At 37.2% G+C, this 121,896-nt stretch overlaps 5 protein-coding genes and 1 long non-coding RNA gene across 10 annotated transcripts; 4 read left to right on the plus strand and 2 right to left on the minus strand.

The window, feature by feature from the left end:
- The first annotated feature begins 2,567 nt into the window (after window positions 1–2,567).
- rrs1 (ribosome biogenesis regulator 1 homolog) lies at window positions 2,568–11,274 on the plus strand. Of its 2 annotated transcripts, XR_005949983.1 has the most exons (4): window positions 2,568–3,730; window positions 9,007–9,064; window positions 10,407–10,564; window positions 10,977–11,274. XR_005949983.1 is itself a non-coding variant. In XM_041245870.1 (1 exon), the coding sequence occupies exon 1, from the start codon at window positions 2,574–2,576 to the stop codon at window positions 3,615–3,617; it is 1,044 nt and encodes a 347-aa protein (XP_041101804.1). In that variant the 5' UTR covers window positions 2,568–2,573; the 3' UTR covers window positions 3,618–4,126. The 2 variants fall into 2 exon arrangements, 1 of the variants encoding a protein (XP_041101804.1); XM_041245870.1 differs by lacking the exons at window positions 9,007–9,064; window positions 10,407–10,564; window positions 10,977–11,274 and having other exon boundaries at window positions 2,568–4,126.
- Window positions 11,275–19,711: 8,437 nt separating this feature from the next.
- Window positions 19,712–23,407, plus strand: LOC121308615. 2 transcript variants are annotated; one of them, XR_005948533.1, is made up of 3 exons: window positions 19,712–19,779; window positions 20,773–20,861; window positions 22,073–23,407. It is a non-coding gene; the product is annotated as an uncharacterized LOC121308615 (long non-coding RNA). The 2 variants fall into 2 exon arrangements; XR_005948532.1 differs by having other exon boundaries at window positions 19,718–19,775.
- An 8,494-nt stretch (window positions 23,408–31,901) lies between these two features.
- On the minus strand, window positions 31,902–57,818 carry LOC121313391 (myb-related protein A-like). Its single transcript, XM_041245872.1, has 15 exons — window positions 57,369–57,818; window positions 50,182–50,287; window positions 49,915–49,986; window positions 48,864–48,956; window positions 46,056–46,276; window positions 45,582–45,774; window positions 43,995–44,069; window positions 39,221–39,448; window positions 38,385–38,750; window positions 37,380–37,519; window positions 36,985–37,099; window positions 36,172–36,288; window positions 35,985–36,092; window positions 35,301–35,483; window positions 31,902–34,999 (listed from the first exon to the last, which is right to left on the minus strand). The coding sequence occupies exons 1-15, from the start codon at window positions 57,389–57,391 to the stop codon at window positions 34,874–34,876; spliced, it is 2,166 nt and encodes a 721-aa protein (XP_041101806.1). The 5' UTR covers window positions 57,392–57,818; the 3' UTR covers window positions 31,902–34,873.
- An 8,554-nt stretch (window positions 57,819–66,372) lies between these two features.
- On the minus strand, window positions 66,373–74,595 carry LOC121313392 (deubiquitinating protein VCPIP1-like). The gene is made up of 3 exons (XM_041245873.1): window positions 71,791–74,595; window positions 68,007–68,093; window positions 66,373–67,641 (listed from the first exon to the last, which is right to left on the minus strand). The coding sequence occupies exons 1-3, from the start codon at window positions 74,453–74,455 to the stop codon at window positions 66,758–66,760; spliced, it is 3,636 nt and encodes a 1,211-aa protein (XP_041101807.1). The 5' UTR covers window positions 74,456–74,595; the 3' UTR covers window positions 66,373–66,757.
- A 369-nt stretch (window positions 74,596–74,964) lies between these two features.
- Window positions 74,965–106,489, plus strand: sgk3 (serum/glucocorticoid regulated kinase family member 3). Of its 3 annotated transcripts, none has more exons than XM_041245875.1 (18): window positions 74,965–75,736; window positions 76,562–76,727; window positions 88,741–88,936; window positions 90,237–90,320; window positions 91,605–91,677; window positions 92,939–93,014; window positions 93,604–93,679; window positions 94,496–94,545; window positions 94,704–94,761; window positions 95,209–95,292; window positions 95,394–95,525; window positions 97,311–97,423; window positions 98,097–98,133; window positions 100,596–100,682; window positions 103,803–103,898; window positions 104,890–105,045; window positions 105,370–105,459; window positions 105,663–106,489. In XM_041245875.1, exons 3-18 carry the CDS (start codon window positions 88,859–88,861, stop codon window positions 105,828–105,830), a joined length of 1,458 nt encoding a protein of 485 aa, XP_041101809.1. In that variant the 5' UTR covers window positions 74,965–75,736; window positions 76,562–76,727; window positions 88,741–88,858; the 3' UTR covers window positions 105,831–106,489. The 3 variants fall into 3 exon arrangements, with proteins under 3 accessions (XP_041101809.1, XP_041101810.1, XP_041101808.1); XM_041245876.1 differs by lacking the exon at window positions 74,965–75,736 and adding an exon at window positions 75,744–75,819; XM_041245874.1 differs by lacking the exon at window positions 74,965–75,736 and having other exon boundaries at window positions 75,975–76,727.
- A 1,231-nt stretch (window positions 106,490–107,720) lies between these two features.
- Window positions 107,721–117,541, plus strand: mcmdc2 (minichromosome maintenance domain containing 2). Its single transcript, XM_041241113.1, has 14 exons — window positions 107,721–107,860; window positions 108,339–108,450; window positions 108,543–108,602; window positions 110,320–110,515; window positions 111,510–111,632; window positions 112,040–112,141; window positions 112,488–112,616; window positions 112,724–112,961; window positions 113,366–113,571; window positions 114,541–114,707; window positions 115,545–115,724; window positions 116,030–116,172; window positions 117,083–117,192; window positions 117,375–117,541. Exons 1-14 carry the CDS (start codon window positions 107,757–107,759, stop codon window positions 117,539–117,541), a joined length of 2,037 nt encoding a protein of 678 aa, XP_041097047.1. The 5' UTR covers window positions 107,721–107,756.
- Window positions 117,542–121,896: the final 4,355 nt, after the last annotated feature.

The following is a 121,896-nucleotide window of genomic DNA, read 5'->3' on the forward strand; positions in this document are numbered from 1 at the left end:
CGTGGATTTCCATCCACGCTGCTAAAACAAAATATACACAAAAACAATAAAGAAAACACGGTGGTTCGCCATCATATATACAAATACAGTAAATCGTAATAAACAAACCACGCGGTCTATGCTGACTTAAAATGAGTTTCACATAATTACAGTCGCAGGCAAAAGTACTGCCATTGACGAATATTATACCATAATTCGTGGAAATAGATTTAGTAATTTAACAAATAATCTTTATTAAAAAATAAACAAACTTGTTTCATGTGTTCAAGACAAAAGAACTGGCACCCCTGCTTTAGTATTTCATGTGTCCTCGTTTTGCTTTTATTACAGCTTTCAGACGTGTATGATCATTCTTAACCCTTATGTTACATTTTGTTCGTGAAATCAGGGCCCATTCTGTTAAATATGTACTATAACATGCTTTCTAGAATGATCTTATAGAGTGTAAGGTGCCAATGCTTTTGTCTGTGACTGTATATGTAAAATATAAATGTTGAATCTATATACAGTACAAGTACTGCTTGATTTAGATACATTTCCAAGTATGTCAAGTCTTTTCTTTTTGCAAAGTGTAAATGTAATAATATGTTTAATAGGTAAATTGATGGTAAATCAGTGGTTTTGGGGGGAAGTTTAGGTGTCTTGTCATATAATCAGCAAGAATTGTAATGATTAATATTGGCTCAAGCACTGTGGTATCCTGGATACCTGGAAATGGGGAGTTTTTAGGTAACTTGGCTCAAGGACAGCTTCACCTTCCTTGTCAGTCTGCCGAATACCTCAACTCAACAAGCGCTGTCAGTTGCATGTGTCTTCCTCCCCATGCTCCTTGTCCCTATGGTCTGTGTCAGCTGTGACTCCAAGATCGCTGCCAGTTGTAGTGAGAGATGTTGTTATGTGCACCCCAGTTCACTAGGATTCCAGCAAAGACAGCCATAAATCACCAGCATTAGTGTCACAGTCACCTCTGTCTGTGGACTCTTCAGTCGAGACCTGAGACTGCATTCTCTATAGCGAGAATTTGGAAATAATCATATACCTCTATAGCAAAGCTTACAATACATACTGTATATATAGAACTGGACAGTATTGAAATGTTTTGTTTGTTTTTTTGTATTAATTAATTTCATTAGATTGTTTTGTAATTGTATTTTTTCATTTAAAACACTCATATAAATACATAAATACATTTGGGGAGCCTGGCTGGGATAAGTAAGCAAAGCTTCTGTTGCACAGAAAAGTCTTGTTTTGATAGAAATAAACAAACACACACACACACACACACACACACACACACACACACACACACACACACACATATATATACATATATACAGTGCCTATAGAAAGTCTACACTCCCTTGAACTTTTTTCACATTTTGTTGTGTCAGTGCCTCAGAGTTTCATGTATTTAAATGAGGGTTTTTTCCACTTATCTACACACCATACTCCACACTGTTAAGGGGAAAAAAGTTTATTGAGAAAAAAATTATACATTAAAAATACAAAACTGAAATATCATAATTGGATAAGTCTCCACCCCCCTGAGTTAATATTTGGTGGAAGCACCTTTGGCAGCAATTACAGCTGTGAGTATGTTGGGATAAGTCTCTACCAACTTTGCACACGTAGATTTGGCAATGTTTAACCATTCTTTACAAAACTGTTCAAGCTCTGCCTTGGGAGCGTTGATGGACAACAATCTTGAAGTCATGCCACAAATTTTTGATTGGATTTAGGTCGGGGCTCTGACTGGGCCACTCAAGGACATTTACCTTTTTGTTCCTTAGTCACTCCAATGTAGCTTTGGCTGTGTGTTTTTGGTCGTTGTCATGCTGAAAGGTGAACTTCCGTCCCAGTTTCAGTTTTCTTTGCAGAGGGCAGCATATTTTCTTCAAGGACTTATCTGTACTTGTGTAGACTTTCTATAGGCACTGCATAAACAACACTTCAGTCATACAAACTCTGCTATTGTAACATACATACTCTCTCAGACATCACAGGAGGTCAGATTCCACCGTTTGCACTCATGTCTACACACCACATACAATGATCCTTCCTAACTATGGGTTTGTTGTGCTTAAGAGCAGGTACTGACTGCCTTGAAGATAGGTACAATTACTTTTAATTCTCACAGAATGAAACGCTGATCCACAAATCATAAACTATTTAATCCATCAAAAAAAAGCAGTATCACCTTTTAATTTGTATAATGAGAAAACTTTATATAAGATTGGGGGGGGCATTATAAAAGTATAACCTAGTAGAGACTTGACATGGAACAATTACACCTACAGAGACCAAATAAGTTAAATCCATGAAAGCAAGCATGGCACTGCCTACTTTGTATCGTGAAATGTTTTGTTTTGTTTTGTTTTGTTTTGTTTTGTTTTGTTTGTATTGTTTTTGTTTTTGTTTTTTGTTCGTTTTTTTTATTGTTGCTGGAGAGCTTTCCAACCTTTAATTTTAAATAAATGTCACCACCTGGCGGCCACTTAAAAATGGCTTCTGGGTGCACTCCGGAAATGATTATCTTAACCTTTCAACGTGCTTCCTTTCAATGAGAATCCAAAATGGCAGCTTGCAGCATTGAAGATGTGCTCGCCAAAGCAGAGAGAGATGAGGCTGAAAAACTTAAAAGTATTTCTGTCCACAAAGAATTGGAGCTCGAATTTGATCCAGGGAACCTGATCGCTTTCGATAAAAACCCTACGGACACCCGAGCGTTTAAAAAACAGAACAAAGATGCGTTCCTGCGCTCTTTGGCCCGGGACAACACGCAGCTGCTCATCAATGAGCTCTGGAAACTGCCAACGGAGAGGGTCGAGGAGGTAATTGTGGCTAAACTACCCGAGCCCACTACCCGCCTGCCGAGAGAGAAACCTGTCCCAAAACCCAGGCCTTCTACCAAATGGGAGGAATTCGCCAAACTAAAAGGGATCCAAAAGAAAAAGAAAACTAACTTGGTGTGGGACGACGTGCACAAGGAGTGGAAAAGGCGATGGGGCTACAAGCGAGCCAATGATGATACCAAAGAGTGGCTGATCGAGGTGCCAGAGACTGCCGACCCGAATGAGGACCAGTTCAGCAAACGCATCAAAGCAAAGAAGGAAAGGGTGGCAAAAAACGAACTGAACCGACTACGAAACATCGCCAGGGGGCAAAAGATTAAAGTGCCTGGCGTGGGACTTGCACCTTCAGACCAGCAGTCAAAAACGGAGCTGGGCAAAGCTATTCATGTTGCTAAACACTCCACGGCCTCCGTGGGTAAATTTCAAGGTAACCTTCCCAAGGAAAAAGCGCCCAAGAACATTGGCAAGAAGAGACAGTTTCAGCCGCTCATAGGCGATTTCTCTGTCGAGAAACAGAAGCAGCTGGACTTGTTAAACATCATGGACAGCAAGAAGCCGAGAATTGACATCACCAAAGCGGTGAACAAACAGATGAGAGAAGAGGATCGGCAGTCCGGGTTTCAGAAGAGAAAGTCATCTGGTAAAAAGGGACGTAAGGGTAACTTCTCGGGGAAAGGGACGGCCAAGGGGAAGGGTAAAAAAGGAGGACCAGGGGGAGGCGGCGGCAAGAATAGAAAACCACGCATGAAGCAAGGAAAACGATAGAAAGAAAGAAAATATCCCGTTAACAGACGTTTACTTGTGCTATGACTTTGTCCATTCATGTGGTAATTACGGTCATTGTTTTGGGGTTTCTCCAAAAATACTGCTGCGAAACGGTAAGCTTGTCATACCTTGTAATAGCACTATGAAGTACATAGTCTTGGTCAATCCCTTGTGCCTTTCTCGGTCGTGCTGATTAATGTAACAGTACGTAATCTTACCATGTACTTTTATAAATAAGAGAAAAACGAACGGTGTATTTAGTGATAATGTAAGAATTTCTTTCATTGAGTGTGCTTCCGATTGCACTGCAAGATTTGAAGTTTTACAAAATGCTTTAAAAAAAAATTTACTATCGACATACTATTTAATTGAAATCTTTTGAACTTTGAGTCCAACCTGTACCTTATTTGTACATAGCCCTGGAAGCAATGGTACTGTTAACCATTACATTTCTTGTTGTGTTTTTGTTTATTTTTTATGTTCATAAATAAATTGTGTTGTAATTTGCATTCAAATTTCGCATTGATTCATTGGTTTCTCCCCCATTCAAATATTTCCTACGGTCGTTTATGACTTTGTCATACCAAGGTAAACTATTCCTGCTTCATTTACACTACTGAACGTAGCTTGCTAGCCGGATATATGCTGCATTTGTACATTCTTTTTTTTTTGTGCGTAAAAAGTATTTAGTTATTGTGTTGTGCCTAGTACATAACATTTAAGCTACAGGTCATGAACATATCATTTTAAATACAAAGTATTTCAAAGTTTTAATCTTAATTCCAGCAGTTTTCATTCTTAATTTTCCAACATGTGTCCAATATGTATTTATGCAATGGGTCACCATGACCTAGAGTATGATCCCTGAAGAACTCTAGGTACATTACATAGTAAAATCTAATTGACATGTGAGCCAGTTTGTGTGCTGGTATTGCTTAAAACCACAGGTTAACATGTAATGCACAATAATAAATAATGGGTAAATAGTGACCTTACAAAGGGCCAAAATGTGTTTATTTATTGATTTAAGTATTTATTTAAATACAACAATAATGTGTGCCAAGTTGTGGAGAATCAGGCAGACCACAGTGTAGTATAAAAATAATCAACAGTGCATTTTCAATACATTTAGCATGCATATAGATATTAGATTAACAAGAACATACTGATAACTTTGAAAAACATCACTTGATGTAAAACACTCGGCCTTCTCCATGTGGATCCGTCAGTGTGCTCTGTGCTGGACAGTGCCTTTCCGTTTCATAGAAAATATGAATCCATATAGAATGCCCAATGACAGGACAGAAACACTTAAATAAACTTGTATCATTCTTTGGCAAACGTTTTAACGAAAAGTCTTTTCTCTTGAGTTGAAGACATTGAGAAAGACTTCTAATTGAAACGTTTGTCAAATAGTTTTGTAAGTTTGTTTCAGCAGATATTTAAACTGCCTCATTCGCTTTTTCCGTTTTCAGTAAAGCAGGCTGTCACAAGATGTGTTAAAGATACAGGCACACATTACCTAACAAAGCATGGTGAACCCTAATGTGGAGAAACCATATTTAATGTAGGGTGGGAAAATCGATTAATAAAAATTGTTATGTCAACACCACACAGGGCACACTATTGGTAACTATAAACACTTGAATAATAAATATGAGATGGTAGCTTAGACTAAATGAAAAAAATAACACAATTTAATAATGAAAATATCGTACGTGTACCTTACCATTGGATTTTAAGCAATGTGCGCCCCAATGCCCTTATTGGAGTCACGCACAAATGTAAAAAGTTAGCGATTGTATAGTACATAGTATTTAAAATGGTAACTGGCAGGATGAGAGAGAGCAGTTCACCTACTCGGGCAACTGCAAAGAGTTTACACCTAAAATGATGCCTCCGACTCAGATATTCTAATTAGAACTTTAAGGACTTTGAAAATAAAAGGTTTTGTTATATGCAAGTAATACCATGTCTGCAGCACATATTGCAGGCATGCAAAACACGATAGCCTGGTGTTTTGCGAAGAATACAGTAGTACACATAACGTATGTCTTCCTGGGAAGGGTTTGTTTAGTGTTGCAATCACCGGTGATCCGTATTCAGAAATAAAAATACGCTTTTACCTTGCTTTGAAAGTCAAGTGTCTTTTTAGGGGCATCCAGGTAAAATAAATGAGGTGCAAGCAAAAACCAGCAGGTGTCAGCGTAGGCACTACTGGTCAAAAACATTTCAAGTTACAGCAGAGTCCTCAATAATATTAAATAGCTGACACAGTTTTAGAAACCATAAAAACGAGTTTAAGAATATCACAAGTGTGTGTGTTTTTTTTCTTACTCAAACATACTGCGTTAAATTAAATGTCGACTTTACCTTCCATTAGATGCAAGTGAGTGTTCAGGTTACTGCTTATACAATACAACTATATTGGTGAACATCATTGCAGCATTAGAGGGCAGTATCAATGTATTTGTTTTTTTATATATAGTTTATAACATTTACATAATTTTATTTAAAGAAATAAATGTGATTTTGTTGTGTCAGTGCCTCAGAGTTTCATGCATTTAAATGAGGATTTTTTTTTTCCACTTATCTACACACCATACTCCACACTGTTAAGAGGAAAACAGTTTTTATTGAGAATAATATATATATATTAAAAACACAAAACTGAAAGATCATAATTGGATAAGTCTCCACCCCCCTGAGTTAATACTTGGTGGTAGCACCTTTGGCAACAATTACAGTTGTGAGTCTGTTGTGATACGTATCTTCCAACTTTGCACACCTAGATTTGGCAATATTTCATGCCACAAATTTTTGATTGGTTTTAGGTCAGGGCTTTGACTGGGCCACTCAAGGACATTTACTTTTTTGTTCCTTATCCTACAGTGTACCTTTGGCTGTGTGCTTTGGGTCATTTGTCATGCTGAAAGGTGAACTTCCGTCCCAGTTTCAGCTTTCTTGCAGAGAGCAGCAGGTTTTCCTCGAGAACTTCTCTGTACTTTGCTCCATTCATTTTCCCTTCTATCCTGTCAAGTGCCCCCAGTCCCTTACGATGAGAAACATCCCCAAAACATGATGCTGCCACCACCATGCTTCACTGTAGGGATGGTGTTCTTTAGGTGATGCACTGTGTTGGGTTTGCGCCAAACATAACGCTTTGCATTTAGGCCAAAAAGTTCAATTTTAGTTTTGTTAGACCACAAAACTTTTTTGCCACATGGCTACAGAATCTCCTGAGTGTTTTTTTGCATACTTCAAATGGAATTCAAGGTGGACTTTCTTGAGTAATGGCTTCCTTCTTGCCACCCTACCATACAGACCAGATCTGTGAAGTGCTTGGGATATTGTTGTCACATGCACACTTTGACCAGTCTTGGTCATAAAAGCCTGTAGCTCTTGCAAAGTTCCATTTGCCCTCTTGGTAGCCTCTCTGATCAGTCTTCTTGCTCGATCATCCAGTTTGGAGGAACGGCCTGATCTAGGCAGGGTCTTGGTGGTGCCATACACCTTCCACTTCTTAATAATTATCTTGGCCGTGCACCAAGGGATATTCAAGACCTTTGATATTTTTTTATACCCATCCCTTGATTTGTGCCTTTTTTACTTGGAAGTTGTGGTGTGTGTGTGTGTGTATATATATATATATATATATATATATATATATATATATATATATATATATATATATATATATATATATATATGTATTTTAATTCCAGGCTATAAGGCAACAAAAGGTGAAAATTTTGAAAGGGGGTGTAGACTTTCTATGGGCACTGCATATATAATATATATATATATAATGTTGTGCTTGATATTTAAGGAAAAAATAAGCTCAGAACTGAATATCTTCAGCACAATGATAAGGGACACCAGTAATAACTAATACTGGAAAAGAAAAGGTCCGAAAATGGGATTCAAGTCTTCATTACAGTTAATTGTCCGTCTGAGTAAACTTCATAAAATTGTGTAGTTTACTGTGAACTGAAAATAAAACTCAACCCAGAATGGTAATTTCATAACTGAAGCAGGTGTTGCTGCTTTTTTTGCACTAAAAATGGTTCAAACTGCACTGGTGTAAATACTTAGATAAATCTGTTCTTAAATAAACTGCTATCCCTGAATAGATAACAAGCCCTTCTTCAGAAACATGAAAAACATTCGAATGAGCAATCCATCTCACAAATTTAGTAGTACCCTAAATATTATCCATTTAGTACCAATACAGAATGACTGGGGGAGCCATCTGTTCTTCATTTTACCTCAGAGAACGATTTACTGCAATGGTGACTGCCAGAATTGTTTTTGTTACTTCAACTAAGCTTTCAGTTGAAAGTTTTGTAATCTAAATTTATAAAGCCATTTCCTGGTGGTGACAGACAGGTCTTTAAGGTGTCCGAGTGAAGAGATAGTTTGTAGCCTTCCAGAATTCTCCTTGTTTTACCCCCTGTTGTGCTTTGGAAACCCTATTAGCGTTGTCTGGTCTAAGCATGTACTCAATATTGTGGCAAAATATATGAAACGGTATGTGTTCGACAAGGTCAGTCCTATATTTTACCTTTTGTGTGCCTGTCACTCACCTCTAATATTTCTGATTCAAGCCCTCTCTTGAAAGCTGCTATCCGCACTATAGCTAGGCATGCTCCTGCTAATACATTGGGTGGTTATACGTGACATACCCTTGCTCTGATGCAGCAAAGAAAGCCACATATAGTGTGTTTGTTATATTATTAATGTTAAAGACACCTTGTTGTAAAGATAGCAACTATCTTAGGTATGTAAAAGCTACCCACAATTTTAATAATGCCACTGTTCCTATCATTTCCGTTTGTTAAATTATTTGCAGAGCTGTGAGGAAGGCTGATGATCTGGAGGCCAGGTCTAGCATGCAGTTGATGAGTGTGTTTGCTGGAATTTTGTAAACGCCAGAATTCACATTTAAATAAATCATTTAAACAGTAAATCATTTTAAACTCATTTTTAACTTATATTTTTGATATACAGGGAAGGCACAAAGGCCTCCATTTACAGCATAGCATAAGTGACTGAAGTGACTGAGTCACTAGTTTAAAACACTTGACCATGTTTTAGATTTTATCCACTTGTAATACTATTCTTTCGAATAAGCGCACTCTAAATATACCACACTGATGAAGGTACTGAATGAAATGTTTTTCATTTGACTTATTTATTTTTTATAAGCGTTACCCTGTTAAGCAACTGTTTTTCTGAATAAGAGAATAGTTTCAGTTAATCTTACAGCCGGAATAACTCCCAAGGGAATTTTCTATCCAAAAATGTACCTGTTCTACTTTTTTTTTGCTGTAATAAGAAATAATTGAGAGAGAACTATGTTTTTAATTTTTTTTTTATTTATCCACAGAATGTTGTACCCTATAACTGGACTTGTTAAGGACTATAATGTGAATCATCATTTGGTGGTATGTGTGTAGTCTATTTGTTTATTTTGTATTGTTTTTATTTTGTTTTTATCAAGTATACATTTTTATGTTTCAGTCTACTATGTTATGGCCTGGTATTAAAATTAATATATAGCCGACTGTCTCATTGAACTTTATGCATTACAGTTCTTTAATTCTACTGTAAATATATCATTTGTACAGTTTGTAGTTAAAGTAATTGTAGCTAACAAAATAATTCCATAAGTCTTGGCCATTTAGCACTTCTTATAGCTACATAAAATGACATCTGGTACTGCTTTAGGTTAAAGGAAACTCTCAGTGTCTTTGCCTTTTTCTTAGGTTATCTGTTTTGCACTTGTATTCACTGGGTCATTTCACTGCAACGGTCTTCTGGGTCAAAGCATGTTACTGACTGAATGCTTGTCAGTTAGAAGCTGCTGTTTGGTTATTGACAGGAAAGAAGCCAGTGAGGGGGTGTTGAAAATGTCACTGTCCAGTTGAAATGACCCAGGAAGTACAAAGTTAAAAAGTACGGCTTTCAAACAATGTTTTCTTTAACCTAGTGTAGTACCAGATATCATGTTTTGAAATGAATGTATAACATGTTGTTTGCAAAACTGCACATTTGAGACCTATATAGTGAATAGATGTACATGGTAGAGACATTTTATGGAAATATTTTGTTCAGTACAGTATAATATTTGCAATAGCACACACAACCATTATTTTTCCCATTTTAAAAATGAATACGATAACACATATCAAAGTTGAACTCTATGAATAAATGTTTAATATAGTACTCTTCATTTAGCAAATTTTAGTACCAAATAACAAATACTGTGATAACCTTGTACAGTTATTTAATGATAACACTGCATACAATGCAAACATTCATCAGTTGTCTTTACCACATGTGGTGGTGTTTGGTACTTTTTTAAGTCACATGTAAGGAGAGCAGAGCTAAAATGTAATTGTAATTTTAGGTTAAAAGATGAATTATGTGCAATACTGGGGAAGTAAAGAAAACAAGGAAATTATTTGAAAGTAGATGGGTTATGTTTACACTGTTCAAATTAATTCAAAACAAGCCGAGACAGGGCACTTAACATACACATACTGCACTGCACACACTGGCATTCTTTGGATATCAAGCACTGCTCTGTGCTAACACTCAGGAACAACAATGACTAGTAAATTAGGAGTGTTCTTTAGTTGTAATTCTGTGCAGCTTCTGTGTGCAGTGCTGTTTGCTAAGTCTGTGTTTGAGAGCAGAGGGTTTTTTCTTTCTGCAGTGTGTGATTAAGCCAGGGCCAACTTCCTTCTTCCCATTTACACAGACAGGCCTCTGTTTCATTTGCAGGGACCGACGTCTGCAACGCAAAGCGGGAGAATGCTGAGCTTATTTTGGCAGGCACTCTCCGGAAATTGTTGTTTGATTTGAATGTTGGTGATGGCCTGAGCGCCATTGGTTATACTAAAGAAGATATTCCTGCTTTAGTCAAAGGCACCATCCATCAGGTAAACTATAGGGGTTCATTTTAAAATGTGTTTTAGCTAGGAACAATCGCTGTGCACTGTACACTGTATATACACAAAGTAAAACAAATGTTCACTAGTTTAAAACATGAATTAAATTACAGAGCTGGAAGTAAGACTCATTGCACAATAGTTTCACCATTCCAGGTTTTAAAATGTTCACAAAAATTAGCCACAGTGTTTAGGTAACAAGCTTAGGTTGGTCTTACTAAACTCCTAGTAAAACCAGGAATTATATTTTTTCTAGGCTTAGTGAGGCTAAAGCCCATTATCAACTGTAGTTTATAATCCTTTTGGAAAAATGCCACCTCGCTGATTTCAAAGGCTTATCCAGCTTTTGGATAAAGACTTCAGTATCAAAATAAACTGATATTTTATATTGCATATTTTACAGGAATCTGGCACCAAGACTTCAAACAGAAGAGGACCTGACGGGCTGGTTTGAAGCTTCGATGAAACTTTACTAACAGAGTGAAATACAAGCTGGCATCACAGCTATTCCTGTGAATCACAAAAAAGGATGCTCTGTGAATGATTATTTTAAGATCTGTTGCCCTCTAATATGTTAGATGCATTTTTTTTTTTAAAATGCAGTAGAATGTCAAAAATCTGTCAGAAATGCAGGTGTTATGCATTATACTGTAGGTGCAAAGTACTGTACATACTTAAACACATGTATTCTTTTATTTAAATGAAATGATAATGAAACATATCTAATAAATATGTATGTTATAAAAAAAAAACAGACTGTCCACAATTTTTCCATAATCTATGAGAAAATAGCTGTTAAGAAATAGAGACAAACATTAAAATGAATCTGTTTGGTGCCCCTCCACATGTAATAGGTGTAAATATTTGTATCTGCACCAATATAGCCTTTGTCTGGGTGTTGGTTTATTTTAAACATTTGTTTGTTTAGCTGTTAATAAGTGCACTTGAAACTGCAACCTCCTAAATCTGCCTCTGCTGTTTCCACCGGTGGCCAGCCTTAACTGCGAGGCTACCCTTCCACAGACATACTGCAGTAAGGTTTAATTACTGGTATAGCAGCAGCAGTGTTTCCCCCTATTTTAAATTCATTGTACAGCCCCTTTTTTACCATCAGTTAAGACTGGTATCATGATTAAACTGTATTGAATTCTATAGTACATACTGTTAAAAAACAATCTTCAACTAGATTAACTTATAAGGTTATAGCTTCTGCAAATAAACGCTTACTATCACATCCATGTAGGGTTGTCTTTTGAGTTGTTTTCATTGATTATACAAAGAATTTAATGGACTTAAATATATCTCTTAGCACCTACTCCGAAAATACTGGTGGTGTAAATGTTGCCTTTAGTGGTTAGCTGGGGATTAGTTAAGCGTGTTATGTAAGAGGGATCTTTGTTTTTTTTCTTCCAAGAACTTACTCTCCTTTAAATTGTTTTAGATTGAAGTGCATGCAACTCTTATCCGAAGACTCTAGAAAGAAAAGGCTGTAGATGCATTGTAGTGAATCCAGCAGGGGCAACAGTGTCACAGTATAGTCTGCATCATCAGGAATGCTCTGTTTCAAGGACTCTTTTGTCTGATAAGCTTTCCACTGTTTTAAGGTAACATGGTTTCAGGTTTGTTTACATTGATGTGCAAACTAATTGGCTCAAGATGGGCACTAGATGATTTATCTGCCTGCCAGCTCATGGATTAGAACCATATCAGAACTGGAAATACCAGTACAAAGGGTGTCAGTGGAGTAATTATATTGAACATTGGAGTAATGTTGCAAACACTGCTGGGGCGTTCTTTTATACATCCGCGGATAAGCTGCAATATACAGTTTCACTGTGTATGGAGAAGATGTGTTCCATCTTATTAATATAGAGATGAGGCTATTGTAAAAAGAATCTAAGGATTAGAGGCACATAATGGAGATAATCTCTGGATTCTAAGTCTAAATGCCGGCAGGTCTAAATATCTCCATCAGTACTTTTTTATTTTATTTTTTTTAAAGACAAAAGAAGCTAAGTAGATTAAATTCCATAGAGAGTTTTCATGAAGGTATTTAGAATCATTGCTGTTTAGTCAGTTTATATCAGTTCTGTAGACTCCCCTTCATAAATACGGATTTGTTATGCCTTATAGAAAGTACTCCCGCTTATCACTGATACTTTACAGTGAACTGTGACTGCTGAAGCAGCTGTAATACTTTGATCTGGAATTAGTGCTGTAACTGTGACAGATTAAGGCAGATCTAAATGCAGCGGGTGTCCTAAACCACTTGAATTTCAAATAGCAGAGCAGCAGAGGCTTATTAACGCAACATCTTTGTAAAAGTAAAATGTACACAAATTTGCATAATTAATTAAAAGTAAATGACAGTTTGTCCACTGTGCAATACTTTCATAAATGTGAAACTTCTAGCAGGAAGAAAAAAACAAATTTCCATGCAATTTATGTTCCTAAATTGGATTTCAGATGAAGAGAGATAAACTTTTTATGCAATGTCATGCACATGCAGTGCCAATAGAAAGTATTCACCCCCCTTGGACATTTTTACAGTTTGTTGTGTTACAACCTGAAATCTTGATGCATTTAAATAGGATTTTTTTTTTCTTTGATTTACACAGCTTACTCAACACTTTAAAGAGGCAGGAGAATTTTTATTGTGAAACAACAGTTAATGAAAAATAAAAAAACTGAAATTTAATGGTTAGATAAGTATTCAGCTCCCCTGAGTCAATACTTGGTAGAACCACCTTTGGCAGCAATTACAGCTGTGAGTCTTTTGGGGTAAGTCTCTACCAGGTTTGCACATCTGGATTGTGCAATATTCGTCCATTCTTCTTGGCAAAATTGTTCAAACTCTGTCAAGTTCCTTGGGGATCATTGATGGACAGCAATCTTCAAGCCTTGCCACAGATTCTCCATCTGATTCAAGTCCAGGCTTTGACTGGGCCACTCTAGGACATTCACTTTCTTGTTTTTAAGCCACTCCTTTGTCACTTTGGCTGTGTGTTTGGGGTCATTGTCCTGCTGAAAGGTGAATCTCCATCCCAGTCTTAGGTCTTTTGCAGACTGAAGCAAATTTTCCTGAAGGATTTGTTTGTATTTAGCTCCATACATTTTGCCCTCTATCCTGACAAGCTTCCCAGTCCCTGCTGATGAAAAGCATCCCCATAGCATGATGCTGCCACCACCATGCTTCACAATAGGGATGGTGTTACCTGGGTGATGTGCTGTGTTGGGTTTGCGACGGACATAATGCTTTGCATTTAGGCCTAATAATTAAAATTTTGTTTCATCGGACCACATAATCTTTTGCCACATCTTTTCAGAGTCTCCCACATGCCTTTTTGCAAATTCCAAGTGGGGTTTTACATGGGCTTTTTTTCAGAAATGGCTTCCTTCTTGCCACTTTTCCATGCAGGCCAGATTTGTGGAGTACTTCAGCTATTGTTGATACATGGACAGTTTCTCCCATCTCAGTCATGGAATGCTGTAGATCTTTCAGAGTTGTCATTGGTCTCTTGGTGGCTTCTCTGACCAATGCCCTTCTTACCCGGCTGCTCAGTTTGGGAGGACGGTCTGCTCTAAGCAGATTTTGGGTGGTGCCATATACTTTCCACTTCTTAATGATCAACTTGACTGTGCTCCAAGGGATATTCAATGCCTTTGAAATCTTTTTATACTCCTCCCCTGATCTGTGCCCCTCCACAACTTTATCCCTGAGTTGTTTTGAAAGCTCCTTAGTAGTATCTATGCTTTGAGTGCACTACCCAATTGCGGGACCTTACAGAGACAGGTGTATTTAATCTGAAATCATGTGAACCACTTTTATTGCACACAGATGGACTCCATTTATCTTATTGTGTGAATTCTGAAGGCAATTGGTTGCACCTGAGCATTTATTTAGGAGTGTCCTAGCAAAGGGGGTGAATACTTATCTGATGAAGATAATGTTTTTATTTTTAATTGACTTGTTTTTTCACCCCCCCATTTTTTTCACACATTGAAAGTGTTGAGTAGGTTGTGTAAATCAAAGGAAAATAAATCCCATTTAAAAGCGCCAAGATTTCAGGTTGTAACACAACAAACTGTGAAAACGTCCAAGGGGGATGAATACTTCCTATAGGCACTGTATCCTACGTTCTTTGTTATCAACAGTCGCCTCTTTTCAACAGCTTGTTTAAGATTCAGAGTTTTTGGTTTCAGTGTTATGGATCGCCTTATTCAAAATGTAATAAGCTTTCACTTTGACGGCTGACCTAATGTGGATGGATATTTATTTTAACATCTGGTCATATAAACAATAGTGACATATTGTTATTGTACAATAACAAATAAGGACCAATATGTGATATCAGCTTGGAGCTCAGGGTAAGTCATGCAATCTTGTGCCAATTTGACAGTATTAACTTGGTATTCTCGGGGTTAGGGAGAAAAGTTACCTAACGTGTGTTTGCCTCAACACGCTTCAGCAGCCACTCCTGATCGAAGGTTTAGTAGCATCTGTTGCTTAGTTTTTTCTTGACAAATGAGGTGAAGCTTCAGTCCTCCTGATAGGAAAGTGGGTTTCAGCTGTGAGACAGCAATCAACTGAGCATTTCAAATTGTACTGAAAAAATGGGTAAATTGATTTTATTTTAATTACAAAAAACTTTAAAATGTGCGATTTGTCACTAGAATTACATCAGAAATACATTTCATTTATATTTCCATACGTTGTTTTTAAATATATATATATATATATATATATATATATATATATATATATATATATATATATATATATATATATATATATATACTGTATTTTGTTTGCTGTTATACTTTTTTTTCAATGATTTTCCATTTCATTTAAATTCCAGCATGCAATGCAAATGGCTTTCCCTCTTCCTAGTTTTTTGACAGATGCTATTGGACCGCTTGACATGAGCAGAATAGAGTAGTGGAACCACGTCCTTTTCCACTAATGAAAATCCCCATCTGTTGTTTGTTCCAAAGGCTAGGGGAGGGTCCGGTTTACACAGATGTATTACCAACCCAAGCCTGATTTTACAGACAAAAGGCATCGGGTCGAAATGTGTGACAATATATCAGGAAACAACTTGGTCCTTTGGAAAACATTAACTCGAGGACTGGCTGGGCGGACCTTGAGTATGGTTATTTAAAACGGGGAATTAATACTGAAAATTTTGCTTTCAGTTAAAAGCAATCATTCAAACTGGGACATTGTCTTTCATAACTCTTAATGTAATATATCATTATAACTATGTGCATTATAACTGATTATATGATAGTGCAGCATTAACTAATCTGCCTAAAATGTTCTTGCATTTACAAGAAGTGTGTCATTGTAATAAATAACAAATCAGTTTGTATGATAAAGAGTCTAAATTTGATTATGCGGTTAAACAAGCAGGTGCAGTAGGTATATGCAATGGTATTGTGCTGTACATCCATTTCAGTTGGGTCTGTGCTGTAGAGTACACTATTTGTATAATGTACCAATGTTTAAATATCACTGTTGTAAATGAATCACTTAGTAGTAAATGACAAACTGTCTATTAAATTGTCACTACCAGATTGGATTGCCACCAACCAGTTGCCAAACAAAAATATAAATGAGGTGACAACATAGTGTCTGTGTGTGTGTGTGTGTCCTGAATGAACCTGGAATGAACTCAGAGCCTCAACATCAAGCTGGCAGTCCCATCAGCACAGGCAACTAGACAAGCAGCCCTGATGAGCACTTGGAGGTCTTCACCACTGTTTTCTCCTCCAAAGGTAAATGCACTATGGCTCTACACTTGGAGGAACAATTGCTTCTTACTTTCCAGTTGCAATGTCTGAGTTGAATCAATTTATACCTGTTGTTAATTCTAGAAATGCTAATGTGGTCATGCTTCTAATGTGCATTTGATTGACGATCGCTGTTTATTACAAATTGTGAACTGAATAAATTGCTAAAACAAGTCAGTGCCTTTTACAAAACCAAGTTGTAATGGTGCTCTCTTCTAGCATGCAGTCAAGCAAGAATGAAACACGACCCACAGCAAGTAAAAAACGAGAGTAAGTTGATGATTTTAATGTCATGTGTTTAGCTTTCTTATTCAAAGTTTTGTATGTATGTGTAATATGTATTGTGTATATTGTCTGTATATATAAAACTGTACAAAGTCTTATAGTTATATTATGCAAAAAAACATGTCTTCTGCATTTTTTGTTACCACATTGCCTTCTTGCTGTACTGTACTAGTTTTGTCTTGTCCTTTGCTAATACACACACCTAAAACTCTCCTTCAAATAGCTGACAGGAAATCCACAAACATAATTGGTTTAATTGGCTTATTGAGACTTTTAACACTTGTTACGAATGCCATGTAAACTGTCTGAATACTTAAAAAGAGAAGACGTACCAGGTCACAATACACAATTTTCCATTTTGTTTGAAAAATACAGTATTCCCTTTTCCCAGTCAGCATACACTGTACCTCAAAAAAACTTTTCTTATTGTTTTGAACCCAGAGTGATATGGCATTTTGCTCTCTTTCCCTTAAGGAAAAATCCACAGGCAGTTTAGCTCCTCTATAATAAATGCATTATATGGGAGATTTGCACGACCTGTGGAAAATCTGGCATATTGTGCAGTTGTCCTGTTCTGTTTGTTATACTCCCATGGGTGACATTTCCCATATTTGTCCACTAGGTGGTAGCAGTGGTTGACTACTAGCCTCACTGGTCAGACGAGTTAGTCCTGTGCCAGGGTGATGTCATCCATGTTCTCTACAAAGATGATGAAGTGTGGTGGTTTGGACGCCTGAAGAATGGGCAGCAAGGATACTTCCCGTCTGCTTATGTTGCAACGCAGAGTAAGCTCAAGCTGTTTACCTTTCACAAAACATGCTTTTTGCTCAAGTGGAGCCATTGGAACCCGCATACTGTACATTCAGGTGTATGTTTACCCAGGTGTATTTGAATCCTGGTAAATTAACTTTTGTCAATTCAAACGTTCTGTAGATGTAATAGTGTAACCGGTTTTTCTTTTTCTGGGGTGTCATTGAGATATTAAACTTTGTGGGTAAAAGAAGAACATATCAAGCCGTTCAATGACTGCTGCTCAAATGTTTTGTGGGTAAACACCACCCATCCCCTGCTGATTATTACAGGAATATTGCACGCTGAAAGTGTTCCACGGTTTTATTTTGTTAGTAAAAGCATTGTCACACATCCATGTGTTTTATATTGGAATCTAATTATGGCAAAGAAGCTACTGTAAAGCTGATTAAAATACTGTCTTGTCTGTAATGCATTAAAAAAGAAAGAAAATCTTAGGAAAGATATTCCAGGCCACAGTAGCCTTGCCCAGGGTTTTATAGCACAAGCAGAAATACATTTTATTTATTTGTGTTTACAGGCAAAACAAATGAAGGTAAATGCTCAAGGTTGCAATCCCCCAGCATGCGGCCAGAGAGACTGCCTCTGTCTGATGTAGACAGATGCAGAACAATCAAAAGAAAACCTTCTATTTTTGATGCAAGTGTCGAACAAGCCATTGTGCTGCATAAGCTGCCCATCAATGATAAACTCTGATGCTTATATGCTATTGTGGCAGGAAATGGCGTTGCGGTCACTCAGACCAGAAGAAGAAACAACAAAAACAAAAAGGTACAGTGTCAAACCTCGTCTCTGCCAGAATGTACACACAAGCACGCCGTCTTTTTAAATAACGGAACAAATATAAAACAATAAACAAAACAACACAGGGGCGAAGGGGGAGACCCCGTTCTAAAAATAAACAATATGATCAAACAGCAGGGCTTTCCAATCGCACTGCTACATATCCTCCTCCTTGTGCGAAGCACACATGGCCCCAACGGCCACCTCCCCCCTCAGTCTCAATGTCCCGGAAGAGGGGTCTGGAGTAATCCATGGGGGTGGCCATGGTGGGAGATCCTCCTCCTCCCCCCCATCAGCCACTATTCCTCCTACCGTGAAAGTGCGGCTGGGGGAGCTGGTCTCCCTCCCCCCCCCCCCCCCCCTTCTTCATGGCCAGCAACCCCAAGCAAAGAGGAGGAGACAGGCAACCCCAGGCGAAGCGGGACCCTCAGAGACCCCAGGCGAAGAGAGATGCTCTGCGACCCCAGTGGATAAAAGAGAGAGAAGCAGCCCCAGGCGATGCGGAGCGACAGGCGGCCCCCAGGCGATGCGGACATGGCATCCTTGGGCGGTGCGAGGCAGGCATCTTTGGGCGGATGGAGGCAGGGCAGCAGCAGTTCCTCGGGAGGCGACCGCGGGAGGAGAGCCACGCCTAGCTGTGGTGCGGGGTTTGGCCCTCTTCGCAGCCCCTGTGGCCGGGCGTTTTTCCCCCGTGCTCCCCTCAGCAACCTATGCAGGGGCTGCTGAGGTCCGGCAGCATCCTGCCCTGGTACCTCCAATGCTGAAGGGAGACGCAACTCCTGCTTCTCTCCCTCTAGCGGGGTTGGAGACAGAGGCAGCTCCTGCTGCTCTGCTCCTAGCGACGGCGGCCGGGGCTCCTCCCCTTCTGGCAGTGAAGGGGTAACCAGCAGGCATACTCCCTCTGCTGGTAGAGGTGGGAGCGGCGCATAGTCCTCCCACGGTGGTGGAGGAGGTGCCACCAGCAGGTACTTTCCCTCTGCTGGTGGAGGTGGGAGCGACAAGCAGTCCTCCCACAATGGTGCAGGCAGAACCAGCAGGCATTCTCCCTCTGCTGGGGCAGGATTGAGCCGTTTGGGATCCTCCCTCTTGGGCGTTGGCGGAGTCTGGTCTCTCACCCAGAACCACTCTGCCGCATCCCCAACCAGGTCCTGTTCCAGGCCTCCTCATATTGGGGGTCGCAATAGGGGCAGTCCTCCCAAACGTGCCCAAACTCACCACAGGCTCCGCACATTGGGGCCCCTTCAGCCCTCCATTCTTCCTGCTCGGCTGCCCAGTCCAGAGGTCCATCACCTCTTCCTCTGCAGCGGGTGCTGCAGCTGCTGCTGTTGCCTCTGCTGCTTTTTGCAACTCCTCCTCCCATCCAAAAAAATAATAATTATAACAATTAAAAAAAAAAAAAGAAACTGCAGTACCTTTCTGCAGTACCTCTTCTGGCCTGAGTCCAGGAGGCGCTGGTGATCCCAAGCTGGACACCACGTGTGGCAGGAAATGGCGTTCCGGTGACTCAGAGCAGAAGGAGTAACAACAACAGGTGGGTACGGTGCAGTGGCGCATGATCCGTTTTATTTAAAACAAACAAAAATAAACACTTGCTCACAGAGCAGAAAAAAACTATTAAACAAAATAAATCTCGAACACAAAAATAAACGCTAAGGTCAGACCGAGCAACTGCCTTCACTGATCCATATATATATATATATATATATATATATATATATATATATATATATATATATATATATATATATATATATATATATATATATATATATATATATATATATATATATATATATATATATATATATATATATATATATATTGATTGATTGATTGATTGATTGATTGATTGATTGATTGATTGATTAAAATGCCTCTCTTGCCTCCGAACACCCACCCAGAGTGCAGAGAGCTGCAGGTATTTATGCAGGTGACCATCTCGCGATTAGCAACAAATTAATCACTTAATTAATTTCGGAGATGACCACCTTCTGCACGAGTTTTTGAATTGCTGGCAGACGAATTTGCCAAACCTCGTCTCTGCCAGAATGTTCACACATGAACGCTGTCTTTTTAAATAACGGAACAAATATAAAACAATAAACAAATACAAAATAACACAGGGGCTGAGGGGGAGACCCCGTTCTAAAAATAAACAAACAATATGATTAAACAGCAGGGCTTTCCAACCGCACTGTTAAAGCTATGCAAAACCAATTATTTTCATTTTAAAAACTGATCATTTAAAAAAATAACTGAGGATATGTAGTGAATATTATTGACTGTTTAATCATGTAATCATTATCAAACAATGCGGTTTTTTTTTTTTCTAAAAGTACTTTTTATCAGTGTTTGTTCAAATAATAGTAACATTAGAACTAAAACTGTGAAATATTAATTGTGAGTTTTGAGAGTTTATGTATTTGATTTGTAAAGGTTCACAAATTGCCTATAGCTGGTATAGTTTGAATATGTTATAAGGTACATATGAAATGTATATTTCTTTTACAATTATATTTCCTTTACAGAAATCCGAATCTTCACCCATCATCATCAGCTCATTAAAAAAGAGTTTGATCCACGAGCCAAATGCAGATGTCAGTACTTCCACTGAAGGGTAGGTCCCTCAGCTTGTCTGCTCTGCTCTTTCTTACAAGGGCCTGTCTGTCACCCACTCCACAGGGATTACAGAACTAGCAGGTGGCCTCCTTCATACTTCATTAGTTTACTATACACTGCTGTGCCATCTGCAAATTACACACTGAGTGCAATTCATTTTTAATCCTAAACATTGAAATCACAATTCATTTCCAAAACAAATGCTGCTTTTTTTTTTTTTTTTTCCATTTTTTCTAGCAACTTTTGGAGCAACAAGCTGAGTATGACATTTGAAGTACATTTTCATCAATTTAGGACTGTTTAGACATTGCTACCTTTTACATGGGGAAAAGTCTGCTACTATTTGCTTTAAAAGTTGCCAGGAAAAAAGCTTTAAGGAACTCTTGTTGAAGTCAATTTGAAATGTAGGCTATAATTTGTAAACAGTCACTCATAAAATGTACGGTAGGTCTAAAAAGGAATTGAAACATATAAAACACATTGACAAAGACCTTGTTGAAACATTTGTATACATTTACCTTCTTTTTAAAACTACTGAAATCTGTACTGAGATTGAGAAAATTGATAATTAGAAAAAACTTTACAAAAAAATTAAATTGTATATTATAATGTATCACTGTTTAAAAAAAGAAAAAAAAAGGTTAACTGCATATTTATCAGGAAACTGACAAAAGCTATATCATAAAATGAATGAATGTATCACCCATTGATAGCAGGCCTTACTAGTCAATCTTGGTAATGGCAAATCAAGGGTTTCTGTTTTAAGGGGCCAAAGTTTCTCGCTAGTTTTTTGTACTACCATAGTTACAAAGCAGGTGCATTTTATTTGAAGTCAAGAAATATTACAATAATGTCCTGATGCCTGCCACTGTAATCCATAAAATGTGCAGGAAATGTACTCTAGGCCACCATCATCCTGCCCAGAATTTTACAGCAATCAATTTGTTTGGCTTCAGCCTTCGTCATGGATCATACATGACTCTTTTTTTCACTTTTACTTAGAATGAAGCAAAACACATTTCTGCAGTTTTACATTGTATAAATATGAAACAGTTATACAAGTTTAGTCTGGAGTCTTGACCAAGGTGTTGTTGTTGTTTTTATCAGCAGGGTTATCAAAAGCCCTTTCCAGCACCACTGTTTTTCATTCACTGAAGCTGTTCTGTTTGTGTTGCTGTGATTTTAACAGTTCCTTTGTTTGATCCACAGTAGACATGGCTTGAAGACCCAGAAGAATGTGAAGGGAGAACTTGCCCTCGCTTTGGGCCCTCTTGCCACTCTGCCCCTGACAAGCAGTGTGTCTCAGAACTCGCCAAACATTCTACGCAAGATCCTGAGGGGAGAGTATCTGGGGGCCAAAAACAGCACTCACAAACCCGACTGAGAGAAGTGTGCAAGAAGCCTGTCTGTAATTATAGGGGAACATGAAGAAGGAAGGAAGTGAAGTAATAGTTATGTTAAGCAATGACTCAAAGCAAGGCCATGCAACTACAGCTGGTATGTAGACATGCAATGGACTTTCTCTGTCTGACAGAAGCAGTGTTTTGCTCATACTTAACTATTAAGCATTCCTACTGCCCAGGACCATTTCTGAAGAGTAATCTAATGCTAAAATAAAGGGACATTTTAAAGCTCTTACTATTACTATAAGAGTTACTCATTTAAGTTGTATGACATAGATACGGTATCATGTTTCTTAAAATATACCAGAAAATATAAACTTGTGTCACTAGGGTTTCAATATAGATGCTAATGCAAAAAAAAAAAATAATGTCATAAAAAAAAACAAGAAAGGTTAACAATTGAATTGCTCCGAACAGTTGTTTTTTACCATCGAAATAATCCAAACATTAGGCCTTTCTGAATAGAACTAATGTTGTCTTAGTCATTTTTTTGTTTTGTTTTTCTTTTGAAATGTCAAACTGTTCCTAGTATTTTTATTCCTATTAGGATCGCATTGTCTGAACTGTTCTGTGTGATGTACTGTGTAACCATTCATAACATGTGAAAAATGTGAAAGCTCTTGCTTGTAATATGTTACAATAATACAAAAAGAAAATCTCATTATGAACAACTTCTCTGGCAAAATGTTCTGGTGTCCATGAACTCTAATTTAATATGTCTGGCATGTAATTTATAATTCTGTAATTCTTTGTCAAATTCAAGTATTATGGATATTGTACAATACAAATGAAAAGTTTGGTGATAGTGTTGTTAAGGTGGTTTGTCTCTCATGTTATTTGAAATAGGACTTCAAATTTGTTGTATTATAGAAACACACAAGACAAAAAAAATGGTCTGTATTCTATACACACATTGAATTGCTGTGACACCTGATTGAATCAGCGTAAAAGCTACATCTCAGAAGCACACATTTGATGAGGCTTTGTATGGACATTTGTTACAAGACATTATGGCATAAATGTTGCTTTGTAAATCAGTTTCTCAGAAAATAAAATGGAAGTTTGTACATATATAGGGTGCTATGTGGCACAGTGGGTGAATGCACCAACAAAAAGTCTATTGCATGTGTACCAGTATGTCATTTATATTTAACACATATACTGTTTGTATGAATTAAATTGTTTTTTAATAAGGCGTTGTGCAGTGTGGATTTGTAATACAGAGTTAAATGTTTTACAGCAAAACATATTGTCATTGTTATGAAAGTTGCTGTGGCAACACAAAAACAAGAGTCTGAAATACCACCCTCGAGTCCAACACTTCTGAATGTTCTTTTCATTCTCATATTGCCACTGCAGAAACACCAGGAAATGTAGAAAAGCAAAAAGGTAATAAGGCTGTTTCAGTGTTAGACTACTGTACAAGGAAAAGAAAAGAATGTATTCTGTACAGCCCTCCTTTAAATAACATATACATTATCACATTTTAAAATACAAATTGCAACAAAAATTGTGGAAACGTACCTATTTGAAATATAGTGCAAGTAATTGTACAGATATACACTTACAGAAAAGTCTGTCAAATTAGATTTTGATGTCATTTTATTAGTGATGCTTTACACTTAAAACCCCTAAATCCCACAAAATTTCAATCAATGGATTTGGAAGAAACATTGTACACTGATACTGATATAGTACGACAATAGACTACCACTAGGCTACAGTCCGACGAGTGCGTGTCGGGGTATGTGCGTCCCCTTCTGATACCAATGTAGCGATCCCGGTTCCCGCAGGCAGGCGCTTCACACAGGGCAGGGCAATCCACACACAGGTGGAGGGTGGGCGCGAACCCGGGACCTCTGGTACTGAAGCACAACGCTGATACTGCTGTATAAAAGAGCTGGCTCCTTTGCAAGGAGTGTATATCGGGCTTATGTCTGCATGTAATTACATCACCTACCCGCCCTGCTGCTGCCTTCCCCCATGCACACTACTATATATATATATATATATATATATATATATATATATATATATATATATATATATATATTATATATATCTTTGGATGGGCGGACGACCGACGGAAGGGGACGTGTGATGGATAATATAGTAATGACTAGTTATATATATATATATCTTGAAAAACAGTTTTTAGTTGTTGCTTTAGCCTCTGCTGGTGTACTGTAATGGACTCGATTAAACCAATAGTCCTCCTTGTCTCATTAGGTGAGGAAATTGTCCAAAGGTTATAAACACGCCTACCTTGCAGCTGTCACACATTGCTTTTACCTGTGGAACAGCTGCAAAGCCAGTGCAACAGAAAGCAGAGTGATTGTACACTGGCCATTGACAAGGTAATAATGACCTCCACAGAATTCAATTGTTCTGTTTTGCATGAAGACTCCTGAATTGCTGTCTTCACATTGTTGTTTTATGTGCAGTCTGAGCTATCCACATTTTTTTTTTAGACTGGCAAATGTCAATGACTTATGTCTTTCCAGATACAAAAAATAAATAAATTTAAAAGTGACCTTTACAAATATCAAAGGAGACAGTTTTTTGTTCTTTTTTAGCTAAGATTGTTTGACATTTTGGATGATATAAATGAAACTGTAAAAATTGGCCTCTGTGTGTGGCAAGCAATAGATGTAATATAGTAATCAACTTTTTTTTCTGGAGTCAGACTGCCATTCCACAGTTTTGTAAACGTTATTCACATAGCTATAAGAAATCCTTGCTGATAAAGGTCTGACCTATTGAAGCATTCATAAAAGCTCTGAGGGTTTTTCATTTTCCCGCCAGAAATTAGACAACTGGGCTTGGAGAATGTCTGCCAGATGACGCTACTGCCACAGCCATAATTGACTACCATCTGCTGTCTGGCCCATACAAAGACTAGCAGTGTGACAGGGCCAGGGGGCAGACAGGCAGGGAGGCAGGGCTGAGGTGACACCCACAGCCACATGCTGACATAGCATTGTCTTTGTCTTGCAGAGCAGCACTACATACATTTGTAAATCTTAGCCTTGTGAACCTTTAAGGCCATGGCTTGTCAGCAGCATCTTTGACACAAACAGATTAGAAAGAGCCTTCAGCAACATCGGGCCTTCTCTTTTTGAGAGGCTAAACAAGCATGGGTTCATCTGAGATGACTTTGTTCCTGGACAATGTTTTTTAAGTAATCTTGCTGGTTTGCATCAACCAGAAGCTATTTGAGCATGTCTGGGTTGTTTTCACAGACACACTGTCCTTGTGTTCAGTGGCAGAAGAAGAGAAAGATGGGCCCTGGTGCAGGACCTTATTGTGAGCACCTACCTTTATGTGATACTTTTATACACATAAAACATGCCAAGTCAAGTGTTCAATATTGAACAATATTTTATTCTCAGAATGTTACAATTTATGAAACCGTATGTGACTAAATGTAACAATAAGCTTTTCTACTTCTTGAATTACATTTTACTTCCCATGCTACACTCTCTTTAATCACAAGCTAACAGGTTTAACCAGTCCTTCCAGGATTCTGCATAAATTAACAGAAGTTAACAGCTTCCGCCTAAAATACAGGATGAGTCGTAGACACAGAATATAACTGCAAAAGACTGCTGAACAGCACCCCAAAACTAAGAAACCGCTAGGCAAAAGTACAAGTGGTCATGGATTTCCAAAAAGAGATGCCAATGAAACATAAAACACTGCCTCATACCAGCCTGTATACAAAGACAGTAATGAGGGTTAGGAAGCTAATTTTAATTCAACCATTTTTTTTTTCAATATAATTAAGAGAATAGCAGTACCTGATGAAATGAGGGAGACTAAAAACTTAATTACTGGCACTGGTAGCTAGAATTATATGAATATAAAGGTAGCATCTGCAAATATAAATGTGAAGGATATTATTAGTCTGGGCCCTCTGAGTGTGTGAGCCCCTGCACAGTGGACCCAGCTATTCCTCTGTCGCTGCTTGTGCGAACGGTGGTGCCCTATGCTATCTGAGAAGGAAATGTCTTAGGGTACAGGGATTAACATACTTTCAGAAACCAGACAGCAGCACCTTGTTTTCATAATTTACAGAGCTTTGGTACAAACACACACACTGCTCCAGGAGACGGCAAAAAGAAGCAGCCCAGGTTTGGTTTGGTTTCGTGTTGAATGTGCTCTGTACTGATCCACAAGAACTGAAAAGATTCACTAGGTTGTTTTTACTTTAGTGTAAAATATGAAATCAGCTTTATGACATCAGTGCTTTGTATTGTGAAACATCATCAGTGGTGCATAATCCAGTCATTTATCTTTCGATTTGAACTCTGGAATGTAGAGATAACCGTCTAAAATATGAGCACTAAGGGGGTTATGATTTATTTGAGTGATATATTATTTTATTATTATTACATCATACGAGTGCAAGTGAAATACAAAATACTACAGATTGGGTTAAGTGCAGGATTAAATACAGTAAAATAGGGAGCAGATAAATGCACGTTAAAGTGCATTAAAGGCAGAGTGCTATATAGTCTAGAAGGGGAGAGTTGAGTTTTACAGGTGTTGTCTGAAGAGGTGTGTCTTGAGGAGGCGCCGGAAGGTGGTCAGGGACTGGGCAGTCCTGACATCCACAGGAAGGTCGTTCCACCACTGCGGGGCGAGGGTGGAGAAGGAGCGGGCTCTGGAGGCAGGGAAGTGTATAGGAGGTACAGCCAGTCTTCTAGTGCAGGTGGAGTGGAGAAGTCAGGTGGGGGTGTAGGGAGAGATGAGGGTCTGGAGGTATCTGGGTGCAGTCTGGTCAAGGCATCAGTAGGCGAGTACAAGAGTCTTGAACTGGATGCGAGCAATCAATGCCAGTGGAGTGAGCGGAGCAGTGGAGTAACGTGGGAGGCCGGCCAGGAGGGAGTTGCAGCAGTCTAGGCGGGAGAGTACTAGAGCCTAGACAAGGAGTTGCATGGAGAGGTTGGTGAGGAAGGGTCGGATTCTTTATATGTTGCTCAGGAAGAATTGGCAGGTGCGTGTTATAGTGGAGATGTGCTGGGAGTAGAAGAGGCAGGAGTCCAGGGTTACTCCGAAGTTCGTGGCTGAGAAGGAGGGAGAAAGTTTGGTAGATTCAGAGGAATGGAGACGGAGAAATCAGAGGAGGGGGAAGATGAGTAGGGGAAGAAAAGGAGGTCAGATTTAGAGAGGCTGAGTTTGCGGTGATGCAAATGTATCCAGGAAGAGATAGCAGACAGACAGGTAGAGATACGGGAGGGGATGGTGAGTTCAGGGGGGGGGGGGGGGGGGGGGGGGGGGGGGGGGGGGGGGGGACCTTTTTAAGTGATTTTGTGATATGAGAGATTTTAGAGAAGAGGCAAAGTCGTCAGAGGAGATAGAGGGGGAAGGGGAAGGTTGAGGAGGGAGGAGAAGGTAGAGAATAGTTTCTGGGGGTTATTAGTGGAGGATTGGATAATAGATTGGAAATAGGAGCATTTAGCAGAGGAGAGAGTAGAGGAGAAGGAGGAGAGGAGGGAGTGGTAGAGGTCTAGGGCAGCAGGGAGTTTGGTTCTCTTCCATTTCTTTTCAGCAGAGCGCCATTTGGTTCTTGCTGAGCAGAGCACAAAGGAGAGCCAGGGTTGGGGAGGGGAGGAGTTGAGGGAGGAGGTGAGGGAGGAGAAGAGGGTGGAGGTAGCAGATTCTACAGAGTATTGGGAAAAGGAATCGACAGGAGGGAGGTGAGAGAGAGTGGTGGAGGCAAGGAGAGAGGGGGAGAGAGAGCAGAGGTTACCGTGGGAGGTGACAGTGGGGGTAGTTGAGTAGGGAAAGAGGGGAGAGACAGAGAAAAATAGATGAAATAGTGATCAGAGAGGTCCAGAGGGGTGACAAAGTGGGTGGAGGGGCAACAGGCCCTGGAGAAGGTGAGGTCCAGTTGACGGCCAGCTTTGTGGGTAGGAGGGGGTGGAGAGAGAGAGAAGTTGAAGGAGTGGAGGAGAGGAAGGAGTTCAGCAGAGTGGGTGGGGTTGGAGAGATGGATATTGAAATCACCTTACAGGACAGTTGGGGTAGACAGCGAGGGGAGGAAGGAGAGGAGATAGTTGAGTTCATTGAGAAAGTGAGTGAGAGGGCCAGGGGGATGGTACAATACAATTAGCAGGAGTTGACAGGGAGAGGTTAGTTGGACAGCATGAAATTCAAAGGTGTTAACAGAGAGTGAGGAGAGGTCAGAGTGGACAGAAAAACGTAAGGAGGGAGAGAGGTGAAGACCAGTCCCACCTCCCTGTCCAGTGAGACGTGGGGTATGGGACAGGACTTATAGAGAGGACAGGGCAGCAGGAGTTACAGTGTTATCAGGAGAGAGCCAGGTTTCAGTGAGAGCAAGGAAATCAACAGAGAGGTGGGAGGCAAAGGCAGAGATGAATTCAGCTTTGTTAGCAGAAAGTGACGGTTCCAGAGGGAACCAGAGAGAGTGCAAGAGGGGAGAGAGTGGGAGGGGGGAGAAGCAGAAGGATGAGATTAGAGGGGTTAGGGGAGCAGCGGCGGTGAGAGGACAGAACAGGGATGTGAGAGACAGTCATAGCAGGACAGGTGAGACAGATAGGTACAGTAGTATTGAGTGTAGGAGCAGTGGGGGGAGGGTACAGACCTGTATAGTAGTTAACGCCTTCCAGAGCGCTGCTAGTTTCAGATTCTCTCCAACAGCCTCTCGTAGGTCTCTCCTCGCAGGACTCCCACAGCTAGACTCCCGGCTTTTTGGTAGCGAGGGTGTTCGGTTGACTGCCGCTTCGTGCTGGTGCACAAATAGGTTAGCTGTCTATTATACTAAACTGCGCTAAAGACAATACTTAAGCAATACGATAGTTTCAATGCACTTCCATGGAATCACACAACTACAAAACGCTGTGTAGAAACCAATCAAATTGCGAATCATCCTCTATTCAATTTAACCACACTCACCTGGTACTAATCACGAACAGTAGATCAGCTAATTAAAACACCACCTTTATAATGTTACTTAAATACAGCTAATGTTAAGAGTGAGGCCTCTAGTAGCCACTGGGAGAGATTTGGAAAAGGATCTCGCTCTATCAGTCCTCGCTCGGGCTGTCACAGCTCAGACTGCCCTTGGACGTGTGGCCCTTAGACTGCCACAGCTCAGACTGCCCTTGGACGTGTGGCCCTTAGACTGCCACAGCTCAGACTGCCCTTGGACATGTGGCCCTTAGACTGCCACAGCTCAGACTGCCCTTGGACGTGTGGCCCTTAGACTGTCACAGCTTAGACTGCCCTTTGACGTGTGGCCCTTAGACTGTTAAAGCTCAGACTGTCCTTGGACGTGTGGCCCTTAGAATGCCACAGCTCAGACTGCCCTTGGCCGTGTGGCCCTTCGACAGCTGGTGCTTAGAACGGCTGGCGTTTTATAGTGTCCTGCAGGTCTAGAGCTGGTCTACTTTACACACTATCTAAATTCAGTTCAATCAGCCACAGCGCTAAACACTTTAGAAATTTAATTCCTTCAACCAGCTAATGTAGTTACATCAGCAACAAGCATTCAATTGTACTTACCAAACTCAGTAGTTTCTTATTCTGACTAAACTTTACATTTTAATTAAATCTACAGTTGCACTGTTCCTTAGTTTTCATAAATGTCAAAGTGCACTCTTCTTTTTTTGAGAAAGAAAAATAAAACTGTTATACCTGTATATAAAATAAACAAAAAAAAAGTAAAAGTAAAGGTCCACAACATAAATACAAAAGTATTTAGGACATTTTGGACATAAGTCCTTCATCAGCTAAAATGTCATATTGTATAGTGAGTTGTTTGTTTTTAAGAATTAATTGCAAATAAAGCCAAGAGAGGCTTCATGGTGGAATGTTTATCCCAAAAGGTTCCGAAGTGCCTATTTTGTTCTTTCTGCTTTCTGGCTGAGTATGTTATGAAACACATGTCTTACAATAGCATGCCCGCCTTACATCTCCTTACATGTAGTCAGTGATGGGGAAGTTACTTTTAAAAAGTAATCCATTATAGTTGTTACTTGAACAAAATTGTCACTGGTTTCAGTAACACATTACTTTGAAAAAATGTAACTAGTTACAGTTACCAAGGCTGTAGCCAGCCATGAGGCACCCGAGGCGTTGGCCCTTTTACAAGTTGCTTTGCCGCAAAATAGAATGCCTCTTTATACAAATACCATTTAAAAATATAATAAATGTGAATCTGTGAGGCTATTTATGTTCACTGCAGTAAAAGGCTTAATAATTTTTTCTCATCGAATTTTCAGTGTCAGTTGGACTAAAGACATGTGCATCTATTCCTATGTTATGTAGTATACTAAGAAAAACACACAAATGTATTATATTTGAAGAATGTATTAATCAAATAATAAAAAATGGGCAAACATTCAGAAGATATACTAATAGTACTAAAAAACTTATAAAATTAGTCTTTGACAAATGACCTAATTTCTACAAATTAATATGCAGTAAACCAAGCTTAAATCCTAGTTAACAATATGGCAAGACACAGATAATAACACAAACAAGAAATTTTGGAAGATAGATATGGACGGAATAATTTAGTACACATTAATTTGTTAATTTTAAAATGCTTTTCACAAAACAGAAAGCATATTTATGGTGTAGTGTGTTCCTTTTATGCAAAGGCAATTGACCAGATCTGCCTGTAAAACTAACAGACTTGTTGAACAATAGGGTGAAAATGCATAATTTCATGCTACACTGATTGCCTTCACACCCAATAGCTGACCTGTGGTGTCCGCTATTCAGGAGGAGGATCCCTTTCCCCTGAAGGCAGCTCATTCACAACAGGAAACTGGAGCACCATCGTAGATTGAGGTAATCCTTTCTTTACCAGAACGAGCTACTGAAAACATGGCCTTCAGTGGGCAAGATATCACAAGACAAAATACTCCAATCTTCATTCAAATAATCTGGACTCTACAGCACTATGGTTTCATTTTCTATTATTTGTTTTACTTTTATTAGTTGCCCACATTAAACGTGCCAGTCTAACAGGAATCTTCTTTTAACTTCCTGCCTTGCACCAAGGCCAACAATAAAGGACTACAAATTACTTACAAAAACTACTACAAGTGCTGAGAATTTCTAGAACACAAATTCCTAGATTTTCAGTGAAGACATCCAGTTGAAAAATATAGCCTTCAGTTTAGGTATTGTTGGTGCAGTATTTTTTGGAACCAATAATATGTAATGAACACCAAAAAGGAACTGTGATAGTGTTCACTTAAGTGTGTCTATAATAATAACAATAATCTTTATTTTTTTTATATAGCGCCTTTCATAGTGGACCACCATAAGCGCTTTACAAGATACGAGACTAGGGTGTGTGAACTATGCATCAGCTGCAGAGTCACTTACAACGTCTCACCCAAAAGACACAGCACAAGGAGGTTAAGTGACTTGCTCAGGGTCACACAATGAGTCAGTGGCTGAGCTGGGATTTGAACCAAGGACCTGCCCGTTTCTTTAACCACTGGACCACCCAGCAGTAATTTAAAACAGTAATGTACTGTTCTGTATAAACATCTCATTTATTCAATTCTTATTTTAAAAAAATACAGAAGACCACATTTTGTTGCATAAAGCATTTTATTATTTGATATGAAGTACATGCATTACCACAGCAGTCCTAAATTCTATGGCACGGTTGTATATAAGGCAGCTGATGATCCTTAAATTGTTTAGCAGTACAGAATAACAGCAATTTTGTAGTATTTGGAAGAAAAAAAACAAGATATGTTATATCTGAAATGTAGTAAATAATAATAAAGTGAGATTTCTAATTCATGCAAATTATAACTGCTACATGTACGTTCTACTTGTATCTCTCCAGCCCTAAAGCAAGGAGACAAGACATTCCAACACAAACAAATATATTAAAATGCAACTTAAGATAATCTACAGGCACAAAATTATTACAAAAAATACATATAGCTGTTACCCAAGAGTCAACCAATATCCAAACCAGCGAGTACTGAAATGTATTACAAAGAAGTGGAATGTTAAAGGATTGTTTTTTCTCAGGCTCAGCAGTACATCTTCAAAGCAGTTGCAGTGAACTATGAAGTTAACAGGAATAGGACTATCTTTAGATCAGCTTATTTCTTCCATAAATACAGTTTTAGCTGTATACAACCAAGCAGGTTGGTAAGGAGAACAATGCTGAGGAATGACCTGGGGCTCCAGCGTTTCAAGCAACATGTTTTGAACAAGAAAAGTAGGGTGGGGCTCACCATGAAAAAAACACACCCTTTTAGAGCCACAACTTGGGAGTAAACTTTAGCTACTTTAAAATGCTTTAAATATAGTCATATAGACTAAACATCAGGTCCCCTTATCATTACTTAATGTACATTATTTCAGTTTGTACAATTCTGTGATTTATCAAAAGCAACCAAACCAAGCACTTTGAAAGTGTATCTAGCCACAGCAGGATGTTGTTTTATATTTTATTTTTTAAAAGTGAACTGTGTTTTTTTTATTTTTTTAATTGTCAGTAATTATAGATATTGTTTGACCCCATGGGCTAACTTGAGAACCTTGGTGCCATTTTCTTAGATTGTATATGCAGTGCATGAGATGCTCTCTCTTTCCATCTCTCAGTAGCAGCAAGCATATCCTGCTATTGTTGATAGCAGCACATCTCAGAAGTGGAGAGGAAGAGTGTCTAAATATTAAATAGCTGGAATACACACAACAGTATTATAGTTCTACTTTTTTTCCCTTTAAAATGTCAGTGTTCAATTTTTCATGCACACAATTATACTTAGATAACATTACCAGCTAAAAAAATGTTTTAAAAAAAATCACAAAAGCAAAAACAGATATTTCTTCAAACAACAAAAGTGCAAGTAACCTACATTACAGCAACTGAAGCAAAGTGTTGCTACCTGTACAGAATAACACATTTCTAAATGGGTAAATTAATAAAACATGTAATTTACTACACACGTCTTAGAAATAAACAGTAATACTATCCAGAATATGGATATATAATCATATACCGATTTCAAAAATAAAGATTGTTCTAATGGGCTTGAGATTGTATAAAGAGGCAGTGGAAGATTGATAGATTGATTGATCAATTTTACAGGAGATTTGTGGCAAAATAAAGTTACAAACAAAACAAAAAAATAAAGGACTTAAAAAAAAAATCTATCAATTGCTACATCTGAATTTAATAAGTAATAAATAATTCTGAACCATCCAATAAATATTACCTACAGATTTACACAAAAATGTAATCCAACGTATGCTTATGTCTACATTCTTAATATATTAAAAGGAGAGACTGGCAGTGGTCACCAATTCAGGAAAATAAATAATTCTAGTACCAAACATGATTAATTTAGATAGAAGATTACAACTTGTATGCTATACAAATAAAGTGACAGTGTAATGGAAATATATTGTGTCAAAACAGTACATGTACAGGAAACAACAAAATACTTCCAGATGCCCAACATACATAAATATCTACATTAAGCTTTAGAGCAGAAAATAAATTAAAAAGTACCTTTTCTTCCCAATTTACAACTTTTCCCTGCAGTTACACGCTGTACAATACATTCAATAAATGTCTCGGGTACGAGGCTCCTTAAAGAAATACTGTGAAGTTGATCCAACTTCATTCTGTCAAGCTGAAACACATTCATATTTCATGCTATCCTGTTACTCCTAAATATTGTAGTTGCTCCTCTTCCTTCTGCAGCATACCAAGACCAGCAGTGCAATGTGAACAGTGCCTTTCCTTTCCTCAAGCCTTCTTGAACTATCATTTTCATACACATTTTAAACAGGCTATTGTCTTTAGAAGCAGGACAAATAAAAGTTAAAAAAGCAGCTCCTGGTAGCTTTAATTTATTCATGTGTTCAATAACCAAATATGCAAGCTGTTTAATTTGGCTGTAAAGTATAGTGCTGAAAAATGCCTACATTTTAAAAGTCTGTAAATTCTTAAATTCTTTGCATTGGTATTTTTGTTGATAAAAAGTAAACTAATTATTCTTTGAAGAGTCTTGTGCAATTCACAGCATGAGTAAACAGAGGCCTATGGTAGATGGCTGGCTATTATGGCAGGGGATGGGGGCGGGGGGGTATAGTTATCAGTGACAGGATTTTTGAGAAGAAATTTCCCAAAAAAACAAGAAATTGGGGTGGTGGTGGGGGATTAGTCTGTGAAATACTTAAAAGTGCCAAAATAAAATATGCTTCTTTTGTTAGGTCAAACACATGTTTTATGTAAAGCTTTCTATAAATAAAATGGAAACATTCTTTTTATAGAATGTAAGAGAATGTTCAAGTTGAGATAGATTTCACTCCTAAAAAAATGTTTAAAACAGGCCACCAATTAAGGCCTATTTCCCAACTGTATACTTAAGGATACACAATATTAAAATCCCACACATGTTGTTGAGGCTACCAGAAAACTAAAAAAATAACAGCTTTTATAATATTGATTAAAAAAAAAAACGTATCTAAAGTGTTAAATGTGTTTATATATATACCACGGCCTATATGTCGCGTACCCTGTTCAGGTTTTCTCACTATCTGTAGTGCTAATGTATGCCAGCAGTCTGGCACGTGACACATTGAGTATTCAAAGAACAAGAGCTCTTGATGTACTCCCAGTATTCAATGCATTCAGATATTTCCGGGCTTGTTCTGTCATTATCAGCTGGTCTTCCGTCTTTCCATATACAACTGTTTCCCATTCACTGTTCATCTGTAGAGAAAAGGACAGGATTCAAATCAATGCCAGTCTAGCAAAAGGCTGCTGGTTAAGATAATTATTTCCCAACAGACATTTAAAAAACTAAGCTAAGGGTGTTTAACGTCAAGTAAGTTATTAGCTGGCCAGTAAATGCACAGAACTTCAAACTAAATGGCATACTACTGAGCTCAGAACACAAAAGAATGAAGCGTGCGGGTGTCCAATCAGCAGTTATGTGCTTCTCGAATATGCTGCACTGTAGCAAAACCAAGCTGTTTTAAAAAGCATCCAACACATTTTTGGAGGTCATTACCTGAATGGGTGTCTCAAATCTTGTACTCCTTAACATACAAGGCTTCTCTTTTTTAACAGGTGCACTGTGCTGGTGGGTTATACTGGGCTCCTCTTTCACAGCCACTGGTGAGCACCTGCCTTCCACTTTATCTAATAACGGTGTCATTAATAAGGAGCAGGTGAGCAGGTTTCCAGATGGGGACTGGAATAGAAAGAAAAGTGAGAATCAACAGAGTAATACTATTTGAGAGATGTAAAACTAAAGGCGATTTCCCCAGTCCATTTCATCGACTAAGAAACAAAGCTCAGCACTTTCCCTTTCCTGGCATACTGTTTCAGCTGCAACACTCCGCATAGCTCCAAAGCTACGGGAAAAGAGAACAAATCATATTTCCATTGGTGAAAATACTGTGCTAATGTACTCGATCCCCTTACCAAGCAGTCTTCACTGCTGACTATAGTCTTTATATGTTGTCTTACAACTACTTCAGACTAACTGTGTCTCATATTTCATGCTACACTGAAAATACTGAACTAATATTGGATTTAACTACTTTTCATTTCTTGGCCACTCAAAATTTAATAAGCTTCCATATTCCTAACTATTAAAAAGTTCATACTAACTCATTTAAAAGCCATTGTTGAATTTGTAGTTAACATTAGTGAAACTTAATAGTGTGTCACTTCTGTTTGATCATCTCACCTGTTCATTAGACTGTTGGTCTTGTGAGAATAAGTGGACATTAAGACCTTCTTTTTCCCAGGCATCCAAGACAAGGGACTTCCTGACTTTTCTTGCAGGAGCATCATGCTGTAATACAGAGAAACAAACTCTAACAACAACTCCTTATTATCATGAGCACATTGTGTCCTGTTGGAATTTATCATACCTCTTGTTTCCAGGCCCTGAAGGCTGGTTCGAGTTCCTCTCTGAGAAATATATCCGTTCCTGTCTCCTCCTTCAACACTTCGCGAATGTCTTCTTCCAGATAAGACAGTGGCTGAGGCTGGTAAAATAATAATAATAATAATAATAATAATATGAAGAAGAAGAAGAAGAAGAAGAAGAAGAAGAAGAAGAAGAAGAAGAAGAAGAAGAAGAAGAAGAAGAAGAAGAAGAAAACAAAGAGGGTTCCAATTTCCAGGGATTGAATATGGAACTTTGTTGTACACCACTGTTTAGAAGTAATCTTCTCTGAGCTGACAAATAACTACAAAAATAAACTTTACTCGCCACTGCTCCTAAACAACACCTAAATGATTCAAAGAGACCTTCCTTGGATGGTGAAATAACCTCTAGCACTAAGGTATTATGTATCACGGAACAGTAACTAGAATAACCTTTGACCATTTTATTGTAAGTATTTTTAATGATTGTGCTGGATCTGCACACAAATTCAACTGTTACTGTTATATAAAAAAAGTGGATTAATTTAAGTTCAAGGCTATCTATGAAAATGGCAGTTTTGTGCAGTAAAGCACAATTATTCAAAGTGAATATATCATTTTTAAAATTCATTTCACATTGACAAGTAGGCTGTGTATAAGTGAATATCAAAATATGCCGTGATCATTTTTAGACTCATTTTAGACTCATTTTATATACTCTTCACTCAAACAATAAGGTTATTTCTGGTAGAGACACTATTAAAACTGACACTAATGGCATCCCTAAAATAGGGATATTGAATCTAATTACATACCATCATTTTTAAAGGCCCATACTTCTTCTCTTGTGCAGCAAGTGCATTCTTAAAAGGTGTTGGAGTCCGAGGTGTGGGGGCTAAAATAGACTTTCGGACTTTAGGTGTTCTGAACCTGGAAAGAAAACAAACTGTTGATATGAGGACCTAGAACTATTTTAAACAATCTTCTCTTTTATACACACTGTGCAAAGATTGTTACCATATGCAATCAGCATTGAATTGTTGTCATTGTTACTTGTGGATATATCATGTGTGTTCCGTAATGCTGCTTCTGCTTAGAACATTACTTAGCAGGCATACTAACTTTTCTTTCTTCCACTAGGGAGCTTCTTCTGAAAAGACTCCTAAAAGCTAAAAAGAAATAGTTAAAGGAAATAGGTCTTTTCTCTTACCCTGCATTTTCCTTCTGGCCTTTGGGCGTCGTTTCCTTCTGCAGGGGAGTTGTCACAAGATATTTCTGACCACAAACTGGAGTTGAGGTAAGTGCTGGGTTGTCCAGATTGAAATTTTCATTCCCAGAAATGTTGAAGAACTGGAAAAGAACAGAATACCACAGGATAAAGTATAAAAACTCCTTAAACAAAAAAGTAGTTTAAAACTAAATCTAAAAGCACAACTAGTTACAGCCATCTTCAATAGGAAGTAAACTATGTTAAAATAAATAATAGAACGATGCAATAAATCAACTTTTTTATACTTGTTATACATACTTGTTTTTTATGTATTATTAACTTTTTTCAGCTATGTTCTATTTACTTCAGTTGTTAAGTTTCATTGGTAAGAGGGCACTTGCATTAGGCCACATTTTTCTAAGATGTGTACCAGCAAACCAAGAAAATATACAAGGGGAAATTCTATTTATTTTTCAATGTATAGATACTAGATGTGTGTAACTGCACCAACAGTTTACACGCCATTTAATAATAATGTATCTCAATTTATTGTCTTTGTTGTAACACAGCATTCTTGTACTGTCCAGGACACTGGTGAAATCATTTTTTCTGTTCAGCGAAAGAATGAACAAAAATAAAGTTCAAGTTTAAAAAAATAAAATGAACAGCTGTTTGCTCTTAAACTTGCCAGAAAGTTTTTAACGGAGATACTGAGCAGTATTAAATTGCTTCATCACTGCTGTACTAAACTTTTGGAATCTGAACCAGAATTAACACAAAGGCCATTGAAGAAAAGTGAACCACATCTAAACAAAGTTTAGTCTAGTAGACAACACTTTAAAGAGTGTCTTTTTTGAATGTATAATATATGAATTAGAAGTTGAATTTGTTTTACAATAGCGTTGGATGGATGGATAAAATATACAAAACACTTAACCATAGTGGAAGCGCTTTAGAAAGTCATGGAAAAGAAACAAGGAAATAAATAACTGAAAAAAGGTTTACCTGTGAAGGGGAAAAGGGCAGTGACTTGACGGGAGTGTTTCTTGGTGACATGCCACTGGTGTCCATGAAGGAACTGTTGTCTCCCTCGCTCAAGGGAGAATGGTTTGTCCTCTCCTTTTTCTTCCTTCTCAGGATGGACGGGGGTGTGCTGAACTTGGCCACCACGGGCGATGTTAAAGGAATCAGTTGCATTTGCCCATTGCTGCCGCTACAGTTCCTGCTCATGTGTGATATTGCACTGCCATCGAACTGGTAGCCTAGAATCACACCCTCCTGCTTGTGTGGAAACGGAGTTGCAGTCTGCTTCATCGGAGAGTCCACTTCAGACAGGCTGAAGTTGGTGACATCGCTCCACACAATAGGATCCTGTTCGATCACAAATATTACTACTGGGTCATTCGAGCTCAAAGGGGACCAAAAGGGGGGTCCAATCCTTAGCCTCAATGACTGACATGTTATTCTTTTCTGATGTAAAACCCTTTAAAACAAGCTATTTGTCTAAGGCATCCCCCACATGGAATAAAATGCGGTCAAAGGCCATTACAATTGGCATTTTTGCAAGCTTTGGACACATTCTCACTACGGGGGTTACACAGTGCTTCTGTGGCATCCACATGTAACCTGGAACCATTTTCTCTATCCCATGGTGTTTGTATATCAATAACAAAACACCTTCCTCAGAAACAGATCCACTTGAGCTAGAAGACCCTATCTTGAATTTTAATTTAAAAAATAATCAGTTGTAGTTAAACATTAAAAGGAAATTGTATGAAACAAACACATGCCATTTTTGGTAAACTTTCTCTCACACATGGGCAAACTATGTGAATACTCACAGAATCTATAAGCTCCAGTGTTTCTGCAAACTCTGGGATTGTCTGCAAGGATGACAGCACGGCATTCGCCTCCACTGCCAGGAACTTGCTGGGAGACGGCTGCTGGGGGACAGCTGTGCTCGGGGGCTGCTCGGCTCGGCAGTATTCCATGCTTTGGTCCTCTAGACTGCTCACTGTAGTATTTGTTATGCAGCCGCTACTGGACCAGCTACTAAATCCTTCACTCTGCTGCAAACAGGAAAAACCAGAAGACAGTTAGAAATATGACTAGTTTATAATCTGGAAGCAGTGGGACCACTGGGAAACGAGTAATTGCAGCCATTGCATACTACAGCATCCTACTTTAATGGCCGACAGTAAAATATGCATACAATTCTGGCTGGAGACCAGGATTTCATGGCACTATGCTGCCAACACATAAAGCTCATTACATTGTCATGCATACAGAATGCCCAGTCCTGTGTAACACACTACACGATGTTGAACTTTCACACGCAGTTATCCTCAGCACTCTCCTCTTCAGAATTCCGGTAAAATCTGTCCAAGGTAGCAGCTTGTGCTGTAGGAGATGGTGCACGTCTCTTAGAAACAGGCCTGTTGGCTAGCTGGACCAGAGCTCCCAGTGAAGTTAGCAGACAATTGGATGAGTAATTTTTGATGAAATGTTACCCTTTTAAGCCTGGCAAACACTGCTGCAAATTCTCCAGAAAACTTTCCTCATATTCGCTTAGAAAATCATGCAAATGGCCAACTTCCTCAGTGTGAAATGTAGTAAGCAGCACCAAAAGATGCTGCAGCCTCTTTTCATAAACCAAAAGACTAACCGATACTGAAATCATCGAGTCTGTGTGGAAGAATGGATGAGTGAAACATATAAATATTTTTGACGGCTCCTTTTAAAATAATTTCTACACTTGGGTTATAAAGGAAGGATTTTCTTTCCCATAGGTTGCACAAATCTTAATTTTTATCAGATGGGAGTGTCAAGCTGCTGGAGTTAGAGCAGGTTTCTGTTTATGATCAACTTGTTGCTAGAAACATTTCTAGAAACACCAACTTGCCCCGTTATACCGGTGTAAATATTTATATTTATATTTATTTATATTTATATTTAGAGAGAGAGAGAGAGAGAGAGAGAGAGAGAGAGAGAGAGAGAGAGAGAGAGAGATTGGAGTCAGTGATTGGAAATCCTGGCCTGTGATTGGTTAAACCTTCATCATAGGAGGAAAAATACATTGAACTAATGCCCTAACATCCTTACGCCACCGGCCAATAGTCTCGGTCTGTTGTGTGATTGGTTCACATCTCTGTCAGTCACACCTCTTTTCAAAGGAACGCCTTTCTCACCTACACTCTTCACAAGAGAAAATGGCTGAACACTGATTCTGTGACTTAACAAAAAGTGAATAACAAAACATACTACGAAAGAAAGATGCTCCACACACTAAAATGGTGATTAAAACATCACTGTCACACTGTTTTCTGAAATTCAAACAAATTCAACTCAATGATGAAAACAAATATGATGAGCAGGATATAAACTGGATTATGCAGCAGTCGGCAAACCAAACAGAAAAAAACTTCGCTAACTATACAGTATGAACTTCCAAAACATTTTCTAATGTTTATTTATGCTATTTATTTATCTATTTATGCTATATCAGCAATATTTAAAACAAAATCTATAAAGTTGTATTTACTATCCAACCTCTACACCACTTTCAAATTTTTCACTTTTAGTTGCCTTATAGCCTGGAATTAAAATGCATTAATTTTTTTATTTTTTTTTTTATTTATCTACACATCCTACTTCCAAGTAAAAAAATATTGTAGAAATTTGAAGAAAATTAATTAAAAATAAAAAGTGAAATAGCTCAGTTGTAACCAATTGCCTTCAAAATAACACACCAAATTAGTGGCCTCCACCTGTGTTAAACTGTTGTGATTCACACGATTTCAGAATTAATTCAGCAGTTCCTGTAGTTCCCTCTGCTGGGTAGTGCATTTCAAAGCAAAGACCCAACCATGAGCACCAAGTCCCTTTCAAAAAGAACTCTGGGACAAAGTTGAAAGTCACAGATCAGGGGATGGGTAAAAAAAAAATATCAAAGGCCTTGAATATCCCTTGGAACACGGTTAAGACGATTATTAAGAAGTGGAAGATGTATGGCACCACCAAGACCCTGCCTAGATCAGGCCGTCCCTCCAAACTGGATGACCGAGCAAGGAAACTGATCAGAGAGGCTACCAACAGGCCAATGGTCAAAGCAAGACTGGTCAAAGTGTGCATGTGACAACAATATCCCAAGCACTTCACAAATCTGGCCTGTATGGTAGGGTGGCAAGAAGGAAGCCATTACTTAAGAAAGCCCACCTTGAATCCCATTTAAAGTATGCAAAAACACCATCCCTACTGTGAAGCATGGTGGTGGCAGCATCATGTTATGGGGGATGTTTCTCATTGGCAGGGACTGGGGCACTTGTCAGGACAGAAGGGAAAATGAATGGAGCAAATTACAGAGAAGTCCTCGAGGAAAACCTGCTGCCCTCTGCAAGAAAGCTGAAACTGGAACGGAAGTTTACCTTTCAGCATGACAACGACCCAAAGCACACATCCAAAGCTACACTGGAGAGGCTAAGGAACAAAAAGGTAAATGTCCTTGAGTGGCCCAGTCAGAGCCCTGACCTAAATCCAATCAAAAATTTGTGGCATGACTTGAAGATTACTGTCCATCAACACTCCCCAAGGAATGTGACAGAGCTTGAACAGTTTTGTAATGAAGAATGGTCAAATATTGCCAAATCTAGGTGTGCAAAGTTGACCTAAGCCAACAGACTCACAGCTGTAATTGCTGCCGGAGGTGCTTCCACCAAATATTAACTCAGGGGGGGTGGAGACTTATCCAATTATGATCTTTCAGTTTTATATTTTTAACATATAATTTTTTTCTCAATGAAAACTCTTTTCCCCATAACAGTGTGGAGTATGGTGTGTAGATATGTGGAAAAAAAATCCTCATTTAAATGCATGAAACTCTGAGGCACTGACACAACAAAATGTGAAAAAGTTCAAGGGATGGAGACTTTCTATAGGCACTGTATGTATGTGTGTATATATATATATATATATATATATATATATATATATATATATATATACTGTGTAGTATATATATATATATATACTGCCAGTATTATTTTTTCATATTTGATTCAAGTGCACCTATCCAGATTATCTTGAATTAAAATAATCCACCTGCAGAAATGCTCTTGTTATCAAATTCGTAATCTCTATAAACAAACCGTGCATACTCTTCCTGTGCAACATTAGGAGTTAATAGAACACTCACTGCAAGGCACAAGCAAGCCATTAGCGGGACCAAAAAGCAAAGCTAAACATAGCTGAATGAGTGAGATGGAAATGAGTAGACTAGGCAATCTACAGAGCTATGGGTGCACACACACAGTCCTTACACAGGAGACTCGCTTTCTTCCAACTTCATTCTCAGCTGACATAAGAAGCAGCTCAAGTTCCTTAATTCTTTGTTCCTTATCAGGATCATCATCAAATGGCTGCTGTAATAAATATGTAAGAGAAGAAAGAAAAGGAAAGGCACGGGGAAAAGAGAGACAGGGAAACAGTTGGTTTATTGACATGTTATTCGGGGTATAATGTAGCAAGTTGGCTATAGCAGAGTTTTCAAAGATGTGGAGATTACCAACCAACAACTGCTATTGCAGGTGGTGTAAACATACACACACACACACGCACACACAGAGAAAAAGAGAGAGAGAGAGAGAGAGAGAGAGAGAGAGAGAGAGAGAGAGAGAGAGAGAGAGAGAGAGAGAGAGAGAGAGAGAGAGAAATGCTTATCTAATTGTGACAACATGTTGTATGAACATGCCTTGGTTCCTGAGGGTATCAGAATCTACTTCTGCCTAGAATGGTTGGGTTAACGAAGACTATATCTTCAAAACACTTTTGAAATTCTATGAACATTTGTTACAAGGGGTTAATCTACATACTGCTATTGCAGGTCAGTGACTTGCTTTTTCACTTTACTGACAGCTGATTGTCAGAGCTAACAATTAATGACAATCTCTTGTGAACTACTTGTCAGTGTTTTTATTAAACTATTCATAAGCATTTGATACAATAGCCTATCCTATATTGTACATATCTTGCTTGGAGTTGCATCCTCTTTAGCTTTAATATGATCTTCATAACTCAATACAGACTTAACATGCTGTTAACACTGAGGTATGTCTTTGTGGGCCCTGCTAGTTATGTTTTTTTTTCTAAAGACTGAAGTACTACTGTTTTTAAACATTCCTAGCAGGTCTGTGTTAGCAGGACTAATTAGAAATGACTGTAACCTATGGGGTGCAAGCACAATAATTTGCCTTCAAAGAAATCACAAAGAACACAGTGTTCACTTCAATCTGCTATTATGGCTTGGTTATGTATTCCTTTGACAAAACAAAGAACAAACTTGTCAGGAGAACAGATGATGATGCATCAATGATAACTCAGATATAGGCCAGACTAGAACTTCAAAAGATAAAAAAATACAATACAGATTGTTATGATACACAAGAAAAAAAAACTAATGGAGGTTTTGTAGATTGTAAAACAAGTTTAAAAAATAAATAAATAAATAAATCAGTGGAAAGGAGGGATTACACTTACAAATAGCCATTAATAGCCATCCATACTGAATTCAGCAACAGAAGCTTACATTATTTGGTATATCAAATACTGTGGTACACTTACTGGAAAACACACTGAAGTGTCTTGAATACCCTCCATGCAGTTTCCATCTGCTGAACTAAAGGAGTACCCAGTAATCTAAAATAAAATAAAATAAATAAATAAACACAACTCATGTTAACAGGCTGAAGTTTGAAACTGCATCTGTTTACCCCATTCTACATTAGAAAGGACTAGAAAACCTCATGAAAATGTCCACACTTTATTTTCACTTTGACTTATGCTCCGTAACAAAAGTTAATTTGATGTGTTACTGGTAAAAGTACCTCACGTTAGCCATACATTAAAGTTTATCCTGAACAAATGAAACTGTGTGTTGAAAGGTGGGCTCCTGTAAAGGTTGGTTCATACTTTCAACATCAGTCGAGGGTCTCCGACCCTGTGCGAATGGTCAGAATTACTTCATCCACACTGTTTTGAAGTATGTTTTTTGGAAGATTTTACACCCTTTTCTCATGCATCTGCAACCTAAAATCGCATAGAGTCGGAGAATGTTGAAAAATGTCAACAATTTGCTGCACAGCTTTCATAGCTGTATGCGCCTGATGTATCACATTCATCTGCGACAGAAGTATGAACCAGCCCTTACTTTAAAACAGTAAGGGTATGAGGATTACTAACACTGTGGCAGTATAAACAGGCTTCATACCAAAGTGAAAATAAAAACTGGAAACAAAAAGATTAACAGCAACTGAAGTACAACTTTTTTTTAAATTCTATTTATTTCATGGGTGGGAGCCAGGGCTGCGAGAGGAAGGGACTGTTGTGAAACTTGGGATTTGAGGCTCGGCCTCTAGAGCAGGGGAGACACAGAGGGAAAAGGATGGGTCGGACTCCAACCAAGAGCCTTCCCTACTGAGTCGAAGCTGGCCCTAATGGCCTCCAGGCCCCTGAAAGGACAGTCCTCTGACTTTTCGGAGAGTCGTTATAGGCTCGGCCTCACGACTGGGTCCCAGTTAGTGACTGGGGTCAACCCTAAGAGGAAGGAATGGCTCATACGAAGCCTTGACGTAAGGAAGAAAGAATCTGAAAGAACACAAATAATTGTTAGTTATGAGACTCGAGCACTAAGAGTATGAGGGCCACATCCCAGGACGATAAAGGAGGAAGTAACAGAGCCTTCTTTCATGAGGCAAGACATACAGCGCATGAGCTGTGAAAGAATAGTGTGGCCGATGGTCCTCTCTGACCCAGAGGGGACCGACACAGGCACGCGGCATATGAAAAAAGTGAGGAGGAAGGAGGAGGTAAAAAGCAAAACGCAAGAGAAAGAGCTGAGCTGTGACTGTGATTAAACAGGGAGTCAATGATGACAGACAGGTGAAATTAGTCAATGATAATAGGCAGGTGAAATTTGAAAATAGCAAATCTCTGGTTCATGACCCCTGAATTTCACAAGTTAACATTTAATGTAAAGTTCTTTTTTATTAGTCCTTTTGAAACAATGGATGGCGTGTTCTTGGGTAGAGAAAAAAGAAAAGGTATTGTTCAATTGTTATATAAAGCCAAGAACAAACACAATTATAGTTTTTCTTTTAACAGCCATTTCTAAAAAAAATAAAATAAAATAAAAAAAGATTCATAATTTACCTGAGCTGGAAATGCCATGACAAATTGATTGTGTGTTTGTAAGGAATCCTGGTGAGAGTAGGTGGGAGTAGAGCATCGTTTGGAGGCAAGTTTGGATCTATTTAGGGAGTTTGACTTGTCTTGCAAGTACCCTTCATCTTCCACCTTCCTCCGCATTGTGGAGTTCCAGTGGTTCTTGATTGAATTATCGGTCCTAAAATTATACATTATAAATAAAAATGGTTAATGTTTATATTGACATATTGCATAACGATTTCAAAATGTGCCAGTCTAAGACAGAAATATATATATTTATACCCCATAAAAAAACTCATTTACCAGCAATAAGAATTTATTATCTCTCCCTCTGAGCAAAAAATAATAGATCTAAGAAAATGTGGATGTTCTGTTTTATTGAACGTCCAAAATTTCAAGCATTTTAGAATTCAACAACTGTACTTCAGACAACAGAGCCTACAAGAAAATGCGGTATACCTTCCAGGGAGCAATTTAGCAATTTCTGCCCATCTGTTTCCTAGGCGTTTGTGGGCTTCATAAATGACACGGTCCTCTTCCTCAGTCCACGATGACTTCTTCACCTCAGGGTTCAGGTGGTTGTGCCATCGTTCCCGGCACTGTTTGCCAATTCTGCCATGGAGGTGCTTGGCGATAACAGACCAGCGCTTCGGGCCGTACTTGTACACAAGTTCAATGACCTGTTGATTGACCAGCACAAGGAGAGATTGAGAACTAAACCAACAATGCAAGGGAAAATAAAATAATTTAATAAGTATGGGCTGCGACAGCTGATCTGTCAATAATTAAAATAATAGTATATGCATGCATGCATGTACTCCGCTGGAGAATAGATTATAAACTGGTGTTTTTTTCTGTGACCTCTGAACAAGCAGAGCGTACAGTAATTACCTCTCTATGCTTACTAAAACCAAAACCACCAACCTTAATTCACTCCCACTCAGATGTGATTCCAGCACTGTGGTACAGACTACTGTCATTATTCAATAACTGTTCTACACCTGCCAGATCTGAACATGTGAAACAAAGTGGTTCTCACACAAACATTTCATTGCAACACAGACAGATCTGACAAACTTATGGGATGGAGCCAAACAGGCTATACTTTGAACCCTGATTACTACTGAGTGCAAAAACTCTATAAATTGAAGTCTTATTCAGAATCAAAATGCTTTCTCCACTGAAAGACACTAATAAAAATAACAGAAGATTCTAAGGTTTTAATCTACACTGTGATACACAATTTAACAAAGATAAATATACAAAGTTTATTCTACATTACAATGTAGTTATATCTAGGGGTGCGTCTAGATATAGGAAAAAAATCGCAATTGGCTATCGGCAATTTTTGTTATTTTAGCCGATAATGTGCACCAATATTCATGCTGTAATTTCTACCAGCACAGAATTTAATGTTTGGTTTGGCGCGCTTACTAATAATGCATGAACAGTGAGACAGTAATTTTCCCTACAGTCCTGTGAGCATGCAATCAACCTGCAGTAAATATGTCTCAAAAGAGCGGTGTTTGGATTTTTTTTAACTATTTAAAGACAACAATATGATAGCTAAGTTGTGCACAGCAGAACAGACTTGATGCTACATTAATTTCTAAAGTTTTAATTTTAGGTTGAATCCTAAATAACATTGATGGTTTAAGTTATTATTATTATTATTACCGGATTCTGCCAAGTCAACGCCCTGGTTTGAACGGCAAATATGTGTCTGGGTTTAAACAGTGTGTGATTAACTAAGCTTACATCTGCCTCGCACATTTAATTACCAGCAGAAATTCTATTTAAAGTGACTCATCACAACAGCACAATTAATTTAGTGTTTTTTAAATATACTGACCATTTAATAGCTTGGATTGCTAGTATTCAAATAAAAATTTGAATGTATGTTTTGTCTTAGTACAGTATGTGTATTGCAATGTTCATATCAGTTTCAAAATCAAAATATGCAAAACAATTGAAAAGCACAGACACTTCTTGATTTATATGTTTGCATGTTTTTTTGTTTTTTTTTTATCAACTTGGTATCTTGCACCAAATATGAATTCATATTTTTTGTATGCATTCTTCTTGCAGTTTCTGAGTGTGTTTTCATTTTAAAATATGCATATTTGGCAAAATAAACTTTGATTTATAGAAGATTTGGATTGCATGTTTTAGTTTAGGAAACATTTCATAATATAAATGCAGCAGGCAACATATTTTTACTTCCCAGGCATTCAATCAAAATCAGATTTGAATGCAAAAATGGATAACTTGCAATTAATGCTTTTTTGCTGCAATTTTGTAGAAATACTAAAGTACAACTAAATACTAAACACTGTAAGGCAAGCTACACCTTAATTAGTTCTTTTGTCCATTCTAGAAAAATATAAAAATAGTTTAGGCCAAGCTTTGCTGTCAGTCATGTACCTGATGTAATACTAGGAATACTATGAGCATATTTAATGCAGTCACACCCAGAATGCATTGTACTCCCTGCCAACAGATTCCCTTGATCACAGCGCAGTTAATATTTCAGAACAACATCTTGTAACAGTAACATGCACTTAATCTCTGAGGAATAATGCAATGGACATATGAAATAAAACAGTGGATTCCTGTTTTCTCTAAATACCCCCCCTGATATAAATAGTAAAATTGTGATTTTCTAATAGTACAGTAATCCGTCATATATCCGACTGCGGTGGGACAAGAGTAAGGGCAGACTTGTAAAAAGGTGGTTAAATGAATCCAGTTTTAATACCATTATACATAGCTGTAATAATTACTATATTCACACAATTATTGTTTTGAGATTCAGCTTGTATTAGGAAGCTCCCCTAAATCCCTTTTTAAGAAGGATACAGGATATTAATGCTTGTGATAGATGCCGTGTGGGTGCATGTATTCACTGCTGAGTTGCAGGCAGGAGATCGAGACAGAGGTTGAAGTTAATAAGCCCCGCAGGCAAACAGGATTTCTTTACATACTGAACAGCTCACGAGACACTACCAGCAACGGCAGCGCATGGAGCACATACGACACAGTGTAGGAAAACTTTGGTAAGATCTACAATTTCTGAACGAATCTCATCTGTTCAATAATAAACTAATGTTGCTGAAGAACTTGATCATGGCAGAGAAACAGTTAGGGCAGATATGTAACGGCAGGATACGCAATGGCTTACAGTACTCAAAAAAAATATGTGTGCTACAATGGAATAACCCAGTGTGTGGGTCCTATTTCCACAGATATACAGGACAACTTACTCACCCTTTGATCCTCCTCTTTGGTCCAGGGTCCTTTAACTAGCTCTGGATTGAGTACCTTCTGCCACCGATGCTGACACTGCGCATCGGTCCGTTTCTATTGTAATATAATTAAAACAGATTTCAAACTTAGGCGTCTCAAGCACTCAAACAAATTCAATTCCATATAGTCTCTCTTTCTTCTAGATATGAAATTACAGTATGGTCTGGTCCAAAACATTCAGTGTAAAATGTGTAACCCTTTTAAAATACACAGCTCGGGGCAGTGCAACTTATGGCTCTTGAGCCGTACATGGCTCATTGAACACTTCTGATTTTGACATGAAGGTTCCCGTTTAAGGCAGTTCATGCGTTTTTCAATTTCTTGACTGCAGTACTTTTAATTCAGCTTTAGTTTTAAAGGTTATAGTCTAAAGCAGAGGTGCCCAAACTGGGGGTGGGGACCGCTAGAGGGGCACTGGATGGTTTCAGGGGCCCGCAGCACATACAAAACATTTTTCTCCTAAATTACCGATGAAGAAATGCTCCCCAGACAAGGGGATTAATTAATTTACACAAATGCTCCAGTTAGGTGCTTGGGGTTATTTCAAATTTAACACTGACACTACCTTGTGCCCGCGCCAACTGCATGTACCAATATATAACAAAGGGGGTGATTGTAAGCAGAAAATAGGCAATTATACTAATGCACTTGATAGTTATATAAAATTATTTATTTATTTTTTCTGCCAATGTATGGTTTTTCAGTAGAATGAAAATCGTAGTTCTTCTACTGGTACAACGAATAACATCTCACTACAGATATCAAAATCTACATTTCGAATAGTCAGCATGCCAAATGTCATGGGGCGGGGGCCCTGAGCCAAGAAAGTCTGGGAACCCCTCATGCCTCTAAGAACACAGTGGTTGTCAGCAATGGTGCTTCAAGCCAAAAAAGAGTGGACAGCTCCGCACTCCTGTTTCTTCAGGTGATGTGAAAATGAAATTCAGATCTGAGTTGTAATAGTTAAAGCCAACCAAACATAATACATAGGATATAATATCTAGTCACTTACTGGAAGGTCATTTGAAATTAAATCCCAAGCTTCTGGTCCATGTTGGTCTACCAACCTCTTTAGCTTCTCATCCTTTCAACATAAAAAGGGGGAAAAGTTTGGTTTTACTTCCTGCCGCAAACACAATTGCTCAGCCCACCATTTTATTAATCTGTACTATTTATATCTTTCTATTTCTATCAAAGCACAGCCACATATCCAAAATTCAGGGTTTTCAAATCATGTGACCTTTACCCGCAAATTACAAATCAGGGAGCACACACTTACCTCTTCTCGAGACCACTTCACTTTGCTCAGCAATCTCTTATTATTCTTCAGCTCAGCAGATTTACAATCTTCATCCTGAAGGACTCCTTCATCTTCTACATCCTCACTGTCAACAGGAGAGGCATTTTTCAAGCGGAGATAAATATTTGAAAAGGAACAGGTTTTGTTGAGCAAAAGTGTCAACTTTTCTCGCACTGAAAGTTGCAAACATGCCGGAGCAACTTGGAAAATGCACGATTCCCGCAATCCCGCGCTGAAATTCAAGCCCTAAGCACAAATGATTGTTTAAAAACTTTCCTCAACATAGTAGTGTTTTCCTCCAGTTTTTCAGCCAGAGTGGAAAGGGTATGTTTTGTGGCAAGATAGGTTCACGGAATGACCCGCTGGCTCAGAGTTAAATGAGTAAAAAGTACACCAAACAACTGCCTTTGAAAAGCACTGTAATTGCTAATTTGCCCTTAGCACTCTACATTATAGCTGCTGGTGTCTAAGTTTTGTGGCCTGTTTGCCAGCCACACCCTTACCTCTACACATGTTCTCTCATTACAGCCCAGATCCACCCACAACCACTCAAGTACATGACACCAAAGTAAATTTCCAGGACTGCAATTAAACAACAGCTATAGGCCTAATACTGTAGCTGTACCAACGCTCGCAAACACTGCTTAACATGTGACTCCAAACCAGAGTTCAGTGTGGATACTGACTACTGAAGGCTCTTAAAACCAATAATAAGATTTATTCTGGCAAGTGGAATCTCTCTGCCATTCACTTTCATTGGGATTCCAAATCCTGTTATCTTGTAATAAAACATTGAGTTACATCTCAAACAAATATAGCAATTCAACTGACAGCATAGCAACAGCAGCCAGCATTCAAGCTGAATGACTGATTTGACTGAAGTCAAACAGAGTAGAAGCAGCACTAAACTGTTTATATATATATATATATATATATATATATATATATATATATATATATATATATATATATATATATATATATATAATGAATAAACCATGGAACTTAAAACAGGGAAAGACCAAACGCCTTATCATAGAACTTCAAGGCACACAGTGTCCTAGGAGACAACAGTCTCCCTTTCTTGTACCACTTGGAGACTGTACATTCTGTGCTCTCCCTGTAGATACTGCTTAAATATATGACAACACTCAGAAACATCCACATTTGTTTGGATATCTGTGACAGAAATATAATGAATCTTGGTTGTAAATCTCCCTCCCAACCTGTGAGGGTTCAAAGCAGCGAAAGTAGGGTCGTTTGGACAGACTGGCCCGACAGTTCATTTCCAGGGTCGGGAAGTCAGTCAGCCTGGAAGAAAGCGAGACTCCGTTTGCAAGAACATATTGACCTGGAAGTGAAACGATGTAGCAGCTGCACATTGTAGAGAGAGCTGCACTCATTTACCAAGGGGTCATGCGCGACAGCATAAAAGGGGCCAGAGAATTGCAATCTATTCCTTCGCCTGGTTTTTGTGTTAGAGACTGGAAGGACCATGAGAGACCAAGAGAAAGCTGTATTTAAAAATATATTTCTGAGTGTTTTATTTGTTTGTTCGTGTCTGTTAGTAACTGTCCGTGTTTGTAAACCACCACGCGGCTAACACGTATCCGGAGCTGTCACCTTAGGTCAGCACAAAAAACTGGATCAACAGTGCACAACAGTCACTATAAATAAACTGTTATCACCCACCACAAGCACTATCGCACGCACCTGGACTGGTGACTGTGGCAAGTATTATTGTGAGGCGGATAACGTGTGTTTATTGTTTAGGCCTGAAATCCGTGTTACTGTTCTCCATGTTTTACACATTGTTGTGTATAACCAGACCAGGATTACAAAAATAAAATATCTTTTTTTCAAACCGGATTACAAATTGTCTGTCTGTGATTATTCCTGCACTGCATCACCTCTGCACCTGTTCACAATCAGCAGACACCTTGCCACAATATCCTATAAATGTAGGCCCCATTCATTGCCTCACTGCCAAGCTGTCATGAAAATGGGAATTCGTTGTTCAGTGTCTTGCTTCATTGAAAAAGTAGTCTGGAGAGATAAGAAAAAAAAAAAAAAAAAAACACAAGGAGAAACAATAAGGCTAATCTGAGGATTCTGAAGGGTGCTGTGCACCGAATAGCTTTGAGGGGACATACAGTTTATGTGGAACTATCAGCGAGAATATTGATCACCTCTAGCAGTATCCCGCCAATCTTTAGCCAGATTATTCAGGTGCCTAACTGAATAAATGCTGGAATTCTCCACTTATGTAATGTGCCAAGTAGCTGGAAAACAATGAGAAAGGCCTCTTCTGTTTTCTAACAAAGCTGGCCTATGATTAAAGGATTGCAACATAACTCTCACAGGCTGGTAGAATTACAGACTAATCTGTTTGAAATGAATGTTTAAATTTAGGTTCTGAATTTAAGAAGCGTCTACAGTTTGTTTTTAAATAATCACAAGGAGTATGGAGTATTGAATAAAGGTAGACTTGAAGGAACAGTGGAACCTGCCACTGTTACCTACAGGGTGCACTCAGGGAAAAAGTTGTTGTACTGTACCATAAAAGTTTTACATGGAAGAATTAGCTTTTTTTTTTTTTTTTTTAAATAATTTTTTTCCCCTTACATTTATCCATTTGCTATTTTCCTGTTCCTCCGATATTGCAGTTCAATTATTTGTCCTATACTGTAGCTGTTGAGGGTAACTGCAGTTACTAAACTGAGACTATTTTTGAACCCTATGGTACAGGGTGTAAAAAGAAAAACAAATACACAAGCATAAGTTTAAACATTACAAAAGCAGCTTTCCACTTTTACTGACAGTAAATCAATTAAATAAAATAGACAGTTAATTTAATTTATTAGATTACTTTGAAAGAACCTCAAAATTTGCTGAGGACAGTATGAAGCTAAAGTAAGTACGCTTATAGAGAAAATGCCATCAGTTTGAAAAACAGTATTAAATAGTGTGGCAGAGTAGAAGTAGGACAGGTAGTGGGAGGGACTACATTCCCCAGAATGCCACGGGAGGATCCAGAGAGGAACACCTGGCTCCAATTGAATTAATGAGGCCCCTCATGGAAGCTTTTTGTTTATTTATTTTGTTTTGTGTTTGATAAAAGTTCCTGTGCTGGGTCAAGTGTTTTTAAAGGGTGCAAATGAGCCTGAGTACAGGGCTTTGCCACAATAGCTAAAGCAGATCCCAAGGTGATTTAAAGCGTTAAAATCTCTTCAACATGGAAGCACAGTATATCAAAATGTGCATGCTCCTAGGCTTCAAGGTGTGGTTAGCTGGTTAGAATTCCATATGATATTGGGCAGGGATTATTCTGAAACAATGGGAAAACTGGTGCAAAACAACCGTCTCCCTAAGAAAGTTTGTGTTATCAATGGTTTCCTACTTTTAAAAGGCAGACACCGGTACTTTAGACTTACCAAAGGAGGTCTAAAACAGTCGTCACAATAATACGATCGCTATTAACACATCACTCGCACATCGCAAATTAGACGGTTTCTCAGGCATGGAAAAACTTTTATTGCATAGTTTGCATAGTTTATTGTGAGTTTGATTAGCCACAGTGTATATGTAACAAGCTCAGACATGTCTTATTAAACTCCTAGTAAAACCAGGAATGGATCCAATTGCTATGCACTGGGAGTCTTATTTCTTTCCCTGTTTCTTAATGGTGGCGATTAATAAAAACCTTCAACACTAATTTGAATATCTTTTTAGAAATTAGTTTGTTGGGGAAGAAAATCTCGCCGCGCATCAGCGACCCCTGTGGCTGATACGGCGCCTGTGGTTCTGCAGTGGAGCCTCCAGATCTGTGTTGTCCTCCGGCACTATAGGTCTGGCGGCCTTGCTGTGGATCCACAGCGTGTAAAATGATGGATTGGCAGGAGCGCGCTTTGGAGGACGTGCGCTCCAGACTCCGTTCCCCAAGTCGATGGGGGGGTTGCGAGCGGCGAGCCGAGGACACACATAATAATTGGGCACACTAAATTGGGCAGAAAACCGGGGTAAAAAATCGGAGAAGAATTAAAAAATAAATAAATGACCACTTTCATGACACGTTTTAAGCCACAATGTAAACAACTGGAAGAATTCAAGTAGACAAACTAGTAGATGGTTTTGAACTGTTCTAATATGAAATGGACAATTCAATAATGTTGATTATCGAATAGAAAATTTTAAAAGAACCATGTTTCAACTTCATGAATCATGACTTCCTCGCTACTTTTTTTTACAACAAGCTGGTTGTAGGATTTGAGAGGAACAAATCATTTCAGTCACACAGGGGCTTATTTTTTGTAGTTGAAAACACATGTTACTGTACAGTATAGTGAAGTATCATGAGAAAACACTGAACCCTAAAACATTTCACTGTTGAAAGTTCCAGAAATTGCTGGATTGCCAAGCAAAGAGTGGAACACATATTGACAGTGTTCTTGCTGGTTATCAAGCCATTTCTTCTTTTGTTTTGTTTTTTAAACAATCCTCAGCATGTAGCAGAACCAGCTTGTCCAAGGCGCCTTCCAATTCCTGTTCAAAACCAAGCCTAGGTTAGCAAAGAACATTTCCAAAACCAGTGGCTCTAAATACAAAATTCCAAACCCACATAAAAGTCAAGACTACACTATTACATGTGTGTCTTTATTTGTAGGCCCCTAGCATTCACGTGAGCCTTATTACAGTTCACCATGGTATTTCCCATTCATTTTGCAGCTTTCCTATGCTCTGTATATATTGATAGTTTCCTCATGTTTTTTAATATGCTTTAGCATACCGCTCTGGGCTTTACAATGCTTACCATGCTTTATTACACATTGTTTCTGTATGCTTTTACCATGGTTAATGTGGTGAAAAACACCACACCTAACTGACAAAATCCAAACAACCAAACCATACAGCACAACTTTCCTACAAAAGAGCATACCACCATAACCATGAAAAGTACCATATGCACTGCATAACTCACAATAAAATAAAGTCTTCCATTGAGCTGGCCTGCATTTCTCACATAGCCACCATCCCACTCAGCAGCAAACTCTGGAACTGCCACAGGAAGGATCTACACTTACAGGCTGGCTCACTGATCAAAAGTCATGCGCAACAGTAAGACTTCTCTGTTAGGACACTTTCTTTTCTTGAGCCTCTAACATCACGTTTGACACCCTGTGCCTAACGACCACAGGATGAATGCGTCCTCAAAAGCAATGCAACAATCTGAAAAATATAACAACTACAAAGTAATTCACAGTAAATTCCATACCTTGACTATTATATCTAAGGGGTTATTTTAGTTACCAATGACAATGTTCTACAAGTCCAAAGGAGATGAACAATGAGCAACTGGTAATAATGACATGCCAGATTTTGTAAAGGCTTAACAGGTTTACAGATAAGAACATAAGAAAGTTTATAAACGAGCCATTCAGCCCATCTTGCTTGTTTGATTGTTAGTAGCTTTTATTGATCCCAGAATCTCATCAAGCAGCTTCTTGAAAGTTCCCAGGGTGCTACTGAGCAACGATAGTTGTTTCTAAATAAGGAACAGACAAGACGATGAACTTGCACTGAAGTGAGAAACTAGATTATAAGGGGGAATCATTTGGCAGGGTCATATATTTTGTTCATCAAATATTATTTCATCGGTTACTTCAGTTTGTGTTACACATTGAACTAGTGTAACCCAAACTGAATGTACAGTAGAGTAAAGCCACCTCCACATTTCTGTGGATTTGCATAAAAGCATCAAAACTTTAGACCACATTTTAACTTGGGGTTTTTTGTGCATTAGCAGGTGACAGCTGCTTAAAAGGGACACACAGCAGAGTTTTTGTTCCTTTTAGAATAACTGAAAATATAAGGTTATGTTAAGTAAAATAACTTTCATTTGGCGAGTTTACAAAAGCCATTCTGCAGCAAGCTTTGAAGTCTGGATTTTTTTTTTTTTTTTTTTTTTTACATACTGAACAGTACTGAAAAGTTATCAGAAGAGACAAATGTATATAACCATGATGAAGATTACCAAAGTAAAGTTAGCCTTCACCAAATGGAACTGTAGGTGATTTCCTAGAAAAGAACACTAAAACAATATTTTTGTATAGTCCATTAACAGTTTAATGTACTTATTAAAACTGCTGTCTTTCTCACTCAGACGCATTTACACTATTTTCTATACTCTGATTGAAATATTACTCTTCTCGGGGATGGGGATGTAGGGATTCTGTATTTTTGCCCCCAAAAACAGGCAGCACAAGGTAACTGTCAGTAATCTTTAAAAAGCTTGTATTATTATGATTTAGTGCTGCCGGTCAACTACTGCACAATCTAATAGGAATAAATGTACTATATACTCATCATAAAACTGACCAGGTTTTAAAACTGTATTTATCCAGGTTCGAGGGACTTTTGATGCTAAACTTATATACATATGCTTATAAACATAATGCTTATGTTGTAACAAGCTTCTAGCTTCTTTACATCAACACATAACCACTGTTTTACCTACAAGTAGCTATATTACTGTACTGGAAAATAAATATCTGAAGCGTATACACTGAATATTAGTTGAAATTGTGCTCTTAATTAGATCTCTTTTGTCAAAAAAGGCATTGGCATGAATCGGCTGTCTTGCGCGTGTTCAGACAAGCAGGTGCTGATGTGGCAATATGTTGTTATTATTATTATTATTATTATTATTATTATTATTATTATTATTATTATTATGACTACTAGATCATCCGCCAAATGCCATAATAATAATTGGCAGAAAACAAAATGTTTTTTCTTTTTTTTTAATGGCCTTAGTAATTGCAATACATACACCACATATGCAGCACAAAATGATTTATGTAGAAAATCATATACTGTAGGAAAAACAAATAGTTTAAGTTAGCTTAACCTTTGACAATATTATTATATAATTGGTACATTACAGTAAAAGTATGGTTAAGTAACATTGGTATATAAATTAAAATACACTTGTATTATTAGATCCACCATTTTTACTAAAATACATGTCTATGTTATATAACTTTATATAGTTATATACATTTATATAATAAGAGCAAAAATCAAAAACAAATTAGACATTTTAAGAATATTTCTTTTGATTACAATGCACAAATAAATGCAGCACGTACAGTAAACAGCAGACTCACCTGCGAGACCTCACGCTGGCCATAGTGATGAGCTTTCTTTCTGGCTAAATGATAACAGCAGCGAGGACCAAATACAGAAAAGCGCACGATCGCCTATCTTATCTTAGTTCCAGTTTTATGAATACATATACAGAACACACTGGCTGAAATCCACATGTAATCTGTAATACCCAGGCGCTGTCAACCAACCCTATAATTGCAGTTTCGCTCTGATCCCGAGATGTCAATTATGTCTTTATCTCTGACACAGGGACAGTATCCGATGATCTTATACAATGCGATCTTCTCTTAGATTAATCTAATTAAGTTGTGGAGTTTCCGCGCCGTGTCTGTGGATCCCGATTAGCGATTTTACACATATTTTCGGCTATTGTAGCCTGTCTCGATCACTATTCACCCCTCTACTCTCATATACGCTCTTTCGATTTCGTAGTTCAGGTTTTTCGTCCATCCCGCCGATTCTCGCGCCCAGCCTCCTTCTAGAACTGTATTTGAATCTGCACACGCGGTTTCTTTGCTGATTGGACAGTCTGGTTGGGCGTCTGGGGGAGGGGCGTCTGACGCCATGTGAAGGATTGGTTGAATTGAAGGAGATTCACAAGACACACTGGGAGTTGTAGTGTATACTGTGAAAGCAAGCAACGTTTGAATACTTTATTGTGCTCAAACACTTTTTAACAAGCTGCCCAAATCGTTATTAAAAAAAAAAAAAAGAAACCGCCCCCTACAACAAACCTGACTGAAAAAATTGCTGGATGAGAAACGTATCTAAAGCTCGTGTTTCAAAGGTGCACCCCTCGACTAAAAACATTACGTTTCAATCTACAAATACAGCAGTGCACATGTTTGGTTTTTGTTCTTCTTTTCTTTCCAATTTTGTCATGTGGGAACTTGTAATTTATAGCCAAAAAAATGCGTTTATTTAGTTTCATTTTTCTAATGTTTTAGATAACTGACTAGTTTTAAGTATACCGATGTACATGAACCTAGAGCCACTTATCATACACAATACAAACAAGCGTGTTAGTTGATGCACTACGGTATACATATTAAAACTAGACTGTTCAGTTTATTTTCTAATATTTTCAGAAATCTAAAGGTGATGTAATATGCGCTACAATGGCCGTTTCATTGTTTCCTGGTTGACAGTAAATCTGGACAACCTATTTAAAATATTATTTTAAATAATGCACAGTGTATATAATACAACAAACAATATTCATAGGCTTTCAGCATACAGAAAAAATGACTAATTAAGCTAATGAGCTAGTTATTACTTGTCTAAAGTTGTTGTATGGTCTGTAATGGGCTTGTGCTGCCACCTTGTGGGTAGTTCGATAGTATTCACAACATGACAGAATAAACATGTTTTTTAACCAATCAACGAGCTGAGACGGAGATAAAAAACCCTTTTGATGAAAACCTTAATTTACTAAACAAAAAAAATATGCAATTAGTTTGCTGGCAAATAGGGTACAAGGGAAACTTGTTGAAGACTTCATTTTCTATTATTTTGTTTTTAACTATATGTTAAAACAAACATTATAAACACTAGTTTTAAAATATTATTACACATGAAAAAGTAACAGTATCATTGATTGTTTCTCTTTCTAAAATATACAAGTTGTGCACTTTTTTTTCATACAATTAGCACACTGTACAACCCTGAATAGGAACCAGTAATTAATCTACTGGCATGTATTTACAGTGCTGCGGGCAGGCTGTGCTACAATCCATTGCTTAAGTGAAATGGGTTTTTGGGACACTTTCTGTTATTCCATACAGTCACTTAAAATATGCATTTGCAAAGCAATAACTTTATATGTGTGTTTCTTTATATTAACATAACAGAGGTCAAGGACGAGAAATTTGGTTTCATTTTGTGTTTTTGAGTGTGTGAGTTAAGTGTACGGTACCCACGGTTTATGCCCATTTGCTTCAAATCGTCAGATATTCGGGCATAAACTTTCTCACTTCTGATGCACGACTCCAGATCTTCCTGAACACATCTATCTGCCCACAGAGAAACTACAGCCTGCACTTCTTCAGCGTCGCAAGGCTGTACTTTTCTGTCATCACAGTCTTTGCCAGCCATGTTTGTTGTTTTTTTTTTTCTTTCTGGAGTGAGCTGACTGACGTAAAGTAATAACGAAAATCCTTAGCCCAGTTTGGCTCGCAGTCGGGTTGAGACGGGTAAACTGCAGTTGGTATGCGCCTCATCTTGGCATCCAGGCTCTCATGGATCCAAGCTCCTAAAATTGCGCGCACACTAACACGTAACATTGTAAAAACGAAACCTTTTTATTTTAACCAACTAGAGAAGCCTGAGACAAATGTAAGTTTAATTCAGTCCTATGTGTTGAATCATGCATACGAGTATTAATACAACAGTTTTGAACAACCTAAAAGGCCTGATTTGATAAACTAATTCAGTCTCCCGTTTTGACCTGGAGACACCCGTTTACTGTTAACTTAAAAAATTGTGTCACGTTTAAAAGTAAAAAAAAAAAAATTAAGTGTCATGGGACCTTAACAGGTATGATATAATACTATAGATATATATATATATATATATATATATATATATATAATATAATATATATATTATATATACAGTGCCGGAAAGTTTACGCCCCCCTTTCATAATGTTACACCTTTGCTACATTTTGCTGTTTGTTTGCGTGTTTGTTGCGTCAGTGCCTCAGAGTATCATGCATTTAAATGAGGATTTTTTTCCCACGTATCTATACATCATATTCCACACTGTTAAGGGAAAAAAAAAATATTCAGAAAAAAAAAAATATTAAAAATACAAAACTGAAAGATCATGGATAAGTCTCCACCCGCCCTGAGTTAATACTTGGTGGAAGCACCTCGGGCAACAATTACAGCTGTGAGTCTGTTGGTTTAGGTCTCTACCAACTTTGCACACCTAGATTTGGCAATATTTGACCATTCTTCATTACAAAACTGTTCAAGCTCTGTCACATTCCTTGGGGAGTGTTGATGGACAGTAATCTTCAAGTCATGCCACAAATTTTTGATTGGATTTAGGTCAGGGCTCTGACTGGGCCACTCAAGGACATTTACCTTTTTGTTCCTTAGCCTCTCCAGTGTAGCTTTGGATGTGTGCTTTGGGTCATTGTCATGCTGAAAGGTGAACTTCCGTCCCAGTTTCAGCTTTCTTGCAGAGGGCAGCAGGTTTTCCTCGAGGACTTCTCTGTAATTTGCTCCATTCATTTTCCCTTCTGTCCTGACAAGTGCCCCAGTCCCTGCCAATGAGAAACATCCCCCATAACATGATGCTGCCACCACCATGCTTCACAGTAGGGATGGTGTTCTTTGGGTGATGTGTTGGGTTTGTGCCAAACATAACTCTTTGCATTTAGGCCAAAAAGTTCCATTTTCGGTTCGTCAGATCACAAAACTTTTTGCCATGTGGCTACAGAATCTCCAGAGTGTTTTTTTGCATTCTTCAAGCAAGATTCAAGGTGGGTTGTCTTGAGTAATGGCTTCCTTCTTGCCAGCTTACCAAACAGGCCAGATTTGCGGAGTGCTTGGGATATTGTTGTCACATGCACACTCTTGCAAAATTGCCATTGGCCTCTTGGTAGCCTCTCTGATCAGTCTCCTTCTTGCTCGGTCATCCAGTTTGGAGGGACGGCCTGATCTAGGCAGGACACTTATCCAACCAAGCTTTTTCAGTTTTTATTTTTAATTAATTTTCTACAAAGGTCTATAATATTTTTTTCACTTGGAAGTTGTGGGGTAGGATGTGTAGATGAATGAAAAAAAAAAACTAGTTTAATGCATTATAATTCCAGGCTATAAGGCAACAAAAGGTGAACATTTTGAAAGGGGGTGTAGACTTTCTATAGGCACTGTATAGAAACCCATATATGCTCTATCAAAAAATGTCATCGCCTGTGACCTCTGACGTCTCCTAAAGGTCAAATGTAAAACTGGCTCATTGCTCCATAGAGAGTGCAGATAAGGTCATAGTTACTATGGAAAAACGCTTCAAGCTTCAGACCTTATGGGAAGTAACGTCCACTATTGAAGCTGATTGGTCACATGGATGGAAACCGATAGATACAGTTAAACATCACGATAGACACTAGGAAGCCGTAAAGTTGCTTGCAACTCTAGTTAATATTGAAGACATAGGAAACCATATATAATCTATCCAAAAATAGCCCTGACTTTGACTATTGACTTTTGGTTATAGCGTTCTGTTTATTTTTTTAGATGAATTTTGTGCTGGAGGCAGGTGTTCTAGATTAGGTTTGGGTTCTCTTCAATTCAACTGTAGCTGAAGGCAATAACTTCCACTGTAGTGCAACTACCCTAAACCAACCAAAACCTGTCCAAACTTTTCGGCCTCCTATTGGACAACAGGAGACAAGATTTTAATGACTCGTAGGGACTCTTTTGTTCTTAGGTGACCTTTCAATAAACAAACCAAATAAATTCCTGTACTTTCCAATTGCTCCTATAACTGCATATAATAAAGACATTTTAAATAAATAAAGACAAATTACACAGTTTTATTGTGTTTTCACATGTGGACTTTAATTGATATAGAATATTTTTAATAGGAAATATATTCAATGCATTTTTTCCTTCATAATTAACATTATTTACATACATATTAAACAAATGGAGGGGCACATGTGCAGGGGGGAATACGCCTTATCTATATGCAATGGCGCAATGCCTGTGCTGCAGCTCAGCCCGCTGTCCTGAGGTGGTTCGGCAATGCCCTATTGCCCTATTCTGCCTATTATTATTAGGAGGACAATCCTCAGATGTTATTTCCCAACTTCAGACGTGTCCAAACTTTCTAGGACTATCACCTCATGACAGAAAGTGTTAATGGTTAATTGTTTTGAGAGGTCAAGCATTCTTAGTCAGTTCCTGGTTCAACAACCTTGTTCTGCTTAGAAAAGGTTGTCTCTTGAAGTTAAAGTCACATCAGTGTCATTTTATTAGAATTACATATATACACATTAAAATAATTCATAAACCCTCATATACCAATACTCATGTTTTATCTTATGCCCTTCGATTCATTAACATTTGTACTGAGAAATAAGTGGCCCAAGGATATTTATCCTTTCCCAGATAGTGCTCACAGGACTGTGGAATGCAGCACATGAATCTATGAAAACAGACCCTGGTATTACACCTGCACTCCCACCCTGGATCTGTATTCACAGAGTACTTGTAAATCTATAGTATGTCAATAAGAATTGTAAATATTTATTTCATAAAATTAAATAAACGTGCCCCTCATCTGATACAGAGAAATAAGTGGCAGAACATGATTAAACACAAGGCTAATTATTAAACTTTGATAAATCAATTGGCATATTAATTTCAAAAACTTCAGACTATTGGTCGGATTCAGATGTCTTGTGAGGCCGAAGTTTCACAGTTTGGTTTTCGCTCGACTCGACTAATACCAGTGGAGATCCACCAGTACCCATACCGTACCACACTGAGCCCTCACGGGTCGGTTAAAATAAATCTTGCTAGACCTTTATATTGCCTATCGCCACATATGGATATCAATATTTAAAATGTAGGTCAGTGTGCCAAGATTATTTTGTCAGATGTTTGTAAACACAGTAAATAGTTTATTTGTGCAAAGACTGATCCTGATGTAAAAGAAAAAATAAGTGCCTCATTAAAAACATAAAGCCATTTTACATAAAGGTTTCAAGATGTGTAAGGAAGGTTTTTTTCCCCATCCCTTTAGTGTTTTAATTAGTGCTCTTCAGTACAGAAAATACTTTAAGATGAAAGGTATAGTCTAGGCTCATTCATATTTGCAGTAACAAATACGCAGTGTAATGAAACGCAATGCAACTTGTGTTTAAAGCATTTTACTTTATTGCACTAAGATTGAAAATTCATCACACATGCAGACAGCAATGCCTTGGTAACTTCAAACATTTTATTAGCAAACAAAAAAAGACAAATCACAACAACTTCAATTTCTGTACAAATCAAAGTATAGTACAATATATACTATTATGATACACTGGTTTTACATTATAGATAATTAGTTCAGCAGCCAAAAAGCTAAACCAACTTCAGAGTGCTGAAAATAGCTAGTGTTGTATACTACCATCATTTTTATTTGTTTCTTTGAACTGACAATAATATACTATATTCTAGAACTGAACTATATACACACTATCACAGCCTATGTATACAAAATCTAACAGCATTCCCTCTCTTAGACAGAATGCTCCCAGATCACTATATCTTTTGGACAAAACCCCCAAACAAATGTAATTTAATTAAATTAATCAATCATTTTAATTCTCTGCAGCTTTTCAATTATTGCTCAGCATCCATCCTAAATGTTCAGAGGGAATTCCATGTTGTAAAGATCACATGCACAGCTTTCCTACAATGTTTACATTGGGATTGTAACTGCACTCTGCACACTCGCTGTAATAAGAGTTTCTATTTTATATGTAAAGGCAATGGCACACTCATTGGAGTGCTTTAAATTAAGCATGTTGTTAAGGATGTAAAGTCTGCTCAATGCTAATAAACATTTTTATGCTAACTGAAGCCATTATGATATTCATACTGGCAGCTATCCTTGAAGATTTAGAAGTGCTGTATTTAAAGCACCACATTTTAAAACAAACAAGTCTGATTTTAAGAGGGTCCCATTTTACAATTATGTGATTGTTGGCAGCTTCACCTTATGTGTTCCTTAAGTAAACTATAAGTTACACTAAAATTAACATTACATTTTTAAACATTGTTTTTTCAAATACGGTACTAAGTAAATCACATGTGGTACATCAGTTTAGTGGTTTATATCTACAGGGTGTTCAAATACAACTGACAACATCTTAAGGCAAAACAAAAAAAAAAAAAAATCCACTAAAAAATATTTCAAAGTAAAATGCATAGCATATGATTAACATCATGAAATGTTCTGCCAAGTTCTACACTATATATATATATATATATATATATATATATATATATATATATATATATATACACACACACACACACACACACACACACATTTCAGAATAGCCCTTCTTTCTTTGCATTCAAGGTGTTATCGTACTGTTTTCGATTACAAACCCTGGCAACCATTTAAAAATTTAGAAAAAAAAATATTTTTGTCTTTATCAGAGATGTATTTTAGCCTTCATGACACCGCAATTTCAATTCGTTTGTAAACCTGAGCTACTGTCTAATAAACATATACTGTAAAACTTTTCTGTGTTAAGTGCTTAACATTTTTTTCAGTCTCTAGAACACTGAATGTAAAATAAAAAGTGCATGACAAATCCCCTTAAGACTAAACTAGTTTTATTGTTAATTTGCGGGGTGAATTTAATTCAAAGCATAGCGAAAGCCTTACAGTTAAATGACAGCAAAAACACAAAATGTAAAGTATTTGATAACTGAGCCAAGATTGCAGTAAGCTGGTTTATGACTAAGGTATTTATTTTACAATATTTCAGTGGAAATCAATTTCAGTGGAAATCAAAACTTTGCATTTTGATTGGACTGCTTGAGTAAGTATCATGACTATTAAAACATAGATTTTTCAAAACTATATATTGTGTTAGTTACAATGTTCTTGCTCTCAGCCACTTAGTAGTTAAGAACTTACTGGGTTTCTTTTTCGTCGCTCAGTGCAGAAACTGGACAGAAAAATCAAAAAAACTGTAATATGGATTGACTCTGTGTGCAGGCTACTGCTCACAGGTCAGATTTAATTTGTTATGCGTAAGAAATCTACTCTTTAAATTCAAATCTCAATGGGCAAGGCAGCAGGAGCTGAGAGTCTTTGATAGAGAGCTTATAGTAGGTGCCTGGTTGTGAAGACCATGCAACTTACAGATGTTTCACGTGGAACAGTCTGATATTTAAGCTGATTTACAAACCTGATTTCCCTGAAGTAATAAGAGACTGTAACCAATGATTACGTATAACCGATACAATTTAAACACTTTGCAAATGTGTCCCCTAAAAACAGGAATGGGAAAAACTGTTTTCCTGCAGATTAGTGGCCTCTTGTGTTTAATCCTGTTGGAAACAACAGTTTTAAATCTTAACTGCGGTGCTGATTTTTATTAAGTCTTAAAAAAGTGAGGAAGGTGTTGGCAAAATCAATATTCTTTCCACAGTAATATATAAATAAGAACTGGGTCTGCTTCAATTCTCAGTGAACATCACTAGTACTGAAATGTAAACAAGTTTATGTAAAATGATCAAACTTCAGCTTGTTACACGCTTTTCAAGACAGGACTATAAGACATTCTATGGTTTACCTTCAACCTTTTCAAATGTGAATGCATACTTAGTAGTACTTAAAGATACTAAATAAAGTAACTGTGGTCCCCTACAACTACCACAATGCAGTATGTAGAAAAAGATTTATGTTATTTTGTCCGAGTTATGTGTTTTCTTCAATTAGTAATATCTTTACAACAACAACTATTTATATGTATATACAAGCCACGATTTAAAATAATGTGGTTTCTTTAAAAGCTAAGTTATGTGCTGTTTAGAGCATAGTTTATGAAAAAAAAGAAAAAAGAAAGAAAGCTGACTTTTTTTTCTGTCATTTTAAATGTGTACTAAATGAAGTAGAGGTTATCACTACACACCTGAATGTTTATAGATTCAAGGCTTTGCTTTTTGCAACTTTAAAATCCACAAAAGTCTTTAACAAGCCGTTCCTCTTCTAGTCAAATTATACCACCCAATATGTGCCCCTAGTACCCAACTCTTAAGAGTATTTTTAGGAATTAAGTCTTCCAGATCATGAACCCCACCCATAGAACAGGTTTTTCAGTGTCCAGCTGGCCGAAAGTTTTTCATCACTCTATAGAATTAACCAATTTTGCTACAAAGTTGAATGAAACCTGCTAAATAATGTTAGTTTAACATAATGAATTACATACCGCTTTGTCGTTTTCCATACACTTAATGAAAAACTGCCAAATTTAAATTATGGCTTCCGGTAGACTTTTGCAATATAATTTTTTCTTGGATCACATGATGTTAAATAACAAATCAACATTATGTTAATATAGTGCTTTTTTTTTTCAATGATTTCTCAATCCTAAAATTCTAGAGGATGCAAAACTTTTGGCCATAGCTGTATGTCCTGTATACAGGAATTTCAGAATCAGCCTGGGTAGCAGTAAGGCAGAAGCTGTAATATGCACTAACAATCTTATACTTGCTGCCCTGCAGTAAAGAGAGATAAAATCAATAATCCATATATTTTAATATAACCTGATGAACTTACTACGACAAGCCTTCTTTATGCAGTTTTTGCAAGTATCACACTCTTCCTTTTTTTCTCTTCCTGCACCATAACGGTTTGTCAATCAAGAGTGATCCATTGGCTCAGTAGCACCTGTCAGCTCTGTGTCCTGGCTATCCATTTCTTCCAGTTCCTCACTGACAACACTTTTTTCTTGGGCCCTATTCGCTGAAGTAGAGGGAAGTGTCATTTTGACAAGATTTGCTATGCCAATAGCAGCCACTTCCATGCCTGAAAGTTCTCGGTCACCAGTCTCTGGAACAGACTCTGTCACACTCGCCGGGGCACTTTCTGTCCTGCTTGCTGAATCTCCAGCATCTGCGTTCCTTTGAGCAGGGTCGGCAAGTAGGGAATCCCCTATGTTTTCCTCCTGCAAATGTTTATCCATTGAGGCCTGAATGGAAGAAACCATTTCCTGCAGCTTTTTCCGCTGGGCCTCAATCACGTTTGGGTCCAAGTTCCTTCCATCTTTCAGAGTTACAAACCCAGGAGCCATACGGATAAGCTCTTTGGCGTCATTAGAAATTTTAGTCAGAGAAGCCCCTTGCTTAGAAACACTAGCACTCAAATCTACCCCGCTGCTGTGCTTCCTAGAGATTTTCTTTTCTCTCGACTTCTGGTCTGGAGGAGAGCTGCCAGACGCAGTTCCTAGAGAATGACCTTTTCCCTGGAAAGCCATCACACTGTGTGGCTGCTCAGATTTCTTCCTCACCACGCCTCCACTCCCAAGTTTAAGTACACCATGCGAGGGACTACCCTCTCTGCTTCTTGAGGCAACCTCTGGCTGGAGTTGATTTAAGGCCTCTTTCACCAGGTCTTCAACATCAGGACCTACTGGAAAATGTCCTGCAGCATCCACGCACAATTCTAACCGGTCTTCCGCTGCACTGAACACAAAGGTCTTACCAGGGATATGGGGTAAAGTACAATGCTTACCATCCACAAGACCTGCAGAAGAAAAGACAGCGTGTTAACTAATCACTCTTTATAACTGACAGCATGTCCAAATGATTTATGTAAATGAGATCAATAAACTCCTACTGGGATAGCTGAAAGAAAACGCAAGACAGCAGCTGATGCTTTTGCAATAATTACAACAAAAGCTTTTGAAAGTAGGCCAATTTCTTTTTTCAAGACTGTGCTGTATATAGTTTAGTGGTTTTCCACCTTTTCATTGCACATGGCACATATGCAGCCCACCAACCACCATATGGACCACAAAATCCAATGCCTGACACTTTATTAGAGGTAAACTACTGTTAACAAGCAATAAATGACAATTGGTATTGGGAGGTTTAATTTAAAAAAAGTACCCATGTCTTTCTTCATAATGTTGTAAAACACTCCACCACACTGAAACAACTGAGGCAGCTTTTTTGCATAAGACCAGACATCTTCTCCTGTAAAACACAAAATAAAGCAAGTTAAGACGCAGGAATGTCAAAATTAAACATGAACACCACTGAATGAAACACTACTAATCTTCATGGTAAATCTGGTTTAATCCTCTTCAGTTGTATTGTACAGAATACTGTAGTGTATGAAGGAGGTCTGAAGAGACTCCATCATTGTAATTTTGCACTAAATAATAGCATGAGAGAAGCTGGAAACATGTATCTAGCACTTACACAACAAAGGCACTAACAGAATGTACCAGAAACTACCTATATGGACATGCTTTTAAGATTCTATAAAGACAGCAGCTCCTGGATGAAAATGTAATCCTAGTGCAGGGATGGAAATAAGATTCCCATTGAATAGCAATTCTGGTTTTGCTATGAGTTTAATAAGACACACCTCAGCTTGTTACCTATAAAGTACACTGTGGCTAATAAAGCTTGTGGTAAAACCTGTAATGGGCGAAACTGCTATCAACATGAATCTTATTTCCATCCCTTTGGGTCAAAACATAAATCTACAAATTGTTTCTCCTGTAGCTTTTGTTTGGCAATTTAATCAAGTGAAGTGTCCAGGGCTTTACAGAATTCAGTTTGCAATCTAAGAATTAAGAAAAAGAAACACAAGGTTTTCTTTCACTTTTTAAATTATTAACCATTTTAATATTTGATATTTCTGTTATGCCTACCTATCAAATTTGGGGCCTGACAGATTTATTGTATTGTTTCAATTGTTGTATCAGTGCAGGATATACATTTATTAAACTCAAAATATAATAGGATATTAAAACATGATAGCAAGTCTATCTAGGTCTTGTTTTGTAAGTTGTGACATTCACTTTAACTCTTAAAACTCAGCCCCATTCACTTTGGGACGCTAGTGCACCAAAGGTTTTACGCACATATTACTCAGGCACCATAAAAGCCACTTGTGCTCTTTCCAATTCCAAAATCTTGTGCTATTTTATCCCTGGTAACTCCCTTACCCAGAAGTGAAAATATTTAAAGTCACTTACTTTTTATTTATTTTTAAAATGGAAGAGGCTCCTGTTTCTTTTCTTTAAATAAACCTTTAAGAAACAAACTATTCTAAAAAGCATTGTACAATCTGAAAATGTGCTGAATATGTATATACTGTAGTTCTATCTCTACTAACAACTTTAATTACAATCATTGTTTGAAGAGGCTATCTTAAAATATAAACATTTAAATATACTTTGGCAAGTATGTGTTTTTTTTCATTTTATACAGGGGTGTGCAATTCATATTGCCCATCAGATCAGTAGTTTTTGTTTATTTATTTTTCCTATGTTCGTTTTGTTGCTAGAAAGACACTATTTCTAGAAAGCCAGGGAAGTTTCTGAAAGCTGAATTGCGAAGTCTAGCACCTACACAAACATTTTAAAAGGTGTTTACGTCCCACCCGTCACTTCTGATTGGGTAGCTGTGGAAGAAGCTGATCTTCTATTGGTTACAAAGAAACCCAGAAATGACAGCCTCTTGACAGGCACAGACTAATCTTTTAAAGTATTATTTATGTTTTTTGAGCAAATAAGTGATACTGCTTTCTTAATACATGAACCTGACATTTAAATGCACCAATCTAGTAAAGTTAAAAAAACAAACACCCCCCCCCCCCCCCCCCAAAAAAAAAAAAAAAAAAAAACAGCCACCACCACCACAGTCACTAAGGTATTAGCAGATTAGAAAAAATAACGTATCATTTATAACGCTTCATGATCAAAAATGTACTTGTTGGGATGTTTTGAAATTTTTTTAAAACAAACTGTAAAATGTACTGTTTAGAAGCATTTCAAAACAAATTTCCCTGGCAAAAAATGTAATGATTTTTTTTTATTATTTTGATTTTACTGTTGCTAATGTAGTTTGCTATTTACCATATTTACATTTATTTTTTTAATTTAAAACCCCACATTCAAAAAAAAAAAAAAAAAAAAGAAAAAAATGTAGATTAACAGAAGCAATGTAGTTATTTATTGGACATAGCCATCAATTTGTGAAACTATAAAAAACATGAAGATTGACATGTTTATAATGACAGAAATGAATTGCTTATATATGAGATTCTGTACAATATTTTATTATTTTAAAATAAGAGACTGTAAATCTCATGGCAAGGTGTTTGTGTATTAACTTATTTATGTGTTTATTTTTCAGTTAGAGTAGTGCAGGGAAAGAATGTTGCCCCATACCCCCCCCAAAAAAAAAAAAAAAAAAAAAACAGTGTTCCAATTAGCCACCATGAGACAAGATGTTAAATGAGGAAAAACAGCTGTAAAACGTTGTACAACGTTTTAAAAAAAAGTATATAATACAAATAAAAAAAAGAAAAACATGTTGTCTTTGCAGAATTTGATGGAACCGACTTTAACTATTGTGTGCATTTTGGTAGAAAAACAATAAAGAATGCAAAGAAACCTGACAGGTTATACACAAGTCCTTTAAAAATCTGGGGTTCAGCAGTTACAAAACTGAAAGAACGTCAAGAAAAATCAGAATTCCACAAAGCAGCAGTAATAGTTGCCAATGAGTTTGTATTCAGCTTATAGAAAAAGAGTGTAAAAAAAAAAAAAAAACAGGCAGAAGCTATTTTTACATTTGAATAACTCACAAGTATTGCTTATTATAGTTGTACTGCTGGTATGTTACTTAAATGTACAGCAAATGTGTTGCAAACTGCACTGAAAGGCACATTTCTTTAAAGTATGTTATACATTTGTTGAGGTGAGGTGGGGTCACAGGGAATCTTTTGTGTATCCTGAAGAATTCTTCAAGCTAGATCCGCCCCTGTTAATCAGTAATAGGCTGATTGTGTTTACTGTTAAAAAACCAAAATCCTACAAGTTATAGTGTACTTTTTTGTGTGTGTTTTGCGATGCGATGTTAAAACGTTGTTTGATTATTTAGGGTTTCTTTGCTCAGAAAATACTAACCAGGGCTGTCAATATACATCAAAATATAATCTAAAGAGTGTGTGTGTGTGTGTGTGTGTATGTAGATACTATAATCCTTCACAACTAAAATATTGCAAAACAGTGTACATTCCAATCCTCAGCACATTTTTTTAAATCATTTTATAGTAACTATAAAAAGCTAAAAAAAAAAAAAAAAAAAGAAGAGGGGGAGGGTGTCATTCAGGGGTTTTCAGGTATTTCAGAAATGTGTGGTTGATTTGATTACTGTACATGATTTCTGAAACTGCTTGTTAAAAATAAAATGTAACACAAACACAACGGTGAGGAAATTGCACCTATTTTTTTAAACAAAGTAAGTTATGCAAAATGGATAAAAACTGTTAAGGTTAAACGAAAGTGGTCAATTTTTTTTTTTTTTTTTTTTTTTTTTTTTTTAAATGATAAAAAGCAATCCTGCACAAAGAATCATAGAACACAGCTGTGTAAAAAAAAAATTGAAGACAACATTCCCTCTTCACAAAATTAAGGACTTTTAAGGAATATTTTTAATAATTGTTTATTAACATTCATGCATTTAAAAATTAGAATACACTTCTAGCCCTCTCTAAAACAGCTGATAAAGGTTCTATGAACTGCAGACTTGTTTTAATTAATCAATATATTGTAGGCTTTAAGACCAGAAGCTAAAATATACAGTAAATGTTGGTGGCAGCAGGTATCAAAAACATGTACAGTAAGCGCACCCTTTTAAATAATAATCTTACCCATTAAGGTTGCTAGAAGGCAGAGTGAAGACATCTCCAGATCAATGTGGTCCTGCAGTTCTCTAGAAGTCATTCTACTGGAAGTTGCTGGCTCCTCACTCCTAACGGAATGGTGTGAAGACGTAGACAAGGATGCGGATGTGGACGCTGTGTGGGCTGCTGCTGCTGCTGCCTCCTCCTCCTCCTCCCTGGGGTCCTTTAAAGTCTCCAGTGTCACCCTGTCACCATGCTGCAGCGGCACAGGCTCATTCTCCATCCCCTCTTTTGGGCGGGAGAGCTCCTTGGGAGGGAAACCATAGCGGATGCACTGCAGGGCTGGAGGAACAGTAAATTCTTTGGCAATGCTATTCTGCAGCTCCGAAAAGGTGGTCCCTGTCTGGAGTGTCAGCATGGCCTGCCGCCCGTCGGTGGTGGTTACACGAATCTTCTTTTCCTTGCTACATTTGGGGGAGTAGGGGGCTTTGGTGGGAGTGGCTGGAGCAGAGGGTCCATCTTGGGTTGGTCCAGGGGAGGCTGACCTAGCCTGTCCCTTTTGAACTTGCTTCAACTTGTCAGTTCTTTTTTTCTGCATTACAGAGGCATGCTCTGTGATGCTCTGCTGTATGCTGCGCTCTGTCTTGCTCATATTAAGCTCCTCCTTGTGCAGAGTCTTTGCTTTCTGTCCAGTTAAGATTATTTTTGTTGGTGGCTGCACATCCACAGCTACTTGCCCCTCCTGCACTTCCTCAAGCATCTGACCATGTGCTCCATCAATGGAAACAGGGGTATATTCATCTGGGTTCTTTTTGGCCGTGTGATTTAAAATGGTGTTCACTACCTTCTGGACTAGGATCTCGCTCCCAAACTCTCCAGGGAAATGCTTGGTGACTAGCTTCATTGCAACATCGTAAACATTACTATTCAGTGATGGCTCAATTTCGTATTGGAACCAGTACACAGTTTCTCTCACTATTCGTCCATTCCATTCCAAGGTGATAGGAAAGGCCTCAGGCAGGTTATCATATTCCTTCCCGTCCCAGAAATGCTTGAACCCGCAGCCGCACTTGCCTCCATGGGACCGAGTATTAGTTCTGTCTCCATCCAAGTAAACAACAGAGCCATCCCCCCGGATGTGGCGCACAGAGGTGCCGTGGCAATAATTGCAGGAATTCAAATGGGTTGACTTGTAGTCAGGCATAAGAACATCCTTTACAGGGTCATAACAGCACACCAGGTTGTTTAGAGGAAAGCTGTAGTTTTTGTCAGCCCTGAGTTGCCCATGTGTGGTTTTAGCCAGGTTATATAGCTTTCCGCCTGGGGCTAGCCACTCTGGAGGCACGTGGAGCTCTGAAAGTGCATTACAGATCAAGCAACGGTGAAGGCGGTTTTCTATCACTGCTTTTCTGGCTGCCTCAGTAACTTCTTCAGGCTGGACTCCTACTACACCAGTCCTCCTGTACACATACTGATGTACGTCTGCCACCAGAGATGGGTGGATGGCATGCTTGTCCATGAAGACCTCTTCCATTGCATGAACCAGTCTCATCAGATATTTATCCTGCAGGCTTCTGTCCCCTCCAATTATGCAGCTCCCATCTGGCTCTAATTGTATGTACTTCTTAATAAGTTCTTGTGGGACTCCCCAGGCTTTGGGGAGCAGCTTTGCAGGCAGTCTAGGTAAAGAAGCATTTTTTATTCCAACAAGAGGTATGTAATGGTTGCGACCCGAGCTGCTCCAGGCGATACAGATTGGCTTGTTAAACTGCCCGTCCTTCCCCATGCACTTTTCCTCAGGCACCAGTCCAGGTAGAAATGTGGCAGAGTAATCACCAGAGCTTCTCATTCCACTCAGAGAGTCCAACAGGATGATGGGACGGTGCAACACATTTGCCAGTCCAAAAATATGAATATTCCGCAGTCCCAGTGGTACCCCCTCAGGTGGGACAAACAAAGGGTCACACTCATTGATGATGTCCTCCCATTCAGCTGCATCAATGAAGTCTTGAAAAAGTGCCTTATAGCGATCTAAGTTTTCCTTGAAATTCTGTTTCAAGTTCTCCCGTAAAGCATGCCAGAAGAGCTCTCTACCCACCAGTGCCCTGGACACGGCATGGACCAAGCAGTGACCATCCCCGTCAACATGCACAGGGATCAGGCACTCTTGATTCCCATTGGCTTTCTTCATCTCCTCCAGAGTGTCATGCAAGTAAATTAGGCTTCCTGAACGATCTTTGCCATAGCCAACAGTACTCACATGCTCCTGTTCAATTAGAAATGCCCTATCCCCCAAAAGAAAACAGTCAAACATTTCTCCCTGGTTCATTTCCCTCAATAGTTTGGCTTTCCCCGTTTGTTTATCCATTCCATACCTGGTGAGAATTGGAGACAGCAGCTTACAGTGGTAGTTGGACAGCCCCATCACTTTCACCAACTCGGTCCCTTTTTTGGGGGCACCCGTCACCCCAAGTAGCGCATTTCTGAGCAGATTGTGAAGCACCACGTCTGGGTCGGTGACTTCTTCCACATTTTGGAGGTTCTTCTGTTCATGGCGTTGTCCGCACTCGGTACATTCAATACTAACAGAGCCATAAGCAGGGTAAAACAGCCTCGCCTGGCACTTTGGATCCGGGCAGGTACCAGACAAAATACGCTTGTCCTTTTTTTTCGACCCTTGCTGAAGCGACATTTTTTCTAATAAACAATTGTTAAACCCTTTGCTTAAAAATCATTCTAAACGGCTAACTAGCGATTTATAAATCTTGTTTTATCTAACGCAGTTATCGCTATTACAGGTCACCAAAAACACGGAAGCGGTCCTTTTTTCCCCCGTCGACTTTTCACTGCCTGTTTAGGAACGTAGCAGATCGTCCATCGTCCTAGGAAATATGGGGATTGTAGTTTAAAAAAAACAAGCCCGCCTTCAGTGCTTGGGGAAATTACATTTACAGAACTACATATCCCAGAAACCAGTACGACACCAATTCAAAGACGCCCGAAGGTAGTCGGGAATAGTAGTTTCTTTTGTCACAGAACTTCTATTTATTGTACAAAAAAACCCGAACACAATTCACTACAACTACCACAAGTCTTAAAATATTCATTGGTTTTGTTTACCTAGTTCGGTGCATGACTGGCCCGGAAGATATCGAAAATGTGACCGGCAGCTGAATAAAAAAAAGTTTCCGGTTTCTAATTTTACAGCGAAAAAGGTATGCGTCATGCATATGCGATGTACTGCCTATGTCTGCTAATTGATAGGTGTTTGTTTATAAAAGCATGCAAAATAACTTTCTGCATACACACAAAAAGACTAAAACCTAATGCTTAATGTAATGTGTATGACCTGGCCTGGATTTTTTTATTTTTATGTTTGGACTGGTGATTAAGAAAGAAGTCTGCTTTTCTGTGGCCGACCCCAGAGAACGTGTGCGCTTTTACACTTCAATATCAGAGCAGTGGCGTCGGGGCCTGGTGTTAATGTTACGATAAGTAACTGTTTTCACTGTAAAGAACCGCAAAGCACGCACACGTTCCTAACTGCGTCTCTTTTAGGTTTCAGCAATTAGTAATTTGGAGATGCAGACACAGTCACAGAAAGCCAAATGAAATGTGGCATCATACACTAGTTTGAAATAATTCTCCGACAATGTATGCTTTGTTGGAACCTCGAGTATTTTTCCACTAATGGACCACTTTCCAAGGATGAAAATCAACCTGTCGTCATTTTTGTATTGCGGGTGGTTCTATGTGAAAGGTTTCAGTTTAGCAACCCTGAAGGAAGCCGGCTTTTTTCATTACTGTTCTTGATCAAGCTACCAGGAATTCTGCTTTAAAAATCTGAAGCGCCACAGGTGCAATACATACCATAATTAAGCGACACTCTTAAACACCCTTCAGTTTGGTCAAGTGTGTGTTTTTAAAGTTAACTGCAACGTTGATACACGCTATCTTCTACGCTGATGTGGCCGTAAGTTTGGACATGGGAACTGTGTTGGTTAAAACGTGCTGGGATGCATATGTCAGCCGGAAATTATAGTGGACTGCATACTGGTAAATCTCGATGTATTCAGTGCTGGCAAATGTTATTTGAGGTGTATCCATAAATGCTGTGATTTAAGCAGCCGATGACCTTGGTAATGGAACAGAACAAACCATGGGAACACAATGATGCAAAAAAAAAAAAAAATGCCCATATGGGTAATTAAGTATGGGTGTTTACACTAACAAGTGATATAGTGCTGAATGAATGAGCTGAGGCCTCAAATACAGCTTTACAGCTGCACAAATTTGCCTAATTGAAGTAGTCCAATTGTGATAACTAGCTGTTAGGACCTCAAAATCTCGTCTTCCGGTTTAAGTATAAATTTAAGGAAACAGATTACTGTATATTGTTTACATTGGCATATCTTTATGCAGTGTAACATTTTGTGTTCCTTAACCTAGCCCTATTGATATCACATCTTCATATGCTCTCTGTGTTGTTTTTTTGTATGATACTTTTTTTTTTGGGCTTAATCAAAAACTTAAAATGTGAAAAAAGGAGAGAGGAAATTTACTCTTAAATTTATGAAAAATATTTGACAGCTGGATTTGATGGTGTATTACCGGGATGTGCCGCTAGAGGCAGGCTTTTCAGTCCCCGTTGTACTACGACTAGCGAAGTCCCGTGACTTAAAAAACTGCACTGAACTTTGAATGTGTTAAGTATAGACGTTCTCATCTAGGCAGCATTTCAAAGAACGTTGATTGACATGGATGTAGTCGATATTTTTTTTTTGTTTTGTTTTCCTAGGGAAACATAAATGCTCAATGACATAACTACTACTTCAAAACAACGAATCTTAGTGGTCTGGTTTACATACATTCGTTCGTTGGCAGTGTCCCGACACGTCATTGATAACAATTCACTTGAGGAAGAGGAAGAGAAGAAGGAAACTTTTAAAAGTTTCGCAAAGCGGGTAAGTGTAACAGTTTGAATATTTTGACGCTAATCTTTTGGTAATATTATGCTATTAATCGAACGTATGCTTTCAGTCAAACTTTATTTAAGAAGTGTATGCATTGCAATTAGAACTTCAAGGTTGTTTTATATATATATATATATATATATATATATATATATATATATATATATATATATATATATATATATATAGTAAGAAAATTATTCAAATTATTAATAAATTACGCCGGGCCTTTTACTTTTTCAATTAACTAGAAACGTGTTTGTGTAAGAACAAGCAGGCTGAAGCATTACAAATACAATTATAAACAGCTGTTGGTGCTTGTTTTTCCATCAGTAACTTGCTGTCATTTTGCAGTATACGTACTAATCTGTATATTACTAGATAGTATTTGGGTACTATACAGTAAGCGATAGTATTTTGTTGTAGCCTACTGGTAAGTACAACACGCATGGAGTAAATTAATTCACATACAAATATACTGTGCCGCAGGTACAGTATATTATTTTTCAAATTAATGAGTCGGTTTAAATTGTGCATTAAGGTTATACATGTAGCTATAGAGCCGCATAATTGTTTATATTTTTTATTTTAAAACAAAGTAAAAACTGAAGAAAAAATGGTATAATCTCGATGTAAATAACCGTTTACAAAACGTGTAGACCTAATAGTTACTTTCATTGAATGGAATTGTGTAGTCTAAATTATAAACACTGGGTACATCTTAATTTATGTTTACGTTTAGTTAAAAAAAAAAAAAAAAAAAAAAAAAAAAATCAAACACGACAATGGATTCGGAGTTTATCATTTAGCCTGGTAAAATATTTGACAGAATAAAAATTATGGCTAGTTGCACTGGGAGATACAGGTTTATTAAATAACGGCGTTAAATTATTTGAATATTGGATCAAATGAGCTGGTGTATGAAGAACTGAAACATTAACATTTACTCACTAAACAGAATCCTGTCATCTACGGTATATTTACAGAATATACCTTACTGTTTCTGAGTTAATTACAAGAAATAATGAGAAATCTAAACTTCAAATAAGAGACACTGTGCTGCACCTGCCTATGCTCCATGTTCTACCACACTTTAAAACTGCAGTCTTAATTAGAATATATTGGATGTGCAGCAATACAGTAGTATCTCTCCCATTAGAGATTCCGTACCACACACACACGCACACATTTTGTTACAGTAGCCAAATAACAAAAGAAGAATGGTAATCCACTACCATATTTTATTTGTTACATAAACATTTAAATACATCTTTGGAAATTAAGAGCAGTTTCAACAGGAATAAAATATGGGTAATTCCACACTAGCAACGTACATTCTACCCTCATTATACCGTGAATCTGATCAAATAAAACTATATCTAATACTGTATAATTAAATGCACACATGCAATTATTTTCCTCTACAATTTAATAATTGTTTGGAAACATTAAGGAATTTGGCGGTAGTTTTGCAGCACTGTCAGTAGCCTGTATCTTTATTTTTATTAGTAGTGAAACATTTCAGTACAGTAGCTGTCACTATCCAAAACAGATAACATATGTAACGACATTTAGATATAATTGTCTAACTAAACAAATTGGAATATTCATGTGCTTGCTTAATGTACATCCATGTATTTTAAACCGAGATACGTGTTTCAAGGTTTTTACACCCATATATTGTTTTTAGTACATACAGTACTGAGACTTATTAATCCCCTGATTTAATATAGTTGTTCCCTTACTGCAAATGTTGTTGAAAAAAAGACATTTTTCTTTGCAATGTTTAATGCATTTTTTTTTTTTTTTTTTTTTTTTGAGAAACAACAATTGTCCAGCTGGTTCTCATCGACATTCCACAAATTCTTAAGTTAAATTACAATGAATTCTGTGTAGTGAAAAAAAACAAACAAAAAAAAAGCCTTTACGTAACATAGAATTTGTTATACTAAACCCAGTGAATTAGATTTTTGTTCCAGTTAGTAGAAATATGAATATCATCATTAAAACTGAGGCACTGCTAATCAGTGTACGTAGTGTTAAGCTGTTTGACGGTTCTCTAAAATATGTTTACTCGTGATGATCGGTTTCTTCAGTACATTAAATCTGAGTATAATAACGCTTGTTCATGCTTGTCTGTGGCATGCTGATTTCGAAAGGAATTCCCCTGTGAAAGAAAAGCTAGTTGTGTTAACATTAAAATCAGATACAAGTCTGGCATCAAACTTTTCTGCATAGAGTACATGAAAGATTATTAAGAAACAACAGTGCACTTTACAAAAGGGACAATTTCTCTTTGATTGTAGTAACGATAATAAATGAAGCTGCTATCCTTTGTAAACGTGAACAACTAGAAAAGTCTACATAGGTGATATCCAGTGGTTTAAGAAACAGGTTTGTAACCAGGAGGTCCCCGGTTCAAATCTCAGCTCATTTACTGACTCACTGTGTGACCCTGAGCAAGCCACTTAACCTCCTTGTGCTCCGTCTTTTGGGTGAGACGTTGTTGTAAGTGACTCTGCAGCTGATGCACAGTTCACATACCCTAGTCTTGTATCTTGTAAAGCACTTTGTGATGGTGGTCCACTATGAAAGGTGCTATATAAAAATAAAGATTATTATTAAAATGTGAATCTTTAACCTAAGTGCTGTACATGGCTTGTCGTTCATATGACAGAATAATCTGTTATGTCAGTGGACATGTGGAATGCTTTATCTATTTCTAGTGTAGTACTTGTCAGTTTTAGTAAGTACTGACAGGTTTTCGAAGAGGGCTGATATTTAGAAAGTGCATTTAGAACAGGCTTTTCTGTACATTTTAAAACAAGCCCCCCAGTGAACTGTTTCTCAATGAATAGCTACTGTATCTCAAACGCACAATGGAAACGTCCTTCACAAGGATGATGGCCTTCACCTGTCTTGAACCGTGTTAAAATCGCTGATGTGTAAAACACATAAATTAATCCCTGGGTAATAAAACTGAGTGTCAGATTTCTGTGACACAGTGGTGAAATAGTTAATGTTTTGCTCAATGTTAAGGTGCTTCATGTGTCCAGGGGCTTTGTACATTCTAAACTTAAACAACAGCAGTGTGTGTGTGTTTTTTTTTTCTTTTTTTGTTTTTTTTTACTGTAATTAACATAGTAAAAGTCTGTTTTCCATGTAGTGATTCTGGCTAGTTGGAAATTCAGCTAGGTTGTTAAATATAAGTACAGTCATTTCAAGTGGGTGCTTTGTTTACAGAAGCATGTAGAGTTTTATTTACAGAATCTCACTTAACCTTGCACAAGAATTAAATACAACTTTGTGATATACAGTACTTGGAGCATATTGTACAGTAGTTAATTTTTTTTAAATAGATATTGAGGACAAGCTGCTCTTTCTTTTACCAGTCTGAGAAGTAAGTACTATTATACAGTATCTTGGCACAGGATATAAATGAGTTATTATTAATCATGTTTGACAAATATTTTCAGTTCTAGAATGAAAGAAAGATTTGTTTCTTGACATTTACATGGTGAAAGTGGCAGGCACTGTGATGACTAAAGCTGGAGAAAGAATACACCTCTCTGTGATTGGCTTGTGTCGCAAAAAAGATTGTTGATATCACTCCCAGTTTTTAATCGGTCATTACTACTTGTGTTTTTAGACAGTATATACCCTATAGTACCAGTATTTACTAGATTATTTACAATACTAAATTCTGGGTAAATACTGTATAGGGATTTGTGTACATAATTGGAAAACCTCTTATTTTAATTGTTATGAAACTTGGTCAGATTGTGGGGATATATGGCTATGTCTCTCTGTCTGTATAGCCATCCATCCGTGCAGCACTGTATGTCCCTCTTTATATACGTGTCTTGAAGATAATAGGTTACAGTATTAGTCATTTTATTCTTTTCCATGATGCTGTTGAACATACTGTTCATGTATCATTGTCAAGGTCATCCTCTTTTTCAACATGCTGATAGCTCTAATTTTGAATTATGTTGCTGACATACAGTACTTTTTTTTTTTTTATTTAGAACTGTATGCCATTCTTTTTACCTTGATCTTTAGCTGCAGTGACTGTTATTATCCCTATATGTATGCAGATAATCTCGGGTGTAGCCTGCACATATAGAGCCACCCATCCAATTGTGATGAAACTTGCTGTGGACCTTCTTTTGCAAGTGATTGAGTGTTTGGAATCAAGTGGTAGCCCTGTGGTAGATGTGTGCATGTGTCTTGACTGCTTCCATTGACTGCTGTTGAGAAAGTTGGATTTGTCTCTGTAGAATTAATATTGTTTATTGTTGCCAGGTTGTTCCGTTTAGTTTTTGCCATTTATTTTTTAAAGTGGAATCGGGTAATACCCTGCTGCAGGTAACAGCAGTGGATAGTTCTTAAGTTCAGACAGTGGCCAGAAAGCTTAAACGTGAAGGTAGCATGTTTATTGACATCTAAATCTACTTTGGTGTGTCTACTTCATGATTTCCATTACATGAGAGTAGGTGTTAAAACTTCATGCTGATATTGGACTGCTGTCGCCTAGATAAGCACCGACTAAGATAGCTTATTTTACTGTAAACTAATGTGATCCATCTGCGTTTCCTTCCATTTGATGATCTAGATATATTTCTGCCTGGTGTTGATGGCTGAAGTGTAATGCTGGCTCCAGGGAACTCAGCCTATTTTGCCTCCCTAGCGCATCAGCATGACCTGTCTGGACTGAGCCTTAAGAGGGCTCGACGGTGAATCTGGCATCCCAGTATCACCCCCCTCCATCCCCCACTCAGCTAAGCCCAGCTTACTTACCTTCCTTTTACATCAACTTTTTTTTATTTTTACTGTGCTTGAGATCCCCAACCAGAATCTTTTCATCTCAACCAGAGCCAGTTGCTGCTCCTCTCTGCTGCTTCAGATAAGTTCTTCACTATGCGTCACAACTCTTGAACACTGAATCCGATGTCTCTGAGAAACCAGGTTGTGGAGTGTGCTTCAAATCCTCGACAACCCACCTCCACTGGGTAAACCTGGGCTCTCCATCCTCGCTGTTCTGCTTCAGCAGCTAGTTCGGCGTACCAAAGTTTCTTTCTTTCATACACCTCCTCCACAGCATCCTCCCATAGCACTGTTAACTCTACCAGGTGAGCAAGGCGTACTGATCCAGACAAGACAGTATCAGATCGAAGTTTAATGGTGGCAATCTCAGGTGGGAAAATGAGCCATTGTCCAACATCTGCCAGCATTTTCCAGTCTCTAGCAGCTTCCAGCTGTCCTAGACCAGTTTTGTTTTTAATAGCTTTTCTTGGAGGTTGCTCTCCTGGTCGAAGGAATTGAACAATGGCATAAATACTCACCCAGCAATCATTATTTTAATAAAAATATAAATTTCTCCTTTTTAAATTTAAAACAGTTGAAGTATAGAGGATGTGATGAGAACTGAAAGTGGACGGCATGGTTTTCTCAACATATGAAAAGCAGATTCTGCTGCAGTGGCACTGTTGAGGTGTAGTTTCCGGTGATTCTCAATTGGGTTTAAATTGGAGAAACATGAACAACATATTGGTTTGAAATCACAAATACAATATCTGCACTAGATGCTGTACTTAAGCCCCTTTCACCCTTAAATGCAGCTACTGTGCCGTCTTAGAGATGTTTAAAATAATTATTTAAAATACCCATTCACACAGCACAGAATTGTGCAATCTATGCCAGTATAATACTGTCATAACCCTTTCACATAGCCAAAGGGATCATGTGAGTACAACTTTCAAAGCTGTCAGTCAACAGGTCATTTTCATGGCAACTGCGATTCGCCCATAAATTCAGGCATTACTCACTGTCCCTTCTGTTTGTGAATTCTCCTTGTCAGCTCGTAAAGTTAACAATTCCTTAACTTATTCCAGACTCTAATTACTACCTCGTTCTTGATCAGCCATTGTATTTGAAAGAAATGAAAGCGTGTAACACCAACGACAAAAATACCCAACATACTTGCAGTCATAATCTGAGCTGTCATAACTTGTCTGTGTGAAAGGGATATTGTTTATATACCCTATTACAGGATATCATTGTTATAAAATGTTACCTTTTTGCACTCTTTCTTTGGGGATTTTAAATTCTTAATTTAAATCTGATGTCACTGATGATGTACTGTAGCTTTAAAATGCACTGACCCTTAAATTATATTTCATAGACTCAGCCAGGCTGTTTTCAGTAATGCAACCATTAGCATTGTGGTCTACTATAGGGTTTGCGATCTGAATTGTGTTAAATTATTAATTCAGTGTAGGCTTTGTGGTTTTATTACTTGCCTGTAAATGCTGGTAAACATCATGCAATTATTGTTTTACATTTTTTAATGTGTACTGTAAGCAATTATATGCATTGCTCTTTTTCAAGTTGCTACTACTAATAATAAAATGATACATTTTGTGTTTGAAAATGTCCTTTCTAAATTGTATGCGCTCATGTCAGCCTTGTGTGCTTTAAGAAAAAAAAAAATCTGATAAAGAGAAGCTGTTCTATTCTGAAGACCTGGAAGGCAGGGGTTGTGTTCACACGGTAAACAAGGAGGGATGCAATTCCCCAAGGATTCCCAGAAGGGTTTAGCTAATTGCACAGGGGGCTGCTGAGTGTGGCCATTCTGATTGTGCTTTGATGCAGCTCATTCCCCTTTAGCAGTGCACAAGGCTCCTCTCCTATTGCAGGTTGTGTTGTGCCTCAGCCTGGGTGAAACTGCTTCAGAAATGCTCTGTGGTAAGTTTATCTTTTGTATTAGGCAGAAATTGCTACATTCCTACAGCACAATGTGCTACCCAACAATGTAGATACGATTTCCTTTTAAAGTGTTTTTATTTAAAGATGTCTGCTTTGAAGAGTGGTCAAACTACTATCCATGTACAGTGTTATTGCCTGTAACCGCAAATTTGAAGTACAGCTACAATAACAATAACTAGTTTGCAATTGTGAAGCAATTTAAGAATAGGTTAATTTTATTGCCGTCCATTACGGCTGTTCTGAAATACCATTGCTAGATTTCACTGCAAGAAGAAATGATGCTGATAATTACAGATTATCAGAGTCGGGGATGGTGAATTTACTGTAGAGCTTGGTGATTTACATTTGAACAATACTGATACTGTAGTACTAATTAAACATCCCCGTAGAGGTGCTTATACTGTATGAGTTTTCAAACCTGCTTATTGCACCCACAGTATTGTTTTTATTTATTTTTATTTTTTTGGCAAAGCTTCTGCTGCCACAGTGTCAAAGCCTGGTACTGTATCCCAGAAACTTAATATTTCATAGATAGTGACTTCATATTTGCAGGGTTGTATGAGCATGTCATGGTAAATGTTTTGCTGATGCTGACCATTACCTTGACCTCTGAACTAATATGGCAGCCATGTTGAGGCCATGTGACTTTTGAAGTTTCTGCATAGCTGACAGCTATTTGAGTTATTGTGTTAATGTTTCATACACAGCTGTATTTGATTTTTTTTACTGAAGTTCAATTGATAGTGCCTAGTAGAAAGTAACCCTTTCACTGGAGAATTGCTTTAACCTCGTAATATAGAACACATGTTTTGGAATACAGTAGGATGGATCTTTACAGCTGATCCACAGTTCTGTTCTATGATTCTCTCAAAGTCCCATTAACCTTCTTCTCTGCCACTTTGGAGTTTTTAAAAATTGTAGGGAAACTTTCAAGCAGCATGTGATCATTCCTGCTGCACGTTCCAAAAATGGAGGAAATGGAGTGGTGCTGCACTTATAAATGCACTAAAACTGTAAAAGATGGGAAAGCACAGGAACAGTCTTGTGGACAAATAAGTGGATCCTGAATTGTGAGGAGAGAGGAGCCTACCATAATCTTTTAAATGAGCTACGCTTAACTTATCACAATTTTGTTCATATGGAGCCAGACACTTTTGAGGAGCTGGTGAGGCTTGTAGGTCCACGAATAACCTGAAATGACAGTAATGCATAGCAGGATTCCAAACCATGTCATCTTCTTTAGAAGTCACGGTCTTGCATAGTCACTCATGCTCACAGTCTCTCCTGATTGGCTAAAGGCTAAATGTTTCTTGAAAATATTTTTAAAAGTAGAACCCTGGTCTACTCAGAAAAACATATTTTCTCTTTTCTGGAAAAACAGAGACATCCAATAGACACGAAGAAACATATTGTATGGAAACTTGCTTCCTCGTGTATATGTTGGGCTTTAGATTATGTATGCTGCTGGAGGTGCTTTGTTTTTTGTTCACAAAAGTTCCCATTTCTAGTTTTGTTAGGTTCCTTTATTTAGGCTCACATCATACTTGTTTCATGTAGCATACTTTTATACTTATGACATGGTAACATGAGTTTTGATATCGTTTACTTTCGGTATGAGACACGATTAATCGATGGTTTACATGCACTGATGATCACTTAACTGAAAACAACAAGAATAAACTCCTTATTAACAACACATGCTGTGTCAGCCATTTGTTAACACTCCCTACCGTGTTTGAGTTATCTTAATGTGTGCTTTTAAAAGGAACCTGTTGTGATAGATATTGACTTTGGGTGAAAGGTCCTGATTGCTCTTGTTAAGTGCTAGTGATATACTTGTGTACAGCCTTGGGTCAGCAACATCTTTTACCATAAGTTCCTGGTTTCAGACTCTGGGGATGTAGTGTGTGGTCGTAGTGTATCTGTATGGTACACTTTCATTATATATATATATATAGCTGTGGCCAAAAGTTTTGCGTCACCCTATGGAATTAACTCATTTTGCTTCATAAAGTCGAATGAAACCTGCCGAATAATGTTACGTTAACATATTGAATTGAATACCGCTTTGTAGTTTTCTATATAATGAACGAAAAACATTGACAAATACAAAAATGTGGCGCTTCAAAATCTAACATGAAATACTGTATTAATATGGCTTCTGGTATACTTTTGCAATATCATTTTGTAGTTTCTTTGATTATTTTAAATAAAATATTTAAATTATGTTGATCCTAAAATTCTAGGTGTTTACAAACCTTTGGCAGTAGCAGTACAGCAGGTCATGGTGATGTACTTATTCGTGATACCGGAGGAATTATCTTCATCATTCACTTTAGAGTGGTATAAATAACGTGCCTGCTTCCTATGGAATAAAAACTAGGTTAGGTGTAGACCAGAATGTGCCACTGGGTTTTAAAAGGTTGATTGGGTAGTTCCTTGATTGTTTACAAATTCTACTTATGGACTGCATTCTGAGTAACACACAAGTAATAGAATATTCACAGTGCATCCATAAAGTATAAATTCATGCTATATGGTAATGGAGCTTTCTGAATGTCTACTGTATCTGTATTTAGTATTGCTATTACCCAATTTAAGTTTCCGGTAAACATCTAATTTAATATTTTTACTGTAGTAGAACATTTAGTCAATCTGTTGGTAGCACTTAAATGACAGTACAGAATGGTCTCCTGAACAGTTCACGAATGAAACTTAGCAGTAGACTAGGGTCTAGGATATGGCAAATATATGCATGTTTTTAGATAAAATAGTCTTTTTGCCTTGCTGAAACAGTATGTTTATATAACTTGTTTATAGTATTGTTAACTGGCTAAAGTTTTTCCATTGTGGCTAAAAAAGGATGTTAAGTTACTTTAGCCACAGTGGCTGACTAAATGAAAGTCTGAGATGGAACGTATTATTATATAATAATAAAGATTTGCAATGATGTTGCTTTTTACAGAGCTGTGTATCGGGGGCGCACCCAGGATCTAGTCCAGGGGTCTCCAACCCTGGTCCTGGAGCTCAATTACTTAATTGAACCAATTATTAGTTTAATTAGTCAAGATTAACAGGTGTTCCAGATCTTTAACCACTGATGATGTAAAGATACCTATAAAACCTGATGGATAGGGGCTCTCCAGGACCAGGGTTGGAGACCCCTGATCTAGTCTCATCTGTCAACAGGGGGGAATGTGCTAATAAAGTTCAGTGAAGTTCATTCTTGTCTCTGTGTCGCATACATTATATGCACCAAACTAAAGAACATGCTGTCACAACTAACCCATTGAAGAGTATTGACAGCTGAAACAAGTATTTTAAGCAAACTAATTTCTCACATAAAGGAATAATCAACAATGTTTCACATTATTATTTTTTGTCCATTACGCAAACTGAAAACACAGCTTAGCAGCCTGATTGTAGCGTCATTTTTCCAGGTAGCAACGTAGTGGTTCGTCACGCTCAACAGTGCTGGTGAGAACCCTGCTATCTGTACATTTGTTTTAAGTACTCGCCTAGAGGACTGCTGAGACACAGAAAAAAAGTGTTTTCATTCTAAACACATCATCCATGATGTACAATTTGCATGAATTGTATTTTCCCAGCACACTTTTTTCCAGCTAATAGTTAACTGCATTGGACATGCTGTTGAAGGGAACTGTAATCTGAAGCTAGTTCTAGCCTTTAGCCATTTGCTAATTGCCTGCATGCATGAGCAGTAATGTGTACCAGAATGTCAGCATTTGGAATGTACTGTCTATGTGTGTGTGAACAGGCTGGCTGGTGGTGATGTCAGACCCAGAAGAGATGGACACACAGACAGCACCGGGGTAATGAATGAAATGCACTGTTGTGCTGGTTTTATTGTAAAATAAAAGGTTTAAACAAAACGCAAAACACTAACACAAAACAAACGGCACGTTGGCCAAAATAAAGACCGACAAAACAGTAGACACTAAACGCACAGGTATCGTGCTGATTTATGTCAGCACGAGTAGCAGTTGAGAAGGCGAGAGCAGCGGGTATTCTCTGTCAAGGGGGACTGGCACCCCGCCACACTGTGCAAATATTTCATACAAGGTAGGGAAGGTTCACTGAGGCTTACTAGAAATAGTGTGGGCATGAGGGCCTAACATAATGAAGAACAGAGTATTAGGCTGGTTGCTGAGCCTCTCAAGTAAGAGATTGTTAGACTAATGCGCAAGCTTCAATGTGTAAATTGAAGACTACAAGATTGTTTTCCTGTTTATTTGTACCTTTACTTACACTGTAATGTTAAAAAAAAGCCTGACTTATAATGAGCTATTGTCCGGATGTTCTGTCTGTTTGAGAGAGATTCCAACCCTACCTTGGAAAGTAGTGGAACTGTATCTTTGTTACGCAGTGTTCTGAATTTTATGGCCCCTGCTTTGCAGAATATTTTAGACTAAAATGAGGAAAGTAGTGCCTTTTTGTGGCTATCTGTCCTGGTGAAAAGCCAGTTTTCTAAACTTAAATATTTGATACTGTATAGTCCGTAATGCAGCTGTTGTTAACAAAACAAAATAAATAAATGTGTTGAACTAAATTAAAACAGTAGGTCATGTTTATATATAGATCGTCAGATGCCACATGCAAAAACATATGCAAAAAGCACAATACCGATGTAGACTATTACCTTGAAAAACCTGTAGGGCCAATAGCAGGGTTGTAAAGCCTTACTCTGTGGCCCTATGACTTAGAGTTGGAAGATATGCAATTTTGATGAAACAATGCTGCTTTTTTATGGTATTCAGTGATGTTACTAATATGGGGGTCAATGTATCGGCCTATGGGGAAAAACATTAATACAGTTAAAGGCCTGTTGAGGCCATTAAACTAGACCCCAGTAAGTTTCATGGGAATGCTCTGTGTCCTATTCTTGCGCAATTTATGTGCAGCTGTTATTGTAGAAGGACTCAAAATGACCCCACATACAGTAACATAGTATGGCTCCAGTCGGGTCATATTGCTGCACGTGATGTAAACAAGGACAGGAAGCAACATGTATAGTGCTATTGTTAAATTAAGATGAGTGGGGCTTAAAAAAAATTTTTTTTTTTTGTTTTGTTTTCTTAGCTTTGGTTATTACACCCTTTAATACAATAAGAGTGTACAGTACATCATTCAAATTAAAGATTCCATGGATTGTGTGTGTGTGTTGTTTGTAATGTATTAAAATATCTGATCCTTCTTTTTTTTTTTTTTTTTTTAGTGACATGATGGGAATTCAGATGTCCACCCATATGCTTTGCTTTGTTGGATCTGAACCTTGAAAATCCTTTTCTCATCAGTTACCCTTGAGTCATCACCAGCCTGTGTGTTTGAACAAGATGGATGCCGAGCCAAGCTGCCCCTATGTCAGCATTCCTTGCCATAATGAGCAACGGGATAAAAAGAAGCGCTATACTGTAAGTAGAAGTGGCTTGCTGGTGTGCGTTATTGAATATGCAATGGATCTTACTATATATACTGCTGCTACAGTGTTTGTTCTGTATAAATCATTCTACAGGCATTTAAGGGCTGCAGGAGAATACAGTAAAACTGTACAAATCTTTTGGGATGCATAAAGTTTTTGCGCATGTCACACAGTATGTCAATGCCTTTTAATTGTAGTTTTAAAAACAAGTATTATGTGTGTGTGTACTGAGCATCAAAATAAACGTATCACTTATATTTGAGCATCAAAACAAACATATCACTTATATTTGAGCATCAAAACAAATGTATCACTTATATTTGGATAAAATTCACCAGATGTGATCAAAAAAGGTGCAGTCACTTTTTTTATTGTGCTGATTTAACAATTGACGTCGCAGAGGTGCTGCAAATCGATCTGTCGATCTTGGGCAGGTATTGTGACTCTTGGTCTCCCAGTTCGTGGCCTGTCGTTGACAGTGTGTGTCTGGTTATACCATCTCACCGGCTTTGAAATTGCTGGCTGTAAGCACCCAAGACGGCAAGCCACAGTATGCTGCCCTAGTCCAACCTCCAACATGCCGATTGTACGAAGACGCTGCTCTCTTGACAGACGTGGCATATTGTTTTTTTTCTGTGATTTGCTTTTATTTAAGCTTGCAATTCAACAGCTGAAATCACTCCATATCCAGTGTCCAATCAACTAATTAGGTGATTAAGTGCATACGCTTCAGTCATGGTCACTCAAGCATGTCATGGTCAAGGATGAATGATCGAGTGATTAAAATGAAACCAAAAACACTTTGTCAGTGGCCATCATTTATATACCTTTTTTTTTTTTTCCCTTGAAAATAAATGTGTTAGAATAGTGGTAAGTTTCTTTTGATGCTCGTGTGTGTGTGAATGTATATATATATATATTATAAATCATTTGAATACAACCAAAGGGCATGTTATGAGTATAAATAATAATAACATTTCATGAAGTGGCAGAGAATGTTCTGATATTTATACATCTTGGAGACAAAATAAAAATGTTATCAGTGCAATCTAATCAGATTTCAGCTGGCTTTTTTTCAGATGGCACAGGGTTACACTTGGTTTCTCACTGCCTTTCATACCAAACTCCTAAATGTATCTGTCAGAATTGATGACTTCTAACCAGACCCAAAATGTCCTTTCATGGTGCATCCAGTAAACTAGTGGGAATACAGCTTTTATTATCCACAAAACAACAAAAAACAATGTGATTTTCTTCTTCTCCCTAACAATGCCTGCTTTTTCTTCTTTTAGGTTTACAAAGTAATGGTTTCTGTCGGCAGACATGAGTGGTTTGTCTTCAGGAGATATGCAGAGTTTGATAAACTGTACAACACAGTAAGTAAACTGGCAGACAGATACTGTTATTTCAATTGCTAGTAACTCTGCTAGGTGATAGATGGCAGTAGTTCGGTGCCCAGACCCACAGGTCAATAGGTAATGGCCACAGCAGAGGATTGAGACGATAAACGTATTTATACTATACACGTTTTGATATTATAAAATGTATTTTAAATGTGTTTTTTTTTTATTAGATTTTACATTTAATCCCTTGGTTGCTTTAAATTAATTGCGGTTTAAAGCGACTTTTAAGTTCTGTTAGCTTTTACAGAGCATCTACATATGGAATGATCATGCAGCAGTGTCTTGTTACTTAGGGAATAATTACAAATAGCCAGCAACTAGATATTACAGTTTACGTTTTATTATACCGGATCATTTTTAAAGGGACAGATATTGTGAGCTCAGTGGCAGCTTGTCCAGCACAGACAGAGGCACCGGGTGTGGAACCTTAGTAACGAAACAGAGATGTGCTGTGTTTGAACTAAACCAAGGGACATAATTGTGTCTAATTCAATTTTGATGCAAGTTTCATTGGGGGATGTGGTATACCTATATGGCTATAATTACACAGTTAGCAGTGTAACTACTTGGTTGAGGGTACTTTTACCTGGTTTTGGTTGGATTTGATCTGATAAATTTAATGTCTGTCTGCTCCATTTAACTGAATATAAATAAATAAAGCCCTTTTAGTTTTTGTGATTGGAGATCTGGTTAGAAATTGAGGTCCATAAAATAAATTCATGTATTTTTGTTTAAAAGTAATGCTAGTGCTGTATATCATGGTGATTTGTTTGGTTTTGTTTAAAACGCACTTGTTTTATAACATATTGTACTGTTTATAAAATCTGGGTAGTAGCAGTTCAATTGCAGTCATGCTTTGTGCGTTATTTCAATGGCTTCAGGGCCATCAGTGAGCTTTAGGATAAAGATATGTTAGATTGTATGGTACTGATTTTATATGAAGTAGTTTCCTTTTGTAATTACTGTTGTTAAATTCAAAAAAAGTGGAAAAACAGAATGTAAATTGTTTGGCTGACAAGCCTTCCTACGGAAATGCCTGTGGAGAGCGAAAAGTTTCAGTCCAACTACCTCAAATAATTGAACTCTAATTTTTCTGTATTTCCTGGAACATCTATTTAAAATATAAACTGTTTAAGCATCCAGGATTCCTGGATCTTGAACCCCAAGCTCACAAAGGCTCTAATTTAAGGATGTACTGTAAATCATCCCTTACCCTTATTTTCCTTTTCATTTTAAACATGTCATTTTCTTTCATAGCTAAAGAAACAGTTTCCTAACATAAACTTGAAGCTCCCAGCAAAGCGAATATTCGGTGACAACTTTGATCCAGGTAAATGCATTTAAAAAAAAAAAAAATGTATTTCAAATTACTAAGAACATGCTACCATGTATGATCTTGAAAAAATTAATTTACTTCATATATTTCTACGAACGTATAAGGAGGCACAGATAGCTTTACCATTTTATCTACCACTGGTCACAGACAGTTAACTGCTTTGAAAATAACTACATGTATTTATGATTTAGGTTGTGTTTTTAATTAAAATATATTTGGTTAATCAATAACAAAAAAGCAAATACAAATAACACTTGACTAAGAGGAGTAGATCGACCTGGTAACAGAAATATTGTAGAAACAGCTGTACAGACTTACATTTGTAGCTATTTCACATTGTGTACAGCTGTGTATGGGCAATCCTTGGCAAGTTAATCAAGGGTATCAGAATCTACATCACAGTACTTTTCACAGTGCTGAAAGCTATATCTTGTGAACCTCTTGCCCGAATCTACTTTACATGGTTCCATTGTATTATATACTATTTTAAACACAATGTGTATTGATCACAGTGACATACTATCTCATGAAACGTGTACGACTATTTGACAAAGTCTTGAATAGAAGTCTTTCTCAGTGTCTTCATGAGAAATACAGAAATACTGTGTGGTAATATTTTACGTTGTTGCCTCACTGTAAGATGGCACAGAGGTTTTTTCTGTTTGAACACAGCATGATCTAACACATTTTCAGAGGATAGCAATTCATCTATGTGCCGCTTTTCTTTCTGTACTTTTAGACCACCCACTGCAGGCTCCTACTTTTGAAATGTAAATTTTAAGATGTGTACAGTTTTTGCAAAGTGTCTCAGTTTTTATATTCAAGGACATTAATGCTATTTGCTGAGTAAGTACTAGCTAATGCTGTGTTAACATGCTGCATGATTCATTTAAGCAATATAGTTTACTCTTCAGGTTTATCAATTCTATTATGTGGGTTTCCACTTGAATTTGTAATTAAACATTGAGAATTCTTCTGGTTAAAGATTACAGATTAACAACTTGGAGAGCAGCTAACAAACAGAGGAGATTGAGTTTAGTTTCTTCATTAGTGTGTTGAAAACTCATTGATCAGTTATGTATGCCTATATCATTCATGTGTGTGCTTGTCAAATGTGGGTCTGGCAAATTAAATCAAAGATTGTCATTGTTCACATACACTCTTGAATCATTTTATAATACATAAATGCCTACATAAGCACTATCGTTATAAAAGAGAATTATACTATATACATTGTATTATTACATTTACACAGAATTTATAAAGCAAAGAAGATCAGGGCTAAATGAATTTATTCAGAGATTGGTCACACATCCTCAACTAAATAACCAGTAAGTATCTTATTTTTTTGCATTTTTTCCTTTTTCTTTTCAATATTTTATTTTATAAACGGTGTTATGCCTTAATAATGAACTTTTGTTTCGTATTCAGTCAGTATAGTTTTAACAAAAATGCAGGTTTTAATACTCTTTGTATGTCAGTCCCACCAGCAGCATTGTAACAACTGTATGTCTTTGTGTTAGCTAATTAAAAACAGGAACAGTTACTGAAACTGCTGTACCTTGGCACCCAAGATCAAGATACGACCTGCTGTGCATAATTAATACATCTCCTTGGTACTAAAACAGGGATGCATGCAGTAGAACGTTGAATTTCAGTACTTAGTTTTCCTCAGTACCACAGTAACATTACTGGAATTCTGGGTGAAAATAAATATTAAAAAAAAAAAACCATGAAAAAAATGATAAACTATATTTATGTCAAAGAAACATTAAACATGGCAATGCTTTTACCAATGCTGCTTTAACAAGGAAAAAAAAGCTTATGCTTCAAATGGAGGTTACATATGTTTGTAGCAGTATGAAAAAGGCTTTTTTTCCCCCCTGCATCAGTAAGATTAGTATATTCTCTCTTTTTCAGTCCTGATGTGAGGGCATTTCTTCTGATGGACAAACCAAGTAATCTTTCTGATCCTTCAGAAGATGATGAAGAAAAAGTTAGTATTCTATTAAACTTATTTTCAAAGGGTAATAGCTAACAAATGAATTCCATACATCACACCTGCCATACTCTTCTATTCGCCATGTAGGTCTCATGTGTGCATTTTTAAAAACACATGTTTTAGAAAATAATATCTGGAACCATACTAGGTTAAAGAAAGTTCTTTACATGCATTAAATCTGTGATTTATTAGTGACTAAATAATGGAGAAAAAAACACTGCTGTTTTTCCATAACAAAAAGCCTCTCAGAAGCTAAACATTAATTTTGCATGGCCCAAATAAACAAATGTTAACTATTGCCTCTATCAAAATGAAATGGTCTTTTGCAGAAAATACACAGTCCCTCAGATGTAAATGCAGTTACTGTATTGTAGCTGTAAATCTGTAAATTGGAGGAAAGCCCCAATTAAGAGAATTTGATCCTGCTGGGGGAAATCACTGTCACTATCACCATGTCCTACAGGCAGATGAATGTGTATGCAGGATTTGCAGACAAGGCTAAAGGAATTCTACTCATCTGCAAAGCTTAAGTATTCAGGCCAATTTTGAAGGGGCAAGTTTTCCATGAAACTTGATGCAAGTCTTGTCTTTTTCTGTTTTAATGTAACAGTACGTACATGATAGCCGTATTTAATACTCTTAAGATCTTCAACACCGTTTGTTATTGAGTATTCATCTGTAGATTAATCTGGGATGGTCTTTTTTGTAACATTTGCTGATAATGCAGTGTGACCATGTGTGGAATATTAGTTCTTGAATAATAATATATTATTAATGTTTTAATATTTTCTTCTTTTGTTATATACATAGCACAATTCTACCTCCAGTGATATTAACCTGGGTCCATCTGGAAATCCTCAGTATGTTATTTGTTGTTTTATATTTTATATTTTCTTGTTTTACATTCTTATATATGTGAATAATGAAGCCTCTGTAGTAAACATTTAAGGGGTTGTACATGCATTGGTCAAATATAGTCTAAACTTGTATTAAATTCTGTTTCATTTTAATCTTTCAGAGCTAAACCAACAAACTTTGACTTCCTCAAAGTCATTGGAAAAGGGAGCTTTGGGAAGGTTGGTATTTCAGTTTGTTATTTAAATTATTACCTCAATGTAAAGGAGATGTGTGTCTTTCAACAAACTATTTTTCACCCTGCCTATTACTAAGTAGTTGTTTGATCAGGGAAGGAATTGAAAACTCTCTCCCTCCTAAATACCTAACTTTGGATTGTACCGTTTTGTCCTCGAAGGGCGTCAGTCAGAAGTAGTATTGATGGCTCTTGAATGTGCAGTTGAGAATGCAGATTGATCATAGGCGAGAATGAGGAAATGATAAATCAGATCCAGGTGTGACCAGTCAGGACTGCTTTGAATTAGTTTGAGAAGTGAAACCCCCAATACAAAACAGTTCTGCTCTGCTGGTTTCCATTTTACATGTTTTAAGAAATGAAAAAAATCCTGCTGTTGTAATACATATTTTCCAGCAATCAAAAATATTTTGCATGTTTTGTATCTTGCCAGGTTCTTCTTGCAAAACATAAACTGGACAATACATATTATGCAATCAAAGTCTTACAGAAAAGAGTAATTCTTAACCGGAGAGAGGTAATATACAATATTGATGTTGACCTGATGTTGGACAATTTGCTTTATTTTATTTTATTTCACTGGAATTTCTTTTTTTTATTTTGTGTTCTTTCTCCTAGCAAAAACACATAATGGCTGAACGCAACGTGCTGCTAAAGAATATAAAACATCCTTTCTTGGTTAGGCTACATTATTCTTTCCAAACAGCAGACAAGCTTTACTTTGTGCTGGATTTCATTAATGGAGGAGAGGTGAGTTGGTAAAACAGTACTGTTTCTACAGCTTTGGAGAGTCATGAATCGCCTGTGGAGGTGTGCACTGGAACAAATAAGAGAAGTCTGCTATGTAGTATAGATACTGGTGTCAGATCAGTGCATCATACTGAAAATCATCAGCCAGAGCCTGGGATTACTGGTAATTCTTTATCAATATTGTGACCATGTGGTCACTGCTCATTTACTGTAAGAAAGCATACCTGTAAGGAGATAGCTATCTGCAGCTGCTGGCATTTCAACAGTTAATATCTTATAAACCATTTGAGATGCCGGTGACATTCATTATCTTCAATGCTGTGGAAGAATACATTGTGTAATACATATACATTTCCTTCATACTTGGTACGTAATGCATTCTGTGATTCTCTATCGTTGGGAAAGCTTGGAGCAGATCCAAACTTGGGGTAGTTTTAGTCTCTGTCTAATAGATTAGAAAACTGCTTGATACCATGGGCCATATTTTCAAAGTGTTAACTCTATCCTTTGATTAACTCTAATTTTATGAAAGAAGAAAAAGATCATGTTAAAGTTAAAAAATGAGAAACAAAACACCTTGAAATTGTTGAAGAGAACTATATTACTTAGTTGTTGGGTTCTAGGTTTGTAATATTAACAGGTGTTTTGGTTTAAAAAAAAAAAAAAAAACTTTTTGAATCAGTTTAATCAATGCTTAGTATTTTGAGGGTTAAATGTGAAGTTAATACAAAATATGTACTAAGTTTTATGTCAATTAACTTTTATATTGTCATGTAAAGAGAATATCCAAGTGGGCTGGCTTATCAGAAACTAGTTTCTGTTTCCTTTGCAATCTCCTTATTTAGCAGTGGAATAGTTAGCAGCAACAAGGGGAGTTCAGATTTGAATATCCATCTATATCGAACACTTTGACAATTAGGAAATTGTAGCTGATTCAGTGGTTGTATTACATTGTTTGGAAATGTGGGACAGCCCCACAGTTGCTGCATCCTTAATTAAATCATTGTGTGAAATTAAGGAAGTACATTTAAGGGAAGTGATTGCAAAGTCATGGTTACAGCTATGTTTATGGAGATCAGTCAATAATACTCTTCTGCTCCCAAAGTTGTAGTTCGGGATTAATTTATCCACTGTTTACGCAATCACTCCTTATTGTCTTAAAGGGAACTAGTCCAGTACTGACAAGACAGTAAAAAAAATAAAAATAAATGAGTGGCCTGCTGCAGATTGTTGTAAAGGTAGAAGTAACAATATACTTTACTGAAATTTACTATTTTGGGATATGTTTTGTAATTTGAAATTGAACACTACCCTAATGGCCTCATTAAAGCCTAGTTTGAAAATTGAATTGTTATGAGAAAGGGCTTGTTTGAATAATAGTTCAAGCTTTGTTCTCCATGCACTACAACATAAATGTAGTATTTTAAACGTAGCACTCCATCTACTGTGGTTTATTTTATCTGCATAAGCCATATTTGAACAGTGTATTACCATTTACTGTTGGATTATGAACTGCTAGTGCTAGAGACTGATCTGTGAGTTCAGTCCAGTTTCAGTAGTCTGAAAATAACAACTTTGCTGTCCTCAACTTGAGCCATGTAAAGAAAAGTAGCTTAACCAGTATTTTAAAGACATTGAAGCTAGTAAAATAAATCAATAAAACTTACCCTCCTGTACGTTATAATCCATTGCTTGTTGTAATATTCCAGTTTTGAAGAACGAGGAAACAATAGTGTCAAAAAGAGATTTCTATTGACTGGTTGTGCCTTATCCCTTACATTGCAGCTGTTTTTCCATCTACAAAGGGAACGCACCTTTCCAGAGCCTAGAGCGAGGTTTTACATTGCAGAAATGGCGAGTGCACTGGGCTACTTACATTCAATAAATATTGTTTACAGGTAATGAGCTAATATATTTATTGATGATACATTTCTGTGACAGTATTACTGTTCATCCTCATGCCAGAAGAAAACACGGGGCAGAAGACAATGGGTCAGATTTATGTTTGTGTGCACCACTGTAAAGTTTCCCTCTTTTAAGGGCAACGATAAAAACAGTAAATTTATAACATCTAAAAAAGTAAATGTTCTAAAACCATTGCTAAACAACATAGGTATAAGCAGTATAAATATGTTTACTACTGGTTCTTTAACATTTACATGTTATCCCCCCCCCCCCCCCCCCCCCCCCCCAAAAAAAACAAAACATGTAAGCACACTGCAGTGATGCAAATAAAGCACAAATCTAGTCAATCTAAAGCGTCTTTTCAGCTTGAATTTTCCTTGATGTTATGTCAGTCACTGTAAACTTCAGTAAAGTTATTTTTTACAGAGGCTAAAAATGATTTCCTGTCCTAGAACTTCAAATGTAATACTGTAGGTTCCAATGCAGGGGCAGTGTTGGGCTGAATTTATACATATGCCAAAAGAAATGAGTGCAGCTAAATTTCATGTCTACATTGCTGCTATGTGATGGTGACTTGATACATTAGAAACACAACACTTTGGCAACTTAAATGCAGCTTACAGAAAGGAATTATATTTTATAAGATTGTCTTCTTTGTTTTTAAAGGGATTTGAAACCAGAGAACATTTTACTAGACTCTCAAGTAAGTGTACTGTACTACATTTATTATAGAAAGTCTTAAGATTGAACCAAAATCAAATGACGGTATTATTTTCTCACTTGATTGCAGATTATAGTGAAAACTGTTTTTTTATAAAGGGTATCCTTACCTACATCTATTTAATCTACTTTGTCTTGTACTTGCTGCTTTGTGGTAGGCTTCCTTACTATTTTTTTTTGTTTTGGATATTCCTCCTTCTCAGCATTTTCTGCTGCTAACTTTGATAAGAACAAAAGAGAACGGGAAAAGTACATTCGACCCATCAAGATTCGTCTCTTGTTAGCACACCACCTACTGGGGGGAGCTAATTTAAAAGCACAGAATCTAGCCTCCATGTATGCCATCTTGTTCATCTCTTTGCTAAATTTGAAGTAGTATCACAGTCCTGGGCTAACTTTATCTATACCATTTATGATTTTAAAGACTGCAATAAAGTCCCCTCTTTCCCTTCTTTTTTCTTGGCTGAAGAGATTTAATTATTTTAACCTGCCCCCATAGCTCATGTCACGAAGTCCTGGGATCAGCCCATCTCTGCACTTTCTCGAGTGCAATGATGTATTTTTTTGTAGTGAGATGACCAAAACTGTACACAATATTCTAGGTGGGGTCTAATTAGGGTGTTGTATGTTGTTAGCATGACCTCTCTAGACTTGTATTCCACGCGTTTTACAATACAGCCTAACATTGTGTTTACATTCAATTACCTCACCTCATTGGCGAGGTACTTTAAATGATGACCACTATAACCGAGGTCCTTTTCAAAGTCCTCATCTCCTATTTCCATCCCGTTCATTTTATACTTCTTACGCCTGATATGCAATACTTTACCTTTCTTAACATTACAGTGTATTTTCCGCACGTTTGCGCAGTTACAGAGAAGGTCCAAAACACTTACTTAGCTGGGCTGCGGTTTCAGAGTCCACTACTCTCCCAAGTTTGTTAAATTTGCAGAGGATACCAATCTTGCAGTGTGTATCTTGGTACAAAGTTATTTATGTAAATAAAGAACGGTAAGGGTCCAAGTACAGTCTCTTGTGGTCCCCGCTAAATTCACCCCCCCCCCCCCCATCAGATTTTACACCTCTCACAATTGCTGTCTGCTTTCTGTTTTTTAATCCGTTCTGTATCCAATTACAGGTCCTCCCCTGTATTCTTATTGATTTTAATGTATGTAAGTCTTTCATGTGGGACTTTGTCAAAGGCCTTTTGAAAATCAAGATAAATTATATCATAAACATTGCCATCTTCTACATTTGCTTTAACATTCTCAAAAAAGTAAAGTAGGTTAGTCAAGCATGACCTCCCTCTTGTGAACCCATGTGGTCTATCCCTTATAACATTGTTGCTGTATAAATACTTACCTCTTAATATTGCTAGCATCATTTTGCACGTTCTGGAAATTAAACTAATAGGTCTATAATTATCTGGCTTTGTCTTTTATCCCCCCTTTTTTTGAAAAATTGCACCACATCACAAGCTTCCAGTCTACGGGGATCGCCCATGTTTCTCTAAAACTATTTAATTGTAGCCAGTGGTCAGCTTATTTCTACCCTTGTTTTCTTAAGCTCCCTTGGATATACCTCATCTGGGCCCAGCGATTTTGTTTTTTCCAGCTACTGTAGCTTATTTAATACCTCTACTTCACTGATGCTGAAACCTTTAAGACCTGTGTGTATGTGCGCATACGGGCAGCACTGTCTACATGTTACTTGTATCCTTTCTGGTGAAAATATTCAAAAAATATTTGTTTAATACATCAGATATTTAGTATTCCTTATAAACATTGTTGTCATTCATCCCATCATTCCTTAGCCTCCTCTTTCACAGTACTTTCAAAATCTCTGTTCTTTTAATAGCCATTTGTACTTGTTTACACAAACTCCTAAATTTTTATCATTTTTTGGCAGTCTTTTTTTTTCTAAGTTTATTTTTAATTTGTCTGTTTAACCATCTTATTGATTGCTTGTTAAACCTGGTATTATCACTTTAAATCTCAACTTCAACTGTCATATCCTCCAATTCACCTGCCCAGTCTATTTGTTTCAGTTCCTGTCTCATCCCTTCAAAGTTAGCCTGTCTGGAATTATACACTTTCTGTTAACTTTGCAAACCAGAACTGACATTCCCATTTGAAAAATTGAGTCGGTTGTCCCTGCTGAAAACACTGTCACGCTGTAGGAAATAGCTGATATGGCCAAAAGAGAACAAAGCCTGTTCTTCATGGATATGTTGACATTACAAAACTTTTCTTCAGTAAATAAGAAGTCATTAGGTTTTGTGTTGCATTCTTCAAACTGAAGTCTGTCAAAAAACATCAGACATGCAGCACAATTTCTACATAAACAACAAAGTTAAAACATCTGTATTACAAGAACTTGCATTGTTATTTCAGCCTTTGAATGATCATTGTGTTAAATAATTTTGTAATGCTTTTGTTTTTTTAGGGTCACATAGTTTTAACTGATTTTGGGCTGTGCAAAGAAGGAATTTCTCAGGACGACACCACAAATACTTTTTGTGGGACACCGGAAGTGAGTTTCTATGTTCCCATGGCAACAGACCCCTAAACTGGAAAAATATTAGTTACATTCATAAGTATGAATTTGACTAATTTGTTCCTATTAGACTCTGTTACTAATATATTATATACACACACACACACTGTAATATTGCATATCACAGTAGACCAGACTAAGGGCAGATAAGTCAGAAAAATGAATCCTGTTTTAAATGCCATTATACACAGCTGTAACAATTACTATATTCACACAATTATTGTTTTGAGATTCATCTTTTTTTAGGGAGCTCCTCTAAATTCCTTGTTTAGAAAGATCCAAGGTATTAATGCTTGTGACAGGGTGGCTGTCTGCCATGTGGGTGTGTGAATTTGCTGCTAAGTGACAGGCAAGAGATTGAGATGGAGGTTGCAGTTGATACGTCCCAATGGCAAACAAGGTTTATTTATGTATCTAAACATTCAACAATTCACATGACACTACCAGCAATGGTTGCGCACAGAGTGCATGCAACACAGTGTACGAAAACTTTGGAGGGATCTACAATCTCTGAACTAATCTCTGTTCAATAATAAATTAAATCCGGCTACTCGCCCGTCTATCGGAAGTTTCGACTTGCTTACTCACTCTTCTGTTTCCAACCCTGATTTTCGGTGAATTTCATCTTGTTTAGCCCAGTTGGTTTTGCAGCAGTCCTGAGGTGAATAAATTGAATGTTTTTATACCTGTTGCCCTGCTGGAACATACCTACCTGCTGATTTAGATTCCACACCTGGTAATCACACACAACAGGCAGGCTCTGCCAGAAGTGTCAGGTACTTCATTAATTAATTACAGTAAATCCGCACTTTTTACAATGTACATTTACACAAAAATCCCTCTTCATGCGCAGGGCTCCTGCCCTGCCACAGTGCTGTATGCACTTACATTAGTGTCAGGTAATTTACACAGTAGCAAAATGCATAGGTTTATGAAAAAATAAAATTTTTATTGTAAGCACAACTCGCTTTTGCTTTCCTGTAGCATTTTTCATTAGCACTGTACATGTGGGTGATGTTGCTGAAGAACTTGATCATTGCGGATAAACAGTTAGGGTGGATATGTGACAGGCAGATACACAACGGATTACTGTATGTATGTGGGCCTCCATCTGTGTTAAATTGTAGTGATTCACATGATTTCAGGATAAATTCAGCAGTTCCTGTTGTGGGCAGTTCCTGATCCTCTTCTGGGTAGTGCATTTCAAAGCAAAGACTCAACCATGAGCACCAAGGCGCTGTCAAAAGAACTCTGGGACAAAGTCGTTGAAAGGTACAGATTGGGATAGGTTAAAAATAAAAATAAAAATCAAGGCCTTGAATATCCATTGGAGCACGGTCAAGACGATTATTAAGAAGTGGAAGATGTTTGTCACCACCAAGACCCTGCCTAGATCAGGCCGTCCCTCCAAACTGGATGACCGAGCAAGAAGGAGACTGATCAGAGAGCCTACCAAGAGGCCAATGGCAACTTTGCAAGAGACTAGTCAAAGTGTGCCTGTGACAACAATATCCCAAGCACTCCACAAATCTAGCCTGTATGGTAGGGTGGCAAGAAGGAAGCCATTACTCAAGAAAGCCCACCTTGAATCCCATTTGAAGCATGCATAAAAAAAAAACACTCTGGAGATTATGTAGCCGTGACAAAAAAAGTTTTGTGGTCTGACTAAACTAAAATGGAACTTTTTGGCCTAAATACAAAGCATTATGTTTGGTGCAAACCCAACATAGCGAATCACCCAAAGAACCTGCTGCCCTCTGCAAGAAAGATGAAACTGGGACAGAAGTTCACCTTTCTGCATGACAACGACCCAAAGCACACAGCCAAAGCTACACTGGAGTGGTTAAGGAACAAAAAGGTAAATGTCCTTGAGTGGCCCAGTCAGAGCCCTGACCTAAATCCAGTTGAAAATTTGTGGCATGACTTGAAGATTGCTGTCCATCAATGCTCACCACGGAACTTTACAGAGCTTGAACAGTTTTGTAAATAAGAATGGTCAAATATTGCCACATCTAGGTGTGCAAAGTTGGTAGAGACCTATCCCAACAGACTCACAGCTGTAATTGCTGCCAAAGGTGCTACCACCAAGTATTAAATCGGGTGTGGAGACTTATCCAATTATGATCTTTCAGTTTTGTATTTTTTAATATGTAATTTTTTTTCTCAATACAAACTTTTTTCCCCCTAAACAATGTGGAGTATGGTGTGTAGATAAGTGGGGGAAAAAATCATTTAAATGCAAGAAACTGAGGCACTGACACAGCAAAATTTGAAAAAAGGTCAAGGGGGTGTAGACTTTCTACAGGCACTATATATATATATATATAATATATATATATATATATATATATATATATATATATATATATATATATATATATATATATATATATATATATATATATATATATATATATATATATATGATATATATAATAATATATATATATGTATAAACATATATATTTATATGCGTGTGTTTTGTCTAAACATTTTAATTAATACGACCCTTGTGGAACACCCCTTTCATTGTGTTATTCGAATCTGCAATCACACATTAAACACCTTGTATTTCAGAAACCATTTCTCACAGACGTCTTATGTAAATTGTTATGTAAACAACTCTGGTGAAATTTGTATCCTTGATCTATAATGGTTTTCTATTGCAGACATGTTTTCTTGATCTTCAAAACCAGTTCTGTCTTTGTAAGCATCCACATGAGGGGAAATTATTATTTTTGTAAAAATGTGGACGCAGCTACTTCAGCTTTTCTGTCTTGTGCAATTTTGGGTTCATGTGACTTTTTGGTTTTGGGTTGCTATTTCAATATAGTTTTTAAAGAGTTTTAAAGATATTGGCTTCACACTCAGTACACAACAGTATTTGTGACTCTCCTTTTAGGTCAAGTTTGATTGAGGGTTAATTTGTATATTTGATATAGTGACTTCATACTTATAGTTGCAGGGTTTATAAACCCATTGTGCCCCAGGGATGTTTTGTTTTTATTCACATAAAATGTCTATTTCTGTTAATTTATGCATGTGCACTGCTGAGATTGAAGAATACAATAAATGTTTCTTCCATTTTTCTTTCAGTACCTTGCACCAGAGGTCCTCAGAAAGCAGCCATATGACAATACAGTGGACTGGTGGTGTCTTGGCTCTGTCCTGTATGAGATGCTCTATGGACTGGTAAGAAACTATAGTCTTCCGATTATCTCTCTAGCCAACTGTTGGGTTCTATCTCAGTAGGGGGTGGGGGTTAGTTATAACTGTTTATTAGAGACCACTGTTTGTAAATGTTGTGCTCATGAAAAGACATGGCATGTGACAGGAACTGTAGCCAGACGTAGCACTGTTGGGACTTCCTTTCAGAGCTCCACCAATGCACCTCAGTCCTACCCTGCACCACCAAGTCTGGTCTCTTGAAGTGCTGATGAATTAGTGTATGAGTGTCACAAAGATGGCCGGAGTGGGGGACGTCAAACCAGAAACAGAAACCTGGAAATAAACAAAGAGAGAGGTGGAGTCTGGTGGAGCTGAGCGAATGGTCTCGCTCAGCATTTAATAGTGCACAGACAGACAGAAAATAAACGGTTGTACAAACATAAACACAGGACACAGCACTGGTAGCCAAAACAAAGACAGACAAAATGCACTATACAGACAACACACGGTGAGCTTCTATTTTTAAAGATTACTTATTCTTTTCTTATTACCTCCGTCTGCCTCCGTCTACAATCCCGTTCTCGACTCGCCGAACACACAACCCCGAGACTCGATTGCTAATCAATCATTCAATTGGAGTCGCGGTACAACTGCATATGAATTAATAAAGTGCAATTCCCAGTGCTCACATATTATTACTTTTTACTTGCACGTGAAGTGCTGTGCAATCCTCGTGCCTAAATACAAATATACATTTTAAACAGTCGTGTTACACAGACCCGTAAATATCACGTGTACCATTGACTATACGCCAACATTAACACAAAACATATAATACACACAGGGGCAGGCACTTTGCCACAATGAGTTATATGGACTGCTGCCTTGAGAGAAAAAAAAATACCTATGTACACACGATTATAGTCTGTGCATGTCTCTTAGACTTTTATTAAAAGGGAACATGAATGTGCAAGCTAAGATTTTTATTTATTTTTGTTTTTTGTTTTTCCTGTAGCCTCCATTTTATAGCCGAGATACTGCTGAGATGTATGAAAACATACTTCACAAGCCCCTGACCGTTAGGCCTGGAGCTACCGGTGCTGCCTGGTCTATTTTGGAGGGATTGCTGGAAAAAGACCGGACAAAGAGATTGGGATCAAATGATGATTTTGTAAGTGTGTGAGGAGTTCCCCCTGGTCTTCACTGTTGGGGAACCCCTGGGATACAGCATTAGTGTAGGAAATGTGAGCTTGTAAGTTCAAACCCTGAGTCTCTGGACACTTTTATAATGTACTGTATATATGTGTGAATGAATACATGTGTAAGATTCAAATGGTAAGTAAAAGTGAATGAGTGGGATATTGAGGTTGGTGTCATAGTTGAACAATTTAATCTTTTATTTATTTATTTATTTATTTAATATATGTTAAAGATGAACCCACTTGTTGTAGTGCAGATGTGTTGCACCGTTCCAATCATTGTTTCTGTTTTTCAGCTTGAGATCAAAAGGCACCCCTTTTTTCATGCTATCAGCTGGGAGGACCTTGTACAGAAGAAGTTTCCACCTCCATTTAATCCTCGCGTAGTATGTCATCATCATCTCTCGCATTTGCATTTCTTTGTTTAATTACTTCATAAAAATATGACAAAGTATGTTTTATGATAGTTATAAGCACACATTCACCTACAAGTGTGTCTATTTGTATGTGTAGGGCACAGATAAACACATGCTTGTTCTCTCGTTTTAAGTTTTCTTTTTAACAAATTGTGTATTTTTTTATTTTGTAGGCTGGTCCCGAAGACATCCAGAACTTTGATACTGAATTTACAGAAGAAACAGTCCCACACTCTGTGTGCTGTTCTTCGGAGCAATCCATTAACGCTAGTGTACTCGAGGCAGATGATGCGTTTGTCGGATTTTCCTACGCACCCCCTTCTGAAGACTCATTCCTCTAGAATGACTTCTCTGCCTGGACTGATGCTGTGGAAATTACTTGTGTAAAGCTGGGCAACACAGACCTAAAACGAAAGCCTTCTGATTACTCGGGGAAATACTAAACATAGCCTTACTTATTCCAAAAAGCCTTTACCTGACAATGGATCATTCTTAATTCAGTTCACTGTGCATAGTGTCAAGCCTAGATGTCTCTGCACTGTTGTTTTCATGCAAATATTGCATTGATTTATTTATTTTTTTCTTCAAGATATACCGTGAAACATTTAGCGATTTGATTCATATTCATTTAATGTCTTGTAGTCATAATCTTATTTTTCAGTTTCAGTAAATAACATTTGATTAAAGTCACTTGTTGATTGATACATTTCTGCAGCCAACTTCTACTATGTATGTATTTGCAACCTTATGCTTTTCAAATGTTTCTAATATAATGTATTGATTAATTGCACACTGTATACGCTGTAATATCTGTTTGTTAAAATATCATGGCATTGGATACATTTTTTACCTTCAAGACATGGTGCAGGTAAAATGTTCTAAAGTTATTTCAAGACCTGTTTATCAAAAGATATTTGTTTACAAGTTGTAAAATATGAGTCCTTTTGGGGCTATATTATCACATAAAATATATATATATATTTGTGGAATACAAAATTAACCTTTCATTTGTATTTCTTTGTAACAACTTTGAACAGTCATGGAGAACCGATCGACATAACAGTGATTGTGTAGGAAGAATAATCTGTATCTCAGAACCCAGATATTCCGGGGAAGTACACTGAAACTCAAATGGCAAAAGCCAGTGATTTGATGTGTATGGTCATCAGGAGCCCAAAACCTCAGAAAATAAATAAATAAATAAAATAATTTAAATGCCTACCATCCTAAGAACTTTTATATAGCACATTTTCTATTCAAGGAAGCATCTCAGAGGCACAAACAAATTTGCAGCAGGTATTTCCATTGTGTTTGTTTGTGGTGTGGTATAACACCTTGCACAGGAACAATGCTTTCCACAGAGCAGTTTATTTTAAACACATCCCACAGGTGAAGGTGTAGACAACCAAAGGATTCTCACTGCCACCCAGGAGTGAGTCTTCCTGGTTTCCAGGTATTATTACATCCAAAGTACCAGTCTGACTAACAAGTTCAGTAGAGATCAAAGGGGGGGGGGGGGGGGGGGGGGGGTTGAGTCCTGCCTGTGAGTGAAACTATTATCTAATAATGTCATATTTTTTATTTTATAACGCCTTGTAAAATGTGGAGAATGTTCTAGAATACATAACAGATTTGAAAGTCCTGGAACCAAAGCATCAGCTGTCAAGAATTTACATTATTTATAATTGTTATTACTGTTTATTAGTATGAACCCCAACTGCTTCTTTTTCTATAGACCTGTTGTTTTTGTAATGCTTAAACAAAATATATATTTAAATCATATTGGGCAACAGCAAAATTGTTTACTATTCTTGGTCTAATTAAAACGCCGAGATTATTTGCCTTTCAACTGCAGTAGTTTGCTTTAACCGCAGGGGTACAGTATGTTTGGAAAAGGTTGCCACGCCTTGATGTTAACTTATGATTTGTCGACTGCATATTAAAGGTGTTCACCGCACAAGATTACACTTGTAAAAAACGTATCGCGGCTAATTTCAATGTTCCCGCCGTATTTGAAAATCTGCACGAGAAAGGCGGCAGACGAAATGAGAAGCCGGACGATTATGCTTCAATTAATTTATAAAATCTAAGGCCGATTCTTTATATCATTCAATGTAGTAATATGGTTTCTAAAGGGTGGCAGTGTCACTTAATTAATGATATATATATATATCCTACATTATATATATATATGTATATATATATGTACATATATATATAATTATTTTAATTTGAATATACGCGGTTTCCCTGTCCATCACAATATCATGGCTGCTTTTATTTTGGAAATGAAAGAGGCTGTTCTTACCTATATGGACCGAAGCGGCGGTCTTCAGAAATTTGTTGAAGAGTGTAAAGAATATAATGGTATGTAATTGGCTATAATAGTAACGTAATTTCATGTCAGTGTGATGTATGTGTTAATAAAGTATAGGTTAAGTCGGCTTAATAAAAATATCAGTGACTAAGAATATTTCGCGTGCGCTATTTATTATTAGTGCCACCAATTCCTAGATGAGTTGGATTTAAGTAGTAACAACGTTATTAACTTAGGGTGTTAGGGCTACCACTGCCAGTCAATCCAAATTCCCTGCGGTAAGAAACTTTTTTTTTTTTTTTTTTTTTTAATTTTTACCCGTTTTGTTAGCGACATCGCTGGTAGATTAAAACAACTGTCACAGACATGTTCGATTTCATTCTGAATTGGGATTAATATAAATATATATATATATATATATATATATATATATATATATATATATATATATATATATATATATATTTTTTTTTTTTTTTTTTTTTTTTTTTTTTTTTTACAGATTCCATCATCAATGTTTGGGGATTTTTAGATTTTATCGTTTTAGTATAGTTGTAAATCCTTCAGATATAACAGAAATAGATGCCAGGCTTGGGGATTGTGTTTTGCACGATCCACAGAAAGCTACGTGTCTTTTTCAGTCGGTGAGTTTTTAATTGTTTTTAAAATCCAATGCCTATGAACATTTTAACTATCGTATATCAGGCTTTAAATACTTATTCACTTGTTTTTGTAGGTATGTTTTATATCTATCAAGACCCTGTCATTAATTGAAAAAATCCATACTCAAGCTCAGGTGTGTATAATATTATTTCAGTGTGCTTATTGTAATAGGTTGTAACTGTTCAGTTTTATTTCAGGTGAAGCTATTGCATTAATAAAGTAGTGTAAGTTACAGACTCGCATAATTGTAGTTTGTTACATGAAAGAGGGAGGTGTAGTGTTTTAGAAAATACATTAATCAAGGTTTACAAGGGGTGTGGGTGTGTGTGTGTGTGTGTGTGTATATATATATATATATATCTAATATATATATATATATAAGATATATATTATTTAATTACTGTGAAAAATGGGATTCGTGGCAGAGTAGCAAGGTGGAAGCCACTGCTCACTAAGAAGAACATGAATGCTCATCTCAGGTTTGCCAGAAAGCACCTGGACGATCCTCAAGAGTTCTTGAACAATGTCTATGGACAGATGAGTCAAAAGTGGAACTTTTTGGCCAACATGGGCCCCGTTATGTCTGGCAAAAACCAAACACGGCATTCCACAGTAAGAACCTCATACCAACGGTCAAGCATGGTGGTGGTAGTGCCATGATTTGGGGATGCTTTGCTGCATCAGGACCCGAATGACTTGTCACCAGGAACCATGAATTCTGCACTGTATCGGAATTCTACAGGAGAATGTCAGGCCATCCGTCCGTGAGCTGAAGCTGAAGCGCAGCTGGGTCATGCAGCAAGATAATGATCCGAAAAACACAAGCAAGTCTGCATCAGAATGGTTGAAGAACAAGAAATTTAAAGTTTTGGAATGGCCTAGTCAAAGTCCAGACCTAAACCCCATTGAGATGTTGTGGCAGGACCTGAAACTAGCAGTTTATGCTCGAAAACCCACAAATGTCACTGAGTTGAAGCAGTTCTGCATGAAGGAGTGGGCCAAAATTCGTTCACGGTGCTGTGAGAGACTTATCGATAACTACAGGAAGTGTTTGGTTGCAGTTATTGCTGCTAAAGGTGATGTAACCAGTAATCGAGTCCAAGGGGGCGATTACTTTTTCAGACGGGGGCATTGGGTGTTGCATAACTTTCTTTAATAAATAAATGAAAAGTATAAAAAATTTGTGTTATTTGTTCACTCAGGGTCCCTTTTATCTAATATAAGATTTTGGTTGAAGACCTGATAACATTAATTGTCAAAAATATGCAAAAATGCAGAAAATCAGACAGAGCAAATACTTTTTCATGGTACTCTGTGTGTATGTGTGTGTATATGTCAACACAAACATTCTCAACAAGCCCCTTACCATTTTACAAAAAAACAGTACAGCAAAATAATTAGGTACTTGTGAGAATGATGTTGTGATAATAAGAGTTGGAATGTCATTTAAAAGTTAAACAATTGGTAACACATTAAGTTAATGTTTTACAAATTTTAATTCTTAAATGACTAAAGTACTACATGCTTCATTATTTCATCATACATGGACAAATAACGTTTTGCTCTGAAGAACTGTAGACTTGTGCAGTACATTACTTGAGGGATAACTACTACTGGGCACATTGAGTGTATGAGCAGATAATTACCAGTAGATAAATCAGAAGGGATTGAAGGATTTTACACTAGAGTGGTAGCCTGTTGTACAAGTACACTGTCTGCTGCCACCTAAGGCAAATAAACTCAATTGCCATCATAATGTGAGTGTACAATTGTTTTGTTGTGCCAGAATACATCCAATGTCTTTAACATGGAATGTTTTTCTTTTCTGGTACTGCCTTTTCTGTTTCAAGGTTAATGTTGTGCTAAAGCTGACACACTTGCCTCCACTGCCAGATTATTACCTTAACTTGTGTGACTTCCCCCATGGTTATGATCACAAGAGGCATTTTATGATGGAGGGGCTGGTGATGGCAATGACGCCAGTGACCAAGTACACACAGGGAGCCCGGTTTCTTTGTACTGAGGATACATGCCCCTATTCATCAGGTAACACAAAGCAAAACCAGACCGACAGTGTCACAGTATAAATACATATCTAGTTGAACTTCAAGTGACAAGGCTTCCATTCACAGCATAGCCTGCCTACTGAATGACTCTGTTGAAGTCAAGAGTGGAAGCAGCACAGCAGCTATTTTTACTACAATCCAGCACTTGTCACATAACTAAGCTGTGTATCTGCTGTTTTTACGCATTAAAAAATCAGAAATATGCACTAAGTTTAAATTGAATGCGTAAAAATACACATAGCAATTTTGCTGCACAGCTTGTCTAACTCCCCTTCCGCCTCCCCTAAAACTTCCACTAACAACTAACTACAACTCAATGTACATCTCAATGATTACAATGTCTATAGTTACTAGGGAACTGTACATAACAAAAAACAACCCAACAAACATCCAGTCTCTGGCTAGCCCTGTTGTCTCTGCAGTCACAATAAGAATAAAAAAAAAAAAAAAATCGAAGCTGCACAGGTTGAAGCGTAAACACCCCAGTCCAGCAACAAATCCAACTGGAACCAAATCTTCAGAGGCAACCACTGAAAGAAGGTGCCTATCATATTAAACTGTTTTATAACTTATTAATGCAGTTCCTTATTTTATTTATCTGTATGGTGTTCTATTGAAATTAACATGTTCATTAATGCATAATGTTAAAATATAAGTAACGTAATTAATTTACAGTCAGTGTGATACCTTGAAAAAAATGCACTGAGCCAATAAAGAATCTTGTAGAACACACACATGGTTGTAAAGTAGTTCAAAGTAACATTGCAATGTAAGGCTCTTTTTTAATGTCTACCCCATTACCATTAAATATTGTACAGTACTTATCGAGATTACTCACATATCAAGATTGTTGCACGTTGCCCCCCACCCCCCGAAAATACGTTTTGCTCTCTCACCATATCTGGAGCACTGCTGTCGGTATTGTTCAGTAATTTAATGTAATGTTATTATACTTACTCTTTTTTTAAAATTAGGATTTCAGTATATACGAGTGCATGTACCAGGTGCAACAGAATCAGCGACGGTGAGGAATGATTTTACATGTACTTTATGTGGTTCTTCACTCAAGGAAGATGTGAAGTTCAGAGTGCTGGGTGGTAAGAACTTTTCAGATTTTGTGTAGAAGTATGCAAAAACACAGTAATCTAAATATTGGTACAGCAGTAAAAATATATCTTTAGTCACCAGTGTATCTTCTTAGCATTTTCCCATTTGAGCTTGGTCCTCTTTCTCCACTCTTCTCTGTTTTGGGCCAGCTTGATGTTAACTCCAAACACCCTCATGTCTTTTTAGTTGCCAATGTATAGGTTTATAAAAACAACAAAGTTTACTGCACTATTGTGGCATTGTAACTATAGCATCCAAAATCACAGATCAAGGCTCGCCCTGGATCTGCACAGACTGCTTACATGTTACCCAGCACACATCTGTTCTATAGAACACTGTTATTTGTTTCTGTAAAATGGATTAAGTTTAAATCCTTTTTTCATTTTGTTTTTAAAAGACAAACAGCTAGTGGATGTGATCCACACAAGAGCTATGGATGCACTGAGGGCCCACCTAACCAGTTCTTTTAGGTATCAGTCCACGACAGTGTTTTTAAGAGGTAGGGTTGCCTTATACAGTACAGCAAATTTAAAAAATTGGTTGTTTATGAGACTTCTACAGACAGTTGACCCTCCCCCCAAACCCTCAATACTTTATATTGCTATTTTTGCAGTTTGTTTATTAAGCACACAACAAAGGCAATTTTCTCATTAAACGATATGTTACCAATGATATGTTACCAATGTTAAAATATAGTGGTCCAGAAACTGCTATTTATACCAGGCAAAAATAAATTAAAGGTCTGCATTAATATTTCATGAGCTTCAATAGAGAGCAAACTATTAGAAACATTTTAGATATCAATTAATGTAGGCTTTTTTTTAATGTGTGCATTTGTTTTTCAGATGAACTGTGCCACCAAATGAAAATGGGTGGAATGTACAGAATTATAGGAATCCCAGCTTTTGTACACCAATGGCCAAAGGTTGCATTAAGTGTTGAAGCCAACAGTATTCAGCCTTGGATTCCAAAATGTAAGCAGCACTATTTGTTATATTACATGTATTAAATATACTTTTCAAATTACTATCACTGTTCCTTTTGAAGTGTTATCATTTTTGTGTTTTATATCACAATTTAGGTCCAGCATTCATCAGCGATAATTTCCAGAGTCTACTTTCTGTCACTGCCTGCTCTCCTTGGAGATTCTCTGCCATCCTAGCAAATATTTTTGGATCCCATGTAGTTCCTCCAGGCATGTACAACACGCTTAAGCTTTGCCTGTTACTGAGTCTGGTACAGACCTGTGGTGATGAGGGAGAGCCAGGCAACTTCCTTGATCTGTTGACTTTGACCAATGACACACTGATTGTGGATAGGTATAACTAATATATCTGTATTTTGCTGGTTTATCATTTGTATCATAAACCTCACAGACAACACATTTATAAGTTAATTATCCTATCTATAGAATCCAGGAGCTCTTGCTTATTTTCCAGCACTCTACTGCAATCCAGTGCAATAAACAATCAGTGCTGAGTATCTGTGCTCACAATAGCAAAATAAAAAGGTTGACAGCAGTACTGTACATGACCTGTTGGGAGCTAGGACAGATATTAGGGCAGCGCACTTGACACATGGCTTAAGCCTTGCTTTACTAAAAGTTGTGTTACTTCTATGACAACTATGGCAGACACTACTATGTCGATGCTACAGTTCAGCAAGTTCAAACCAAACAATTTTGATCCAAAACATTCTGTTTTGTCTTTCAAATTATTTCTAGGCTTTTGATGTACAGCCTTGGTATTGTGGCTCGTGGGACAAGACATCTGGCATCTGGTGATATTTTTGCCACAGTCTCTAAAGATGAGCATGGAACAGGAACTGCAAATGTCCAAGCTGGTTCTGCGCTGCTTGCTACAGGAGGGATCTGTTTTGTAGGAGATCTTTCTTCTTACAAAAAAGATAAGCTTGATCTACTTTACTCTGGTATTTACATGCTGGTTCTTATCAGTTTTTTTTTTATTTTTGTCTGTATCGAACTACACCAGGGATGGGCAACTGGCAGCTGGGGCCCACATTCGACCTCCCAGACCAAGCCTACACAAGTCTAAAGCTTGTCGAAAGGGGAGGGTTGTGCGCTGTGCACTTGTTTGGGCTACGTGCATGCTGAATGTAAAGGGAATTCCATAAGTTGAATTAGAGACACAAGTTATGTGGGAGGCGCTGCATTGACAAACCAGTGTACAACTCTTCCGCCATTTTATCATACTGTAAGCAAAAGGTAGACAGAAAACAACAAGTATTCAGTTCACAATTAGAGTATGAATATATAACTCTTGACAGGCTTGACACCGTAATGATGATCTGCAGCAGGAGCACTTAGTTTTACACTGTTAATACGCCAAAGTTTTTTCGTAGATATGGTGGCCTTCAACTACCTCAAAGTTGCCCATTCCTGAACTGCAATTTGTTTTAAACTAAACTTTTTTTATACTACACTTTTTTCACAGAAAAAAAAAAACAAATACATATTTTATAAGTTTAAACAAGAAAAACATTACACAGTGAAGCAAGTGAGGTGGAGTATAAGATATACAGTATATATATTTTTTTATTTTTTTAATAAGACTGTCAGTCGAGCCCTACATACTGTACGTCAGTAAGTTTAAATGAACTGGCCCAAGTTCTGAGCATTGCTTGGTTCAAGTTATGTTTAATAAGCCAATCCACTATTTTTGACATATTCATGATAAAGATACACTATTGTAGTTCCCGAGTGAGTAAAAACCATGGTTTCTATTATTTTTTTTATTGGAAATCTTAACTTAAGTAGGTCTGCCAGCTTTCACAAGGTACAGTGCAGATGCTTTGGCGATGTTGTCTTTTTAAGGCAAGATACTGGAATACAGTATTGTAGTTATTACTAATCCTGGTTATATATATATATTTTTTCAGTTTTGGAAACAAGAACTGCCATCGTATTCATTCCAGGAAAGAAGTATGGGGAAGATGTTGACCAACAGCTGTCTTTTCCAATCAAGTGTAATTTCTGGGCGGTAACGGATAATTGTGCTCCTAGCAAGAGAGCGTTAAAATCAGATGGTGCTGTACTTGGATCAGTGGTATGTCATAGATATACTGTATAACAGTAGCAGTGACCCATTAAAATTGTAGATAAACATTATGTGTGGCCAAGACAGGATGCAATTCACTTTTTTTTCAAGGAAGTTATATATTGGTTACATCTATTGCATTGTTATTGGTCCACAGTAGGCCAGCTTTACTACTTTGGGCACCAGTGTTTTCATTTTTTCATATTTTTTTTTCTAAAAGGAAAATGGTTATTAGTTTTATTAAGTGAGGCATAAACAAATTTAATACATGTAGAATAAAGGTAGGCACTGGTCTAACTATTTTTTGCAATAGACTTTTGGGTACCCATGTCTAAAGCATTGTGCATCTAATATAGAAGACTGAAATAACACTATTTGCAAAACTTTTGTAACTATATTGATATCAATATATATATATATATATATATATTATATATATATATATATATATATATATATATATATATATATATATATAATTTTTTAATATTATATATTAAAAAATCATTTTTTTTAAATAGTGGAATGAAATCAGTTTCAAACTGGCTCAGGATTTAACCATGTACTGGGTTTGTTTTGTTAACAACATATAGAAATGGTCCTTTTTTAATGTTTTCTCTGTTCTGGGCTTTCTAAACATGCTTTGTGAAGACAACAGTGAAATATAAATTCCAAAGCTTTGTTTTATATGTATTTCATTCTGGATCACATTACATGTATACAAGTTAATTAAGCAATACAATTCAATTACTATCAAATTACTTGTGGCATTAATAAAAACGGTACCTAAATGTGTGTATTTTGGTATGTGATTCCACAGAATACCATTATTTCTCTCTGGTTTAGGACATTGGCTCTTTTCCTTCTAAAATGAGCAATGCCTTTGGTCTGTTGATCCACTGTCGTGAAGCAGCCTGTGACTATCCAGCCCTAGCGTTAACCCACCACACCCTGCGAGAGGCCCTGAATCCAGGAAAGCCTCTGTACCCAGCATCAACGCAGTTCACAACACAGGATTATGAAGCAGTAACTCTTTCATATTATACCACAGTAGAAGATACAAGGATATATGTTTTTTTTATTTTTTTTGTTTAAACATTAGCTGTTGTTGTTTTTAGCAACACATCAGTATATAGTATCGTACTTCAATTGATTGGTTTATATCCAACTGCTCACATCCCATTTGAGATGCCGATTTCATATTTTCAATGTTAGAAAACTCCACAAGCAAAATGTAGCTTTCATATTGACCTGTGACCCAATATGGCTCACTAATATGGTGATGTTATGGTTTTCACTTTAATGATTGTCCAGTGCTCTTTACTGCTTAGCTCATTGCCCTTGCCAGGAGTTTGCAAACAGAGCTGAGTCCGGAAGCTGAAAGTCTAATCCACGGGTATTACATGGCAAGCCGGAGAGTCCGTACTGACCCAGTGCATGGATCAAAGCTATCTGCAGCTTCAGTAAAGCTTTTGTAAGCAGTATACTACAAAATATGCTTGGATCCCTTCAAAGGTTTATCATAGTGAATTTGCATATCGTATGGTCATGGTGGTGGTGGAATTACTCATAGAGTAATGCTCAAACTTGAATTTTGGGTAAATCTCTAGTTGACTAATGTTTTAGCTATTGTCTTCATCAGTGATTTCTCTCAATACTTTTCCTCCAGTTTGCTATTATTTTACAATGCTCTACCACCGTAAACTGTTACAAGGGTTGAAGGTATTGATTTAAGTAATATTATATTTTTAAACACTTTATGGCTTAATAAATGGGTAATACAAATAATATTATGCCAGTGCTGCAGATATCTAAATGCTATGAAAGAAGCAACTGTCCAACAGCTTTTTCTGGCAACTGTTGAAGCTGCTAGTTCAATGTGACATGTTCATCCAGTTGTTGAAATTAAAATAGTTTTCATGTTATTTCTTGATCTCTTTTGGGGGGGATTGTCTTCTACAACTAGTTACTAGTTTACAAAAATGGTTGACTTGAAAGTTTCTTTGTATTTCATGAACTTAATTTAAACATTTAACCACTTGGTGGAAGTGCTGTGCGCACACACACACACACACACACACACACACACACACACACACACACACACACACACACACACACACACACACACATATATATATATATATATATATATATATATATATATATATATATAAAATAAAATAGATTATGAGTTTTTGTTGTTTGTTTATTCTGTTTTAATTTAACTAATTCTGTTTAATATACAGTACTATAACCTCCATGAGTGGAGCAAAGTCATTCTCTATGTGGTGTGAATATGAAACTACTGGGCCTTTTTAAAACATAAAATAGATTAATATAAAAACAAGTAAATAATGTATTTTATTATATATTTTTTAAAGGATGTCGTTGGCAGAAGCCCACGCTAAGCTTAACCTCAGGAGTAGAGTGCTTGAGGAAGATGCTGTTATTGCTGTCCTGCTGTGTGAAAATTCAATCACCTTGAAGCATGGTGGGTTTTACAATCATTTCTTTCTAATTTGAAGTCTGCTTTACATGATTAAATGTTACAGAAGAGTATTGTTTAATCAGTCTGACATCTGTAAATATGTCATCCTTGTTTATAATATGTATCATGATGTTACATAATTGAAGCAAACTTTATTAAGTTATACCTCTCTCTGAACATCTTAGGAGGCTCTGCGCTTGTTTTATCCCCTAATGCTGTATTTCCCTGTGATCTTCATGACCATGAGTCCCTGCACAGAAGAGATGTTAACCTGATGCAACTCCATCAACAGATTTTACAGTTCATATTAACCTATGCACCTGAAGCTACAGCTTACATTACTGAAGAATAAGATGCAAGGCATTGCACTTATTTTTTTCAGTCAATAACTACACTATGCTCTCAGCTTCATTGTAGAAAATGTTATCCAAGTTATATGTTTGGCATTTTGTGAAAACTTGAGGGCTTATATTACATTCATTTGTATAATTACTTTATCTAATTTTAATAATCTGAATATTACTCACATATATAAAGTAAAACATCTTTCATTTTATGGCCTAGTCCTGTTCATGAATTGCCACAAGATGGCAGTGTACATTATTGAATATCAATATTTCTGCATGCTAAACTTAAGCAACTGGAATTATACTTTTATGTTATTAACAACAGTTAGAATTTATTATAAAAACAAACAATTAACATTTTACATTGTGTCCATTATGCTTGCAGTATCTTTGCATTTTCGTCTTATGTGGGGATTTATTTCCTACCTCTGAGCCTCGATTCAAATGGCTGTTGTAAGTAAAGTGTTATTTTTTCCCATTATTACATATCCATTTCTCTTCACTGTCAATTTTCATTAATCTTTAATTTAGCATTAGACAAAGCAACACAACAATACATTTACATTTCTGGGTAAACAAACAAGAATGAGGAGTATTTGTCCTTTTTATAAACTAGATTTTCCACTACAAACTGACTTGATGTGATAGAGGACTGATAGAAGTTGGTTCGGTTTTAAAAACTGCTCATTACTTAATTTCTTTGACAAGCAAATCTCAAAAGTGATTACTCACTGCTGTTCTGGAAAACTTTGCTTCAGACTTTCAACCCATCTTTCCCAAAGGAGTCTGTAATCATTGAGAAATGGTCATGCATCCCACCATAAACACCTTGCAGATCTGTGCTTTCCTGGCTGCCCTATAAAAACCCTAAACAATATTGAAAGTTATGGCAGCTGTTGCTCTTTTTTTTGTCTAAGGCCCGAATGAAAACTATAAAATATAAGACCAGAAGAGTAAGATTTTTAAAACAAAGTAAAAAAAAAAAAAAAGGATTTTCATATTGGAGCTTAATGCTGTTTTATCAAATGCGTACCTTTTTTTGATTTTGTGTTCTTTTGAAAGTCATTATTTGACTATCTTTATTGCTGTATAAGGAAGCCAGAGCTTCTCAACTTCAGCTGTGTGAATGTACTGGGTTTGGCTTCAAAACAATCTAATGTGAAAACAGAAAGACGTCTCTTAAAATACATTAAAGCACAGAATGCTCTCCAGCTTGCTGTCAATCTTGGTTTTATTTGTGTTACATAAACCACACATTTAGTGGCTTTCATATATTTTTCTGACTCACTGAATGAATGACCTCACTGTTAAAGAAAGCTGTTCTCTAAAAGAAACATCTGGAAGCCTGAATTTTGGGTGCATCTGAGATAATGCAGGTATCAGGGTGAAGTCTGGCATTACAAGAAAATCTACTCATAAGCTCTAGTATCTGCATGATTTTTTTTAGTGACTGACTTTTTGTATATTTGAAATGGCAAAACTGCAGAAAGCAGTGTGTAAATTTGGCTCAAAAAATGTTTTTCTCAGCTGCAGCTGTTAAACTGTGTATAGGGAAAAGGGTTTCTGCACAGTATGTATTCAGTATAGTTTTTAGATTGAGGGAGAAAATGTATCAACAAGTTTTGCATTAGATTATGAAAAAATCTATAACATTACCAATTGGAAATTCTGATAAATTCATACATTTAGAATCCAGGATGTTACACTTAAAATGGGGTTAAAAGCATGTTAAGTGAGTTAATTGTCTTGTTATGGGATTCAGGAGGCTAACAGCAGAAAAATAGCTTAGTCAACTTCATTCAACCTACAGGCAATAGTTTTAGGGTTTGTTACTTCAAAATATTTCCAAAAAAAATTGGAAAAAGCATTTAAAAAAATACATTAAAATGACTCAACTTTACTGTATTTCTAAGTAATTTAAACAGAATTATTTTTGGCAGCAGTTATGGTGTCAATTAAAACATCAGGTTTTGCCACCTATCTTGTAGGTTACCAGGGTCTGCTCTTCTACAGCGATTACCTGTTAAAGTGAATTCATATCTGCTCTATAATGTCCACCTCTCTATACATATTCCAATTTGTTTTATGTATTAATAAAAATAAATGGGTTACACTTCTGTTTTTGTCTCAGCCTTGAATTTAAATTGAAACAAGAGCAGTTTAGTTCATGCATCCTCTCAGATTGAAGGGTTTTACAATACTCCATGCCCCAAAGAGATTTTTTATGTAAAAAATCACCATTTACTTTGTATGTTTTGTTGTCTGGAACATTTTTGTTTAAACCACATTGGTGGTAATTAATGGCATAGAGGAGATGAAGTGAATCCTTAACAGGGAGGTCTACACTGAATAAGACTACCAATTTCCCTTTGTTTTTTTTTTTTTTTTTTTTTTAATCTATAAAAGGAGGGGGCTGGCTTTTTTGTTGTTGTATGAATTAAAGAAATAAAACTGGCCAAAAGGAGCTAATAAAATATGATATACCGAGCACCTGAAACCTCTTCTTGGGACCTTTAAGCACTTAATCTAAAATCTACTTCAATACATACACCTTGCTGTTGCTTCTAAGCAACTAAACTATTTTGGTAACCAGGTTGGAAACCACCCAAATGTTAGATCCAGATGTCTACAACATCAGTAGCCCTCCAGGTAAGGTTATGGGTCATTAAGTAATTTACTGTCAAATTTAGACACCGAGTAAAATGCAACATTACTTTTAAAGTCATGAGTACTTTCAATAAATACTGTACATACTTTGATGCTAACATATGCAGTTTGTATTAACTACAGCCTTACTTTGAACTACTGTACAAAAACTTGGACTTCCAATAAAAAAAAAAAAAACACTGGTTTATTGTCCACGTACAATATGGCTGTGAAGCAAGTACACATTTAATAACAATGCTTCAGATGGAATATACTTGGGGGATATGCTTTCTGTTTTAACTGATAACACTCTTTAGTGCGATAGATAAGCCGTCGGTAATGGGGAGTAAAATAAATTGTTAACCTTTGCATATGATTGGTGAAACGTACATGCAATTTTATTATAGAAACTCATTGATGTACTTGTGTTTCTTTTTAATACCCAAAAACTCAAGCCATAAATATACTAAACTATCAGTACTGCACTAATTCAAATAATGAAACAATAATATTCCCTATTTACTGCTATAGCAATACAAAAGCATCCCATCTCTCCAAAACACCACTTACTTAGATTTACTTACTTAGAATTGGTCATGACTTCAAAACTGGTGCAACATTGTCTCATCCACGGAGGTCTCTTAACATTCTGCACAAGGGTGAAGCTGAAAAGGATAGGGTGCCAATTGGGACATAGACAACAAGGGATATCACTGGCCATCAACAGATATTACACCACCTATAAAATAAAAAGACAGCCCTAGACAAAAAACATGGACAGAACTAAAATGTATTGCATCTGTTACTGGTTACATCAGTCTGACTTTGTATTCACATGGTGCAAATCTAATATCCTTAAATTAACAAGTACATAGTTAATAAATATTATTCCCAGCATAGACTATTTCATATATTTTTAGATCAGTAGATCTTTGTGAAACCCAACATGACAAGCACAAATTGTAAGATGGAAATTACAATTTTGGTAAATCAAAATAGTAAAATTAAGACTCAATTTGATATTAATATATTGCTATTCATATCATAATTGACTAAGATGCAGTATCCATGTTGTTAATGTCTACTAAGTTTAAAGAAATTAAGCAGCTACTAAAATTTATTTTCCGCAAACCAATTAATGCTACTTGCCCGTGAAAGGCATCTTTAAATAATGATTGAAGGCTAAACCTGCTGGAAGCTCAGAAATCCACGCTGTCAGCACCATACCGTGTAGTCAGGTGGGTAAATGGCAAAGTATTCCTTCAAGCTCCAGTATAAAACACGAGGCCAAAATGCAATCTAAGATAAAGCCCATTCATACAATTTTTAATATTAAAGGCGATGCCAGCATCTTCATGGACTCAATACTGTTGAGAAAAAGGAGAAGTGTAAGGTTTGGCATTGATGTGTATTCAATAGTCCAGAAATATTTGCTATCTCTAGTAATTCAGCATTGGCGGTAGTTTCACAAAACAAACTATTCAGACTACTTTGCAGTAGGTCTACTGCTATAGTAAATAACCTTGTCCCTCTCTAAACTACATAACTTTCTTTTAAAGAAAACTCAAGTGATGCTTAAATAGCTGCAAGATTACATACATGTGCATATTCAGGCTGGAATCTCAGATATTCACATTGTCAGCACCATAACATGTATAGTCAGATGGGTAAACGGCAAAGTGTTACATCACAGTTCCAGCACCAATATTCTGAC

The sequence above is a fragment of the Polyodon spathula genome, chromosome 3, assembly GCF_017654505.1.
Source record: "Polyodon spathula isolate WHYD16114869_AA chromosome 3, ASM1765450v1, whole genome shotgun sequence".
Lineage (NCBI taxonomy): Eukaryota > Metazoa > Chordata > Actinopteri > Acipenseriformes > Polyodontidae > Polyodon > Polyodon spathula.

Coding starts and splice junctions, on each gene's coding strand:
- rrs1 (XM_041245870.1), top strand. CDS start 2,574: ATGGCAGCTTGCAGCATTGAAGATGTGCTCGCCAAAGCAGAGAGAGAT.
- LOC121313391 (XM_041245872.1), bottom strand. CDS start 57,391: ATGGCCAGCGTGAGGTCTCGCAG. Junction 46,277..48,863: donor CCAAAGAGGAGGATCAAAGG/GTGAGTAAGTTG, acceptor GTCAATCAACAG/GTCATTGAACTTGTGTACAA. Junction 39,449..43,994: donor ACACTTCAGTGTGTTTTCCA/GTAAGTGTACCA, acceptor TCCTGTTTGCAG/CAGAGTGAAGGATTTAGTAG.
- LOC121313392 (XM_041245873.1), bottom strand. CDS start 74,455: ATGTCGCTTCAGCAAGGGTCGAAAAAAAAGGACAAGCGTATTTTGTCT. Junction 68,094..71,790: donor CCTTCTAGCAACCTTAATGG/GTAAGATTATTA, acceptor TGTGTTTTACAG/GAGAAGATGTCTGGTCTTAT. Junction 67,642..68,006: donor CATTATGAAGAAAGACATGG/GTACTTTTTTTA, acceptor TTTCTTCTGCAG/GTCTTGTGGATGGTAAGCAT.
- sgk3 (XM_041245875.1), top strand. CDS start 88,859: ATGGATGCCGAGCCAAGCTGCCCCTATGTCAGCATTCCTTGCCATAAT. Junction 94,762..95,208: donor GAAAAGGGAGCTTTGGGAAG/GTTGGTATTTCA, acceptor GTATCTTGCCAG/GTTCTTCTTGCAAAACATAA. Junction 97,424..98,096: donor TCAATAAATATTGTTTACAG/GTAATGAGCTAA, acceptor TTGTTTTTAAAG/GGATTTGAAACCAGAGAACA.
- mcmdc2 (XM_041241113.1), top strand. CDS start 107,757: ATGGCTGCTTTTATTTTGGAAATGAAAGAGGCTGTTCTTACCTATATG. Junction 110,516..111,509: donor TACATGCCCCTATTCATCAG/GTAACACAAAGC, acceptor TTTTAAAATTAG/GATTTCAGTATATACGAGTG. Junction 115,725..116,029: donor CAACACAGGATTATGAAGCA/GTAACTCTTTCA, acceptor TTTACTGCTTAG/CTCATTGCCCTTGCCAGGAG.